This window comes from Urocitellus parryii, chromosome 16 (genome assembly GCF_045843805.1).
Source record: "Urocitellus parryii isolate mUroPar1 chromosome 16, mUroPar1.hap1, whole genome shotgun sequence".
NCBI lineage: Eukaryota > Metazoa > Chordata > Mammalia > Rodentia > Sciuridae > Urocitellus > Urocitellus parryii.
Genome location: NC_135546.1, coordinates 1,512,207 through 1,652,880, shown reverse-complemented (window position 1 = coordinate 1,652,880; position 140,674 = coordinate 1,512,207). Strand labels below are relative to the sequence as shown.

At 48.5% G+C, this 140,674-nt stretch overlaps 5 protein-coding genes across 9 annotated transcripts; 1 reads left to right on the top strand and 4 right to left on the bottom strand.

The window, feature by feature from the left end:
- Positions 1 to 157: 157 nt before the first annotated feature.
- Positions 158 to 29,807, bottom strand: Eogt (EGF domain specific O-linked N-acetylglucosamine transferase). 3 transcript variants are annotated; one of them, XM_026392694.2, is made up of 19 exons: positions 29,666 to 29,807; positions 28,376 to 28,577; positions 27,752 to 27,805; positions 26,773 to 26,853; positions 25,530 to 25,753; positions 24,416 to 24,507; positions 23,804 to 23,912; positions 21,013 to 21,107; positions 20,310 to 20,414; positions 18,030 to 18,136; positions 15,581 to 15,684; positions 11,612 to 11,704; positions 11,256 to 11,327; positions 11,081 to 11,167; positions 10,027 to 10,095; positions 6,696 to 6,757; positions 5,403 to 5,522; positions 4,013 to 4,115; positions 158 to 2,006 (listed from the first exon to the last, which is right to left on the bottom strand). In XM_026392694.2, exons 5-19 carry the CDS (start codon positions 25,737 to 25,739, stop codon positions 1,860 to 1,862), a joined length of 1,575 nt encoding a protein of 524 aa, XP_026248479.2. In that variant the 5' UTR covers positions 25,740 to 25,753; positions 26,773 to 26,853; positions 27,752 to 27,805; positions 28,376 to 28,577; positions 29,666 to 29,807; the 3' UTR covers positions 158 to 1,859. The 3 variants fall into 3 exon arrangements, with proteins under 3 accessions (XP_026248479.2, XP_026248480.2, XP_026248481.2); XM_026392695.2 differs by lacking the exon at positions 29,666 to 29,807 and adding an exon at positions 29,194 to 29,266; XM_026392696.2 differs by lacking the exon at positions 27,752 to 27,805.
- Positions 29,808 to 36,642: 6,835 nt separating this feature from the next.
- Tmf1 (TATA element modulatory factor 1) lies at positions 36,643 to 59,889 on the bottom strand. Its single transcript, XM_026392673.2, has 17 exons — positions 59,528 to 59,889; positions 54,878 to 56,076; positions 52,721 to 52,824; positions 51,728 to 51,854; positions 50,279 to 50,384; positions 47,793 to 47,935; positions 47,395 to 47,561; positions 46,982 to 47,138; positions 44,727 to 44,819; positions 43,781 to 43,937; positions 42,554 to 42,746; positions 41,393 to 41,462; positions 41,148 to 41,240; positions 40,317 to 40,418; positions 39,914 to 40,066; positions 38,749 to 38,874; positions 36,643 to 38,084 (listed from the first exon to the last, which is right to left on the bottom strand). The coding sequence occupies exons 1-17, from the start codon at positions 59,664 to 59,666 to the stop codon at positions 37,941 to 37,943; spliced, it is 3,273 nt and encodes a 1,090-aa protein (XP_026248458.2). The 5' UTR covers positions 59,667 to 59,889; the 3' UTR covers positions 36,643 to 37,940.
- A 3,269-nt stretch (positions 59,890 to 63,158) lies between these two features.
- Positions 63,159 to 82,474, bottom strand: Uba3 (ubiquitin like modifier activating enzyme 3). 2 transcript variants are annotated; one of them, XM_026392674.2, is made up of 18 exons: positions 82,410 to 82,474; positions 82,190 to 82,231; positions 80,846 to 80,966; positions 79,510 to 79,590; positions 77,228 to 77,310; positions 75,411 to 75,491; positions 71,508 to 71,551; positions 70,914 to 70,978; positions 70,487 to 70,642; positions 68,649 to 68,751; positions 68,386 to 68,499; positions 65,714 to 65,767; positions 65,218 to 65,254; positions 65,051 to 65,132; positions 64,602 to 64,702; positions 64,419 to 64,482; positions 64,266 to 64,320; positions 63,159 to 63,953 (listed from the first exon to the last, which is right to left on the bottom strand). In XM_026392674.2, exons 1-18 carry the CDS (start codon positions 82,427 to 82,429, stop codon positions 63,865 to 63,867), a joined length of 1,392 nt encoding a protein of 463 aa, XP_026248459.2. In that variant the 5' UTR covers positions 82,430 to 82,474; the 3' UTR covers positions 63,159 to 63,864. The 2 variants fall into 2 exon arrangements, with proteins under 2 accessions (XP_026248459.2, XP_026248461.2); XM_026392676.2 differs by lacking the exon at positions 82,190 to 82,231 and having other exon boundaries at positions 82,410 to 82,456.
- Positions 82,475 to 87,125: 4,651 nt separating this feature from the next.
- On the top strand, positions 87,126 to 107,054 carry Arl6ip5 (ARF like GTPase 6 interacting protein 5). The gene is made up of 3 exons (XM_026392683.2): positions 87,126 to 87,398; positions 104,157 to 104,374; positions 106,218 to 107,054. Exons 1-3 carry the CDS (start codon positions 87,223 to 87,225, stop codon positions 106,388 to 106,390), a joined length of 567 nt encoding a protein of 188 aa, XP_026248468.1. The 5' UTR covers positions 87,126 to 87,222; the 3' UTR covers positions 106,391 to 107,054.
- A 2,042-nt stretch (positions 107,055 to 109,096) lies between these two features.
- On the bottom strand, positions 109,097 to 117,256 carry Lmod3 (leiomodin 3). Of its 2 annotated transcripts, XM_026392662.2 has the most exons (4): positions 116,782 to 117,256; positions 116,346 to 116,681; positions 112,319 to 113,701; positions 109,097 to 109,462 (listed from the first exon to the last, which is right to left on the bottom strand). In XM_026392662.2, the coding sequence occupies exons 2-4, from the start codon at positions 116,631 to 116,633 to the stop codon at positions 109,436 to 109,438; spliced, it is 1,698 nt and encodes a 565-aa protein (XP_026248447.2). In that variant the 5' UTR covers positions 116,634 to 116,681; positions 116,782 to 117,256; the 3' UTR covers positions 109,097 to 109,435. The 2 variants fall into 2 exon arrangements, with proteins under 2 accessions (XP_026248447.2, XP_026248446.2); XM_026392661.2 differs by having other exon boundaries at positions 116,346 to 117,256.
- Positions 117,257 to 140,674: the final 23,418 nt, after the last annotated feature.

Sequence of the window (140,674 nt, the reverse complement as noted above, 5' to 3'; positions counted from 1 at the left end):
TTAGATTCTACCAACTACCAGGTTGAAGAAGCAAGTCGATAACATTCAGACACAGGAAACCCTGAAAATGAAAATGGTTCAGCCGTTTAATTGAAATATAAGAAAATTTATTCCAAAGCCATACCCAAAATGGACAATGAAATGCATCCCCTACAAAGTCTTAAAAAAAAAAAAAACCAGACTTGACATTTTAAATATTATAACAACTTGAAGACCTTCTTTGGTCCCACCTAAAAGTCTGATCGAATTCCATAACGAAAGTGTCAAATGTACATTCTTGTTGGTATAAAATGTATTCTAAATGCTAAATATTCAAATAGTTTTATTGTGAAATTGGGCTAGATTTCTGAAATTCTCAATAGTCTGTGGAGTCCCATTTCCACTGTGTTGTAAAAGCAGGTAAGAAGATAAATGGGTCACTCCGGTTTCAGAGGTCTCTACCTTCCTGATGTGGGCACACCAGGGCCTGGTGCCGGGTACCTAGTCCTCCCACATGGGGACTTGGTGCCCCACACCAGTAACTGTGGCAATACCTGTCATTTAAAAATGCATGATGCTATCGTTCCTTTCATACCATTTCAGAATCAAATCGGAGCTTTCCCCAGAGTAATGCACTGTTTTCTTCACAGATACCTTAATATATATCACTATCTAGAAGCTTGTGCTAGTCCTTTAAAGGAAAGGTCAGCAAACTTCTGTCAAGTTCTAGATACAAACATTTTGTTTGGAACATCACTTCTCCCTTGCATGTTCTTTTTTTTTTTTTTTAAACAACTCTAAAATTTTAAAAAACACTCTTTCGTTTTGCTGTAATTTGCTAATCCCCACTTTAAAAAACAGAAGTAACTACTCTCCAATTAGATGACTCAAGTGTTCTTAAATGTGAACTTCACATTCTGGGTGCAAAAAAAAAAAAGTCCACAGCTTCTCACAGCTAAATTTGTAGTTCATGAACAGGAAGTAATGAGTCGGTTCCTGGAGTTGAACTTCATTTTGGTATTCTTTTTCATCAATATCACTTTTTTTTATGGATTTCATTTGATTGGATAATTCACATGTCCACCTTTTTATTGTCTTATTTTGTTAGGGGAAAACCTCTGTGTTTGGCCACTGAAATCTGTACAGACAGGAACACTTGCTGCTGCTTTAAGTGGATGTGCACACTTATGCAGCCACAGATAGCTGCACAGTGGAGACCACTCTTTTCCCTGCAAATTCAACATGACGCTCTCCACAGCCACAAGAGTCAGTGCAAACCAGCCACAAGGGACTGATTGGGTTTATCACAGAGTGGTTACTTTGAGGAAAACGTAATTGCGATATGCAATGTCTGAGGACCTGTTAACACAGTGGCAGGCTTCGCTCAGGTGCTCAGTGCTCACAGCCTGGAGAAGGCTGGACACTGATCTGCAAGACATTCCTGTAGCCTGGCACTGAAAATCATGATGTGTGTGCATGTGCGTGCGTGTGTGTGTCCTTTCCTGACAGTGTTATCAACAGATGACGGCAAGCAAAAGGAGCCATTCTTAATCTGCCCACATACCAACAGGTCGGAATATTCTGCAGTTACAATCACAAGAAATTTTACAAAAACATTTACAAGTTTTTAAAGCTGAGAAAATTGAAAACTTTGGTATTCCTAAGAAGAAAGCTCAATCACCCAGTTTTAAACTATAAAAAAAGTCCATTTTTCAGTGCAAAGTTATTGCTGTTGTAGCAATGACACAACAAACACATGAAACAAAGACTAGAAAACACAAACGTCCTGGAAGTAGTTTGGCCTGGAAAAGGTCCCGTGGCGCTGTGTTGCCAGGTGGTGTGTCGGGCAGACCCTCTTCTTGCCCACAGACCCGATGCCTTCATAACTCGTCGTGAGACTTCCTAAACGGCCACTTGGGGTGTTGCAGTACCTGGTCGGCAGCCTGAAGGACAAGGCGCAAGAATTCCTCTGCGTCGAAAGAGTAGTTGTTAAACTTCTCGTGATCAGACAGAGTTGGGTGGTCACTCTGTGGGAACAAGAGAACACAGATCCACAAACTACTGAGGGTGGGCTTTCCTCACACCCAGGGAAATGCTGGACTTTACCCAGGGCAGCCCTTTTCACTGAGGCTACACATCAGAGGTCGGCAAACTCTAGAACAGTCCAGTAGCAATCAACATCTTCCACCTGCTGACCATGTGACCATAGGTACCCAGTCTGTCACTCAGCTCTCCACTGAGCACCCAGGCAGACCTAGGTGACATAGTTGATACAAACACAAGCGTGGCCACTCCTGGTAAAGTTTACTTCCCAAAACAGCAGAGGACCAGCTGCTAAGTCCTGCTGTGTTGATCCACTCGACCTTTCTCTGCCCAGATTTCATAAAACTGTCTTAGAGATATTAGAACTTTATCCAGTTTGCAAATGTCCTAATATGATAACTCACTAGTTGGAGAAGAACAGTTTATTGATGTTCGATGATCGCTCCATTTTAATAAGCAGTCACTTTAGACTGTTTAAAATTATTTGAGTGAAGCAGGAGGCATCACAATACCACAACTTAAACTATACTACAAAGTAATAGTAACAAAAATGGCATGGTATTGGCACCAAAATAGACATGTAGACCAACGGTACAGAATAGAAGACACAGAGACAAACCCACATAAATACAGTTATCTCAGACTAGACAAAGGAGCCGAAAACATACATTGGAGAAAAGACAGCCTCTTCAACAAATGGCGCTGGGAAAACTGGAAATCCATATTCAGCAAAATGAAACTAAACTTCTATCTCTCACCATGCAGAAAACTCAACTCAAAGTGGATCAAGGACGTAGGAATTAGAACAGAGACCTGAGCCTAATAGAGGAAAAAGTAGGCTCAAATCTTCATCACATCAGATTAGGCCCCGACTTCCTTAACAAGACTCTTAAAGCACAAAAATCAATAAGTGGAATGGACTCAAACTAAAAAGCTTCTTCTCAGCAAAAGAAACAATCAGTGATGTGAATAGATAACCTATATTTTGGGAGCAAATTTTGCCACATGCATGTGAGATAGTGCACTAATCTCCAGGATATATAAAGAACTCAAAAAAACACCAAAAAAAGCAAACAATCCAATCAATAAATGGGCTTAGGAGCTGAACAGATGCTTCTCAGAAGATATACATTCAACCATCAATTATATGAAAAAATATTCAACATCTCTAGTAATTTGAGAAACACAAATCAAAACTACTCTAAGATTTCATCTCATGCCAGTGAGAATGGCAGTTATCAAGAATATAAACAACAATAAGTGTTGGCGAGGATGTGGGGGAGAAGGCACACTCATACACTGCTGGTGGGATTGCAAATTGGTGCAGCCAATATGGAAAGCAGTATGGAGTTTCCTTAGAAAACAGCATTTGACCCAGCTATCCCTCTCCTCAGTCTATACACAAAGGACTTAAAATCAGCACACTACAGGGACACAGCCACATCAATGTTTATAGAAGCTGCAATTCACAATAGCTAAACTGTGGAACCAGCCTAGATGCCCTTTAATAGATAAATGGATAAAGAAACTGTGGTATATATTTACATGATGTAATATTACTCAGCACCAAAAGAGAATAATAAAACATGGCATTTGCAAGTAAATGGATGGAGCTGGAGAATATCATGTAAGTACAAACTGAGCCAATCCCAAAAAACCAAAGGTCAAATGTTCTCTCTGATAAATAAATAGTGATCCATAATGGCTGGGGGCATGGGAAAAATGGAGGAACTGTGATTGGGCAAAGGGGAGGGAGGGGAGGGAGGGGTATGGGGGCAGCAAGACGGTGGAATGAGATGGACATCACTACCCTAGGTACATGGATGACTGCACATATGGTGTGACGCTACATCATGTACAACCAGACAAAGGAAATGTCATGGTGCAACTGTGTAGAATTAATCCAAATGCATTCTGATGTCATATATACCTAATTACAATGAATAAATTCATTTAAAAAATAATAATAAAATAAAATGATGGATCTTACCTTCTCCGGACGAAAGATTTTGTCCATCTTTTGCCAAGTGATGTAGTGGATGCCTCTCAGCCGGGCCAGGTCTAAGTAACAGCGTTCATCTTCACAGTTATATCTGGGGACACAAGGGTGTCACAACACCAGGCTTTGCCCAGGGTTTTTTGTCCGGTCCACAATTTCTATGTGGAAAAGACACGTAGCACCCAAATACGCTCTTGCAAAAGCTTTTGTAAACAGTTAGCAACAATGAAAAAGATGATATTTTTAAAATTCTCAGAGTTGGGGCTGTACTTCAGTGGTGGAGTGCTTGCTTAGTATGCACCAGGCCTGGGGTTTGATGTCCAGCACAAACAACAAAACAACGAACTCAACAAATAAATTCTCAGAAGCTTGCCTTAACCTTTACAAAGCAGAGTAAGATCAAGGGGCGGAGGGGACTGGCCTTATTCAGTGGGACCCACTGCCTGTGAACTTGACACTGTCTTGAAACAGGTTACGTCTTTGCACAGGTGGAAGCCCCCAGGTCAGGCAGCCAGCTAGCCCAGGCAGGAAGCGGAGCCTGATGCCAGGCTCAGGATGCCAACGTCCACCTTTCCTTGGTGACGTTCCTCTCCTTCCTCCCATCTTCCATCCTGCTGCCCCCACTAGGAGAAATGCATTGCTATCGAACTCACAACCATCTGGAGACCTCTCCAACACACACCATTTAAAACGTCTCGCAGAGCGCTGGAAGTTTATGACAAGGCTTCTTAAGTAAGAGCCTCCTGTTTAAATACCGAGTCACTTCCTTTTAAAAATGAAGCCATTCCACCAAGCTATGCAGATACGAGGGGGAGAAATAAAATAACAGGGATTGCTGTCAGAGTGTTCAGAAGCAAAGATGGGACATGGTGCTGACCACATTGCGGGAGGGAAGACCACGTCCCAAGGTGACCACCGAGGTACAGGCACGCCCTGACAAGCATTTTCTCCGTGGCCTGGACTTCCTGAGCAGGTAGCCAGCAAGCACTAGGGGAAGCGGCAGGCGAGGGTTGGGTCGTGCAGGAGACATACAGATTCCCTCTTTTGTAAAAGCTTTCCAGTTCTGTGGATGCAACCCAGGCCCCGCACAGGCTGAGTCTGCGCTCGACCAACTAAAGCCGTACATCCTCAGCTTCAGGTTCTCTCAACACAGTCATTGCACTGACTGTTGGAGATGCTCGCGGTGGGAGAGGCAGGCAGGAAGGAAACTGGGGTCACCCTGGGGAGCGAGCCGGGGTGAGCAGGTGAGCTGCTCAGAGGCACACCGCCAGGCTGCCGAGGACCTCCCAGACTCCCGCAAGGCACCAGGTGCCTGGGAAGACCCTGTAACTCTCAGAGTGACAGTCAGCACTAGCCACCCCCCAGAAGCCCCAACACTCACAGTTCAAACACCACAGCCCAGTCGGGGAGGAACAGCAGGTGGGTGAGACCCGCTCCGTGCATCCCGATAAATATGTCGGTGTTGTGCGTGAACCTCAGTTGATCCAAGAACGCGAACTTTCTGTAACGTGCAGAACACAAGAGGGTGAGGAGCAGGGAGGAGCCCTGGGCTGGCGCGTGACTCCTGGGGACGTGTGTACACGTGCCTTTCCTGACTGAAGTCACACTCCACCCCCTCACTTTTTCTTTTTCTTTTTTTCTTTTTGCCAATTTCAAGCATACTCTAGTAATCAACAACTTAGTTTCCTAATAATTCAACAATTATAAGCTGTCTTTTTATTTTTTAATATGTTTTTAGCTGTAGATGGGCGCAATTCCTTTATTTATTTACTTTTCTGTGGTGCTGGGGGGTCGAACCCAGTGCCTCCTGCATGCTAGGCAAGTGCTCTACCATGGAGCTACAACCCCACCCCTCACTGGTCTTTTTGGACTTTCATTTCTAAAAAGAACCTTGATAGCTACCTTATGCAAAAAAAACAGTGATGCATGACATCAACAAAATTATATAAATGGATATAATCAAAAAAGCATCCTTCACACCCAGGTAGATGGTATTGCAGGGCGAGGCTGTGAGCCTGAGCCTGCTCCTGCTATCATGAAAAAGAAATTAGAAGGGCTAGAGACGCCATCACATGGCAGCAGCAAACTGAAACTACCTCAGGGTAAGAAGAGGGCTCTCTAAAAATGAAAATGAATTTCCCCTGTGTGATGCGAGTTCCTGGGTGCCATCTGGACACACGGAAATGCCCTCGGATTCCACCAGAGTACCTTCCTGCCTTTGCCGCAGGTGGGTGCTTTGAACACCGACAGATGTGCAAACTCTGAGCCAGACATCAGCCCAAAGCCGTGATTTCAAGGCCAGCCTCAGCAACTTAGGGAGACCCTGTCTCAAAATTTTGAGCCAAACATCAGCCCCAAGATCAGTATTTTCATTTCCTTCAAAATTATGTAATGGGGAGGGACCCAGCTACCTAACCATGAAGCTCTAAGTGAGAAATGCCAAATGAAAACCTGGGTCTGCGCTTCTCCTGGATAACACCGTGGAGTCACAACGCAAGCCCAGGAGGCCGCACAGAGATGCCCTGTGCCCTGGCCCTCGCCACACCTCCGTGCCTGTGTTCACGCTGGGGTCTGACATCCCGTCCAGGCCTCTAAGCGCTAACGGCTCCCCTGGAAGAGGGCTCTCCATCACCACAGCCGGGGACAGCGTGTGCCACCTGGGGCTGTCACTTACCCGTACTTGTAATCCACAACCCGGACTTCAAACATAGGCACCGTCCTCAGCTTATTGGCGAGCTGGAAAAATGGGAAACGGTGGGGACTTTTCTCCCTCCTTCCCTTCTAACTTTCCTCCATTGGTTTTGAAGCTTCTTGCTTTTGCACATGGCAACGTTCAGGTGAGAAGTATCCTTCGGGGCCACTGTTCGGAACTCACCTGAGCTCTAATCCTGACTCCACCCTCTGAACATGCCCGCCCCCAAACCCAGCTTTGTAGAGCTTTGTCTGAGGCTGAAAGGAGTCCGCCCGGGGCACAGGTGCTCAGCATGGGCAAGTGCCACATGCCACTGCCCACCGCTACAGTATTAGCCGCCACCTAGAATGTCCCAGTCATTCTGCTGGTTTTCTTCCCACCGTCTCATTTCAGAACCAATCATCAGTGACACCCTGGAGCCCAGGCTCTGGAAATACTGATGTTTTGGTGGAAAAAGTGTGGAAGCATGATTGACGTGTATCCAAAACGTGGCCAGGGTTCTCTGGGTCCCAGCAGCCACAGTGACCCAACGCTGTGGGTCCCGCCGTCCATGATTTCTGCCCTGTGTCACATGGCCTTGGGGCACGAGTGACACTCCACAGCAGTGTCAGGGTTTACAGGGTGCCAGATGGCTGGCTTAGCTCCGTGGGGAGAGCTTGCCCAGCAGGCAGGAGGCCCAGGGTTCAGCACCCAGAACCACTAGTACCGTAACTAATCTTTCAAAAACGCATTGATGGGCAGGCATTTGTCTTTGGTTTGTTTTTTGTGGTGCTGGGGATTGAACCCAGGGGTACTTTACCACTCTTTTACATCCCCACCCCTTTATTAAAATTTTGAGACAGGGTTTCCCCAAGTTGCTGAGATTGGCCTTGAAATCACGATCCTCCTGCCTCAGCCTCCTAAATCACTGGGATCATAGGCATGTGCCACCCCACGCAGCTATGCAGGCATTTGTAAGTACTTTAAGTCATTTTACTTAATTATCATAAAAAACACCAAAGCCTAGCACAGCACAGGGGTGCATGCCTGTAATCCCAGCAATTTGAGAGGCTGAGACAGGAGGATCCCAAGTTCAAGGTCAGGCTAAGTAACTAAGTGAGGGATATAGTAACTAAGTGGGGATATAGCTCAGTAGTAAAGAACCCCTTCAATTCCCAGCACCAAAAAAAAAAAAAAAAAAAAGGAAAGAAAAAATCAGTAAATATCATGAAGACGAAGCCCATTTATAAATGAGCGTTAACTTCCTCAGGCTCTCCCGGCTGGCAATCGCAGGGCCAAACTCAAGTCTGGGACTTCTGCCCCCAGAACCCGTGCTCTTACCCAGTGCACACTACTCTGCTGCTACGGAAAGCCACAGGCAGTGACCGAGAACCGTAGCCCCTCACACACCTGGTCCTCCTGGACCCCAGGAACATAATGCTCACATCAGATTGACCCGTGTCAATACTTCGTCCATCAAAGTCTGCGCCCCCCCAGTCTTCCCAAATCTCTTCTGCTTCAGTCCCACTCACCCGCTCAAGCTGAGAGCCTGGGGGCACACTCGGTTCTCCATACCTCTCCAGCACCCTGGGCCTGGCACTGGAACTCACCCCGAGGCCCACCATCCTCATCTGCTTCACCCTCCCTCCCCGGGCTGCGGCTGCCATCCAGAGTGACCGGCAGCCAGAGTGACTGGCGGGTACATAAGCCACCGAGTCTCTGGGGTGTGTTTGTCTTCAACACAGGGCTGCAACAAGTCACTAGGAATCCAGCAGCTTAAACAGCACAGTGCATCCTTCCGCACCCAACAAGGGTGTTGCAGGGCTAAGGCAGGGTGCTGGCGGGGCTGCGTGCCTATGGGAGACTCCCCTCCCCAGTGCCTGGAACCTTCCACGGCTGAGGCTTAGGCCCTTCCCCCACCTTCACAGCCAGCACCCTGAGCCTCCCTAATCCTCCTCCCCTCCCTCGCCTTCTCCCTCCTCTTCCCCTGCAAGGACAGATAAGCTGAGATGTGAACCCAGCCAAGGGAAGAGCTCCCCGGGCTGGGGCAGAGGTTGTGGTGGACGGTGGACAGAGTTCCCGGCCATCTGGGAGAGCTGCCCAGTGAGAGATCCAGGTGGCCTTCCTATTCTAAGGCAGCACAGGGACACTGAGTCCACCTGCTGCTGCAACTGCCCTCACCATGTCACCAGCCCTATTCATAGGACCCAGGGCCGGGGACAAGGCGGAGGGACAGGGGAAGTGATCCTGCCCACCACACCCTGCTCAGGGCTTCTCAACTCACACTGGAACAAAGTCCAGGTCCTGACCTTGGTCCACAGGCCGCACCACGCCCCGCTCCTCTGAGCTCCTCTGACATCCCCAGCTCCCTGGAGAGGCTGCAGCCATGTTAGGTTGTCCCCGTTTCCAGAACAACAGGAGCCTGTTCCACCGCAGCACCCCACCTCTGCCTGGAGGCTTTCCCTGGCCGGACTCCACTCTGATGAAGGATCCTCACGGGTGGCCCCTCTCCACGTTTCCCTTCACACCTCCCGGTCTCCACCCAGCACCTGGAGAGCTTCCTACACACACTTCTGCTCCTGAGGTCCCCCCACGGGCTGACCTGCCTGCTCCTCGTCTGTCTCTCCAGCTCCACGGGGCAGGGACCCTCCCTATATTGCTCAAAGCCTGGCTCACAGCAGCTGCTCAGCGGGTTTCCTGTGTGTGCTGGGACGGAACCCAGGCCTGCCCTGAGCTGCCTCCAGCCCTCCACAGGCTTCCGTGGCCCACGCTGCACTCTGGGGGCTACACTTGGCTACCCTTGGGGCCTGCAGCTCCATAGGCCTGACACGGTCACCTCACTGAGGAAAGACAGTTTTGTGACCTGAGCTGTGGAAAGGGACTGGGATGCCAAGAGGCGAGGAATTCCTAAGACTGTCCCAGAAGTGGACGGAGACTCTGCACCTGTATCTGCTGCCAGGGCCACGGCATTGGCCACACGCCATCAACCATCTCCCAGAGACGCCCTGCAAACTGCCCCTGGCTCTCCTGGAGGGCGAGAGCTGCCACTGCGGCCGTGGTGTGGCAGCAGGACCCCAGTTCTGCCGCCCTCCTGGCTCAGCCAGGGCTCAGGGACACTCGCAGCGTGGCAAGCTGGCTTGGGCAGAGGGTGGTGTGGGGATTTCCACCCACCAGTCAAGTCCAGCAAGTCAACCTGGACAGGCCGTCAAGATGTCCAAAACCCTGACAGCAGAGTTTCAAACTAAAGATTCTCAAGCAATGTGGAAACACGCCGGCCACTGGTCAGGCGGTGAATTCCGTGGGAGGATATGAAACGAGCACGTGGAAAACTAACCTCGTCTTGGTTCAGTATTTTGCGATATCCTGTGCTCCGGGAGAGAATGGTGACTCGAAGTTTTCCATCCTGTAATCAAAATGAGAATGGAAACAATGGCACACGTGTCTGGATGGACGGTGGACACCCAGACCTAAGACGCGGTTTCCACAGGAGAAACCCGACCAGGACGCCCCCGGGACGGTGCACGTTTGGCCGGACTCTCCACCTGGCTCTCGGGGACCACAAGCGGCATGTCTACACAGTGGAATGTGACTCAGCCCCAAGAAGGAACGCCACCCTGCTACGGGGGACACGGTGGATGAAAATGGAAGAAATGTGCACAGCGAGGCCCAGAGAAGGTCCTGTATGTGCCGAGAGGCTGATCTCCAGAAACAGGGATAGAACAGGGGACACCGGAGGCGGGGAAGTGGGGAGGGCAGGCAGGACGAGAAGGGTGGGTTAGCAGGTACTAAATTGAGCTAAGAGGAGGACTAAGCTCCAGCACTCTGCAGCAATGCAGTGACCAGGCTTGACAAGAGGCCATCACTACGTGCTGGGAGACAGGACCAGACGCTCCAGGACAGAGCGCCTGTGAGAGACGGAGGGCGTGCCCCATTCTCTCCCTTAAGCATCACACTTAGCGTCATGTATCCAAATATCACAACGTGCCCCGCAAATACGCACCGTCGCGCTGTGTCAGTTCAAAGTGACCACAGACACCTCTGCCTCAGCCACCAAGACCGACCTGTTCCCGACCCCGCGGATGGGCTCTGGGTCGGCAGGGTGGGCTTCCGGCTGGGGTCATGAGTGTGTGTGTGTGTGTGTGTGTGTAGGGGATCTGGGAGAAGGTGGGAGATGTGGCCACAGGAGGGGACAGAGCAGGGGAGGAGGTGTGCAGGGGGCAGCTCTTTGTGGACGTTTGCTGACGCCCACAATCAGACGGCCCCGTCTGAAATCCCAGCCCAGGCCACGCTGTCTCCTGGTCCTTCTTCCCCCCACCAAGGCCACGCTGCTTTTCACTGGGTCGGAAAGGTCAGGCCTCCCCCAGGACCCACAGGGAACGCACCCTTACCTGGGGGCCCTCTTGCCTGATGTGCAGTCTGTGGAGCAGGTGCTGGGAGAAGGCCCTGAACAGCCCCGTGTGCTGGCAGCCGGAGATCTAGGGGGAGCACAGGAGGCACGGCATGAGCACCTCCTCCGCGGGCCCAGGGGCTCTGCGCTGCGCACCTGCCGCCCGCAGCACTTACCAGCGGGGTGTTGTAGAAGAGCCCGTACTGCATGCGGGGCAGCAGCGAGAACACGGCGTCCCTGAAGCACACCTGAGAAGGAAGACCCGTTAAAAGGCAAGAGAACAGAGAGCACTGTCATCTTGGAAAGCTCATCTCCGTTTTGCAGTAGAATACTATTTCCAAGAGAATACAATTCACATTTTTTTTAAAGTTACAAAAAAAAAAAAAAAGGCTTGCACAAGTATATGGTCAGTGAAACAAGAACTCTAGTTACAACAAAAGACACCGAGACAGGAGAAGCCCACGGTGAGCGCTCACAGAGACTCCCATTACATATCTACAGGCTGCAACTATTCACACAGAAGTTCCCGTACCCTTTTGGAGTCATAGGTCTTCAAGTGTATGACGTCATAGTCCGTGAAGGCCTTCCAGGTCTCGGAGAACAGGTCCCTGTATCCAGAGGAGCTCTGGGAGAGGAACAGGACAGGGGGGGGGTCAGGGAAGGGCACGGCCGGCTTTTCAAGATGGCTGCAAAACCCGACTTTGCCCGTTGGTACAGAGTCACGCTGGGATCCCAGACAAGCCGCACACACACAGGACAAGCAGAGCTGCACAGGGGCCGAGCCACGCTGGACGGGAAGGACAGACGTCCTCCCAGCTGCATGGCAGCTGCCAACAGCTCTGCTCACCCCCAGCCTGCATTCGCACGTCTCCAAAATCACAGCTGCCGTGGGGTGTTCTGTGCCAGGTCTCTGTGCCAGATGCACTCAGCACAGCTATGGCACCATCTGTACGCATGCTCACCCACTCCATGAGCAAAGACTGTCAGAGTGGCATCGTGCTTTACAGACACGTCCTAGCGAGAAAGGTTTCCAAAACCCTAAAGTCAAAAATACAATGCCCCAAATAAACTTTCCCTCCTCTAACATTGTTCTTGTCAGGTCTTTTGGTCACAGCAGTGATGAACCCGACTAAAACAGAAATCACATCAATGTTAAACCCAAGTATGGCACACACTGGTCTCCCCTTACTTTTCAGGATTACTTGGCAGGATTTCATTCTTCATTAGGTCTGGGTGGAACTGCATTGTGTGTCTAGACCCCATTTCCTTTGTTCATGCATCCGTTGATGGACACCTGGGCTGGTGCCATGGTTTGGCTACTGTGAATCGTGCTGCTATAGACATGGGTCTGCATGGATCTCTGTAGTAGGATGACTTTGGTTCTTTTTTTGGGGGGAGGGGGGTCACCAGGGATTGAACTCAGGTGCACTCACCCACTGAGCCCCAGCTTCTGCCCTATTTTGTATTTTATTTAGAGCCAGGGTCTCACTGAGTTGCTTAGCACCTTGCCATTGCTGAAGCTGGCTCTGAATTCAAGATCCTCCTGCCTCAGCCTCCTGAGCTGCTGGGATTACAGGCATGCGCCATGCCCAGCTAATTCTTTGGGATAATACCGAGGAGTGCTATGGCTGGGTCATGGGGTGGCTCACAACTAGTCTTTTAAGGAGCCTCCAGACCAATTTCCATGGTGGTTGGCTAGTTTATCATTCCACCAACAGTGGGGGGTGTTCTTTTGACCCATATCCTCTCCAGGATTCATTGTGGTCTGTATTCTTGATGGATGCCTTTCTGGCTGGAGTGAGACAGAGTCACGGTGTAATTTTGATTTGTATTTCCCGGATTCCTAGGGATGCTGAAGATTTTCTTACATGTTTGTTGCTCATTTTGTTTTTTCTCTTGGGAGGTGCCTGTTTAGTTCATTTGCCCATTTATTGAATTGGGTTGTTGGTTTTTTGGTGTTAAAAAAAAACACGCACACACAAGGCACATCACTGTCGCGAGCCAGCCTGGGCTGTGTGTGTGAACTGTGCACATCTGAGCACACGAGGGGACGGGACTGACTTGGCTGCTCTGATTGGGCTGTGTGTCCTTGTCTCTGGCTCTGCCTATGATCCCACACAGGACCTGACATGGGTGTGATCTCCTAAGACGTCAGTCGATCTGCTGACCCCAAGACATCACCATGCCACCCCCTGATACATAACCCCTTGCCTATTTGGGTAGAACTTTCTCAAATGTCTTCCCCCTAATAAACAGGAGGGTTTCGGGCGAGCTCTCTCCTTTGCTGCCTCTCTTGCCTCCTCTGTGGGAGCTGGGGTCGAGGAGCCGTCACTGAACCCCAAGAAGTCTGTCCTGTCTCTGTGTGGTCACTTAGCAGCCAGCCCAGTTCACCTGCAGTGACCCTGAGTGATCCAGTTGTGCGTCACGCGTCACCACTCAACTTCTCCCCATGGATTGGATAAGTCAGAGTCCTGCAAGGGACTCCCCCCAGCCCAACTGCCGTCCCCTGGGGGACCATGGAAATGGAGAGGGAGACTTTGGAGACCCACACCCCTCTGTGGTGCTATGATCAGGTGTGCCTTTCTCAGTTGCAGAGAAATAACAAAACTCCTAGTCAGTGAGAGGCCAGCCCCTCCCGTCTAAGTGTCCCCAGAGAGGCGTGTGGAGGACAGTGCCTCTGTGTGTGCCTGAAGGGAGCGACTGAACTGCTGGACTGGACAAGCAGGAGCCAGAAGGCCCCATGGGCCACCTGGTGGCGGCATGTAAAGTGTCACCAAGGTCCGACCGGCAGCTACAGCCACCTCCCTGTCCACGGCAGAGGACGCCCCTGAGGCCCTCAGCCTGACTCTGGTGATACCGTCCACCTGGAGGATGCAGGTCACAGCCTGCGGGTCATGCACTGCTTCCCTAAGGCTCGGCCAGCACAGAGGAGCTCAGCACCCACAAGACCCACTGCTCCCCACACCCGCCCTGAAGCTCCCGCAGCCTGGACTCTGGAGTGACCAGCGACTGCCCGTGTGGACACCCCAAGCCATGAGTAAGGGCCCTTGACCGACAGCACAGATAGTGACGGATGCCCAGGGCAGTGGAGAAGGCAGGTGACAGCAGGACAGCCACCCAGCCCAGGGGTCCACCTGCCCTGCCCGTCCACACCAGTCAGGGCCAGACTGCCCCGACCTCATGTGTCCAGGAGACCAGGTGGCTGTGATCTTCACCTGGCCACGTGCCTCGTCCCACCCCAGTGGGCACACAGAAGGCCAGGTGCAGAGGCTGGCTCAGCTTGCCCGAGGCCACCCAGGGAGACACCAAAGACGCAACAGAAGCCTCTGGAAAGTGCGGGGGAAGCTTGCTGTGGACTCGTGGGTCCTTGCACACTGCACAGGAAGGCGACGAGGCACCCAGGGTTGCAAGCCACAGCGGAACCCTGGCCACTCACTGGCCGTGCACCTTCCAGCACTCCCTGCCGGCCGGGCCTCCCTTCCTCTAGAAACCGGAGTGAAAACCCGCATCCCCACAGGCGCAAGCAGAGTCCCTCGTCCACGGGGGAGGAGGGCAGGCGGGGACGCGAGGGCAGGCGTCCTGTTGTAAAGGGCCAAACCGCCTGCCGAGCCACGCAGGCCCTCTGACGGATGTCCTGGCAGAAGACAGGAAGGGACCGACTTCCTCTGTGCTCAGAGACCTTTCCAGGAAATGGGGGGGGGCAGCAACGCTGGACACGGAGAGCGCGTATGTAGGGGAGCAGGAAAGGGGAGCGCAGGCCCCGGGGCACGGTGCCTGTTCCCACGGAGTCCAGCAAAGATCTGGGGGCCATGGCCACAACCTCCCCACAGCCACAGAGGAGCCCTGTGACCCGGGCTCTTCCTTGTCTGCAGGGAACTACGTGTCCAGTGCCCTCTGGAAATGACGATGGCCCGTGTCAGTGAGGTTTCTAGACAACCGTTCTCCTGATTTAAAAAGACGCTCGGCAGGGAGCTGCACTGGGCTGAGCCAGGCTTAGGCCTCCCTGGCACTGTGACCCTTGGCACTGGGCATGGTCCTGCAGGGATCTGGAGGCCTTGCCAATGCAGCTGTTCCTGGTGGTATTGGCCCCTGGGACTCGAGGCTCCTCAGCCGTGGCAGTGGTACCTGTCCCTGGTGGACCTGGCCTCCGTGCACCTGGGCCTTGCTGTGTGGGCTGCTGAGACTCCTCCTGAGAGGTGCCAAGTGTTGCCCTGTCAGCCAGCAGGCCGCCACCCGCCTGCAACATCATCCTGGGGGCATCTAGGGCAGGAGTCAGGACGCTCAGCTGAACCACAGAGGACCCCCCACGGTGTTCCGACTCCCCACTTTGGGCAGCCTCCCCTGCAGATGCCATCATCACTGTCAAGCATGCCCAACCTGCTTGACTCTGTACATGTGCTGCACATGTACGTGGGGACAGAGTTACGTCTGTGTGGGGAAGTTCTGCCTCGGGTCACACCCTGGGCGGCAGGGTGAAGGAGGAGCACACCCGGGTACTTACAGTGTCCCACATCACGATGTACACGTCCGTGCTGAAGGAGTTGTTCACGTGCTGGGTGATGTAGAGATTGACGAAGTCGCAGAAGTGGTGGTACATGTTGATACCTGGTGTACGGAAAGACATCCACCTCAACCAGCCCTCCAGCACCAGCATGAAGCCACCTCCACCCCGTCCCCAACCCTGGGATGGACTTTGAGTTGATATAAGAGGGGGAATCAAACAGGTCAGGAACCAGGAACACAAAGACTAACCCTTATTCTTTCTGATCACTTCTTTAAAACATCAGTTCAGCAGCACCCATTCACAGCTGTACGGGTGGTGAGGGGGACAACTGGCATTGTGGTAGGTTCCGTTCCTGTCCCTTCTGCCCTGCTTGATTACTGCCCACACTATTGCTGGGAAAACACGAGCCAGCTCCTGCTGAGAAGAGGTGACCCGGATGCTCCAGCTGAAGGTGCACAGTGCTGGGCAGTCCACTCGGGGCTTACAGGGGGAAACAGGGACAGCTAAGCCTGAGCTCCCGCTTTGCCCCAAGAATCCAAAGAGGAGGCACCTCCAAGTGTCCATCCCCATGTCTGGCACAGAGTGAGACCCTCAGCCAGCCAGGGCCCACTGGGGCACAGTGGAGGGGCTGCAGCTGCCACTACCTGCGAGTTCTCATGCCAGTCATTAAAGATCTCTGCTCGTGATGTGGGTGTGCAGCACCCAGCACTGAACCTGAATCCTGCCAATCAACAGGGGGCGACGTCCCAAGGAGGGGCATCGAAGACACGCAGGTTCAAGGAAGGAAAAAGTCGGGTGAAAGAAAAACAGGGAGTCTCAGGAGCAGAAGCCGGACAACTTTCTGAGTTCATTTCCGCAGTGAATGACAACATTGTGTGCCAGAAAATAAGAGCAAAAACTACTCAGTTCTTTGCAACCTAGCATCTTGGAGGATGTTTGGAAAGGCTCATTTTTTTTTTTTTTTTTTACCCAGAAAAATTTTGGCAAAGGGCATATTTTCAAATTAACAAGAAAAATAAAGTTCTGGAAGAATGCGTGCCCCTCCCCCGGGTGACACTTAGGGAGTTCTGGACATTGATGGAGGGACGGAGCATGCAGGGACAGTGCTCAATACAAGGAGGACGTGTGGACAAGGGCAGACTCAGGCTGTACCCTGGGGAAGTGTGCCCAGGGCCTTACCTGCTACCCAGTGCTCATCCTCCCCGGCTCAGAGTGGAGGGGACAGGGAAGAGGGCAGAGTGTGAGGCTGCAGTGAGGACAGCAGAGGCACGTGCCTGCTCAGCCTGTCCCTCCCAGCTCCCACCTCTGCACAGAGCCCCACAATCCTGCAGCTCACACGCCCCTCCTCCCCAGGCAGGTCAGGTGTGTCTTGGCCCCGTTTCACTGAGCCAGAACTTCGAACGTCGCATATTTACTTGCTCTTATTTCAAAAAATGCAAACTTGCCCGATGGCAGAGTCTAAGGCTTTGTAACATAAGAATCACGACGTGTGCAGGCAGAGACAGGAAAACTCACGGACGGGCTCTCCACGCCTCACCGTGTGCCCTGCCTCTCGTGAGAGTCCACACGACCCAGTGTGGAGGACAGAGACAGTACCAGGGCCTGTGTCTCTCCTCTCCAGGGCAACCAGTTCACTGGGTCAAAGTTACGCGTGCCAGCTGAGGCGCAGGCCAGCAGACATAAATGGGAAAAGAATGCTAGTGTTCCCTCTGCCCCCAAAATACACTGCAGTGGTGACTTCTAAAAGAATTTTAAAGTCACTCTAGTCATGGAAATGATATTAGAAAGTTGGACGGGGTGGGGGGATATGGACATTTCTCCTTGACTTACGGTACATCCTTGGCCTCTATATTTTTTAAAAAATGGTCATAAAACATAATCCAGCTGGGAATGGTGGCACACGCCTGTAATCCCAACAACTTGGGAGGCTGAGGCAGTAAGATCGCAAGTTCAAAGCCAGCTTCAACAATGTAGCGAGGCCCTATGCAATTTAGAAGCCCCCTGTCTCAAAATAAAAAATACAAGGGACTGGGAATGTGGCTGAGTGATTAAGTACCTCTGGGTTCAATCCCCAGTCCCCAAAACAAAAAACAAACCAAAAAACCCACCAGCAACAATAACCAAAAAAAAACCCACAATCTAAGTCAGGAGATTGAGAATCCAGATGGGGTAAATTTAGTTACAGAGTGAAAGTACACCTACTTCTTGCGATTTTTGAATGAGTCACTTGGTATAAATGTGAGGGTTTCTTCTAGAATACCAAAAGTGTAAAGTAACAGGAAAGTCAAACGAGTTCATTGACTTCAGAGTAAGAAGCAAAAATCGAATCCACCATTAGTCATATTGCTTTTTTAAAATTCACAGAAAATGACGACATACATATATGAAAAACAGATTAAGGCTGCATTCGTCATTATTTAAGTTACAGAAAAATTTAACTTCTTACCTGCATCTAATTTCATGAAATACGTGGGTTTTTCAATGACAATGTCACATTTACCATCTTCTATGGGTCTGAAGTTGAGCTGAGTATAGGTTCGTAGCTCAGCAAACCTGGAATTAGGAATGGGGATATAATTTCTAAAGGATTCTTCCAAACTCCCTATTGCAACATTTTAACTTAGGATCTGTTCCCTGGGTAGCTCCTGTTTCTAGTGTTTAGAAGCCTTCTTATGGCAACAAGAGGCTTTTCAAACCTATTAAAAAAGATCAGATTCCAAAAATCACCTAGTACCCAGGAAGACATTCATATAACCAGCATCAGCTTTAACACTGAAACAGGAATCCGATGATTTTAAAATTCAGTTTCATGTACGAGGAAGTTAAACCGGGAACCTAACACCAAAGAATGGACACCAAGCTGGCTCTAAATAATCTCCCAGTGCAGTTGGAAGATCAGCAGGATCTGCAGTAGCTGAGGAGGCACAAAGAGAAGAACGGGCAGAGAAACTCCTAGAGGAGGCTTCTAGAATGCTGACAGAGATCAGATTCCCCAAATCACCGAGCACCCAGAAAGACCGCAGACACAGCTCAGCTCCCCTGAAACATGGAAAGTCTGTTTCTCAGAAGACATTTCCTGATGGCAAACAAGAGACAGTCCCAGGCGGGAGGCAGGAGACGTTCACGGTGAACGGGAAGAGCCTTGGGTCCTCCTGGCCCTTGAGATCACGTCTCACGCAAAACAAACAGCAAACAGGTCCTTTAAAAACACAGTGCAGAAAAAAAAGCAGGACTCCACTCCAGCCTCGCCCCCTGAAGGGGTGGAGGTTACCCACCACCTGGAGAGTGGGGTGGCTCCGGGGCTCACCCAGGACACAGCAGAAGCAAGAGCTCCTCCTTCTGAGATCCAGGTAGACCAACACTGTGGCTTCCATCCTGGGGCACGAAGCCCCTCTGGGACCTAGGAAGCCGCTGGTGCTCTGTGGGGAGCAGACCCACAGAGTGGGTCTCTGTCTCTGGGACAGACCCACAGGGTGAAGACTGAATCTTCTGGCCAAGAGCCAGAGAGCAGCTGAGGCTTGCTGCAACCCGAGAGAGTTCAGCAGCGGACTGTGGAGGCCGGCTGAGTGCCAGATGGCTACAGCCCTGGCCAACAGCTTGACCTCGTGGGACACCCCAAGCTGCTCCCAGTCCTGCTCTCAGCAGCAGCGCTATCATCTCAGCAGGAAGTGTTCACTGGGGTAAGTTGCTGGGTTGGGGGGTCATTTGTTATAAAGCCATAGACAGCATAGACAAATACGCCCTCGGGAGGTTTGGGAAGGATGTGCTACAGAGCAAGAGATGCTAACCCAGTGACACCCGGGGCACCTCGACATGAAGTCAGACGCCAAAATGTGCCAGGAACGGAACCTGGGAGCCACCTACTGCACAAACCTGCTAAGTCACAGGAGAAACTCGGCTGCAGACTGCAGAACACCGCACAGGCCCCCCGTTATGATCCGGGGTGTGCCAGCATGAATGCTCTACCACAAAAGCTGACTGTCAGTTAGAGCAGCCTCCGTGGCCCTGAGGTGGAGCCCCGGGTTGTCCAAATGAGGAACATCCCACATCCTGACTGTGGTGGCCACAGGTCCCTAGACAGCGACACACATTTACAGTGCACACCTTTGCTTAGCCTGGTGAATCCACGTGTGTGCAGGGAGTAGCCCTGCAGCAGTGCCAGGTTCCTGGCTCTGACCCTTGTGCTGTGCCACCTGAGATGTCATTGCTACAGGAAGCTGGGGTGACAGCCCAGTGGGGGCTCCCTGCTTAATGTTTAAACTTCCATGAGTCTGAAAGCGCTTCAAAATAAGAAGTGTAGAAGTCAGGGCAGCGTTTACCCTTCAGGGGCCGGGGAAGGGCCTGGAGGGAGGGTCACGAGGTGAGTGCACTCTTTCAAACCACACTGTACCCGCTTTGTGCATGCAGTGATAAATTCCAAAGCATGTGCATTTTTAAGAAAATGTGTTGCCCAAAATGTATGCAGCAATGATGAGTGAATAAAATTCACTTCTAAGTGACTTTTCCTTTACTTTCTATTATTCTATAAGCAAATATATTTGATGCAGATGCATCCGAGGATTCTTCTATAACCGTCACTCCTCAGCAGCTCAGGCCCGTGCAAATTTCAGTAACACAACTTGAAATTATCTACAAATGAAGTGATATTTTTGAAATCTGCAAGTTTCCAAAGTAAAGGCAAACATTTTAGAGACAAGTGTTTAAAAAAAAAAAAAAATCACGTTACCAAGACTGCAGAGGGCTTTTGCGTTGACCTTCAGACAACAACAATTGCGAGTCAAGTTCACAGTGTCCTCCAATTTCACCTTTCCGGAAAAAATCTTCCTTGAATCTAGTGTAAAGAAAAAAAAAAAAAACTGAGTTTAGAAAACTTTTTCAAGACTCAAGCCCATGAGTTGTGAGTAAAAGCAATTGCGAATTTCAAAATTAATTGTCCATGAGAATCTACGCCGCGTGCTTGTGCAATGACATTCCCGTCAAGGAGCAACCACACCGATGACGGGGCTCTTAAGACACCAGTGGCAGCCTGGCTGCCTGTCGGTGTGGACGCTCTACCGCATCTGCACAACCCGCCTAGATACGTGTTTCTCAGAATGCATCCCCACCACTTGGTGAGATGTGACTGAGTTTATGATAGAAAATTTAAGACAGCTGCAAAAGCCGGGCTGAGGGTGTCACTCAGTGGCAGACACTTGCTTGGCTGCTCTAGCACCGCAGAAAGGAAGAAAAAAAAAAATCATGCAGAAGTAGTAGGATCCCATGAGGGTCTCCAGGTGCCTGTGGCCTAATTCCCACCGTGATCCAATCAAGACCCGTGTGGAGCATCCCTGCCTCACCTGCCACCCAGCCTGACCGTTTCCCTGTGAAGCAAGTCCCAGACAGTCCCGACCCCAGACCTCTCAGAACGTCTACGAGCACCTTCTACGTACCTTTCCTCATCTCTCTTGATGCTTCTGAAGTCAAGGTAGAGGTTGGTTGCTCTGCAGTATTGAAGGTAACGAGAGCACATCAGACTGGAGTCGCTCTGAAATAAGGTCAAGGAAAAGAAAAACACAACTCTGACTATTTTTTTTTTTTTTTTTTTTGGTACCTGGGTGCTCACTCTTCCATCCCCAACCCTTTCTATTTTTTTTTTTTTCTATTTTCTTATTTTGAGACAGGCTAGCTACATTGCTAAGGCTGGTCTCGAACTTACGACCCTACTACCTCAGTCTCCCCACCAGCTGGGATGACAGGTGTGGCCACCGTGCCTGGCACTTAGCATGACCATTTTGAGGACTCGCCAAACTGGCTGAATGTGTCGACAGCAAGTGTACCCACAGGGCACAGGGAGGAAGGGTGCGGAGCTGCGTGTCTGAGGATCCCTCCTCCCAGTCTGGCAGCAGGGACCTCTGCTAGCTCCCGGGGTGCAGTTCCTGTGCAGAACCCGCAGAGTGTCTCTGCATGGCCTCAGATGTCACCGCTGAGCTGTACACGCGGTTCAGTTCAGTTCCCAAAAAGAAGTGCTCGGAACCGATGTGGTCCATAGCTATGGAGAAAAGCGTTCTCCCAGCGAGCCAGACCAAACAAGAAGCGCACACACGCAAACACACACACACACACACACACACACACACACACACACACACGACACCCAGTGATGACGATTTTAATAAGAGTCTCCCACAGTTCGAGGAGTCCACCTCACCAGCAGCAGGACTGGCCATGAGTCCCTCATGCTGCCAATCTGGGTCACGGGAACTTGAGGTTCCTTACGCGGGTTTTTATACATCCCTTACATTGGCTACTCTAAGTAGAAGACAGAGATTATCCTCCCAAAAGCTGAATGAAGGAGCTGCAGAGTCAACTGCCACAGCCCGCTTCTGCCCCCGCCACTGGTCTGTGCTGAAGGAGGGAGCACTCTGCAATGGTTCCGCTCTGGGTTTTATTTGCAGATTCAAACACTGATGTGTTATTTCTCCTAAAACTTGTCATGAGAGCAGGGCCTTAATCAGGACCTGCGAGGAGTTCTGCAATCTGCAGTGAGCCCAAGATTCCAGGGGACTGGTGTCATGTTCCTGTCTGTAAAACCCCATCTCCCAACACTCGGCGTGATGGACTAGCAGGTGGGGACTCTGGTGAGTGTGGTTAGTGCCCCTCTGAAAGGGACCTCACCCTCTTTGCACCAGAGGAGGGTACAAAGACGGGCAGCTCTCTGCCAGCTGGAAGAGGACCCTGATGGGAACCCGATGGCACCAGCCTCTTTGTCTTGGACTCCCTGCCTCTGGACTGGGAGGAAGGGAGCTCTGCAGCTGTGGGCCACCAAGCTATGGTATCACAGCGGCCCCAAACTAGGACGGGGATCAGACTCAGCACACGCACATGGATGGCATTCCACGGCTGCCCTGAGAGCTGTGCAGGGTGGGCCGGGCTCCTCCCCGGCCTTCTCCTTCTCAACTGCCAGCCCCAGCCACTGTGATGTCAGCCAGAGGCCTGTTGCAGGTGCCTGCAGCAGTCTAGCTGAGGGCCCAGCCTCCCAACTCCAGGCCTCCCTCCCTCTGCATAACTGCTAACAGCTCTAGTCAAGGACACACTAGAGAGCATGTATTCAGCTTGTGAATTTATGTTTCTCATTTGCCAGACTCCTGGAGGTGACAGAAGCCCCAAGCCAGGATTCAGGACTGTTAGATTCTAGGGAATAGGGGACTTCAACAGTAATCGGTCACAATACCATCCACCTTTAAAATAACACTAAGCCTTTTGTGGGGAGCCAGGCCGTGCACTGAGCAATTTTATAAGCAGAGCCTCGTTTCATCCTCCCTACAAGCTACAAAACTGGCATGGCTTTAAGACAAACTCCAACGGCCGAGTGCCTTGTCCATCCAAGTCAGGACCTGAACTCTGTGATCGGGAGCTGACTTTGTTCTCACCACGTAACACCACCTCCTGACCTCGTGTTTGTCCTCCCCACGGGGGTGTGGAATGGAGGGAAACACACTGGAAAAGCAGCTGCCTTGAATTCCATAGTCTGGAAGGCTATAGCTTGAGGGCTCAGAGGAGTTGCTTAACTGCTTTGAAGACCCTGTTTTCTGCTCCAGGAAAGTAGCTCAGTATCTCTGCTTTGCCCGTCTGCTGCAGCACTGGTGAGACAACTGGACAGCGTTCCGGAGAGCTCGCTGCAGACTGTCCAGTGCTCAGCAAAGAGAAGCCTGGACTCGAAGTATCCTCTGCCCCAGATGACCTTGATACTGGGGATCTAACCCAGGGGCACTTTACCACTGATCCATGTCCCCAACCCTTCTATTTATTTATTTTTTATTTTGAGATAGGGTCTCACTAAGTTGCTGAGGCTGGCCTTGAACTTGTGATCCTCCTGCCTCAGCCTCCGAAATTGCTGGGATTACAGGGTGTGCCTCAGAGCGCAGCCTCAGAAGGGATCTGTAAAGACACCACAACCAGTTTCTCTTCTTCAGCATATGTGGTGGGAGGAGATTCTGAACCTAAAACTATTTTAACTGCCTCAAGATATACCTATCTGACCTACATGTGAAAGGAGAACAGGGTTTCTGAAGGAGACAGAATCCCGCCTTTGGGGATGCTAATAGAACTCCAAGTCTATAAAGAGAAGGGGATTCCTTGGATGGTACCTCTTCTTTTTATTTACATTACAACCTGATCAATGCCATTGACAACTAATAGTAACATGAAGCACGCTGGTGCATGAGACAGCCAGACGCCTACCGTGCTCTCGGGCCGGCACAGCACGCGCACCTCCTCCAGCCGCTCCCTGGCAAACCCGAAGTCAGCCTGCTTCCAGAACAAGTCCTGGGCCGCCTCCACGCTGTCCATCCTGTTTGCAAAAGAAAAGCTGCTTTTACCCTTTACCTCCTTCTGGGCTGGAGTTTTCTGTCTAAACATCAAGTTGTAGAAATCTGCTTAACTTTGATTTTTTTTTTTTTGCATATATATCATCATTTCCCAGTAACTATTCCTCTGTAGGTGAAGCTACCAGCAGAAGCTATTCACTGACTCGTGGGATCATGAGGAGAGACAGCACCCTGCCCACCTCGCCCTAACGGGAAGCTTCTTGCAGAATCCCGGGGAAACTCTCCGTTGTCTCCTCTGCCTACCCTGGGGAGGTGCTGTCCAGAGCCGTGCACTACCCTCTCCATCTGGCAGAGGAAGTGACCGATATCCCCACCCAGCATAAAGACAGTCAGTTGAGTACAAGACTGGACTGGCAAATTAATACCTAAAGAATGACTATCTAAGGCAAGCGGGGTACTGGCAGGCCCGGCCCAGAGAGCAGGAGTCTCACAGGGAGCAGGGTATCTATTCCCTGGGGGAACTTACCATCCCAGGCTGCACACGGGGTAACCAAACCTGAACTCTGGCTGGCAGGACTTCTCGTAACCCCAGCAGTAGTTCAGGTTTTCCAAGTGCTCCTGCGGACAAGAAACACGCACACTTAGATGGGCCTCCTTTCTGACGCTTAGAGGGAATGCTCAGGTTTTTTTCCATTCGCAAAACGAACCTTTACAGAACTGTCGTATTTTACCCTAGGATTCACGTTCCCAGAGTGAATTCCGAGAAGAGCAGTCTCGCTTCTCAGTGGCGGCCTTAATCACGCCTGCGTCTGTCCTAACCAGACGTCCAAGCTCTTTAGCTAGACCACCAAAGACCCATTTGAATTAGAATGTCTTTAAATTCTGGCTTCAGAGATGGGCCTTTCTCAGAGGGCAAACTGAGCAGATACGCACACTGGAATTTCTGTTACTAAAAGGAGCACCGCTAACTTGAATGGAGCAGGAACTTGGCTCATCAATCAAGGTCAGAAGAAACCCCCAAGGTCCCAAGGTCACACCCTTGAGGCCTGGAGGGACACGGAAGGGGCTGCAGGGCCAGGTTCCTCTGCAAGGCGCCAGGAGCAGCGCTGGTTGGATTCCAGGAACTGATTTTACATGTGCTTCCTGCACCGGCATGTGGGAAAGGAAGCGTCTCCTGGGGCCCAGCTTTGATCTCCAAGGCCCTCTGAGACGTCTTAATGGGCCCCTATTTGAGGCCTTTCCAACCTCAGAGTCTTGCTTGGGGAGAGAGGCTGAGGAGCCATTACTGAAATCAAGCACCAAGGGACCTCTTAAGGGCCCTTGAAAAAGGAAGGGGGTGCGAATTCTTGACTTGGGACGAATGTTCTTTTCTGCCTAAAACCTGATTTGCTTCATTTACAGAGTGTGCAGACAGGACTGGGTGCCGTTTTAGCAGCGGCTTAGACACCCACGGTCACTCCTGTGCGTGGGCATGGTTTTCAGACAAGTTCGGTTCACTCAGAAGTGTGGTGGGATGAACTGGCGCAGTCACTGGCTCGTCCGAGAGTCAGAATCCGACCTTCGGTTTCACACCGTTACAGCAGAATTAGGAAGCCAGCCCAAACCGCATCCTTGCAGAAGGGGAGACGCCTAACGCCTACCTTATATGGGCAGTGTGCGTCCTTCTTGCAGAGGGCGGCGATGTGCCTGTTGTTGTGCAAGAAGCGGGGAATGTGCTCCTGGTGCAGGAGGAGGCTGGCGTAGTCGAACAGGGGCTCACCCGGCGCCTGGTGGGTCTCGGGGGCAGCCCCATCTTGACCACTCAGAGAGACTTCATGCAGTAACGCTCCAAAGACAAGCAGCATTAACATAGCAGCCTCCAAACCTAGGCGGAAAACAAACCGGTCTCCATGAGGAAGTGTCCTTGAAGAGCCAAAGCAAAGGTCCAGCGCTAAATGAGCATAATCACAGCGCCCTTCGCTGCATCACTGAGGGATGCTCATTTGCCAAATGCTCACTGAACTCCTGCCCTGTGCCTGGCATCGTGTTAGGAGCTCGCTATGCACAGAGGGAGAGGAGAATGTCACATCCCAAATACATTTCTTTGACATACGTAGGGTTGGATATTCAGAGAAATTGCAGACCTCTGCAGACTCTGAGAAGCTGTACTGTCGTAAAGAGAAGTGTGCAAGCCTCCTCAGGAGACGTGGAGGCAGGTCCCGGGTTTCCAACCCACCACTCCCCTTTGGGTCTAGGAGCGCTCTTAGAGCTTGTGTGGGTCTGCTGCCTGGCCCCTGCAGGGATCGTCACAGAGAGGCCCCACCTGCACAGCAAGGCCACCCTCGATAGCTGCTCAGCCTCCCCCGCAGCCCTGGGGCTCCATATCCCCCCCCCAGAAGCCCAACTCCGCACCCCTGTTAGCTCCACACGAGGTTCAGCCCTCTTTGAGCTCAGATGCCGTGCTGATTAGCACCTAAGTTCTCTTCCCTGTTATCTACGGTCAGTTTATTTTACAGAATAAAGTTACCAAATCTTCAGGGGAAAAAAAAAACATTGACAACTTCCCCCAGACCAAGCTAAACGGGACAAGAGAGACCAGTGCTCTCATAACTTGTACCCTAGTGCCAGAGAGAGAAACCACAGAGTGGAGAGGCATTCCAGATGTCAACAGGGCTGCAGAGGAGGCCAAAAGAAGAAAGCACTCACTTCCGGCTCTGCTGGGTGCAGGATTTCCGAGGCAGCACCTCAACAGTGCCTCTGTTGAGAAGGCAGCCACAGTACCATAAGGGACTGAGTGTGGCTGTGTTCCAATCGGACTTCATTGACAAAAACCACCGAGTTGACGACTGAGTAAGGTAATGTGGTGATATGGCCGCCGCACAGCGCAGGGACGTGAACACTGACCTCGTCACCTGGGCCTGAACCCCAGTCTGTAGCTCCCTGGCGAGCAAGCTGCTTCACCTCTCTGTGCCTCAACGTTCCCACCTGTAAAATAAAGATAACAGGGAGCATTCCTTCCCGGGGCCGGTGTGTGGATGGGTGAATTACGGTACAGTGTTCAGACATGCACCTGGAACAAACCAAGAGCTCCGTGAGCATTCGAGACAGAATAGGGAGCGTCACGGAGTGTTAGGGAAGTGTCTGGGGACCAGGAGCCACCACAAGAGCACACGGCGGAAGTCAGACCCACTTCAGGAGTCCCTTGGGAACAGCGAGGGCGGTGACGTCCTGAGCCCACCTTCCAGCAGGGACAGAGGTCACCTGTTGGGAGCGGCATGCCTTGGAACAGCAGGAGTGAAACCAAGCGGTCTGCCCCGGACTCACACTGGCCTTAAAAGCCGTAACGCTGTGGAACACGACCTGGTCCCAAAGCCTCCTGAGTTAATCAGCCCCCCAGGAGGGGCAGATCTCAAACCCCTCCTGCACAAACCCAGGCGTGAGCACTCCACTCTCAGCTCCTTCAGAGGCCTCTCTGCCCATTGTTCTGGTTTCTGTGGTTTTTTAAGGGCCCTGCCATCAGACGGAGCCATAACCTGCCGCCTGCTCCTCAGTAGCATCTGCTGCTCGCAGGGTGGGGTGGGGGGCAGGACCACAGAGCTTCCAAATCAGCCTCCACTGACTCCAGACCTCTAGCCTACGCTGCTGAGGTCCACACACCTGGAGCTTCAGGGCCAAGGGGTCAGAGTGCACATCGGGCCCCCACCAAGACGACCCTCCTCCCGGAGAACGGTAATCACAGGGGTCTTCATCTAGTCAGTCCTGAAGAACAGGTGCTTGCCTGTTGTAAATCTGATCTGAACTGACACTTGTTGTTGGGATTTTATCCAACTTCAGAAGATGTGGTGACAGAAACAATGACTTGACTTATATTGAAGCTACCCACCTCTTGAATCCTCAGAACCACCCAGAAGCTATTGATGTTTCAGGTCTCTAAACCCTGTTGGAAAAAAAAACAAACAAACAAACAAACAAAAAACACATCACCTCAAGAGCATGCTAACGTAGACTTTGAAGTCTGGGAGATGACCAGATTGAAAGGAGGTATAATGAGAGAAAATGATTCCTGAGGCTTAGCCAGGAAGCCCAGCTTGGGACACTCTCTCTTTTCGTCCCTAAAAGCCACAGGTCTCAAAGCAAACTCAAGGCCCAGCCCTCAATACAGTGACCTGGTCGGCAATGTGGGCTGTTGAGCAGGAAGGTGACTGCCCACTTTGCACAGCCATGGATGGTACAGGCCAAGGGAGGACATCCCTCAGCAGGGCAAACACGTCCTGCTCTCTGCAGAGCTGCCAGTGGCCTGGAGGTGCGTGGACAGGCTATCCTACCCTTTGGCTGGCCCTTGGGGTAACAAAGTCATTCCATGTCTTGACCCAGGCCCGAACTGTGGTTATGGAAGTCCACTGTCTTGAGGGAGCTCTGGCCCTAAGTGAACCCCATCCCAGAAGAAAAGTAACACTTGGGCATTTAGATTTTAGGGAAAATGTAAAGAGGCAGATGTTAAACCTACCCCTGGCTTAAACTGGATGGCAGCTGCGGATGTGTGAAAGCAGAGTCTTTCTGGGGTCTGTCCTCTTGCATGTGCCTGGCCGGGGAGCCACGATGGTCCAGGGGGTCCAGCAGTGGGCAGCGCTGGGAGCTGTGCTGCCTATCTCCAGCCAGCAGGGCTGGCCTCCTCCACCTCCTGGTCCCTTGATGGGACTTCCACAGGCCTAGAAGCAGAGAGGGAAAACTGCAAAATCTAACAAATGACCAGAGATGAAACCTGGGGGGGACGGAGCCACAGTGGCGACACACGCAGCGCTCTCTGACAGAGCTCTGAGCCAGATGCAACTGAGATGCAAGGACTCCTAATTGCCGGGTCCCCACCTGTGTCGCCAAGTCCCGCGGTGGGTATGAGCAGGGCTCAGAAAGGGCTCGGCAGCCAGGACCCGGTCCCCCAGCTGTCTGCCACGACACCCGCCCCCTCCCCAGTCTGGAGGGCCCGGCAGCCAGCGCCCTGGCGCCGCGCAGACCCTGCGCCCTGTTGGCGACCCCGGCCAGGCTCTCCCGGGACCGCCTGGGCGCCGCGACCCGGGGACCCGGGCGCACCCGGGAGGGCCTGGGAAACACGGCCGACTGGGTGCAGAGGCGGCCCGCGTGATCCGGGGCCCTGCGCGCCCCAGCCGGCTCCGGGGAGGCCAGGCGCGGAACGGGCGGGCCAGGAGGGTGCCCGCCGCCGTCCCTGCTGCAGGGAATGGGGAGGAGCGCGGAGGCTCGGCCCTCCCGGAGGCCGCGGCCGGGCAGCGCAGAGCGCGGGCGCAGCTCGGGGGTCGCGGAGAGGCCCACCTGGAGCCGCGGAGACGGCAGACCCGGGCCGCGGGGAGGAGGGAATCGCCACACCCGCCACCGCGCTCGCCGGAAACCTCGGTGCGCCGCGGGGCCAGGGGGCGCCCGGGAGCAGGCGGCGGGCGGGGCCGCGGGGCGCGGGCGCGGGCGCGGGCTCGGGGAGGAACCCGCGACCCACCCCGCGGGGCCCGCGCGGGCTGCACTCCCCCCAGCGGAGGCCAGTGCCACCGCCCGGCCGGCCCCTGCCGCGCCCTGGTCCCAGCTCGTCCCGGCGGCGCGCTCCCGGGCCTTGGGACCCGGCTGGAGGACGACCTGGGCTTCGCGCCCTTCCAGGTGCACCGCGCGGAGTCCCTCCTTCCCATGCGGTCTCGGGCACACGGTGCCCAGCGCTCCACGCGGAGACCGCCCGCCGCTGACCCAGCCGCTCCCGGGGTGAGGCCAGGAGCCAGGCGCGTCCCCAGGGTGCTCTCACCTGCTGCCCGTCGGCAGCGAGTCCAGAGCTGCTCCTGACGTTCGTTTTCCAGGTTTCCTATTTTATCTCAGGGGCCACTGCTTACTTATACCCTCCCCGGTTGCTGGAAGGCCCAGCCCCGCGGCCTTCTGCTCCTGGCACCGCGCCCCCGGAGCTCGGTGAAGTGGACCATTAAGCACTGACTCAACTTGGACCGACTAAATGAAGTTGACGCGGCAAAAATAAACACGCCCAGATGTAAAGTCACTAGTGTTAGGTAACGTGATCCCAAAGGCCTGAGAGTTCCGTTAGTACTGCGCTAAATCAGGAATTTAGCATGCAGAGCTCTTTCTCCTTTCAAATAATAACAAAAGCATATATAGTATTTAACATGTGCCAGGCATTATTCTAAAACACTTTACAAGTGGCCATCCATTTCCTCTTCATGTTAAGAAGAGTCTCTGGGGGCTGGGGACCTAGCTCAGTTGGTAGGGTGCTGGCCTGGCATGCATAAGGCCCTGGGTTCAATCCCCAACACCAAAGAGAACTACTACTTCATTATTTCATACTCTGCCTACCCACCTCAATAAGAACAGTAATTTTGTTTTGGTGCCAGGCCAGTATTTTTGGTTTTCTTTTGTTTTTGAGCCACACCCCCAGTCCAGGACTGCGATTCTTTAAAAAATGCTTTCTCAGCCTGTTGGCTACCCTGCTATTTTAGTCATTTCAGGAAATGTGGCTTTCCTGTGAGTTCATTCTAAATAAATCATTGTAAACAAGCCGCTTTTACACTAGAGCGATGTACAGTTAAAACGTGTGTATGAATACCTAGGAAACATTTCTAAAAATAGATTAGCCTAATTGCAAAAATACACAAACCAATCAAGAATTACTGTGATATCTACATGGTGCTATATTAAATGGCTACCTATTGAATGGTCACTCAGACTTAGAGGAAACATGGTAAAGCTTTTAAAACATGAGACTGAATTCTATGTTACTATGACACCCATTCTCAACATTGCATTTTACCCCCCAAAATCAATGTTAACATTTAATTTTTAACCTTTCTGCAAGTTTACATCTAACCTAATTTCGAACGTCCACCAATAGGAGACTGGATGAAACTATGGTGTCAACTTTCTGTTACTGTGACAAATTCCTAAGATAACCAAGGTGTAAAGACAAAAGGTTTATTCGGGCTCACAGTTTTGAAGGTTTCAATTCATGGCTGATTGGCCTAGCTGCTTTGGGACCTGTGGTGAAGCAGCCAATCATGGTGGGGAGAGCCAAGCCACTCAACCATGGCTGGGAAGTGAGGGGAGGGGAAAGGGCTGGGGTGCCATCATAACCCCTTGCCTTAGTTTCACCTCCTCTCTAAGCACCAAGCTAGCACCCAGCCTCTGGCCCACGGGCCTCTGAGGGGCACTACAGGTCCAAACTACAGCATCTGGTCTTCACAACACAAGGCAGAGCTGAGGAATGTGTCCACACACTGCCAGATATCACTGGGGGTACAAGGGAGTGTAACCCGCACGCAGCTAGGAAAGAGGTGAATACACACACTCGCACACACACACACACACACACACACCCCTGATATCATTTCACAGAGGGACGAGCACTAGTCAATGTGATCACCAGTAGGGAAAGGAAGGGATATAGGACAGGGCACACATAGAAGGCAGCTTCACTGAATACCCCTTACTTACATGTGGCTTGGGACCATGTGAATATGTGACATCATAAAACACAATTTTGAATTTTAAAAAGCAGTCTTGAAAACTGATGGAGAAATTAATCAACTGTATCTAAATGCTCCAGGGTTGTGGCCTGTCAGACAGAGAACTACCCCAAGCAACTCTGAAGCGTAATTTCTACATCCTTAGTGGATTGAATCCTCCAGACTGGAGGAATTACAAAAACCCTGTGGACTCTTTAGTAATTAAACTGTTGGTGGCAACGTTGGTATTGTGGAATAAACCCAGTAGGTGTATCAAGGTGGTACCCTTGAAGCCCAAGTTTGGGACCTAGCAATACAGAGGAAAGCTTGATGGGGTCATGTAAGCATCCTGTAGTTCTGGATCTCGCTTGGGAGTCTCAATGGGAAGACTTACTTTTTCTATGAGAGTTTTCATGAAAACCAGCGTCTCCCATAACCACATGACAAAGGCCTAAGTGTAAAGTACTCCGCAGAAAAGGCACCTGTTATTCCAAGGCTGTGATCTCTACAAACCATTTCCCACTAAAAGAAATGCAAACACCAAAAAAAAAAAAAAAAAAAAAAAAGGATGAACTTGGGTCTGGGAAGGAAGTGGGCAGAAAAGCTGGAAGCATCCCACTTCAGGACGTAGGGAAGCAATGAAAGTATTAGGCAAGGGAGGAGCCATCTGCCAACAGTCCCAAGACAAGACGTATCATCATCCACAGATTAACTGTTGTGGACTGAAGCCCAGCTATCTTCAATCCTACTGAAGAAGACACAGCCAACCAGCCACACAGGCCAAAGTCTGCCCTGTCCACCTTGGATGACATAAGACAACCGACCCTAAACAAAGAAGAACCCTACCCTTTCTAAGTGAATTGTGATGGCATGGTTGATGTGGAGTGTCTCTTTTTACAATGACATGCAGGCTGCGAAGATGGGAAGGGAATGGCAAAACAGCACTCCACCCTACAAACTCCAAAGTGACAGATTTTAGGAGTGGTCACCAGAAGGACAGGATTCCGTGTCATTCATGTGCTGCTGGAATAGCACACTTCTACCTAATGAAGCACTCAGTCAAGTAACAGTGGCCTCTAGATCCAGGTAGAGGAGACCGAACACATAGATCACACACACAACCAGCAACAATCCAGATGCCGGGAACTCGAGCTCTTCAGGAAAAAAGAACAAAGGACTCAGGTGCTTCTACTAATAGCTAGAAATAGAGGGGGAGGGAGAGACCATGAGTTTAGAGATTCAAGACACAGAGCAACAACCACAATGAGCAAGTCTTCTTTGCATCTTGATTCAAACATGAACTTTAAAAAAATGATTTTAGACAACTTGGGAAATATTAGCATTGACTGAGTATTCAATATTAAGAATTAGTTTTTTCAGGTAGGATAATGTGATTTTTTTAAGTCCTTAGATTTTAGGGAACATATGTAAATATAACCAACCCAATTATGTTTGAAACTTGCTTCAAAATATGTGAGGCTGAAACGGACGCCCACTGGGGTGTGAATGAAACAGGATGGGCCAGAGCTACTGAATACTTGGACATTCGTGTTTGAAACTTTGTGTGATCCAACTTCTCACAATTGCATCAGAAGTCCGCTAAGAGGGTTACCGTTCACTGCTACCCCCAGGCACCTGGACAGCTTCAGCGGAACATAGTTTCGGTTCTGTGGTGCAGCTGATTCAGTCACAACTTCAAACTACTGAAGATTTAAGGGAATAAAATTTGGCAGAAGATGAACCGCAGGCACGTAATTCCTTCCCTAAAATTCTTGGGACCATATATATTCCTCCATTTTTTTTATGGAATATGGCTGTATACACCATTTAGTACCCCCACAACTGAGTCCCACCCAGGTCACACCCCCATGGCCTCACACAGCACTTCTGTAGCAAAATGCATGCACATGCACACTGAGGGCATGACGTAGCGGGCCCAAGCTCTGCAGGTCAGAGCTTGTCACCAAAGTCCACCTGATGGCAAACATAGACATGCGGGTTTCAGAGCAGTGGCTAAGGGTTGTCCTACCTAAGTGCATTTCCTGCAGCGCTTGGGGAAATGCAATACTGTTTCCTACTATCATCTGAACATAGATTTCTGAATGCTATATGTTTTAAAAATTAAGATTATAATTTGGAAAGAGACAAATGGAACACCTCATTCAACAAGATCCATCAAGGCAGGAAGAACTTTTAATATTATAGCAACAGAAAACCTCTCATGACCTCTTGCTTAGTATTACTTGAGGTTAAAATATTAAACTTTATGAGCCCTCTTTGGGGGAGTAGAGGGGAATTCCAGGCAGCTCCAAGAGTAAATTCTCTGTATCACAACTGCAGATTACTGGAGCATTTTTGAGTTTTCTGAGGAAAATTATTTAAGTACTGAGAAGAGAGAGTTTAATTTCCATTCCATCTTGGAAGAGGATCTGGTTTGCTAGAAGGTGCAAGGGATAGATGTGGCAACAGCTACTCAAAATGGTACAGCTAATCATGAAAAATAATATGGAATATACTAAAAATTTTTTAGAAATACAGCTACTATATGATCAGCAATTACACTTCTCAGTATTTATCCGAGATTACTGAAAATAGAATCTGGAATAGAAGAGAGATTAGCAATCTCACCAACTCTGCAGCACTAGAAATAATACCAAGAAAGGTCAACAACCAAATGTCCATAGAATGGGGAACAGATAAGAGAAAATGTGATGTATGCATACAACAGAATGCATTTTAAAAGTCCTATATGTACCTAGGGTAATAATGCCTGACTCATTCTCCGGTCTTTCCTATCCCCAGGCCCCTACCCTCCCTTCACTCCCCTCCACCTCATCTAAAGTCTTCACTAGCTCCCCCACCCTTAGAGTGAGTTAGCATCTGCAGAGCAGAGCAAACATTCCGACTTTGGTTTTTGAGGATTGGCTTATTTCACTCAGCATGACATAGAAAGCACTTTGAAGTTACAGAGCTTCATGACAGAGCAATATGAACTGAGGCACAGAGGACACATTTTATCTGCTGTTCCTGAATACAGACACAGCAGAAAATCTTCAGGCATGTCTCAGTATTCAGAGTAACTCAAAGAAAATTTGGCCTTATACTTATTTCCTTGAAACATGAGTTCCCAAGTAATATGATTTTCATAAAACAATGCCATCTTCACTGACTAGTACTCAGTACTGTTAACTATGTTCCTCTGTAGTTTCAGTCATACTTTTAATCCTCCACAAAACATGGGACTGAAGTTCTTAGAGTTGAAAACTGACCTGGAATAGGGACAATTGGCACAACCGTTGTTTTTATGGAAATAAACGACAATTAGAACACAGATGAAATACCTAAAGTCATCAGTCACTTTCTCTCTTTTTTTTTCCTGCTATTTTCTAAGTACCATAATCGTAGGCTTTTAGTAAGTGTTCAAATACAACTTTTAGTTAATAAATCTAATGACAAAGTGAGGGATCATGAGGAAAAATTTTTCCTGCATATTCTTTTCATTGACTCAACTGCAAAAGCTCCTGATTCCCTAGGTCAGAAACCGTCCTTACTCAGAACACCCAAATCCCAGGGTTTGGCACCCGTTGTCGGGGAGAGGCCTCCGGGGCTGGAAGGAGGCTGCAGTCTGCTGACTTGTCCATACGCTCAGGGACCGAGCCCAGGCCTCTTCTACGCTGCTGTTGTGCCCGTTTGCTTTCCAGAACAGAAACCTCTATTTGCAAACTATTTTTGTCAATTTAGATATGACTCTCTTCTCACTAGAACACAGATAGAGAAGTTCTCATGACAAACAAAATATGGCGACCAACATGTAAGACATTCTGCTGCCTCCTGGAGGTTTTCTCAAGAAGTAGATTTAGTGTCCCTTCTCAACTTAGGTATGTATCAAAATGATCATCAAAATAAGGTTCAGTGTGAATATCAGCAATTAATTTGTAGATAAAATAGTAGTGCTATACAGAGACTTAAGCAGCTACTTGTCATTTTAAAGTTGAGTTGAGCCGGATGGCATGTGCCTGTTTTCCCAGAAGCTCAGGAGGCTAAGGCAGGAGGATCGGAATTTCAAGACTAGCCTCAGCAACTTAGCAAGACCCTGTCTCAAAATATAAAATAAAAAGGGCTCGGGATGTGGCTCAGTGCTTAAGTCCTCTGTGTTCAATCTGGGGTAGCAAAAAAAAAAAAAAAAAGAAAGAAGAAAGAAAACCACAAAGAAACAGTTGAGAACACTTCAAAATTTTAAGTGACCTGATTTTATTAATAAGGATTAAAAAATGTTGATACTATTAAGTTGAAAAGCATAGGAGTTTTATTTTAATCCTTTCTCTGCAATGGTTTATTTTTTAACTAATGAATATTCTTATATTGTATATATTAAAGCCCTACTTGATAATTCCTAAACTCTTGGTTTCAAACACTCCACAAGAATTTTACAAATTATGTTTCCTGTATCTTCTAATTCTGCACTCTACTTCTTGCTATCAATCATGTCATCAGACCCCAGACTATTAAAAAAAAGCTCACAAAAAGCTATTAGACTGCTTTTTACCACCAAAATACAAAAAATTAGCCTTATGAATGTAACTTACACGAAAGGATATTTATTAATGCTATAAATCACAGATCCAGTGACAGAAATAGTTTGAATACAAAAAGAACAAAAACAAGGTCACCAGCATTGCCCTGAAAAGCTCTCCAGTTCTTCAGCATGGCTCACCTGGGGATGTATTCTCAAGTGCGAATGTTTAAAATGTAGCTAAAGATTAGTGTTCATTTGCAAGGACAGTAATCCCACTTTCTCCACGGGAATGTTGAGACCCTCGGTGGAAGCCTAACACCACAGACAGTTACAAATCTACACCTCCCGTTCACGGGAAGCACTCCCAGCTTCTCCTGGACACACCCAACTGTCAGCACCACTATTCCAGGGCCTTGGGGCCATTAAGTAAAGCAAGCGTCACCTGAACACAGGCACTGCGGCACCATAAGAGCCAACCTGATAAGGGTGATGGACACAAAGTAGCCACTAGGTGACCACCCACCAGATTGAACATACTGCCCAAAGGGATGAGTCAAGTCCTGGCAGGAGGACGACAAGCAGCAGGTTTCATCAGGCCACTCACAAAAGACATCATTTAAAACAACAAGCTGCTTCTCTCTCACTTTTCCATCTGTGTTTTTGGATTGTGGTTCACTGTGGGCAACTGAAGCCTCCGAGAGCTACCCCAGCTGAGGAGGGAAGCTGTGGAGGAGCTCCGTCACTTCCTGCCATAGAAGGGATCAAAGTGTTCCAAAGGTCTAGAACATGACCTAGTGAGCTTCAGAACAAAACAACATCTGAAGAGGGCACAGCAAGTCTCTAAAGCAAATCCACGCCACTTTTGTTTGTTTAAAGCTTTAAGAAAAAAAACAAATTACACAAACTCATAAATGCCTTATTCAAGTCCTGTAATTATTCTATTTCATTATAATATCATTCATTTTCAATGTGCCAAAAATATGGCTTTACAAAATGTAAACCAGCAATTTTTAGAGAGTAAATTATGTTAACAATTTTATTACTTTTGGTTCTTTTCAAAGGGTAGTAAAATAACACCTCTCCAAAATCACTTAAGTCTTAACTGATGCCACCAGACGGTTGTAAGTAAAATTTTCCACTATCAGATTATGCCTAGATAAATTAAATATATACAATTTTCTATGGATAGGTACCAAGAGGTGCCAAAATTTGTTCACACTTAATTGTGTAGAAGCTGGGTGAAGGAAGTTTTCAATTAAAAAAAAAAAATCAAGCTGGGTGGGGTGGTGCACACCTATAATCGCAGCTACTGGGGAGGCTGGGGCAGAAAGACCGAAATTAGAGGCCAGCTGGGGCAACCTAGCAAGACCCTGTCTCAAAAGAAAATATAAAAGGGGCTTGGGATATGGCTCAGTGTTCCTGGGTTCAATCCCCAGTACCACAAAAAAAAGTTTGAAAGTTTAAATCATTCACTTTAAATTTCAGACAGTGTCAATGTGACTTTTAAAGAAAAAAATTAGTTTAAAATTTAATAACCACAGGTTTAATAACTTTTTTCCTTGAACACTTAATTAAAACATTTTCACAAGTAATAATCAGATGTGGAATATTTAAGTGTGAAAGATTTCAAAGTTTTGGTTTGTTAATATTACTTTTTAAATGTTCTCAATATATACAAACATATAAATCATAGATACAATTAGTTATATATCTACAATAATATATGAACACCACTCTCCTTCCCTGGCCATACTGCAATACATAAAGTACTAAATCTCTGTGCTATTCCAGGCAAACAAAGAAAAAGGAAAAAGGGGAAAAAAAGTCAAATGCCTTTAAAAATAAAATCTTTAAAGAATAGTTTCAAAAATAAAGTTCAAATATTGCGTAAAATAATTTAACTGCAAATATTACTACATTCTGTAAAACAGTTTTTTAAAAAATTTTTGCACTCTACAGGAGTTCCATTTCCTAATTCTATAAAAGAATTTATTGAAAGTCTACATTTAGATAGTAAACGTTTACATTCAGTTTGATGGGAATTCAATTTTCAGAAGTTAACTGAGCCTTTGTCTCAAAAGTTCGTCTATTTGAGTTTTATACATATTTTTCACATCTTCAAGATCTAATCGAAGTTCTTCGGCTTCTTCTGCTTTTTCTCCATACATCTGCAGAATAGTGTTGTACCTTTGATCCAAATCCTGAAAAATATGTTTGTGATTTTTAAAATAAGTATACAGAACATCTTCAGTTATCACAAATAAATCAACAGCTAAACGTATGATGGATTTAATAAAAGTATATAATACCTCTTTTAAAAACAAAACACACACCACAATCTATGTAGGTTGGAATAAATAGCAAAAAAAGATCAAAAAAAAAACAAAACCCAAAAACCTAGTTGAGTGTGGATCTTGACTCTCTCTCTCGGCCAAGTCTGGAATTCTCCCCGTCCGTAACCGAGTCGCTTTCCCATTAATCTTGGCACGCCTGATGCCACTCCAGCCTGTGACGCACTGAGGGGTGAGCCCTGGCCCACAGGACAGGCCCAGAGAACACCCGCTCTCACCATGGCGCAGCAGTGTCCACAGCATGAGGAAGTGCCCACTGTGGAGGAGCAGACGCCCCCAGAGCACGGCTACTGCAAGTGAGCCCCGGCCAGGCCACCCCGTCCGTCCTGCACGGGGACTGGCACGAGCGAAAGCCACTGTGGATGAGGATGCGAGCAGGACAGAGTCCTCTCTAAAGCTCTTTGCTCAAATACTAAAACCCTTTGATTTCCAAAGACATGGCCCAACTCATACACCCATTTTACATAAAGTGACAACCAAGGGCTCAGCCCCACCCGGGAGTGAGGACACTTACCCTGAGCTGAGCCCGAAGCCTGGGAATCTCCTTCACTTTCTCTTCTAGTTCGTCGTTCTGACTCGTCAGTTTAACAAGCTCTTCAGCCATTACCGATCGGGTCTTTTCTAGACTGCCGATTTCTAGCTGAGGAATATCACCAGAAAAAGTTCCAATCCATCTTACCTTGTTTAATAAGCTTACTAATGTAGAAACACTCAATGAACTAGAGGTGTCGCTGTTACAACCCTGCGCTACCCCTTCAGTAAAACCAACAGCAGCAGAGAAAGAATACCACCTCCCCGAGGGTCGGATTTAGGAATGACTATGAGAGACGTGAAGAGCTAAAGAAAATCCAAACACTTGTTTGAAAAACGTATGTCTTTCTAATCTCAGAGGCGACACACCCTTCAGTATTTCTAGTTACTGCAAGAACAACAGGAATGGAAACACTGCAGGGACTCCCTCCCATCCGCACAGGGAGGGAGGCTGTGGTCACCGCCAGATAGATTAGCCAGGGCTCCCGGCACCCATCCTGGCTACACCGGCACCGAGTAGAAGACTGTTCTGATTCACTGCTTGCCAGTTCCAGTTCTCCTAATGGAATCCCATTACCCTGGAACTGTAGACATATGATGGAAGTAGAAGTCCTCCACACTCTGTGTATGTCAGGTCCACACTGAAAGCACGTAAAATGGCCCACATTTCCTAGTTCGTGGAATTTTTAGAAAGCAAGAAGGGCAATGGAAAGCTGCTTGCTGTCCACATATGCTGCCTCCTTCCCCTTGCCCACAGGATCTCGCTCGGCATTCCCCCAGGGGTATTGGGGACATGGGTGGAAAGTCTGGGAGGAGTGACTGGGCTCAGCTCAGCACCTCCCCTTTTGCATGGGAAGGGCTATGCCAAGGAGCAGACCCCTGGGCTCCTCAGGGTCCCCTGGGCAGGCCACAGCCCATGAGGAGGCCTACTGCAGCCAGCTTGTCCTGTGGCAGGACACAAGTCGGCCTGGTGCCGGCAGCCAGGTGGCCGGCTCATCTGTCCCTAGCTGTCATCATTAAGGTATGTGACATCCCTTGTCTGCTTTGTGTGGAACCCTTTCATTTTGCCTGTCAATTTACTTGAATTCAGGTGCCATTTGTTGGGCCCCCGTTTCCCTCCCTGGGACAGCACACTTATTTCTCCACACCTGCAAGTGAGCGATCTCCCCTTCCCGCAACTTCAGCTGAGATTGCAGGCTCTCCACGACGCTGGAGCCTGCCCCCAGCCTCACGGCATCGTACAGCGTGCCTCCACTTGCCGAGGCCGACATTGGTCCAAATGGGTGGTCGGGAGCCTCATCCTGTTTTAAGGAAAGCACATGTGTCGCGTTACCAGGTTCAAACAGAGAGATTCTGTCGATTACTGCTTTAGAAGGTCTAGGACTTCAAGGAGGAACACTCAGATTATCCACATTAGAAAAAGAAGGCTAGGACTTTCACAAAGGCAGGACTCATCACCCACCCTTCCACACGCCTATGAGAGGCCACGGAGCACGAGGCCATGGACACGGAACACTGCCGAGAGAGGCGTGCATAGGAAGCACACATTACCTGGGACAGGAAAGAGGTCTGCAGCCCCGCCATATCCATGCCACTGATGGAGCTGGAGCGCGACAGGGTGGGAGTGCTAGAAACGGAAAGGGGCTTTCGCTCCTAGGGGAGGAAGGACACACGTCAGGGGGAGCACTTCTCTGTTACTGACAAGAGCGGCCCAGGCAGACCCTGCCCCTCCCCAGTGTTCAGGATGATCTCAGACCAGACAGACAGACCTGGTCGAGTCACCACGGGACCCACTGCTGTTTCTTAAATGGAATGAGGATGTTTTTTGTTGAAACAACTGGAAGAACTGACTCAGGTTAAGTAACATACCACCAATTAAACCTACTTATTTAAAATAAAATTACCACCGGGTCTTACAAACCAGGAAGACTCTGAGTTATATATTTTATTTTTTACTGTATCTCTTTAAAAATTCCAAATACATTCAAAAGGTGATCTCCACTAACACATACTATTCCTGACACATTATGCGAACTTCAAGTGCACCATAACCCTTCAAGCACAGGAGACTCACTTTACGGAAATGACCTCACTTCTACTGCTAAGCTGCCTGTGGGTCAATTAGTTTCAGTGAGACACTACAAAACTCATTCTAAAAAGAGGAAGAGATTCTGTAATTCAAGGCCTAGAAATTCAAATGTCTTTGGATATACTCAAACTAGTTTTGATCCACTCTGCTAGGACACTGGTAATAGTACTAAAATTCATTACTACATTGGTTTTACACATTAAAAAAGGCACTACAGATAAGCCGAATTACAAAACAATACTCATTACAACAGCTCCTAAATGGTGATATCAAAAGTCAACAGAATCCAATACCTTCTCTCTCACTGCTTCTGGAGTGAAAATGGCTTTCTTCCTTTCTTGTTCAACTCTCATTTTTTCCATTTCTAGCTGACTGTTCAACAGCGTCTAGAGGAGAGAGACGGTCAGACCCTCTCTGTGATTCTCCCTGCTGGCCCCTAAGACCTCCACGGCAGACTAGGGCCCAGCAGAAACTCCTGCTCGCCCAGCTGCTGCCCTCCGCCCAGAACCACGTGCCCTGGGGACACCCAGAGTAGCACCTTTTCTCTCCTGGTCTCTTCCAGCATTCTTGCATATTCCTCCTTTAGATTTTCCAATTCCACCTGGTACCTGGTAAAGCAGAGAGAATTAAGCAAGACTCAAGGTCAAGGGACTGACCACAGAACTCCTACTCAGGGGCACCCTAGGGTAGGCGGTACTGGTGGGAAGAGGCCCTGTGCCTTCTATTCCCTGCTTGTTAGGATTTCCTTGAGAGGGAGGCTGAGCACCCTGTTCTAGAGTGCACTCAAATCTCTAAGAGCAGGGCTTCTATGAAAATGCTGGTCACGCCTGCCATCCCAACCACTTGGGAGACTGAGGCAGGAGTCTCCCGTGTTTGAGGCCAGCCTGGGCAGCTCAGTGAGACCTTGTCTCAAAAAAACTGAGAAGGAAGCCAGGCACCAAGGTGCACAGCTGTAATCACTCCAACTCAGGAGGCTGAGAAAGGAGGATGGGAAGTTCAAGGCCAGCCTGTGTGACCTAGCAAGACCCTATCTCAAAGTAAAAATACAAAGGGCTGGAGATGTGGCTCACCGACAAAGAGCCCCTGGGCTGAAGCCCCAGTACAATGAATGAGTGAATAAGAAAACAGAACTGGGGACCTAGCTTGGTAGTAAAGTGTCTCTGGGCTCAATCCCCAGTACAGAATGAAAGAAAATATATTTATGAAAGCTCAGATATTTTCTTTGTAAATCATTTTTACTTAACTATATTTTTAAAGGCAGGATTTCCGAGAAGAGCTCAGTGGGGAAAACACACTAATCACTACTTCAGGTGACCTCACAACGGTGGCTTCCAGTGCACAGGAAGCCTGCAGTGCTGCCGAGACCTTGCAATGTCAAAATGACTCCAGCAAAGTGGTCTCCACACACACTAGTCTGTTTTTACTAATGACTTAAAAAAAAAAACTGATTCAACTGTATGAATGCTTTCCCTGGAAAAATGTAAATACAAACAACCCATATCACCTAATTTAAAAAGCCTGATGCGGTCCAAGAGTCCCAGCACCATCTTGACATGTTTTTACCAGTTATCCAACTTCAAACGCTGAGAATCCTGCTCTCAGTTCTGAGTGTTATGATGCTTTTGACGCTTTTAACTATGGCTTCAAAATATCAGGAAACTACCAACAACACCACGGTTACACCACCAAACATGCTCACCGATTACTTTCATCCTCCAGTTTTCGTAGCTTGCTCCTCTCCGATTCCAGCTGGGCCTGGAATCGACTGTTCTCCTGCCTCAGGAGAGAATTCTGTGAATCCACGGAAGACATCTGGGTCTTGATGGCCAGGAGCTCCTCAGTGGCTGCCCGCTCTCTTTCCACTGCTGCTGCCAACAAGGTCTGCGACTCAGCTGATTGTAGGAGAGGAAGAAGGACCATGTACCCGCGACCAACGCACCAAGCTGACCCAAATTGGAGCTAGCGAGGCCTGTGGCCAGCTCAACCAACAGTTATCTCCTGCCTAAGCCAGCACTGCCTGCTGACACAAATGAGCAATCTGAACTGAAACCTGCTTTATCACTCATTTCCCAAAGTAAAATACTTTGAAAATGAACCTTTGCATTCAGAGAGCAGTAGACTGGGGCTGGGGATACAGCTTGATGGGAGAGCACTTGACCAGCAGTGCAAAGCCCTGGCTTCCCTCCCAGAGCTGCAACAGCAACCAAGGGAAGCAATAACAAATGGTCCTTCAGCAACTGGACGTCCATAGGCAGGGTTTTAACAAAAAGGTCTCTATCAAAACATCACATATGGAAGTTAACTCAAAATGCATCTCAAATGTCAATGTACGACACAGAACCATGAAGCTCAGGTTCTAAAGATGAAGATCTTGAGGCTCTAGGCCAAGCAGAGAGTATGACACAGACAGCAGAAGCAAGTCACAGATTGAAAACTCAGGGAAACAGACTCCTCCACTGCGTCACACTTGGCTTCTTGTGGAGAAGGGAGAGACACTGCAGACCAGGAGGAAGGACTGCCAGACACTCACACAGGCCAGGTCCACAGGGTGGGAGACTCACAACGCAAAACGAGACACACCAACAATCCAGCTAGAACAGGGACAGAGACGTGAGAGACGCGTAAGCGTAAAGGACATGTGAAGGACACGTGAGTGGAAGAGCGCCCAACAGGCGTGCAGGGGAACACAGAGAGCCTACTGAGATGGGGCCACCTGCCTTCTCAAAGAGGGACAGGACAAGGCCCAGGAGCAAAGGCCAGCCAGGGCAGGCAGGCAGTGGGGAGGGCTTGCAGACGGAAGCTATCGGCATTTCCTTCAGAACCCGCTGCCCAGCTACCACGGGACTGCCAGCCACCGTGATTCCCCAGCCCGCCCCGCTCCTGACAGGAGGCAGGGCCACTGCACAGACAAGACCAAGACAGTTACCAAGCCGCTCGGAAAGGCTCTTCTCCAGCTTCTCCCACGACGTCATCTGGGACCCTAAGGTGGCCTGCAAATTCTCTATTTGTCGAAGCAATGGCCTCGTTGTCGACGAAACACTCTGACTCAGCTCCTGGTTCCGATTCTCTGCTTCCTGGAGCCTCTGAATCAAGAGAACAAGTCGTCACGACCAGCAACAATAAAAATACCCAAAACACTAGAAAACCCGAACTTCATCAGAGATGTCTGGGAAAAAACTGTTTTTCCAAAAGAAAACTATTTGTTTTATGAAACTATTTTTTTCTACTCAATCCTTCAGTTGGAAAAAGCTGCACAGAGAATCCAAGTGGGTGCTTCATAGCAAAGCACTGCAAAGACAGCCGTGGTGAGTCTAAAGGTGAAGGACCCCCAGACTCCTCGGAGCTGCCTCTTGGCTCAGGTACGTCTAAGTGTTTAAGAACACAGAGCACTGGTGGGAACTTTACTTCCTCTCCCTTTTCCTAGGTACATTCACTGATGAAAAGGAAGAGCAACAGAAGCCAGGCAATGGCTATCTGCCCAGTCACGGAAGACCGATCCCCGTGAGGAGGACAGCCATTACGGTTCAAAGGGCAATATGACGGGCTGGGCATGTAGCTCAGAGTGAGACCAGTGCCTGCCACAGGCAAGACCTGGGGTCAATCCTCAGCACTGCAAAAACATAAAAACAAAGATAAAATAAAATCAAAAATACTGAATATTAACATATCTATCATGATAAATTTATTTCCTTCAAAACAAAGTTGGATGTTCTCCTGGATCTGTTTTTCAGGTGCCCACTCTGTTCACCTGAGCCACAGCCACGTAGCAGCTGACAAGGACAGTATGTGTTTAGCTCTACACGACACCAAGGAGTCCGTATGTATTTCCAGGAACCACCCTTTCTGACTGTCGGGGAAAGCTGCGACAGTACCTGCTGAAGTTCACTGATCTCGTGGCGTAAACAGTCCTCCTTCCTGGCAGCGGCCTGCTCTGCCCGCTGCAGCGCCAGCCGGAGGTCCCCCACCTGGAGAAGAAAGCAAGTCATCTCTCTGCCCATGCGTCATCTACAACGTCCTGCTAACTATGCAAGTCACGCCACGGTGACTGGCTGCTCACGCACATTGCTATGTACTTCAGAGTGTCCGAAGAGCTTTCACCCACAACTGCCACACACCCCTTACCAAGCAGTTCCAAAACAACAGACATCCAGCACCTATGAGGAAAGCGAGGGGGCCAGGCTCAGCCCTCCACAGCACGGAGGACAGACGCCACGTCTGCTGAATCCGCCACACAGGCCGAATGCCACAGGAGTGGACACGCTATAAAACCAGGCGCTCAGTGGAGCAAAAGGGCGACAGGTGAGTTGGAAGCAGGTGCTGCCAGAATATATTTTGTTATATAGCTCTCACTTTGTAAATGTTTTATGTATCCAAAATGTAAAACTGAACCAAAAGCGTCTGGGGTCAATGAGGAGAGATTAGCTTTTTCAATCAATGGGGAAAACTGACATCGTAGCAGAAGACGTACTGGAGAGCCATCGGGGGAACTCCTCGGCAGCCTGCTGGAAGCCTGCAGGAGCTGGGGCAAGGACTGCTTCTTAAACACGACACCAAAACACGCGGAACAGCAGAGGACACACAAGCTGGACGCCGTCAAATCACAACCTTGTGTAGTATCAAAGGAGGCGATGGCAAAAAATCGAGAAAACATTCACAAACCCTGTATGTATCAAGGGATAGTTTGCAGACTATGCAAAGTACTCTAGTAACTCAACAATAAAGAGAATACAGTCCAATTTAAGAGAAGGGCAGCATCCCCGGCACCACAAAAACAAATAAGTAAAAGAAAGGAAAAGGGACAAAGGATTAGAATATGTCAATACACTTCTCCAAAGAAGACCCAGAAGTGGCCAATCAGCATAGGAGAAGCAGCTCCACATCACCCAGCACACTGAGATGCCAATTCCACGCCCACTATGAGGGTCACAGGAATAAAACAAAGAGACAGTAGCGAATGTGGGCCAGAGAGTAGAGGGCATGAAGCTCTGATCTACTGCTGGAGGAAACTGGGGAAAAGTTAACTGTGGTCTTACCCTAGGACCTGAGGTATGCATCCTGGAGAATTTAAAACATAGGCATGCAGTGGATAAGGAAAATGTGGTTCATACACACAACAACATATCACTCAGCCTAAAGAAGATGAAATTATGGCATTGGCTGGTAAGTGGATGGAGCTGGAGAATAGTACGCTCAGCAAAATAAGCCAGTCCCAAAGAACCAAAGGCTGGATGTTTCCTCTGATATGTGGATGCTAATTCACAATAGGGGCGGGGGGCGGCTAGAGAAGAACAGAGGTACTTTGGACTAGACAGAGGGGAGTTGGGGGGGGCATAAGGGTAAGAAGGATAGTAGAATGAATTGGACAATATCACACTATGGGCATGTATGACTACACGACCCATGTGATCCTACATCATGTACAACCACAAGAATTAGAAATTGGACTACATTTATGTTTGATGTATCAAAATGCATTCTACTGTCATGTGTAACTAATTAGAACAAATAATAAAAAAGAAAACACATTCATACAAAAACTTGTATATGGATATTTATAGCAACATTCATAGTAGCTAAAATGCACACATAACTCAAAATGTCCACCAACTAATGAGCTCCGAAGACAAGGCCTCCCAAACTTGGTTTTCCCTCCTTCATCTAAGGCCCTGGATTGCCAAAGCTATCATGAATGAGCTAAAGAGTGACATAAATGCTCTTGAAATTGTATATAACAATTATGTGCATATATACATTCTGTGGAAACAAGGCACTTACCATCATACTTTACTCTTTTTTTGGCAAAGCTGGGGTTTGAAGCCAGGGCCTCATGCACGGTAAGAAAGTGCTCTCCCAATGAGCTACATCCCCAACACCATAATATTCTTAAATAAGTCTGAAGCTCACAAAAAATTAAATAATATGCACAATGTGAATATCTCTCTTTAATAGCAATGTTAAACACAATACACAATCACATTTTGCACAATGCAGCACTCTTCAAAATGCCCACCAAGATCCCCGTAGCACCACAGAAGGTCTGATTCAGGCCAGCAAGAGCTGTTTGACTTGCAAAGTATCAACAAAGGCACAGACGGCCATGTCTGTCCGTCCACCACCCGCTGCTCACCTGGATAGCCAGCGCTTCCTGCTGCTGGCGGGCTTCCTCCTGGGCCTTCTCAAGTGCTGCGGACAGCTCTTCCTTTGCTTTCACGTCACGATTCAGAGCCGCTTCCTGGGCCGCACTCTCCTTTGCAGCATTGGCTTTGTGAAGATCAGTAAGTTCTCTTAAAAAATTAGATCGACAACTTTTATTTAAAATAATGTGCAGTTAACTAGGAGCCTGCTGGTGAGATTCTGTTAGCGCAGCAGTCTGCAGAATGAAGGAGAGCTCCCCACAGCAAACCCGGCTACTGGGAGGGCTCTGCAGCCTGCTGACCAGTGACAGCTCCCACACAGGCGTAAAATGCTGCTGGGGCTCCGACAGCTGGAAAGGCCTGTCCTCAGATCCCCCCGACCCGCTGCACTGGGCTTGGTCCTTACTTGTATGCACTGTCCAGAGCAGCCTGAATACTTCGATTCTTCTCCTCAAGTTCACCCGATTCCATCTGAAGTCGGCTAAGATCCTTCTCTTGGCGTTCCACCACAGAGTTTAGCTTTTTAATATTTTCTCTATGTTGTTTCTCAACCTCTTCTTTGCCATCAAGGACCTATGTTATAAAAACACACAGAAGTCTTTTTTAGTTAACAACAACCTGGTAAATAATTGTATCCCATGAATCTCAGGAGAAAACTCTTAACAATACATCTAGTAAATTCTTTGAAAAGTTCTTCTCCCATGACACATCTGATCGAATCACTCCCAACACTCCAAAAACCAGGGCCAGCTGTCCCTACAAGAAGTGGTGACAACAGGTACGTAGAGAACGGCTGTCATTCACCTGCTTTAAATGCTGCAACTCCTCTTCCAGATCTCTCACTTTTTTGTTCAGCTTTGCAATGGTATTTTCATTGTCTTTGTCTTTAGATCTTAATTTCTTAATGATGTTAGAATTATGTAGTTGCTGCTTTGAAAGTTTTTCTCCTGGCAACAGTAAAAAATTAGAAATCAATCTGGTGATGATTTTCTGAGAATCTAAACAGCTTGTTTATCTCACTAGTGATGTAATATGGGAATTTTTAAATAAAAATTTTAAAAACAAAGTGTTAAAACTGATTTGGACAGGAATAATCAAAGACTAAACTTATTAGGTGAAAATTGCAGGACAGGACTCTGACAGTTTTAAAGAACTCTTCCAAAATATTATGCATTTCAGGGAGAAACATGTGCTCTTCAATGAGAACCTTGGTATCACCCCCAGAACAAGCGGAATATGAAGCTCCTGTGGAGGCCAGTGCCTGTCATGGCCGCCTGGGATGTGAGGAGAGGGAGGTGCAGTGCTGACCAGGACACTCACCCCTCTAGGTGGGAGCTCCTGACATGGTGCCTGGGATGCGAGGAGGGAGAGGTGCAGAGCTGACCAGAGCATTTCTCACTGATAATCTCATCTGAGGCTTCTCTTAAGATAAGTAGCAAATTCTGAACATGGACCTGCTATTGGAAAACTGGACTCTAGTCTTCAAGTCATAAAGAAGGGCAGAATCCCCTATTCTGAAGCCTGAGACCTAAGAGCCAGATGCAGCAATCTCCCCTGGGTCCTGGGGCAGGACAGTGCCCGAGTGCGAGCCTACGATAGCTATGAAAAACCACGGACTCTCCAGTGGACCACGCCTCAGAATCAAGGCTTAAGGTCAGCACAGGGTACTTGAGAAGGAAAATGGGTGAGTCCTTGGGAGACTGAAAACCACAATGTAAGCCGTCTACAATGGCTGTCAAGTGGCTTGGATAAGGGCAGTGCTCGGTGTGCAGAAGGACAGGGCAGGACGGTACCACCTGATTCCTTAGGTGATGAAGGCGTCCCTGTCTTCTACCTGTGGCTTTAGGCTTTCAGGTGTGGGTCTTAAAAGCACTTCTGGGGGACAGGGCACTGTGGGTGCTCCTGTGGGAGATCACTCAGTGCAGCCCACCCCCAAACTAAGATACTAAGTTTTCAAATTGAGGCATTTGTTAACAATGTCTAAATAATTTCCTTAAGTTATAAAACATGCATTTAGCCTTCCCTGCAGTCTCTGGAGGGCTTCACCAGCGTGAGGAAGTCCTGCTGGTGGGTCTTGTGACTCTCCTCCCTCAGGGCCTACATCTATCTGCATGGACACCTCCCTCCCACTGCAGCAAGCTCCTGAAGGACAGGAAGACAGGCCGAACCAGAGCTGCACCAGAACCTGACGCCGAGCTGCTCGACAAACGTCAGCTCAACACACGAAAACACTGAATAAAGCTCCATGTTTCAAATGAACTGACTGCTTCCAACTGTTCTCAAACTAAGTTTTTGTTTTCTAGAAATGCAATTAGGTTCAATAACATTAGCCCAGAAATGTCCAACTTACAACACATGGAACATCAGCATTTTAGAAATAAAATGTCCAACATTAGGACAACAGTGAAGCCAGTTAGGTCTACCATGCAACAGAGCCGATCAGAGCCACTCACGGCGAACGGCCAGGCGGGAACTGACAGAAGGAAGCCGGGAAGGCCCATGCGATCTGAACTCTCTGCACTGCGCTGCGCTGAACAAGACCACAAGCAATCAGGCTTCCTTCTATCCCCTCTTGTTTCTTTCTCATACACTTTCCTATACTTCAAGCATTTCTGCAAATATTATTTCCTACCTCTTGAAAAGCTTTAATTAAAAAAGAAAAACACAAATTGACTTAACCACTTCATCCAAAACCTCCTCTCTACACAAGAAATCCATCAATGTCCCATAGAAGTGATCTATCTCATGATGGACCTTTACTTTCTATGACCTGGTCAAATGTAATAATTTAAAATTTAAAACATGACGACAATGAGAACATCATCATCACTATTGAATGTGAACCTCAACACCCTGTACCCAGTCAGAGGCAGTATTTTTCCTGTTCTTGCAACAGCCATCTTTCAACAATGGCCCTCAAACTTATCACAGCTTTTACAAGGCAACCCGAGTTTTGCCTATTTTTGAAATTTTTTTTGACCTCCCTAGAAACAAAAACATGTATACTTTATCTATCCCCATGCATCCTACTCTCCTGCTTCCATAACAGGCATTTCCTGTCCAAACCTTCCTTGCTCTTATTTACTTTTTTTTGTCTTTTGTGTTTTGAGACAGGGTCTCACTGTGTTGCCCAGGTTGGCCTCCAACTCCTAGGCACAAGTAAGCCTCCCACCTTAGCCTCCCAAGTGGCTAGGCCAGCTCAGCAATTTTTATTCGAAAACATCTGCCTGTCACATGACAAGGATTTTCCTTGTTCTTATAATATTTTTCATAATCAAAAGATTACATACCTTCTTCCATTAATCCTTGAATCTGCTCATCTTTCTCTTTCAAAAGGTCTGCAGTTTCACTACTATTCAGTCTAGTAGCAAGTTCTTCTTTTATATTTTTGACTTCCTGATTTAAAAAAAAAAATATGTAAGTACTATAAAGTTACTTTTATTTAGGCATATTTTTCCATTTTCCCCATACCCGAAGAAGCCATCCATAATCACAGTTCTATAATAAATTTCTGAGTTTTCTTCAGTTGACCTATTACCTTGGTTAACTAAGACTAATAAAACAGCTTAGAACATGCCATATAGAATCTAAATTCAGATATATAAGTAGATTTTAATATAGAACTATAAATGCAAATAAGTAAACCACCTTTTTTAGGGGGCAATGTTGTGGATCAAATCCAGGCCCCCATGCATGTTAGTGATCTACCATGGATCCCCAGCTTTAAGCTTACATGCAGTATCCTCACTATCTACAGACATCCACTCTACAGGGTAAACGTCACTTTAGAACAACAATCAGGAGGGTTGGTTAGGTAGTGTCAAGCTGACGTCGGAACCTGGACCAAGCCAGCTAATCAAAGCAACCAAGTACACAAAGGCATGATATGACGTCTCTCCTTTCTGAGGAGTACATATAGGAAAATGGTGAATTCATACTAACATTGGTCAATGAGGGGGAAAGCAACCTAATTGGGAAAGGCCAAGTGCAGAGACAATGTTATGAGCAATAGTTGGACTCAAGCACTAATTACTACCTCAGTTGTAAACAATGTCTGAAATAGGCAACTTTCCAAATTAGAAGCATTACAACCTGGTTCCCAACCAGAGTAACTGTCCCCAACAAGACATCTGGCATTAACAGTAACAGGCAGGGAGACGGGGAGGAAGAAGAGGGTAGCACACTGGAATGTCATGGGTTGGCCAGGGGTGCTGTCCAAACAGCCTGCAGTGCTCAGAACAGATCCCACAACATGCAGTATCAATAACATGGACGGTGAGAGACTCTGCATTAGAATATGTCAACACCATCCCCAAAAAGGAATCACTAGTAGAAAGTTATATCTTAAAATTACTTTGATATATATATGTGTGCGTGTGTATATATATATACACACACACATACATATATAGTATGTCTGAAGTAGCTGGAAAATAATAAATGAGAGTAAAGATAATTTTTAAAAATTAATAACACCATTTAGATTTAAGTGTTAATTTACTCTGATGGAATTATAATTCACAAAAATCATTCTGATCATCTTTGCTATATACCTTGCAGATATTAACATAAAAATTATAGAAACCAACATCTTTTTACATCTTATACTATATTTAAAAACGATAAATTTAAATGTACAAAAACTTACAACCCAGTTGTTAATATACTAGACATATCCTTTAATCTTCTTTTTTCTAACACCAGCATACAACGGGTGCGTGCGGAGTGTGTCTGCCTACCTTCTTGGCAGCGTCTCTCTCCTTACAGGCCAGCTGAGCCTTCCTTTCTGCTTCTGCGATCCTCTGAGTGAACTCACCCTTCAAGGAAGACACACTGCTGCTCTCCTCCCTCACCCTGAACATCTCGCTGAATTTGAAACACAAGAATGAAGACACTGTCTGCATAGCCCAGACATGACAAGATCAGCCTACTTCTCAAAATGAAGACATTTCTTTAGCATGTACCTTATTCAGATGGATCAGGTTTAGATAACTCTGGGGAGGGGGAAGTACTGTGGTTTGAGCCCAGGGGTGCTTCACCACTCAGCTAAATCCCCAGTCCTTTTTATTTTCTCTCTTTTGAGACAGATCTCACCAAGTTGCTGAGGCTGGAGCCCCCCTTCCCTCAGCCTCCCGTGTTGCTGGATAACAGGCGTGCACCACCACACCTGGCTTAAGTTAAGTAACTTTTAGAAAAAAAATTACTTGCTTAGTTTATTTTAAAGCAGCTCAAATATAAAGTCTCAATTATGAATCTTCTGTCTCATTTCTCCAATCTCCTTAAAGCAAATCAACACTCAGTATTTTGACTATGTTATTACAATTTTGTTTAAACATGTTTTACTAGAAGACTGGTTATAAGGGAAAAGAGGTAAGATGGGGTTTTTCTGTTTGTTGTTTGTTTCTTTGTTTTTGACGTGTAGCAATTGAACCCAGAGCCTCACAGATGCCAGGAAAACGGCTCAAGGGCTCAGCCATCCCCAGTGCAAGAATTTTATTTTGGGGTGGGTTTTTTTTTTTTTTTTTTAATCTCTCTCTTCTATGCCAAAGGGAACATGGTAAAGAAAATCTGAAACCTATGAGTAAGGTTTTGGCTGAAGTACTATTTAATTTTCAGTAATTGTAAACAAGTTAAATCACAAGACATTTTAATTTCAAAGCCATCCCTGAGTCGCACAATGCACACGGGGCTCCACAGAACATGCAAGCCACTCACGTTCACAGAGTACTTACTCCTTCAGGTTGTCATATGCTTCTTCTAGGAGTGCTTTTTCTTTACTAAGAGATAATAACTGAGCCTCCCGTTTTTCCAATTTTTCATTCAGAAACTGTACTGTCTGAAAAAAGAATACATAAAAGTCAAAACACTGAATTTTTAAAAGCGCACTGAACATATGCAGGCAATGAACTCAGTCAGCATGATAAACAAGACAACACTATCTCATAACAACCAAAACAACACTGGGAACTCAGAGCAGCAGGGGCAGAAGAACTTGTGCAGCTAGCAGGAGAGTGCTCATCAGAACAGCCCCAGATTGGCGCCAGTGCAGAGCCAGACACTGCAGTGCAGAACCGCAGACCAGCCGTGCATGCCCACGGCCTCAAGCAGGTCCACAGCCTCATGCAGGTCCACCTCACAGAAGAGGGTTCCTGGTGACATGTGATCATATTCATAGCAGGCTGTTTGTAACAGCAAAAGTTGGAACAGCCTGTAGGTCCACCAAAAGAGGAAGGAAGGCAGATGCATTGGAAGAGATCAAGGGAGCCTCTGCTTTCCTCACTACTCTATAATCCGAATGTCGATTTTTTTTAGCATGACACACTGCATTTAACAAACAGAAGTAACTTTGGAAGCCCATAGGCATGTACTTCTAAGGCTTCCAGAATTCCTAGGATAAAGCAAAACAAAAAGTGGTTCTGAGGCATCTCACCCCTCAGGTTGTGCTGGAGCACAGGTGAACAGGTACCTGAGGGAAAAAGAGGACCTGCTGGACCAAACAGTAGTCTGACCTGAGTCAGGACTGCGTCAACTGCGGGGTGACTTTCCTTCTCAAGTACACTGAAAATACCCTAAAATATCTTCCTGAGAGTGAGAGTGTTGTTTTCTCGGAATTCAATGTACTGTTATGAATTTTATTGTGTACTGCTATTATTAATTTGAGTAATATACCCGTGGCATTCTATTTGTAAATAATGTTAAACTTGGTAACAGCATTTGGCACTTTTAAAACTATTAAATAACTCAACACATGGCAGTTACAAGACATTTCAAGACATCTTGTATCTCAGGAGTCTATTAAAGATTCCAGATCCAACTGAATTTCTATACCTAAAAATTATAAGGAAAAACAAAATTATTTCCTCATTCATGTAAGATACCTGCCCACTGGAGATATCAAAAATAAGTATAAAGAGGGGTTGGAAATGTGGCTCAGTGTAGAGTGGCTGCCTAGCGTGCATAATCTCTGGGTTCTGGTAGTATCATAAAACTAAATAAATAAAATAAATAAACACGGGGCTGGGGATATGACTCAGAGATAGAGCACTTGCCTAGCATGCGTGAGACACTGGGTTCGATCCTCAGCACCACATAAAAATAAAATAAAAAGATATTGTGTCCACCTATAACTAAAAAATAAATATTAAAAATAAATAAATCTATAGCAATAACATAAAGAGAAAGCAAATTAAGGCATTATAAGGACTGTACTCCTATGCATCAATGAAAATATTAATATTAAAATCATCTAAACCTAAATAATAAAGATTAATTTTAAAATTTGCTCCAAATAATGTGAACATGCAAAAAACATTCTAAGAACAATATAGTCAGGTTCATTTTAGCATGACTATGTGCAAAGGCATTGAGGATACGTGCCGTAAGAGAAGCTCTTTCCAGCTGGCATACTGAGGAGGATCGCATACGAGGGAATTTTAAAGCCACAAGGGTTAAATGACAAAGATAAAAGATGGAAATTCTTATGCTTAGTGATATTGAAATATCAACTTATTCTACCCTGCTGTTATGGAGAAATTTCAAATAATTTAATATCTATCAGTAATTTTTCAATTTTAAGGTCCTTAATGTTACACTGAAATGGCAAAATATCTATCTTTTTAAGTCAGCACAAGTCATTGGTATCAAAGAAGACTTTTTTGGGGATTGAACACTTGGGTGCTCTAGCACTCACTTACACCCCCAATCCTTTTTATTTTGACATAGGGTCTTGCTAAATTGCCCAGGTGGCCTCTATTTGTGACCCTCCTGCTCCTAAATCACTGGGATTACAGGTGAGTGCCACAGTGCCTGCTGAGATGAAAACGTTTTAAAACAAATGATTTTCTCTCTGAAATGCACATTCCAAAGTCCTCTCCTACTTTCTACAGTACCTTGCAAACATCTTCCTTCTCAGCAAGAGCCTCAGGCTGTGCCTCCGCAGCTCCCCCCTGCCCGGCCACCTTGTGCAGGACAGCGTGTCCTTCGCCCACTGGCGCAGGAGAAACCGCCATGTCTGGCTGCTCACAGTTAACGGGAGTGGCGCTCCGTCCACTTTCTTCCATCTCTGCTTCCTCGGCAGGTGCGACCAGTGTTCCATCCGCCTCCCCTTCAGCTTTTCCCTCCACAGACTCCACTGTCTTCGTCTTCGGAGTTGAGCCAACCACAATCGGCCCTAAGGCGTACCCCTTGCCTGGCAACTCGTCGTCTGAATTGATCTCGCTCACGCTCCGGCTATCTAATGACTGCACACTGAACGAGTCTATTCTTTCAAAAGCATCGGAGGAGCAGCAGCTCTCACTGAGCTTGTGCAGCTCATCTAGGCGGCCATACTCAGGACAAGTGGACGTGGAGAGCAGCTGGAACGAGGTCTGCATCAGGGGAAGGCTAGACCTGGGGTCTGCGGCTTCCTGCCTGGAGCTCGCGGAGCTCTCGCTCATCACGCTCTCGTGGTCTAAGACCTCAATGTCGCTGGTGGTGGACGTGCCCGAGGAGAAGGTGCTGACGGGAGGAGAGGGGGTGTTGCTCTGCCTGTCTTCCTGCTTTGGCTCCTTGGGCTCCAGAGCCACGCCCTTCTCTTCTGCAGTGAGAGCCTGCGGAGAGCCATGGGGCACACTTTCTGTAGCTGGTTTCACGGTTATTGCACTCTCTGATGCTTCCACACCTGCAGCTGGTGCCTTCAGGTCAGACTCTCCACCAACAGATTCCTCGAGCCTGCCCTCAGCTTGAGGTGACGGAGTGCCTGCTGCCTGAGCTCCCCCTGACACACACAGAGGAGGGTCCTTCACTTGCAAGTCACTGGTTTCAGGTCTTGACTGTGCATCCCGCAAGGGTTCATGCAGGCCACTTTCCACCTCCTCTGGCCGCTGTGATTTAGCTGGGGGCTTCGATACCACTGGGCTCTTCTGAATGCCCTGCACATCGGTTGGAGAGAGAAAGGCACTGAAGAAATTTTCTGATTCATCTACAACAGTCCTGCGAACTGGCTTTGTGATTGCTTTAGGAGAGGCTGTGGGTGGACTCTGAGGTTCAGTGTTTGATTTCAACCCCCAAGTTGAAGTATCCCATCCTCCACTGACAGCAGGACTTATTCCTTTGATAAAATACAAACATAAAAAATATGTATTACTTTAATATTTCAATCATCATTGTAAACCAATACAAATGTAAATCTAGAGAAGAGAGAAGCTATGGAATGTGACTGTAATGTGCACCTGCTAAACTCCTGGTTCACTGCATCATTAACCAGCTCTGCCTGCTGCATAGGAACCAGGAGCACCGGTAGACTGCACCTGGGCTGCATCAGCAGAGACAGGTATGTTACACACTCCACAGCAAATTAACAATGCAGTGGCATGTGTTTGTTGTGGTGGTGGTTTATTGGAGCTGGGGATGGAACCCAGGGCCGTGTGCATGCTAGGCAAGTGCTCTGCCACTGAGCTCCAACCCCAGCCACCAAGGTATGTTAAACAACCCATGTTGAGTCCAAAATACATCTGATTCATCTCACAAAATCCTTACTTATGGGTCATGCTCAGTCATAACAAAATGACCTATTCCATCAGGTCATTTTATCCTTGTGATTGCAATAGTAAAACACAGTTATAAACTACAAAGAGGGCAACATTCAAAAACTGAACCTAAAACATTGGAGACAAATGTTCTTTTCCAAAGATCAAACCAAACTGATAAGAACATGAAGTTCAAACAAACATTATTCATTTTCATCCACTTAATGACAAGCTGGTTCTCCAAGTTCCACTCTCCAAACTCATTCTAAAAGAAAGTTTTGTTCTCTTAGAATGTGTTCCCAAGTTCCAAATTATGACATCAATTAGTAAGGTCATTATGAATTCAAGAAATGTACCATTTTTAGAACTACTACGTTTTGAGACCTTTTTTTTTTTTTTTCTTGGTACTAAGCATTAAATCCAGACATGCTTAACCATTGACCCACATCCCCAGACCTTTTTATTTTTTGTTTTGGGATAGGGTCTTGCTAAGTCTCTTACAGCCTCATTAAAAGTGCCGAGGCTGGCTTTGAACATGTGATCCTCCTGCCTCTACCTTCAGAGCTGCTAGGAATACAGGTATGCACCACTATGCCAGCTAACCCTAGGACTTTTAAAAATACTCCACAGAAAATAACATTCTGGGGCTGGGATTGTGGCTCAGCGGTAGACTGCTCGCCTAGCACAGGGGGGACCCGGGTTCAATCCTCAGCACCACATAAAAATAAAGGCATTGTATTGTGTCCATCTACACCTAAAAAAATTTTTAAAATTTTAAAAAAGAAAAGAACATTCTGGGCAAAAGGGTAATTATCAGTCAAAGAAACAGCAACTTCTAAAAACCTGATAATAAATTTTAAAATGAAATATTTGCTAAATTATTTCCAGCATCTCTTTTAAATATTTTGTCTTTCTAAATTAAAAAGTGGCTGAGGAGAGTTATCACAAATCCTGCACAATTAGAAGTTAATGGAGAGAGCACAAATAACTAAAAGTTCCTAAAATCATCAAGCCCTACAGTAAAGTTTCTCCTTTTTTTTTTTAAAGAGAGAGAGAGAGAAAAAATTTTTTTAATATTTATTTTTAAGTTTTTTTCAGCAGACACAACATCTTTGTTCGTATGCGGTGCTGAGGATCGAACCCAGGCCGTACGCACGCCAGGCGAGAGCGCTACCGCTTGAGCCACATCCCCAGCCCTAAAGTTTCTCCTTTATTATGACTTTAAAGTTGGATGGGATAAAGATGCCAGAAACTTTAGTTTGGAGACATAGTTTTAAATTCATTCCTTTAATATATGAAAATGATGAAAAACATAAAACCAAAATTAAAGATGGAAATGAACAAGCAAGATTATTAGGTCAGCTGATTAGTTTATCATCATCCCAAGGAATGACAGGAATAAAATTTGTCTCTTGAAGAATGCTTTATATAATCAGTTATCTGACATCCACTTAAACTACTCTGTTCTTCAGATAATGGTCCTTTTGATTATCTAAAACATGGTAAGTGATCAGCAAACATTTATGACATTTACTAAAACCTGAGTATATTCTGAATAAGCTATTTTTTAAAATAAATTATATAGCAGGATTCATGCCCCAGATTTCGAAAACATATTCTTAAATTCTATCTCAAGTTCAGAGATTCAAAAGGTGGGATCCATGTGAAAAAAGTAAGTAGAGCTACTCCAAGAAAGTCAGACACCATCTTAAAAAGTAGTAAGATGACAATGAAGCACCTCATGATTAGAGCCAGAACTTTTCTTTTTTTTTTTTTTTTAAATAATACACTTTTTAGTTGTAGTTGGACACTATATCTTTATTTTGGTTTTATGTGGTGCTGAGGATTGAACTCAGGGCCTTGCACATGCTAGGTGAGTGCTCTACCGCTGAGCCACATCCCTAGCCCCCAGCCAGAACTTTTCAACAATGTAAAATTAAAATAGAAACCAAACATAGTCAAGAATAACTTGCTCTTTCACCAAACTTGCTCTTTGGTTCACACTCCCCAAATCTGCCAGTCTTTACTCCGCACATCAGAATGCTGACCTCCTTCCTGTTCTTAGACTTACAACACAAAAGCAGCTGAAGGTGAGCGATTCATTTCAGCAAATCTGACAGACTTAAGAAAGAGTAGAATGAATGGGACTTCACTTTCCTATGTTCACATATGAACGTATGACCAGGGTAACACCACATCTTTACCACCACAAGAATGGGAAGTTATATTCCCATTCTTGTGGTGGTAAAATACGTTTTACTGTCATGTATATCTAAAGAACAATTTAAAATTTTAAAGATAAATGAAAAAATAAAATTTCCAGGGGAAATAGAATCTGACAGATTTGGCACTGCAGTTATAAAATTGATACAACCCAAATCCTTGGGCCAGGTTCCACTGGTCATAATCCAGTGTCTTCTGCCCCGGGATGTCTGAGTGAAGCACAGCAAACTGCTGTTTTGTGTACATAAACTACACACTCCTTTGTTCTTAGACCTCCCACGGTATGACTCCGGGCCAGTGGCCTTGGGGTGGTGGATTCAGAAAAGAGGACATCGGAAGAGGGCCCTGTCCTCATTGCTCCAACCCTGACAGATCCTGGGCAGTTGTGAAGATGACAAGCCCATTAAAAAGTCTAAGTGCTGGACAGGAAGCTCTCAGAGCCAAGAGTGGTGCCCTACTCGAGCCTGTGACCTACTGGGGCACCAAACCTCAGAGGTCAGCAGTGCACCTACAGGGACACGGAGGGGTCAGGATGCCAGCGCCAGTCCATTCACACACCCCAGATCTGATATGCAAACGGCCTGAACCAGGCCCGGCAGGATGTGGCATGGGGACAGCAGACAGCACAGTCCTGGTCACCAGAGTGCTCAGGACCTGGGCCAGAGGGGAGAGAGAGGGGGTAGGAACAGGGAGACCACGCAGAGGGAAAGGCACATTCTGGGAGGACCCTGTCCACACCAAAGGCAGGAGTCTCTCCGTCCACACCGCCGGCAGCACCCGCTCGGTCCACACCGCCGGCGCGCAGCCTACCCGGCTCTCCGTAGGGCGCCGCCTCGGCCCAGGCGTGCGGCTCCTCCTGGATGTCCAGCACCCTGTCGATGGACTTCTGGGCCTGGGACAGGGCCTGCTTGGCGAAGCTGGACAGCTGCGCGGCGTTGAACCAGCTCATCGCCCCTCTGGCCGGCGGGGCGTTGGTGCGGAGCGGGGCGGAGGCCGCGGCCGCCTCAGGTCGCCAGGTCGAGTGGGCAGCCTCGCCCTCTGCGCTGGGGGTTGGTCAGTGGGCGGCCATGGCCCAGCGGCCCCGCCGGGACACGACCCTCCCTCCCGCCGGCCGAGACGCGGCCCGTGCGCATGCGCCGGCCCCCTCCACGTCCACAGCGCCGGGTCCGGGTTCTCCTGGGCGTTAGTGCAGCCCGGCGTGACGTCACGTCCGGGACCGCGCGGCCGGGTAACCAGCCGCGCCGGAAGCGCCTCTCCGACACATCCGGCCGGGACTGCTCCTCCCGGAAGTCGGTCCGCTAGTGAGGAACCCCAGGCAAAGGGGAGCTCACGCCTCGCGCCTCCGGCGGCACCTGACCGCCTGTCACCCGGGACCCAGGGCGAGCCTTGGCCTGTATACGGCGCAAGAAGCGTGGGCGGCGGTCGACGCCAGACGCCAAGCCCTCGAGAGTAGGCGGGGCCGAGGCCCGTGGAGGTTGTGTGTGAACCTCCCCGTTGATGGGCGGTGGCGAGCTCAGAAGCACTGTCCTTGGGAGGCCGGGGCGGGAGGCGCCCAAGTGCCAGGCCAGCCTCGGCCAAGCTGGACTGTGTCCGCGTGAAAGTGCAGGAGGGCGGGACGGGGATGAAGCTCGGACCACCCCAAAAGGACCGAGGCACCAGGGGAGCGCCGAGACTGTCGCCCGTCGCACGCACGGGGCCTTAGCGAGGTGGCCGCCTGCGTGGAACTACGCGTCCGGCCCGCATTCCCGTCGGGGACAGCGCTCGGCCCTGCGGGACCACTACGGAGACCGCCCAAATCCAGAAAAATAGAAGAGAATGACCCTCTCTTCTATTGTACCTGCAGTTGCATCCAGAGAATCCGCAGGAAGGAAGGAAAACAGGCACAAGATGAAAACTACCAAAAAAAAAAAAAAAAAAAAAGGCAAACCAGAAAATAAGACTGAACCAAACCTCAAAGAAGACCAGTCTGAGAAAAGCCAGAGGAGGAGGGACAGGAGGGAAAAGTAGACAACAAAGACGGATTCACTCTCTCTAGTAATTTAAAGACGACAGAGTGCAAAGGCATTTGGGCAATGAGGTGGATGGAATAGGAGGGCTGGGCTCAGGGTAGCGCACTTGCCCAGCATGCAAGAGGCACTAGGTTCTCACACCGCCTATAAATGAATAAAATAAAGGTTCATCAACATCAAAAAAAGAATAGAAAAACAGAAATAGAATTAGAAACAAACCTAAGGGTGTTCCTGGATGGAACGTTAGAAACCAGCCTTGCCCCTGTTCACCTTGATTTCCGTTTCATAAAGATATTAACATTGCTGTATAGTGTTCTTTTATTAGCATTTTTCTAATATATCTTTCCTAGTATATCTTTTATTAGCATTTCCTAGTGATAAAACGTGCAGGTATATCCATCTTTCTACTCTTAACTAGCTGGTGTTAGTGGCTTTAGATGTTTCTTACCTGCTTCTCACTGTTTACTGTATTTTGAGCCTATCCTATTTTTACTAGGATTTTCTCATTGTGTAAGTTCATAATAAAAAATAAAAGTTACTATGTAATATATGAATATATTTTGAAAGTTAATACATTTGTATTGCTTATAAGCATATTAAGAACTTGTTAAGGATGAAAGGCTAAAAGTTTAGTCTCAGTTGTGCTATATGTACATATAACTTTCTTGTAAGCACAATCTTCAAAGATTGGCCTTGGGAAGAAATCTTAAGTTGATAGCCTAGTTCCTACTCCAGTCAGCAGCTGTTTTGTTTGGCCTCACTTATGTTAAAGACAAAATCCACCAACACTTAAAAGACTTCATACAAAAATCCAGGGTTCCATGGTGACACTCACTCAAAAGCATCTTGGACTTGCCCTAGGTCCTCCCAGATCTCTGAGACCTGGAAAGGGAGCAACCTGCCCAGAACCCGTGTAGAACAGGAAATGGAGGGAACTCTCACATGGAAGACTCCGGTGAAAGGAAAGGACAACTACAAAATGAAGAAAAGCCAGAAGACCAAAGCAGGTCCTAAGATGAAGGGAAGTCAGGCAAGGAAGAAAAGCTGGATGTGGAGGGGAAGCCAGCACACCAGGGAAAGCTGTATGTAGGCTGACAGAAGCCACGTGATAAGGGACAACCAGAAGATCCCGGTGAGCCAGAAAAGCAGGGAATGTGGGTGATGAGGGCAAACCGTAGGTGAGGTCAAGCCATAAAGCACCACTGAAGGGTTATGTGCCCTGTTGCAGAAGGGAAATGGATGGGCCACACTGATATTCCCAGTAACTCTCAGTAGGACCAGAGTAAAGGCATTGGAGCAGCAGATGAGAAACTGTACAGGTGTATAGAGGGTCCAGGAAGAGATAAGGAAAAAACAAATGGGCAGCTTTCACCACATGCAGACACCTGCAGGATGTGCTGGCCCCAAACCCAAAGGGGTGGGCAGAAAATCAGCATGGAGGCAGGGGCCACTAGGGCCCTTTTGCCTTCAATTCTGGATTCTTCGATCATCCTGTGGCAGCCTGAGTTCCCTGCCAGGATTTTTCCAGGCCCTGTGCTTTCACCTTGAGCTGTTACTTAGCATTAGGTGACACTCTCCTTACTGGTGGCTCCTGACCCAGCTACAGCACTGTTGGTACAAGATTTGTACCTGTGTATGCTACAGGATAAATCAACAGAAAATCTGCAGATCAGCTTTGTATAGAAGACCCAAACCTCCTTAAACTATTTCTTCAGCAGTGAGATGGAGACAGTATTACCTTTTCAGAAGGCTAGTTTTGAGAAGTATAGCACCTGAATAAAGGAGATGCTAAATGTTGTTTCTTCACCTTCAGAAATTGAGGCTATGCTGGGGACATGGCTAAGTTCTAGCTTAGTAGTCCACAAGTCCCTGGGTTCCATCCCTGGTATCCCAAATAAACTAACATAAAGTCAGGCTGGCTCTGACTTTTTAGGTATATAATGTAAATTTACCCCCTTTGGATTGATAATCAAACAATTTGTCAACATGGAGCTTGGAAGAATAAATGAAAACCACTGACACATAATTACAAAGCTTTTGAGCAGAAAACTGCCATCTAACCAAAAAACAAAACAAAAAAACGGTCATCCAAGTCAACAGCAAGGACTACATGTTCCCACATTAAAATACTACAACCCAGGTTTTTAGTACATGTGCTTAATTTTGGTTTTAGTATCTTTGAAGAAACAAAAATATGTTGTGACCTTAATATAAAAATATAGTTATTCAATTTCATTACATTATTATGTTAGAGGCAAGTCAAATTAAAACAGTAGATCTTTACTGTGGAAATCACTGTAGCAAAAGTATTAATTCAGGTGCAATAAAAATCTGGTGATAGTATTCTTTTAAACATTTAAAAATTATTCCTACATTACTTTGGAATTACTGTTCAACTGAATCTACTTTTTAAAATTTCAGTGAAAAAGGAAGACAATGTATGATTTTATTAATAAATAGTGCAAAAGCATCAGCGATAACTGTTTAAACAGTAAATTTTTTAAACAGCCATGTCCTGGCTTAAATCTGTGCATATTGGCCTCTATGGCACTACAAATAAATACATGAAAATAGTTCCTATTTTCATGCACAGGTATTCAGTTATAACACTGTTTACAAATTATTATGGACAAGATAAAATGCAATAATTAACATTCATTTGGACAGCCACAGTGAAATGAGCATTAAATCAAGAAACAGTCTATGTTCAGGACACGCTACATGTCAAGCTGTAATGTTAAAAACTGAATTCCTTATTTCCTTGAAGGTTGTCCTCTGTGTACGTGGTACTCAAGTGGTGCTCAAGTGAAAGCCGAGGAGTATGTTCTTCAAGCAGAATAACAATGCTCACACACAGGAGGGTGCCTGCCTCCTCCTTCAAGAGAAGCAACCCGCTTAGTCCAGGTACCCTCTCCCTCCAGGCATCATCACCCATACAAGGAAGATGCCTGTAAGCACCAACCCCAAAACTCTGTCTTCAAGGTAAGTTATCAAGTTAAAAAAGAGTAGTTCATTATATTAAAAAAAAAAATCAAATTCCAGCAATACTAATGCTAAAAATGACATCAATTATATTTCTTAGCATCCATGAAGTATCTTATTTCCCTAAGTGTTCTATTATGTGCAGATTTATTCTCCTTAAGAAGTAAAATGAAGTTTGAATAGTACAGTCTGTGGTGTGGTGACATCGGCAACTGCCAGTTCTTGTCCATCAACGAGTCCTAATTCTTAAAATAAAAGAAGCATAATTAGTCCCCAGCAAAAAAGAAAAAAAAAAAAAAACGAGAGAGAGATAAAGATAACAATATACACACAAATATAGTTTTATGGTACAGATAAACATAGAAATTAAGTTCTCTTTAAGCAAGATAATAATTATTTTTTTGGAGTTTATTAATTCTATTAAAAGAGCAATTAATTCTTTTTCCAAAGATATAAGTAATTATGATCTGATCATGTATATAAGCATTAAGTGCAAATCTAGAATAAACATTTACTATTTTTACCAAAATAAAACTATTAATATATGTTTAAAATACCTTTCAACGTCTTGGAAAGATTTGGCCTTGTTCGTTCTTCAATAGAGGTTACTGACTAGAAAACAAAACTTATGTTACTGTAAATCACATTAAAGTGAAATTAAACTGTTGCTAAAATTTTCTGAAAAAAAATTTAAAATGAGCACCGATCACCTGTAAGTAAAGTGTTCTGTTGTTCCCCTCTAATGTGGCTGTAATAGCTGGAGATTTCATTTGCCTAAATATGATCATGAGAAAAATATAGCATCATTTGCTTAAAAAACAATTCTTGTTTTCAAAGTTTTAAAATACAAAATAAAGGATTTTTACAATATAACCAAAGCACAGAACACTTACAGAGAAGCACTATTGGTGAGATAATCCAAAACCTCCTGCAGTTTTGCTGATGGAGAAAACTGAATGTTCTGAGGAAGCTGGCTACAAGCTGGGCAGTTTTCCTATGTACAGAAAACACAACAAATTTCAGTGGTACATGAACCAATACTAGTCTCCTTGTAAACAAGGAAATGGAAATCAAGCTATTTATGATCAGGCATATTTCCTACGAAAACTTTTTAATGCTTTAAAGGCCATTTCTCATAATAGACTATTTCTTCTAAATTATTTTGCTGTAGAGTATTTATTTGAGGCTACCGATCAAAAGATGTGTAAGTAGAGCTCTGGTAGTTGGCAAGTAAAATACTCATGATTTGGGCCATTCTGTTCAAATTGCTGATCAAAAATTAATATGTAAAAATCAAAGCATGCATGATCAAAAACCTTCCCATTAGTTGAACAGTACCAACCTTTCTCTCTGCTTCAAATGTGTAAGTGTACAGCCCGTCTACGTCATTGAATACCAAGTAATTATTAAGGGGAATGTATGCACTGTAATGAAAAGAGGTTCATCTTTATACAATCAAACCATGTCAAAACATAGATTTATATATATATTAAAGATGAAAACCATTACCTTGTAGCTATTTTAAAAACTTCAGTGGCACACACAGCTGAAAGGGGAGAAAATAAAGATGCTTTAACTCATTTGAAAATTAGACACTTAAAAGGTTGGTTATAAATCAGAATACATTTACAATGGCTATTGGTTTTTTTTAAATATGCTCTTTTAAAAACTGAAAAAGTTACAAATTTTCATTTGCTTTGTGAGATCTAAGCAACAGAGTAACATACTTATTTTTCTTCTTCTTTATCAGATTAATGAGCAGCCTGTTATACTGATTAAAAAGATATGGTATTAAAATGTCCCTCCACTGAAAAGCACATTAAGACATAGCATGGACAAAAATCACGCAGGGTCCAACAGCTTGTACTTCTTTGGATAACTTAATTACACAATTCACCCAAGATACTGAATTCCTGGAACACTAGTAGCTGCAGAAACATCAATTTAAACACTGATTCAAAAACCAAAGGAAAGAAACAACTAAGAGGTAGCCTTTCCTCCTTACCTGCAATGACTGCGTTTGTGGAAGCAACAGCAGGAATGATGCGTTTTACCACCCCTGAAAAAATGTATCAATTAAAATATAGTCATTTGTCTTAAAATAATAGTTTAAAATGATTATTAATGCCATTTTTGGGCTTTAAAGCCAGGGAGTAAAGGTTAATCATGAAACAATGTTTTGCGCTCCTATCATTTTATAATGTGCTCAGGATCTTAATCTACAGGAACAAAGAGATTTTTCTGGTGTAAGAAGTGCTCCTCCATGTCCTCTGGTTTCTCTCTTCCCTATCGACGCTCCAGTCCTCAAGCTGCAAAGTGTACACCATGTTCTGGTGAAAGGTGTGGGAGGATGAAGGAGAGCCAGCCTCAGGAATTTAGCGAGACCCTGAGCAACTTAGGAGACTCTGTCTCAAAATTAAATATTAACAGGGCTGGGGATGTGGTTCCATGGTGGTAAAGTGCCCCTGGGTTCAATCCCTGTTGCCAAAAAAATTAAAAGTATGGATGAAGGAAATAACATCCTGAAATGCGTTTATCATTCTCTAAGACAAAGCACACTTATTTGTTAATTCTAAGGACTGCCAAGTGCATCCCATATGCCAGACACTGTTCCAGGTGATGTTCACAGTGGCAGTGAAGAAAGTTTCTGACAGACCGTTCAGGCGGGACATAGCAGTCAATTAAATGAAACAATGTATGTTAGGACAACAGTGGTGGGGGGTAGTCCCCATGAGATGGCTCTAAGGCCTCCTTGGAGAGGTGATGGAACCATGGCAAGGACCCAGTCAGTCATGCAGTGATTTCTCTAAACAGCAATGGCCACAGTCCCAGATTCGGATGCATAACAGCGTAAGTGTGAAATACTCTTTGCATTAAAAAATGAGGCTGTCAGTAAGTAGTGTCGTGCAAGGAAAAACAGGTAAAGTAGGCACGGTTTAGACATCAGTGGAGGCCAAATGATGAAAGAACCTGGTTGATGGATACCTGAGGGGAGGAGGAAGTCTTGAGGGATCAAGGAAAAGAATATCCCAGGCACAGGCATCAGCGGGTATTAAACCACCAAGGGGTGAAGGAGCATGATGTGTTCAGGGAACACCAAGCTGGTCAGCACAGGGAAGGGAGTGGGGTAAGGAGGACAGGGTATGAATGGACGTTTCAAGTAACGTCACTAGCACACCAGTGAATATAAGGAAATAATCAAGAAGGAAAACAGGCAATTTGCAAAAAGAAAAATCTCTTCCTGGTGAACCTCTGAGACTCTGGGGCAAAATTCTAGGAAGGATGGATGGCCTGTAGTAGGTAGGCCAGGAGCCCTGCTGACAGTGACTGAGCTGACTCTTCAGAGGCAAGTCTTATAGGACCAGTCCCATCTAGCCACTATGACCAGCTGGGCAACTCAGGGACACAGGGAAGACATTGTGTCCAGGCTTACGCAGAGCAGAAAGGTCCTTCAGCAATAAAAAGAAATGTGAAATACTCAAGAAGGCCTAATTAATAGAATGATCTAGATGTGAAAGGGTCTGAATCACATGTCTGCTATCAGGCAACTAAGTCTTGTTTTTCTTCCTCCTCCTCCTCTTTTTTGGCTGGGAACTGATCCCAAGGTCTTGAACATGCTAGGCAAGTGCTCTACCACTGAGCTATATCCCTAGCCCTTTTTATTTTCTTGCCCAGTTGCCCAGGCTAGTCTTGAATTTTTGACCCTCCTGCCTCAGCCTCCTGGGTAGCTAGGATTACAGGCATGCTCCACCATGTTGGGCTAAAATTTCAATCAGATGTTTGGAGAAGAAATAAATAGTAAGTTTTTCAAAACAGAAGATCAATGGAAGTTGGTAGAAGAATAGAGAGAGAGAGAAAATAGGAAGTTGAATTTTAAGAATAAATGTCTAAGAACCTATACTTGGATAAAATAAAACAACACCCCAAATTGCCAAGTCTGTAATAGGGAGACGTGGCTTCGCGACTGCATAGTCAGAATAAACAGTAGACAGGAGACAAGAGAATCCAAAGTGCAGCATCGAGGACAAAAGAACAAATGGCAGAAAAACAAAAACTCCACTCTCATCTTTAAGAGTGCAACATCTGTCCCAAGCCTGGTTCACAATAAGCCGGATCCCAGAATGCTGCTCTGGCCAGGCAGTCAGGACAGCACAGACAACTGGAATATAGCCCCAGCAGAAGCAGGCAATGAGGACTCGAGGCCACACAGCATGAGAGAGGTCTACAGAGTGATAGACCTGGGTCCTCAGTACCTGCAAAGCGTAGGCAGAGGAGCACTAGACTGAGATGAAACCCAGACTAAAGGTAGAGATTTCTTATCTTCGACATAGAGACTACACAAAATAATCATGCAACAGCATTGTCCAAATGTGAAAGACATGTCCACAGGGAGCCATGGATGTCTTCATTGAGAGACAAAGTGGATGACTCAGGGCCTAAATAAGCACAATCCAATCAATTCACTAACCCCCTAGTAATACATAGTGTGAATTCTGCTGGACCTGGTTCTCTCTACTCTGGGGGAACCTGGAAACTGTCATTTCCATGTGCCTTTACTGAATCTCAAATGGATGGTACTGCTAAAATTACTTACTAATAATTTCCCCAAAGCATTCCTAGCCCTTGAAAAAAGGGATCACCCAAAGATCATAATTCCTTGACAATTCACTAACTTACCTTGGGTGAGCCTATATGTAACACCCCTAATATTATATTGTGATGCTCTCTCTAGAGATTTTTGGAAAATCCATTGAATATGTTCAGGATCGTCTCCATCTAATAGAACCCCTTCTGTTAAAAAAAAGAGAGAGAGAGAGAGAAAGAAAGGAAAACAAAATATGTAATCATAAGCAATTTATTTTTTGATGAAATTATCCAAATGAATAATGTAGAAAATACATATTTTATATAATTCTGGATTATTAAATTAGGTTAATTACCTCCAAAAGGTTGCTCTTTAGGCCACTGCAACATCCTTACATACTCAATACAATGCTCTGGTAGCCTGGGCATAGATGCAATGGTGCACATGGGAAAATTAACCTAAAACCACAGTTTGTCTTTTTTAGTGAATTTTAAGTGATGAATTATCTTAAAAAGCAACTTCTAGTTACGATTTAGTTTGTAACATTCACCTCAGAACTCCATTTATATAAGGAAAACACTGTATGCCATTAATATTTCTAAAACTAACGGAGTAGCTCAGTTACTTTAGGTTCATCTTCCTATAAAGATGGGTTGCCCTATTCTTTTATGGTATGTAAATTTATGCTTTGTTAGACCAAGAGAAGTGCTGAATTAGGTTCTCAAATATGAATCACTTATGTTTACCTGATATTTAAAAACGAAGGTATGAAAGAAAAAAAACAAATTGAGAGAAACCAACTTTTAAGTCATATGAAATATAAATTCCAAAATTTTAACTGTCCTTTAAAGTGGGCAGGTAGACTAAAGAGCCCCATTTGGAAACATCTTTCTATTGCTGGTATTTTTATTTCCTTAAAATAAGGACAGCTGTTCCCTTTCATCTGGGGGGGATACATTCCAAGGCCCTCCATAGAAGCCTGAAGCTGCAGATCTATACCCAACTCTATACATGCTGTTTTTCCCTACACATACATGCTTTAGCGTAAGAAAGAGTTTAACTTATAAATTAAATACAGGAATAATAATGATAAAAATGAAAGAATAAAACCCAATACAATAAACGTCATGTGAGCGTGGCCTCTCCAACATTACTGTCCTACAGGCATCACTATGTTTGGCTTCTGCAGCACACTGCTCCTTTGTGGTGGCTGTTTTTGAAGATGCTGTGGATGTTTTGGACTAGGGACTAAACCCAGGGGCCCTTAACCACTGAGCCACATCCCCACCCCTTTTTATTTTTTGAGACAGGGTCTCACCAAGTTGCTTAGGGCCTCTCTACGCTGCGGAGGCTGGCTTTGAACTTGTGATCCTCCTGCCTCCGCCTCTGGAGCCACTGGGATGACAGGCGTGTGTGACTGCACCAGCCATCTTTTTTTCCCCCTTTACTAAGTCAAGGACCTTCACTTTTTCACTGAAGGGAAGCACCTGCTGTTTCTCTTTGGCATGTACAAACTGCTCCTGTGCTCTGGAACCATTTTTAAGACCACCAGTGACATAGGACACTGCCTGTGATAATCGAGCACACATAGCATGGACTCTGCACAAAGGAGCGAGTCACAAGCTGGGCAGGCAGATCAGAATGGCATGGCATGAGATTTCATCACATACTGAGCACACAATTTAAAACTTACAAACTGTCTATTTCCAGAATTTTCCATTTAATGTTTTCAGAACATAGGTAACTAAAACCAGGGAAATCAAAAACATGGGTAAAGGAGGAATACTGTGTAACTGAAAACCAAATAAATCACAGCTTTATCTCAGCACACTCTGTAATTCTCCTCGATCCCTACCTCCCAAATAAACAACTAGTACAAATGAAGTATAAAAACAAAGCAGTTCAGAACTATGATATTCAGTCTATAACTTTCCTTAAATAGACAAGAACCTCAAGTTTTATTCTTAAAAATAATCATATTTTTCAAAACTAATTTACTTATTTTGTGCTGGGGATTGAAGCCAAGCCTCATGCATGCTAAATAGATGCTCTAGCACTGCACAATACCCCAGTTCTTAGCACAATTAAAAATGTTCACCCCTAATTAGAAATCCTAAGTTCTGACTAGATGTAAGAATTCAACCCCACTTTAGCGTACAATGCTATGAGAGACGCGCAGGTCCTTCTAGTTACCTGTGGTGGATAGAGCTCCAGCGTGCACTCGATGCACGCAGTCATCCCAGGCAGGATCACCCGGGCATTGCCTTTAAAACCTTCTGTTCCCCCATCAATCAGAGGGACAATGGAGCTTGGATCCAGCACACCATCTTCATAGTTTAGGAGAGAGATCTAGGGAAGCATTTTGAATGTTGAAAGGGAAAAGGGATTAAAAACTGAAAACCAGAAGCACACTTCCAAGTAACTCTGGGAGGGTCACACTGCTAACATCTACACTCCAGGGTGATAGTGTTCACAGTCTGTGTTCTCCCCTCAACCACTGACTGGGAAGTAACAGAGAAGTACATTCACTTAATCCAAACACAGGATATGCAATTCTGGTCCTTGGTATGTCAAAAACAGAGGTAAACCCTTCAGAGAACTGTAACACTAAAGTCTTTACCAGCATTCCATTAATCCATCTTCTGGCTATGATGGAGTCCAGTCCACACACGATAATATGAAATTCTAAGAGAGACAAACCAGGTTTAATTTTTAAAGACTCAGTTCCATGTGACGTTCCAAGGCAGTCCCCTACGCTGGCAAATGCATCACTCTGGTGTGGAATGCTAATAGCAGAGAAGGCTGTTGCAGGGAGAAGGGACAGGAAACTGGGATTCCCATTCTACTGTGCTGAGAACCTAAAACTGCTCTAAAAATATATATTTATTAATTTAAATAAGGCAGTTTTACAAAATAATTTGCTTTCTTAGAAACCAATGATAAAGTGCATTTTATCACAATCTCTCTCTCTCTCAAAGCTTCTGACCCTTGAGTAATCCTTATTTCAGTCAGCACGGAACAATACAGTAGCAAGTCGATCAACTACGACCTAAAATTGTGACACTCTTTTCAGTTGGTTGATCGAGAACCTGACTGAAAAGCCAATGCTGAGAAAAACCAGCTGAGAGAGCCTTCCAGCAGCCAGCAATTGTGGAAAGGCCAGCAACTAAAAAGCTAAGAACCAAGGAAATTTAGTTTCAAGCGAACAACTTACGTCGATAGAAAGTGTCATTGAAATCTTGAATCCTGTTGAAGTGTCTGAACACAGGTAAAGGAACTTAAGCGGCCAAAATTTTAATTTCTAAAATGAACTTAAAATGCCAGCAGAACAAATGATAAGTGTATATTTAAACAAGAAACAGTGTTCAAAGCAGGGGATTCAAGAGACCTGACACGACCCACACAAGCCTACTTCCTGGCCGTCTCCCCGTCCCTGAGCCCCTCTCGTCAACCAAACCCATGCCCTCTGGGAGATCTGCAGGCTACCTGGCTGTAGGTTGGTTGTGTTTGGTTGTGGTACTGGGGATTGAACCCAGGGCCTCACACACACTAGCAAACGCTCTCCCAGTAAGCAACATCTTCAGCACAGCCTACATTTAAAAAGCAAGATTTCTAATTTGTGCCTACAAATAGTTGTGAAAATAAATGATTTTTCTCACCCATTCAGACCTCCATTCCTTTTGAACACTAGGCAAGTAGGAACCTGAGCCATAGCTAAGAGGTCAACAAAAGAAACACAGCAAGCCTGGAAGACTGGCAGTAGGGGAGCCAGGGGCTACCCCAAGAGATCACTCACGCAGGCCTGTGTGTGGTGCTGGGGACGGTCTGCACAGCCTAGGCACCTACCTGCTCACCACTGAGCTCAAACTCCGTCCCTTATTTATTTTACTTTGAGACAGGATCTTTCCAAGTTGCCTCAAACTCGAAAACCTTCTGCCTCAGCCTCTTGAGTAGCTAAGAAGACAAGGGTGTGTTACCAAGCGTGGCTCCACATCCTGGATTTCTATAAAATACACAAGGTTTCTCAGATCTAAATAATGACCCAGAGAGAATACAAATATCCTTGCTTTTTTTTTTTTTTTTTTTTGCCCTAAAGAGGCTGTATTTCCAACTTATGTTCAAATAATATGAATTTATAGTAAGTTGCAAGCAGAGTACAGAAAGGTCTCATGGTTACATTTCACATTATCACAATGTCATAACCATGACTATAACATTGTTACCAGGTGAATACAGCTGACATTCAGACACAACTGTACATCTCACAACTATTCTACCACCATAAAGGCCTCTCAATACCTGTTTGTAGCTGATCTTTGACCTCATGCCTAATCCCTGGTATCACTCACTTTCCATCTCCTTCACTGTCATTTCAAGATGGTAAGGGGAGCCCCCAGAATCTGACCTTCCAAGGGTAACACTGTTCACTCAGCATCTACACGTTTCACAAGGTGCTTTTACTAGTCAGTAGTATTTCATGACAGATATACTACAGTTTGACACTTGACCTATAGTGGGAAGTTGTTTACAGTTTGGGGCTACCTACCACAAACAGCCATGAACACTGTCACAAAAATTGGCTTTTATGCAAACATGTGTTCTTTCCTCTGGGATCTGTCCAGAAATGAAACTATTAGGTGCTCTGCTAGTTTATGCCTACAATTTTAGGATCAGCCAAACTATTTTTCAAGATGGCTACCCTATTTTACATTTCCAGGAGTAACATGTGAGTGATCTTGTTTTTCTGTAATTCCATTAGCATTAGTTGCCATATTTTCTTTTAGCTATTCTAATAGATGTGTCACAGTAGTATTTCATTGTGGTTTTGACTTGATGCTGAACATTTTTTAAGGGTTTTTTTGCCACTTCTTTAATAAAATATCCCTTTATATCTTTTATCCACTTTTAAATGGGATTGTTTAACTGTTTGTTTGGTGATACTGGAGATTTAAGCCAAGGTTTTACACATGCTAGGCAAGCATTTTATTACTCAGCTATATCCCCAGCCTTTTTTATTTTTGATACAGGGTCTCCTAAGTTTCTCAGATTGGCCTCGAACTTACGATATCCTGCTTGAGCCTCCAGAGCAGCTAGGATTATAGGGGTGCACTGCTGTACTAGGCTTACTACTGAGTTTTCAGAATTCTTTATATACAGTTGGCCCTCTGTATCCATGGGTTCTACAGGCATGGTTCAATAATTTGGGATAGTATTGGGGAAAAAAAAAAAAGAATCACACCTTACTATGTTCAAATATGAATTTATAATAAGACTGTTTTTCTTTGTCACTATTCCCTAAACAGTTGAACTATTTTCATAGCATTTAAATTGCATTACGTATTGTAAGTAATCTGGAAATGATTCAACCTCATAGTTCTATATAAATACTAGGCCATTCTACATAACAAGACTTCAGCATCCCTGGACATTGGTCTCTCTGGCAGCCTGGACTTGATCTTCCATGGACACTGAAGGAACTGTATTGGAAACAGGACTGCCTTGCAGCTGCTTCATCATCCCTCCAGTCGGGTGGTCTGTCCTTCCCTCCCTGTGAGAGGGTCTTTCACAGACCCAAAGTTTCTGATTTTATTCAAGTCCTGCTTGTCAACTGTCTCTTCTGTGGATGATGCTGATATGATCTAAAGACTGGTCAACTCTGCCATCGTCAGGCTTCTCCCTTTCACACCGTATGCTTGCATCCATGCCCACTCCGTCAATTCTACAGGAGGGGTGAGGGTCAGGCCGGGGCAGTCCAGCTAATCCAGCACAGCTTCGGCAGACGGCCCTTCCTCCACTGAGTTGTCTTTGTGCCTTTCTAAAGCCCAGCTGCTGTCCCTGCCCTTCTGTTCACCGATCTGTGCACTGTCCCTCTGACAGTGCCTGAGAAGCCTGGACACTGCACAGCGGCTCCTTCCACTTTATTCTTTTTTCCCCCTAGAATTGTTTTAGCCATTCCTTTCCTTTCCATACAGATTCTGGAATAATTCTGTATCAGTAAAACTTTTCTTGGGATATTGATAGGAACTGTAATGTCACACAGAAGTGACATTACCAAATTGTTCAATCCTTGAACACAGAATCTCTCTCCTTTTATTTGTTCTTTGGTTCTTTCATGAGCACTTTACGGTTTTCAGCACACTGGCCTTGTACTTATCTTGTTAGATTTCCACTTAAATCCTACTGTTTTTGATAGTTCCACATGGCACTGTACTTTGGATTTCAGTTTCCAGATGTTCACTGTTAAGGCATGGAAACAACTGATTTTTATGTTGATTTTGATTTCTGAAGCATTTCTCACATCTAAATCCAATCTCCTGATTGCCTATAAAATATCAAGTTTCCCAGATCTAAATTCCTACCACAGTAGGAATACTCCTTTGTAAAAAAAAAAAAAAAAATAGATTCTTGTAAAAGTAAATTTTTTCTAACGTGATACAACTTCTATTTACCTACCAACATGCCAACTGTCTACTCTGTCAACTACTAGAAGACACCACTGGCCTAGGAACTCAGTCTAGTAGCAAACATATGTGACTGAGACTGAAACTAAGAACAATCATTCAAAATGAAAGTAGATGATGACACAGGCCACATAAGCTTAACTGGAAAGTCAGGGCAAAGCTGGGTGTAACAGCCACACCCATCATCCTAGCTGCTAGGGAGGCTGCAGGAGGAGGAACCCATACTCTAGGCCAGCCTGGGAAACTTACCCAGACCATCTGAAAATAAAACAAAAATATGATCCAGAGTTGCTATGCACCAAATTTTTGATGCCTTTTAAATACCTTGATGCCTGTAGCATTAGAAATGCTTTCTTATTTAAAATACAATTTTTTAAATAGATTAAATAAATAAATAAAACAAGAAGGGCTGGGGACGTAGCTCAGTGGTAGAGTGCCCTGGGTTCAATCCTAATACAAAAAATAAAAGCAAAAACCAGGATGAAAACATATTTACGTAACTATAAAGAAAAAATGGAAAGAATATAAAACAAAAGGTTACTATTACTTCAGTAATAAAATCATGCCACCTTTTCCCCTTATCTATATTCTTTATTTAATGTGTTATAATAAAATTTGATCTCAAAAAGTAAGCAATGCTTTTGACAAAAGGATACGGAACTACATTGCAATTAGGAATCCTGTCATTTAAAAATTCTGCAGCAACTTCAGCCTTAGGTCTTCCAACATCTTTAGGCCTACAGGAAAAATCATATTTAAATGATCATTCATAATATAAATCTAGATGATCCACATAATTAACTTTTAAACAAATATAAATCCGCAGTGAATTTACTTATAGAATATTTAGAATTTTTTAGCTAAGTATTTTTACACCAATAATAACTTTCAACCCTAAATTTCAATCCCTGCTGATGGTCTTTACTATGACATCTAATTATGTACTTAAGTGAAAACATGAACAGTGCTTTTTTTTTTTCCAGGTAAAGCATAAAAATGCCCTATTTCCTGGACAGTTATCACTCTGACATTTTTCAGTGTAAGAACTTAAATATCCAAACAAACATTCCAGGTACGTAGCCTGAACCCAGAACCTTAAGAGGTTACTTACCTACTATGCAAGCCTTGCCTGAAATATAAAGAGATTCGTTCTAGGGACACAAGAACCCTCTACTTATTATCACCTTCTTCCAGTGTGTGCTAACTAGTAAACTCTGGGTCCCTTAAGCAGCTTTACTCATGTTTTTAAAGAAAGAGTAATTTTCAAAGGCATTACCTAAAAAGTACAAATAGATCAACATTTTCAAGACGCCAACAACATAAAACCCCAAAGGTCACCCCTAGCTAATAACCACGTAGGAGAGGACACCATTCCCTCTTCCAGCAGGACCCAAGGCATTTCTTTTCCTAATGCCTCCTTATCCTTCTCATACAATGACTCACTCCTTCATGTACTCAGGAAGTGCCTCATGATTCCTACCTTCATAACACATTTTACATATGCACACCTATCAGACCCACCAGATTTAAACACCTGGAAAAAAGCAATTGTATTTTCACTCTTGTATTCCTTCATGTCTAACATGAACACTTTAAAACAAATGAAAATAACACATCTCATTGGCTTACTAGAGGGTATATTTTATTTAAAATTGGAATTTCAAAGAAAAATACTTTAACAGGTCAATTTTTCTCTTCTCCATACAAGAATATTCTTTTGAGATTCAAATCTGCTAAGAGTTTTGTTGTCAATTTGTCCTAATTTGCATAAGACTATAAACCAGAGCACTTGATTTCAGTATTGCATCCAACTGCTGTGTACACAGGAAGCTCCTTGGATATGTAGTAGGGATTGTGCATCCTAGGCTTTCACAGCAGATACCAAGCAGAAGAACCCCATAGTGGTTTCTGGGAAGACTGCTGGCTCATTTACATGCTAAGTGGGATCTGACTGCTCCACACAGGACTACCTTATAAAAAATGGCCTTTTGCACACATCCTTACAGACATCTTCACCGAATTACTTAACCAAGAATTGAGAACTACTTTGAAATTAAATAAGGTAATACATATAGAGTTTAGAAAGTGCTTAGCACCTAATAAACACTCAAGAAATGTCAACTATCATTATTTCTTCAACCATTTTAGCCACAAATTAAAGGGCATGGCCTATTATCAATAATCAATCATTTCAGTGGACTTTTAGAGCATTTCTATAATCAAAATTTGTCATACTAGAAATGGTCCACATACCAAGAAAAAAGAATATATTTGCTTACAGAACTATTTTCACTCAGATGCTCCAAATTATCTTGCAAAATTTTTCGTAAAACTAAGCACTAGTTTTCTTTTTTCCTAAATAAAATTTGCATATATTCTCCATTAGTTTTTAAAAAAATCTATTAAACTTCAATGTACTCAAGTTCAAATGTTTTGCAGGGTTAAGGAAAAAAACTCTGATAATAAAACTTACCTAAATAAAAACTGCCTATTTAGATTGGAAACATCTATAGTGTCCATGTCTATAACATGAATCTGCCTAAAACCAGACAGAGCCTGTGGGAACAAAAACAATCCAATTAAGCAGAAGTGTCCTGACAATTGTGGAAATTTAAGATTTGTTTTCAGTGCAGCCCACACCCAAAACTCTTGGTAACAAACTCTGCATAACTGCATTCCATGACTAAAAGAAATCTTAAAGGCACACAAAACTTGTGATGGTAAAAGTGTGTACTGGCCCAGCTTCAACCAGCCTGGAACCAGAGGACAGCAGCTCAGGCCTCTGTGGCTTGTGAGTCTGCTGCTCCCTGCCTAGATGGGAGTCCCCCAGGCACCTGCGTGGCACACTGCTTGCCTGGCTCAAAGACACCCCTCTGCAGCCTATGCCCCAACGCCAGCCTTCCTCTCTTGCCTCCTTCTTTTCTTCACAGGTTGGTTGCCACCTATAAATCCTGCTCGTCTTTTCCCCTCAGCTAAAATGTGAGCAGCATGCACACCTGTCTGTATTGCTCAATGCTACATCTTTCCCATCTAAAGTGATGCCCGACACATGCAGAGGAAGCTCAAGAAATGTAGGCTGTTCAGTCACTAAACAAAAACAACAACAAAAAAACATGTATCTCTTATGTGCCATGGCTAAATAAAGCAAAGTAACAGGGAGAAAACTGAAGTCCTAAGTTTTTTTGCTGTGTGTAAGAAGTAAATGATGTAACAAATAACAACCACTCCTTGAAGCTGTTTGATGACTAATCCTCAGATCTAATCTTCAATTATTTTACATTTAACGTTAGTACATACCACGTAAGAAACAATGGGCTTCGAAATGGAAGTGAAGCTTTCAGAAGACTTGGACATACATATTGTTTAACAAAATCACTGTCTAAGCTCCAGGAGCACTTCCCTTCCACAAGTCTTTGGTTTCACATTGCAGGAGCATCTAAGTCTGACAAGGTGCCATCATTTTGGCACTCTAACCCAGAATATCACACACACTGCTATTTCATATGTATGAGACTTGTCTCCCCAGTAAAAATGTAAATTTGTTGTAGAGACCATGGAGACCTGTAATTCCCAGAGAAGCCAGCATAACACTATGTACAATGGACATTTAAGTTTCTACAACTTCAATAGGAGTGACATTAGTGTTTCTTAGTGCAATTAATACAGCTGGGTTTATACTGAAAAAAATTTTTGGTACTAGAGATTTAACCCAGGGGCATTCAATCCCTGAGCCACATCCCCAGCCTTTTTTATTTCTAATTTTGAGACAGGTTCTCAAAATTAAGTTGCTTAGGGCCTCTTTAAGTTGCTGAGGCTGGTCTCAAACTTGCAAACCTCCTGCCTCAGCCTCCTTAGTTGCTGGGATTACAGGCATGGCACCACTGTGCCCAGCTTTTATACTGAAACTTTAATTGCCTTGGGCAACTACTCAGATCCCCCATCTGTCTCTGACCTGCTTTATCTTCTCAAGCATTTCCACTGTCCATACAGCAATGAGAAGCCCACCATGTAACAGTTTTAAATCAATTCTCCCCTTACCTATTTTTGTTAAATAAACTGATAAAAGACTGAAAAAGCCTTTTTTTTGTGGTTATAAAAAAATTAATGAAACCAATTAATTATACAACAAATTATGAATTTCCATAAAATATACACAGGTTTAGCCATCCTAAATTTCGGGGTTTATCATGGGTCATCAAAAATTACTATTTTATTAGGTCACATAATGCTTACTGCTTCAGTGAAAAAGGATACTAGTCTAACAATTGATTCCAGGCCATTCACTATAATCCAGAAAAATCTGGAACTTCCCTGACCTCAGTGTTTCACTCTATAAAATGATACAATGTTTACTCATCTAGCTGGTTAATTTGGAAAATAAAAAGAAACAGTAAATTATTTGAAACTCACATTAAAATACCAATTACTCGTTTTTTATTTATTTCAGTGTCAGTAAAATAAAGTGGGTTCTTTGCAAAAGAATATATGCCAAAATTTGGTCAAGAGCAGAGAAGAAAATAAGTGTAAGAAATTTGAGAATTTTATAGAGTTCAAAACGTTCCAAAGTGATGTCCTTAAATCGAATTAACTGTGTAGAATATGACCTACTAAACTTATCTAACAAGGACTCAAGAAAAAGTTAACAGTCACAATAGAGAAATTTTCTAGTATGACAGAAAAGGAAAAGATTTACTCATCACCAAAGACAATAATACTTTATATATATATATATATATACACACACACATATATTACCAGATTTTTCAGGAGCTCACATCCTAAGCCACCAGCTCCAATGATTAGAACTTTACATGTATCTAACAAAAACTGGAGAGACTGTAAAGAATGGAAAGGCATATTAAAATCTTGATGATTACCATTAATAAAGCAACAAACCACAAGATAGCTTCTGATGTACCCAAGAAAAATACAATTAAGGATAAAGAGCAGTTTTCATTTGACCAATTACTTCAAATTTATGAATCAGATCCAGAAATTCTAAAATACTAATTACTTCACAGTTTTAAATTGACTTTTACTGTATAATGTTAAAAGGCTATTTCTAACAGGAAAAGCTATCCTAATTATTTTTTCTTTAACTTTTGAAAGGGTAGGGAAAGCATCAAATTCAGTTACTTAATTGATTTCCTAAATAACAGAACAGTTTAAAAATCTTACAAATCAATGATAGAGCATTAAATAAGGTGTTTAAAGTTTTAAGAAATAAGATAAGAACAATAACAGATGCTTTTGAACACAGTAAGAGAAATAAAACATGAGATGACAGAAGAAAAAATAGAAGGAACTCAGAAAATTCCTTATCAGCAAAAAATAATTTGAAACAATAATTTTAACAGAAGGGACAATCTTAAATTATCAAGCAAAACAAATAAAACTTTAAAAGTACAAGAAAGTATGGTGTATTATCCAAAGAAAGCAGATGTAACTCTATCGATTCTGTTCAACTACTCAAAGATGAGACCCTGGGCCAAACTCAAAATTCTGCACACTAAATTTTAGGAGTAGCACAATATTTCTATTTCAAAATAATACCTCTTCTAAATACAAAAGTACATAAAAATTTATTGTAAAGAATCCTTTTTTCCATATTATAATGAAAAGCAAGTTGTATCTAATTGAACATTAGCTTCAAGTCAGACATAATCAGTTCAAAATTCTATTACAGCACAAACATTTTAACATGCAATTCATTACAGTCAATGCTAAGATGCTCATTCCAGCCCAATTTCAAAACTTAAACAAGCATATCTATATTCCTATCAAAAGTTAATTTCTCATAACAAGGCTACAAAAGGGAAAAGTGTCTAAGAAATTACTTTGAGCTTTAAGAATTTAAAGTGTAACAACTTGAATGAAGTTATGAACTGAAAATTTTCAACTTACATAATATGAAAGTGACTCATGTATTAGTCATTCAAATAAAAACATTTAAAATATTCTATTTAATACTTCAAGATAAATGTTTCACCAAACAGCATTTGCATTATAAGAGCAAATTAAAAAGGAAGCATTTTATTATTTTCAAAATGTAAACTACTAGAGCAATTATTTAAAAATAAATGTTTCTCACTTCAGTGCTTGGTTCGAAATCAGGGTGTGTGAAGGGTCCAGATCGCTCGAGGAACTTCTTTACATGGTTCCAGCGACCTTCCCAGTCTCCAGTGTCCCCACACCCACCATCAACAGCCATTCTGCACAGAACACAGTAAATTCAACTGCAAAGATCAGTATGAAAAAGTCACACCTATAACTATTATGGTTTTATGGAATGAAAAGGTAACCACACCAGACCTGCTCAGATAGAACAGGAAATGTTCAATGTGGTTATGTTTAGGCTTTCCAGTTTGTCTTGCTTATTATATTGGTTCATTTAAAAGTAAGAATTATATGTTTGTTTCTATTTTTATTTCATCCACTTGATGAAATAGATCAGCCTATTTCTAGGTTCCTAGAGCAACCCAGGCTCAAACTTAGAATACTGAACTCTCCATGAGAAATGGACTTCTCTGCATTTGGCACTTACAAAAGAATACTGCAAACTTTCAGTCTATGCCTTCAACATTGGATCAGGAGGTATGAGATACCTGGGGGCACTTTCAGAACTGTGATATTTCCACTATACTATTGCTTATGTACCTTTCTGAGTCAGAATGGTGTGATTTAAAGATCACTTTTGACGAGAGGAACTTTCAGGCATTTTTCTCAGAAAGAAACAGAGGTTCCAATTTTCAAAAAAACAAAAGAATCACACTGTCAGGTGGTGGTTGTCACTAAACACACACAGAAAAGGATTTCGAGAGGCAGTATCACCTAGAACCTTCCAGGATACTGAATATGGGGCTCCACTAATAAAGGTCTATCAACAACTAAATAATAATAATAATAATAATAATAATAATAATAATAGAGGCATCTCAGTTCTTATGCAGAGCTGGGTTCGGCTGCACAACTAACGCTGTCCCCTTGAGAAGATCCCTTGACAGCCACAGACCTCATCTACAGGTGGTCTGGCTAGCTCTTAGGGGTCGACCACAGAGGCCGTGGCACTTGGCCTGGCACACAGAGCGCGCCCGACCTGCAACTGTCACTCCATGCACAAGCTGCGGGGGCAGCAAGGGTGGGGTGGCTTGTCACTATGGCCACCGAGCCAGGGCCGCGGCCCCTCCCAGGCGCGCGGAGGTCGCGGGGCTGGCCGGCGAGACCCGGCCCGCGGCCCCCGCCCCGCCCGGCCGGCGCGCAGCGCGGGGAGCCGGCCGCGGGCCCCCTGCGCTCCCCGGGCTGCAGCGCAGGCCGCGGCCCCCGCGCGGCGGCAGGACCCCGGCCCGCCCCGGCCCCCCGGCCGCTGCGGCTGTCCCCGCGCCGGGGCGGGAGGCGGGGGTCCCCGGAGAGGCCCCGGCCTCCCGGCAGCACTAACTTCTCAGCCAGCAGCTCCTCTACTCTCCTTCTTTTCTTCTCCCTAAAAGAAAGAGAGAATAAAAGAAGGGTCAGCATCACGCCGCACACTGGCGCCGCGAAGGGATGGGGCGAGGGGACGGGGCGGGGGAGGGGACCCCGGCGGCGGCGGCAACCGCCCACCGCCGCGCTCTCACAGCCAGCCCAGCCCGGCGCGCAGGCCGGCCAACCCCGGTACTTACGGCTCTTCGCCATCCGCCATATTGCTCCCGCCGCTTCCCAGGGGCCCTCGCGGCGAGGAGGAAGGGGCGGGACCCAAGGGAGGGAAGGGGCCAACAGGAAGGAAAGGAGGGCGGGGCTTGGAAGGGGAGGAGCCGATTGGAGGAGAGGAAGGGCGGGGACCGAGAGAGGAGCAGGGCCAATGGGGAAAATAAAAGGGAGGACGATGCTTAAAAGAAAAGGCGGGGCCTACGGAGGAGAGGGACGACTGGGTCTCAGGATGGGGCGTGGCCTACAGGAAGGAAAGGGAGGGCCGTGCTGGAGGAAGAGGCGGAGCCTACGGGGAGAAAAGGCAGGGCGTGGCCAGAGAGGAAGAGAAGGAGAAAAGGGGCGTGGCCTACAGGAAAGGAAAGGAGGATAGGGCGGGAGGAAGGGGCGGGACCTGAGGGAGGGGTGAGGGCGAGGGGGGTCTGGAGCGAGGGCGTGGCCGGTGGCAGGCGGGGCTGGGAGGGCCGCAGGAGGCGGCAGGGTTGTGCTGTCTACAATGTTGTTGTGCCGCATGAAATGCGGACGTGGGACGTTGTGTGTCTCTGCGCTACCGTGTTCCTCGGCAGCCGCCCAAGATGTGGATCCCGACCGCGGAAGCGACTGCCCAACCGGCCGGCGCCTGCCCGACCCGGGGATGGGGGCGCGTCCGGTCGGCCTCCGTGGGGATGGCAGGCCTGCAGAGGCAGGGCTCCTTTTTTTGTGAAAATCAATACTTCCGCGTCGCATCATTCGGTCCAGTACCAGAATTCTGGCATAAAGGTGTTAAATGTATCTTAGGAAGATATATATAATACGTAGATGAGAAGTGTCAAGCAGAAAACACCAAAATTGAAACGTGATTTACAACACCCATAATCCCACCACTTAAGGGTGGGACAAAAATGATATTTAGAGTCAGAAAAAAAAAAAAAAGACTGAACTTAAATCCCCAGTTATTAACAATGAAATCTTGGGTACCTCTGTTCCTCTATTTGTGAATTGAGCATGACAACATATGCCTTACAAGACTGAGAACTGAATGAAGCTCATATTGGTTCTCAAAATATAGTCCCTGATCAGCACCACTTGGAAATATGTCACAAATGTAAATTTGCAGCCCTCGATCCAGCCTCCTGCAAAGCGTGGGATGATTGTGCAGATGTAAATTTTGAAAACCACTGGTGTGAGTAAAGCAAAGCCTATTGGTGAAGGTAGCTGTTCTATTGGTTGTGATATTTAATCTCCTCTTTGTCCTATTCTCCATCACACTTTAAGGAGGACTTATCCTTTATGATCCACAATTGGGTTCACCAAGAGCATTCACTGAGCTGAGATCAGCCCATGCCAGGTGGTGGGTGCAGGAACAGAGCTCATGGTGCATGCCAGGAGACACCAGCCCCCTCTGGATCATGTCTCTCAACCTCGACCCAGAAACCTCTTTTACCTGCCCAGACAATTCCACAGAAGGAAACCACTGGAGATTAAACCACTTGTTTGTCAAAACGAGCTCCTGTGGGCTAGGCCTGTAACAAAGCTGATTTGGGGATGCCCTTTGATTGGTGGCAGTGAGCATCACACACAACCCCTGTCCGATGGGCAGGAGCCTCAGGAATCCCGTATCCTCTCATAATCATTTTACAGAAGAAGAAACAGGCCTAGGGATTGCATGGAGCTGGGCCATGATGATGGAAAGACATCTGCCCTTCATCTGCCTGCCGCGGACTGACACCCTGACTCACAGCGGAGGCATTTTGATAGAGGAGGCATTTTGATAGAGGACACCAGGCACACACTGGTTCAAGCTGACTGATTAGAACCAGCCATCTGCCCTTGACAGCAACAGAGATAGGAACATACAATAAACTTTTAGACTATCCATTAGGTTTATAGACAGACAGGGTGCTTCTATCTAGAAGCCCATGTCCCCCATAGAAGCCCCAGGAAGACCTCTATGGTAAATCTGTCCACTTCTGCCTCCCCCACCCTCAAAGAAGAGAGAGAAAGAATGAGGAGTACTGGTCACTTCCAAACAGTGATAAACAGACTCAGTATGTGTTCGTTTTTATTTAAAAGGGTTCTAAGCTGGGCTTGGTGGCACATGCCTGTAATTGCACAGACTGCAGAAGCTGAGCTGGCAGGATGGCAAGTTCAAAGCCAGCCTCAGTAACGTAGTGAGTCTTGCCTCGTCTCAAAATAAAAAAGGGCTTTTGGTCATGCAGTTTTGAGCAGCGAGGGGTGAAAGCTCCTGTCACACTCCCAGGCTCACAGGTCTCTGCTGCAGGTGTGGGGCTGGTAAGATCTGAGAGCCCCAGCCCTGGGGCTGCTGCCCTGGTCTTGGCCAAGATCTCTCCCTCAGCTTGCCCACACTGCGGCATCTTGGAATCCCTAAGCCCAGGGATCCCTCCCCTCCCTCTGACTTCCTGTAACTGAGCAAGAGGCCTGGAAAGTCTCTGTTTAGCTCTCCTCCTCACAGTCCCACAGAGAGGAGTATTTCCGCACCTTGCAGGGTCCTTGGAGGCCAAGCAAGGCAGCACCTCTCTCCTGTCTTATCCCCCACAGCGCTTTCACAGAGCCTGGAAGACGCAGAAGATGGGTTGACCTTGTATTGCATAGCTTCCGCCTTTTCTCCCTGTACACCCAGATGCAACCCCAATAAAATGACAATGTGGATGTTTATTAAAAAGCACAGGAAACAGAGCAGGTTAAAGGACTATGAATACCACCCAGATAAATCACGGACCCGATGTCATTACCAATGAGTGGCGTCTACCTCTGAGCATCTACTTTACACCAGGCACTTCCCAAACAGCCCTACCTGTGTGACAGAGATGTTCTCGCCCAGTTTACACGTGAAAATCTGAGGCTGGGGGGAGACTGAGTGAAGTCCCCAAGGTTGCCTGTCAGGGACTGAGGATCTGGAATGGTCATTTTGCTTCTTCTGACTTAAACTCTCTTATTTTCTCATATCCAAGAAAATGTGAACACTCAGGAACATGATAACATGAACACATTTTAAATGCTATTAAAAAGCAACACCAAGATGTCTCTTAGCACTGATTTGATTCAGTGACCAAAGTCCTGAACATCAGTAGCAATGATTTCCTACACTCTAAGTTCCTTAGCTGCTTTCAGAAAACAAAGGCAATTATATATATATATATATATATATATATATATATATATATATATATATATCTTGTAGACTTTGCTTTTTTTTTTTTTTTTTGCTTTCCAATTTTTTGAAAGTTGGCGATCTGAGTAGAGTGGATTTAATGTGTTGAAACAGTCCGACTGTCAGGTTTAGAGACTGTTGTATTGGGCACAATCATCTTAGAATTCTGTCTACCACACCACGAAACTAATCAAAATACAGTCCACCCCATCCCCATCATCCCATCCGTGGATTCAACTAACCACAGATGGAAAACACATTTTAAAATTTTGTCTGTTGTGAACATGTATGGACATTTTTAGTGTTATTATCTTCTAAACAATACAGCATAACAACTACTTATGTAATGCATTGCATTAATGTAATGTAAAGACTTTTATTTTTATTTTATTTTGTTCCATTTTGAGTACTGGGTATTGAACCCAGAGGGGCTTTTACAACTGAGCCATATCCCCAGTCCTTTTTATTTATTTATTTATTTGAGACAGGGTCTTACAGGCTGCTTATGGCCTCACTGAGTTGCTGAGGCTGGCCTTGAACTTGTGATCCTCCTGCCTCAGCCTCCCAAGTTGCTGGGATTACAGGTGTGTGCCACCATGCTCAGTTTTATTGTTTTCAGTATCATAAGTGATCTACAAATGATCTAAAGCCTATAGGAGTATGTGTAAATACTATGCTATTTTAAATACAAAAATTTCAGCAGCTTTCAATTTAAATATGGCCGGGGGGGGGGGGGTCCAGAAAATAATTAGATGCTGAGAGATGATTGTACTTTTATTTCATGTACTTGACATAAGAGATTTACTAAGCCCGGCACAGTGGTGCACACTGTAATCCCGGTGATACAGGAGGCTGAGGCAGGAGGATTGTGAGGGTACCCAGCCTGGGCAACTTAGCAAGACCCTGTCTCAAAAAAATAAAAAGGACTGGGGATGTGGCTTGGTGGCTTGAAGCACACTCCTCCCTGGTTAAAATCTCCAGTAGCAAAAAAGAAAGAAAAGGAAAAATATATTTATTGTAGTATTTGGCCCCTTAACTGAAAAGAGGCTGTTAACATTAGGATGTAAACGACATACTGGGGAGCTGAAGCGAACAGAGTGGCTTATCACTTGGTTAAGATGGCACAGCAGTTCGGTCATTCCGCCGTGGGTAAAGAGAAGGGAGGACAAAGAGAGAGAAAAGCCAACCCAGGGCTCGTGCTGTGCAGTGTTTCCTTCCCGCATTGCCACTCTGATCTCCTGCGGCGACGCACCGCGGAGCAGAGACAGCTGGGGACCCGCCAGCAGAGGCGCGGGGACGGTGACCCCGAATTCTGAAACCCGCCCACCCTTCCGGACCGCTGCGGCGCCCGGGTTTTGTTTTTCCCTGAAGACAGACAACAATCGCCCTTGCGGGCTGGACCCGGAGCTGGACCGCGGAGGAGGCCGCGGCCACCCCCTGCGCCCCGCGGCCGGCCCTGGGCCCGGCCATGCCCAAGCCCCGCGCAGAGCCAATGGGAGCGCAGGGCCCCGCGGCCGCCCGCCCCGCTCCCCGCCCGCCGCGCGCCAGCCGCAGAGCCCATCGCGCCGACGCGGCTGTCACCTCGGCGTCACCGCGGCCCGGCGCGCGCTGGGCAGGCAGGAGCGGCGGCCGCGAGCATGGACGTGAGCATCGCCCCGCTGCGCGCCTGGGACGACTTCTTCCCGGGCTCCGACCGCTTCGCGCGCCCGGACTTCAGGGACGTCTCGAAATGGAACAACCGTGTGGTCAGCAACCTGCTCTACTACCAGACCAACTACCTGGTGGTGGCCGCCCTGATGGTCTCCGTCGTGGGGTGAGTGGCCGGCCCGGCGGGCGGGCGGGCGGGGCGGCGCGGGGCTGCGGACACTGCCCTGCCCTCGCTGCAGGCCGCCGGAGGGCTGGGGGGGCCAGGCCAGGGCAGGACAGTCCACAGCTGCCAGGGGACACCGCCCTCAGCCACCGGGTGCGCCATGCCTGCGGGTCAGCGGAGAGGCTGGAGGCCAGGTGAGGCATTTCCGAGCAGACACTGACTCTCTGGAGGCCCTGCCACCTGCCGGGGCCTGGGTTCATTCCCCGGAGGGCTGGGCCTGGGGCCCGGGAGCTGGTAGGGAGGGCATCGCTGCCCACCGGAGGCAGGGAAATTTCTTCTCCCCCTGTGCTGGGATCAAGCTCTAGCTGAGGAGATGTTTGTACAGGTTTTTAAAAATAAGAAGAAAGTGGTGTAACCTTGTCCTGGGGCTGCCTGGGCGCCACCCAGAGAGGACACACCCAGAGTGTGTCCTAAAGGGGCATCCCGCCGGTTTGTCCCCTAAGCCTGCCAGACTCTAGGGCAAGGCTGACCCGGGAGCAGAGGGTGCCTGTCTGCTAGGGCACACGCCCCAGTGGGGGCAGCTCTGGGAGCAGGCCCCTGGCAGCTTCTCCCTGCCTGCCTGCCTGGCACCTTTCCCCCACTCCTGATCCTGGGGTCTCATCGTATCTGATGTGGAAAAACTGCCCTGGTTTAATTAAGGTGGCGCACACATGGGTACACACACACACACACACACACACACATTCTTTAGAAACCACACTGCCTTGCAGTTCGCCCTCTAAAACATGCTTCTCCCACCTTTGCCAGATGGGAGACAGTGTTCTCCATGTGATTATCTCCTACACATCTTTAAAGAAAAAGCCATCCCAAGACTTAAAATGCAAGGACTCGCTTGCCCTTAAACAAGTGTCTGACATCTCTACTTCTACAGCTCTGCCTTGGAAGGAAAGTGAGCAATTCGCACTTAGAGGGTGTGGGAAAGGGTGAGCAGGATGGGGTGCTAAGTTGGCGCCGAGCTGTGAGTTGGCTCCGTCCCTGCGCCAGGCCCCACACCAAGCTCCAGCACAGCAAGATGAATCAGACTTGAATCCTGTCCCGGGGACACATGGCATTTTCTGACAAGCTCAAGGAGCAAAGGCACAGCACCAAGGAGGGGAGAGTTCAGTGTCCGGGTGTGGCTCGGAGTGGTCACCCTGCAGAAGCAGAAGGACCACGGGTGGGAGCCCAGAGGTCTGTGGGCTCCTCCCGGGGGGATAGCTTGAGGTGGACCCCCCCCCAGCTCTGTGCTTCTTTTCTGAAACTCATTTAAAAGGAAAAAAAAAAGAAGAAGTAGAAAGTAAGTTTTGCGTTTGCTTCCTTTTCCTTGGTAAAGAAGACAGGGCGTCTTATCTGGTGATCTAGTTATGTGGGTGTTTTCTTCAGGCAACTCCAAGAACAGAGACAAGGCAAAGTTTGATACACATCAGTCAAATGTACAAAAACAAAGAGCATTTTTCTTATCTTTTTTTTTTTTTTTTCCCAAAAGTCATGCTGACCAAACCCAGACGCAAGCTCAGGCAGCCGGTGTAGCTTTGACCCACTGCAAAGGCCAGGGCCAGCCCCTTGACTAAATATAGCTCCCCCCTTGTGGTGCCTTAGGCCGCTGACGCTCCAGTTTGGGGGTGTTGGCTCTTCTCCTTCCAAGTAGAAGATGTTAATTGCTAGTGACGTTTTCAAAGGAAAAAGTGAAAAGTACCCATGGCAGTTTTTATTATCCTTATTTTAAAAAATTTACAATAGATTTAGGGCAGTCATTGTAAAAAGTTCTTTTAAAAATTCCCTGTGTGTAAAATGGCAAATGCCCTTCACAACCTAACAAAAGTTTCGGTATATAACCTTTAACTGTTTTCTAGCACCTAAAAATGCGTACTCTATAGTCCCTCCCCCCATCATTCTTTCATTACGATCAAAAACAACAAAAATAAACATGTATGGAGGGCTCTGCATGTTGATGACTCAATCATCTGCATTATGTGAGAGGACCTAATAAGTAAAGGATTACTACTCTAAAACCTGAGCCTCAGAGAAGTTAAAGGAGTTACTCAAAGTCACAGACCCAGGCACGTGCTCTTAACTACCGTGACATCTCTCTCTCGCAGTCATGAGGTTTGGCATGCTAGTTGCTCAAAGCTGGAGGAAACCCAATACCTTCAGGGCCAGGTTGGTCAGCTGATTCTGGGCCTTTCACATGCTGGAGAGAACTCTCCTGTTCTGCAGGGCAGCAGATGGGCGGGTCAGAGCTGCTGGAGGCTGCTAGCCTAGCTCCTGAGCTCGCCCTTGATAGTTCCCCTGACCCAGTTGTTGCCCAAGGCCAGGACTGTTTGGAGGTGCTCACCTGGAGGTGCCTCGGGGGCAGCATTGGAGGCCTGTAGCCTGGGAGACTCTCTGATGTTGAAAAGGAGGTCAGGAGAGGATGGAGGAGGCCACTGGTCAGGATCACAGGAAGGGAGAGGCAGCCCCAGGACTCGACCCAGAAACACCGGGAGGACTCTGCTCCCCGGTGAAGATTGAGAGGGCTCAGGAGGGGACAGATCTGGGTGTGAGGTCCTTATTGGGCGGGGCTTGGTGAGCCTGGTCTTCCTCCTAAGAGGGAGGCTGGGCAGGCACCTGAGCCACAGCAGCGCAGCGGACTCTGTGTGTGAGAGGAATCGCTGCCCAGCCTGTTAGTGCCTAGCCCTCCTGGAAGTTCTCGCCTCTTGTGCTCCCTGAGAAGTCAGGTAGTGGTTGGAAACAGACTGAGTTCAAGTCCCAGCTGCAGGACACCAGCTATGCACCCTGTGCCGAGCCGAGCCTCTGACGTGGCTAATGGTGCTGCTGCAGCTGGCCCACTCTGAGGACCAGCCAAGTGCATCAAGCCAGGCTCTCAGAGCAGGGCCAGCCGCCCCAACTCTGCTCCAGAAAATGTTTTCCCCTAGGGTGTCTCTGTTGGCGTTACCAACGAGGGGGGGCTGAGAAATGCAGGCCGTGCCTTCTATTTATCCATTTATTTTGGTACCAGGGATTGAACCCAGGAGCACTTAACCACGGAGCCACACCCCCAGCCCTTTGTAGATTTTATTTTGAGACCCGGTCTTGCTAAGTTGCTTAGAGACTCACTAAGTTGCTGAGGCTGGCTTTGAACTTGTGATCCTCCTGCCTCAGCCTCGGGAGCCACTGGGATGACAGGGGTGCGCTCCTGTGCCCTGCCCCAGACAGCATTCTTACAGCCTAGACTCCATCCACCCCAAGCCCTACCTCAGCTTCCTCATGCACCTGCAGTCTGCGGCCCCCTCGGGGTCACCCCTCAGAGGCCACGCCCCTTTCTCCCTCCCACCAGTGTCATGGGGCCCCAACCTGTGCTTAGAGCTTCCTGTTACCCCACGGGGTTTCAAATGTCTCTCTGCTCTGGACTCTGGACTCCTCGGAGGCCAGGCCGCAGGCTTTGGTGCTGACAGCTTTTCCTTTGCTTTGTGTTTTATGGTTGTGATTGTGGTTCCCTGCATCCTGAGGCTGCCGTGTTGCACATACCAAGGTGGTGAGTGCAGACAGGGTGTGGAGGCCAGACCTCCGCAGGGCCATGGGGCAGCTCACAGGAGCATGCCAACACATAGCTGAGGCAGCATGCTCCCACACGGATGGCCACTGGGTCATTGCCCGGGCACTGTGCTATGTATGCATGGGTCAGCGTGATGGCAGCTGTGTCAAAATTAACTTAAGGAGATTATGTCAGACTGCACTGCTCTGTTTTAAGATCCTGGTGAGGTACTCTGCGGTCAGGCTTCTCACCTCAGCACTGTGGACATTTTGCACCGTGTAGACTTGTGAGGGGCCGTGCCGTGCAGTGGGGTGCTTAGCTGCCTCTGCCCGCTGCCCCCCAGCCACACACCCTCCAGTCACCACAGTGGAGGTGCTTGCAGATGCCACTGGTGATTGAGAACCACCTGAAAAATCGGGCGATTCCTGCCGTCCACTGAACACCAGTTTCTTCGTAACGAGCTACAAAAGCAGCTCATAATTTTCTCGTAGGGGAGGGGTGAGTGGCCTGAAGCTTTACCTAGCTCCCACCTGTCATGTCCTCTCCCTTCCCTTAGTCTGCCTGAGGTCTCTCCTGGTTCTGCAGACTCTGTCTTTTTGTTTTCTGACGGAATGCTGATCTTGACTGCTCTGGAGTCCTGCTGCTCTAAAACAGGGATGGAAGGAAAGACTTCATCAAGACCAAGTGCATTAGGGCTTAGTGAGCAAGGGCAGCCCCGGTCCCGCTGCTGTGTGACATCCCAAGCTGCGAGCCCCTCTCCTGCCCATGCCTCGGGGGCTCCCTGAGGCAGAGGTGTCGGGGATGTGTGCCCTTTGGTGTGTCTGTTGCCACTTCAAGCTGTCTTCCTTATACAACTTCCTTCCTGTCGGGGGCTGCTGGCCTCCCTGCAGAAGGGACTGACTGACTTACAAGAAACCGCCGGAGTAACAAGCTAGCCAGTGCTGTTTTGCTGAAAGCAGCCTCAGCTCCTTCCAGTGACGAAGGAGAATGTGACGACTTCTGCATCCTGGGCATGGGACGTCTCGGCACCAACATGCCGTGTTCACACCGTGCACAGCAACCCGAGCCGCTGCCTCTTTTTGTAAAGTGAAAAATCAAGGCGACAGTTAATTGTACTTGCAGTGTAAGTAACGAGCATGTGCCGCGCTGCGGGAGCTTCTGTGCACTTGGTCGAAAGCCAAAAGATTTTAACTGGAAAATCCTATCCAGAGCGGACCGAGGACCAGCAGCAGTCTGACCTGTCAGCTTGTCAGAAATGAAGACTCTCTGACCCTACAGCAGACCTCTTGGGTCAGACCCCACCTTTTAAGATGATTCCTGTGCACGTTAAAATTTCAGAAGCACTGCTCTGGAAGAAAAGAAAGACTGGCAGAACTTAAAGAGACACACCGTACGTCCAGGTGAACCTTCAGAGATTCTGAACGCGTACTTCCGGCCAGGGACCGGCTGGTCTCCCCCCCTAACTGCCCACACTGTTGAGATACATGCCTCCAAGTTCAGGAGGAGAGCCATCGGCCCTCCTGAGGCCCCTGACATAAGAAGTATAAAAGCTCCAGCTCAGGTGGCTAAAGGTGCTAACAGTAGCTGGGCTCATTGCTAGGAGGTGAGGTGATTTTTCATTTAAACCATTTTGCCCATTTTCTGAAGCTGTTGATGAGCTAAATCTAACAGAACACCCGACCCTTAACATCCGCACCATCCTGCCCACCTCACTCTCAAAAATCCCTCTCTGCCACCGGAACCCGTATTTTCTGGTGCAGCTCTAGAGTCACCGACCACACACAGAAGTTGTACTGAGTAAATGCATCTGCTGCTTCTCCCGCAGACAGGGCACGCCTATCCTCCGGGGCCACCTCGGGTCTCCCCTGAGACAGAGCAGTGTCGCTGCCCCGTGAATGAGCCAAAGAAACCGCCACGGGGTGGTCTGGCTGGGCAGGTGGGCAGGAAGGTGGACTCCATAGCTGCCGTTTTGTCACCCGGGTGGCAAGGGGTTTCTGGAGGGCTCGTCACCCTGGGTTGAAAACCAGGTTACCGTAGTGCTCTTCAACGGGAGCATGGCTCTGCAATATGTCGCAGCCGGCGGCTGTGGGTGTCCGGCATTGAGAAGTGCTCCCAGGGTCTGTGCTTTTAGATGCTGCCAGGAGGAGGAGCCAGGCTCCAGGTGGCCGGGGAAGAGAAGGACCAGGCAGCTCCGGGGGCCTCTGGACAGGCCTGCGGGAAGCATTGCCCAAGGAGTCGCAGTCTGTCCAGGCTGAAGCCAGAGGCAAGCCTTTTAGATTCACCAGCTGCAACTGCAGTTTTACTCCATCACCCTCGCGTGTGTTGCTCCCTTCCTTCCTTCCTTCATTCAACTTCCCAGACCCTGTGCCGGGAGGCCTGGGGGAAAATAAGACTATGATCCCAGCCTCCTTCCTCTAGAGTCCAGAGGGGCAGCAAGACAGCACTGGAAACAGTAGAACGGATTTTCATTCTAATACAGCAAGCGTACAGAAATACACCCCCCCACACACACACACTCACACCTTTTCCCAACTGGCTCACCCTGTGCAATTCCAAATTCCAGAACTCCTGGGTGTTGGGATTAGAGGGGACACTGAATGTGTGGACCCGGGAAAGGGCTATTCAATTTTACTTTTCTCGCCCGCAGCTCAGATGGCTGCTACTGAGCACCTGTCTAGTGCCTGACCCATTGAGGCCCCTGAGGGTAGCTAGCAGGGAGAACAGCTCCGCCCAGCCTTCCCCAGCCTCCCTGGTAAAGGCCCTCCCCGTCCCGGCCTCTCTAATTGCACTTGCCAAGTGTGGCAGGAGATGGGTCGGATTCCTTCTGATAGCTCATGCATTTCTTCTGAGTGCAGGGCTTTAAGAGAGGTCTATTAACACCGGGTCTATTAAAAAATCTTCATCGAATAAGAATTGGATTTCATTAAATCATCTTCTGACACTTTGTAGCTCACTCTTCTTGGCTCCTCCCCACCCCAGCCCTACTCCGGTTGGTGGTGCCTGTTTCCGTTCCGTAGGGAAGGGCTTACGGTTTTTCTAGGTTAGGCGTGCAAATGAACGACTCATCACCCGGATTCCCAAACCCCTCTCTTAGAGGGCAGAAGCTGTCAGTTGACTTTGGGGTACAGCACTCTGTACAGGAACCCAGATCTGAGAGGTCAAGGTCCAGTTCTTGGCCTGTCTACTTCAGACCAAACGGAGGAGCGGCACTGTTAGAAATCCATAGGACTTCCTGTTCGACAAATGGGTTTCTGTCCTTTGTCACTTATCTTCAAAATGCTCACCCTGACCCCTCCTCTGTCTCTTGCAGTAAGTTTGCTTTCTGTTTCAGAGAATGCTTTCAAGGCCTGAGATTTTAGTCAAAATCTGCAGGCCAGCTTCCATTCTGCAAGCATTACCCAAGTAGGTAGGATTTCTCCCCCATTTCTCTTCCATTAAGCACTGGCTAACGGAGGCACCGGGCAGGCAGACGCCCATTTAAAGCAGAAAACCAGAACGTGGTTCCTACGTCTGCTGATCCGCTTTGCAGCTGTGGGTACGACTTCTTGTCTTAGAGGAAGAGAGGGGATGGCTGGGACTGAGTGTGGGTGCAGGTGGAACAGGAACTCTCATGGGAGGGGGTCACATGTCACCAAGCTCATGAGCATTCGTCCAACCCCTGTGTTCTCTGTGGCTCTGTAAGAACTTGCCGTGCAGTAATCATCTCAAGAGCTTTCCTTTGTAAACTTTACTCAGCTGAAAGCATTCGGGGAGAACAGTTTGTAAACAAATTAATGTCTTCCCACACTAGTTCTGAAAAACTCCAGGTTGTGAGTAACGCTGAGCCCAGGCAGTGACAGATACTCTGTAGGGTTCAGCATACCAGCCTTCCGACCTTGGCCTGTGTTCCAAATGTGCTGTGACGAGAAGTTTCAGAAGGACCTTTGCAGCCCGGTGAGGTCCACTGCCAGGGCAGGTGTTGGATGTGCCACCTCTTCTGACTCGGATCCAAGTTGTCGTTTATTAAAAATAAAACAAGCAGTCAGCGAGAGAAGCGCAAAACGAAACTTGGAGGTTATGTCCCGTACGAGAGTGCCTTGAGGTGCCAGCTGCTGTGGGCCGTGGGTCACTGGATGTGGGTGTTGCATCTGGTGGTGCCACGGTGGACCTAGGGCGCCATTAAATATCTGCACATGTGGAGCACACAATAAATACGCTGGGCCTCCCTCATGTGACTAAAGAGCCGGGCCCCTGTCCCACCTGAGCTTCTCTGAAGTCTCCTTTACCCCATGGTCCTTGGCACATTTACTCGAGACTAATTCGCGTCCAGAGCCATATTTATCCTTCACAGTCAGAGGCCGATCTTGCCAAGGTGCTGCCCTGGGAAACCAGGACAAACACAGGAGGCTGTTGAGGTCCATGGAGGGACCAAGAGGCGCCTGCAGAGGGATGGGTCTAGGGGCAGGACTCTCCCTGACCCTCAGTGCCCCTTCCTGCCACAGGCCCTGCCCCATCCACTCCCCTGCGCTGGTCACCCCTTACATCTGCATGGGAATTCAGGTGATTTCCCCACTGTTGATTCTCACGGTTGCCCTTAATCACAGCTCTGGGAGGGGACAGAGACAGGGAGTCCTTCCCTAGCACTACTTAGTGCACAATGAGAATAATTGTAGTTTGTCCAAGGTGAACCTCATGTCACCTGACCCATGGCTGGAGAAGTTAGCCGAGTTATTTAAGGGAAATCCTTTTGTGGGGCTACTGGGGGTTGAACCAGGACATTACTCTACCACTGAGCGACCCTCCAGCCCTTTTTATTTTTTTCATTTTGGAGCAGGGTCTCGCTAAAGGCCGGCCTGGGATGTGAGATCCTCCGGGCTCGGACTGCTGAGTACCTGGGACTGCAGGCCTGGGCCCCTGTGCTGGCTCGCTGACCATGTGTGATAGTACGCGAATGTGCTGGATTCCGAAGCTCCTTTCTCTGAACACACGCTTACTGGATACCTGCTCTGTGTCAGGCAGGGTGCTAGGTGCTGGGGCCGAATATGTCACGGTGCCTGGCCTCACGGAGCTTCGCGTCTAGGAGGGGCCAGAGACCTCTGTTCAATACACACAAATAAACGTGAAACTGCACTCCTGTGAGCACCTGGTGAAGAGGCCTGTGTGCTGTCCCTGTGGAGGACACGGTCAGCAGGCTGGCTGTGTGAGACTTGAAGGGGGTTGGAGGGGATGGGGGTGACTCCCGGGCACAGGAAGGTGAGTTCTGGGGAGCGGTGGGCTGAGCACAGCCAGGAGCTGGTGGAGGGCGGAGGCTGGCCAGCCTCTATTTGACTAGTGAGTCACGATTCCCCAGGAACCGCATTGCAAAAGTGGCTTTTGAGGTTGGAGACGTGACCTCTGTGCAGAGCTGCTGGTGCTTGGGAAATACGCCCTGGGCAGCTCCTGTGGCCCTGTGGCCTTGAGGGCCTGGCCTTGAGGATCGCTGAGCTTTGATTTTCAGCTCTGGGTCGGTGGCCTTGGGCCTTGGGTGTAAATGGAGGTGAGTTTTCAAGATGTCTCCAAGCTCTCAAACTGTGCCTGGCCCAGGTCCCCAGGGCCACCGGTGCAGTAGATAAGACTAGCTGAATCATGCCAGCAAGTGGAGAGCATGCGTCCACCGCCTCTCCCAGGCCACACCCTCTCCCAGCCACTTTCCCTGGGAGGAATGAGCTGGCCCAGGGACTTCCCAGCATGATCCTCAGCTGCTGACCCCGACTGCAGGGACAGGTGGCTTGGAATGGGGAGGGGGCCCCAGAGCTGATTGCAGGATGGGTCACAGTTGGCAAGTGGCCCCACCCCGATTCTCCCTCCCTCCTCCCGGGTCCCTTGGAGGATGTTTCTCCACCTCTCTGGGCCTCGGTGCTTTACCGCACAGTAGGGCTGATTCATCCTTTAAGACCCAGTTAAAAAAAAAAGTGTGATGGAACCTTGACCACTTCTGCAACCCTGAAGGGTTCCACCAGAGTTTCAAACTATGGCAGACAGGAACTCACCAATGATCTATCGGAATGGGGTGATTTATACCCGAGTCTCTTGACTCAACAGAGAACACGTTGCAGGCTTGGAACTGCAGGAGGCGGGCCCGGGTCCTGCCCTCTCCTCCCTCTCTCCCTTCCCTGTCTCCTCTCCTCCATCTCTCGTCCTCCCCCTCCTCCATGGACTGCCAGTGAGTGAAGCTCCTGACCAAGCGCAGTGGCCGCGTCCACAGGAAGGATGAGGCCGGGTTTATGGAAACTCCTGTCCCTGACACGCTGGGGGCTGTGTGGACGGGTGTGGCCAACAGCACAACTGCGGCTAAAAGCCTCTCACCCAAGAACGGCGCCCCAGACTCCTGCCCTGGAAAATGGACTCGTGTGGTGTGTGTGTGTGGTGTCTGAGGTGTGTGTGTTGTGTGTGGTGTCTGTGTGTGTGTGTGTGGTGTGTGTCTGTAGGTGGTGAGTGTGTGTGTGGTGTGTGGTATGTGTGTGGTATGTGAGTCTGTGTCTGTGTGTGTGGTGTATGTGTGTGGTGTGTCTGTCTGTGTCTGTGGTATATGTGTGTGTGTCTATGTGTGTGGTGTGTATATGTGTCTGCATGTGATGTGTATGTATATGTGTATGTGTGTGGTGTGTCTCTGTGTGTGGTGTGTGTGTCTACATGTGTGTGTATGTGTATGTGTATGTGTGTGGTGTGTCTCTGTGTGTGGTGTGTGTGTCTACATGTGTGTGTATGTGTATGTGTATGTGTGTGGTGTGTCTCTGTGTGTGGTGTGTGTGTCTACATGTGTGTGTATGTGTATGTGTATGTGTGTGTCTGTGTCTGTGTGTGGTATGTGTGTGGTGTGTCTCTGTGTGTGGTGTGTCTACATGTGTGTGTCTGTGTCTGTGGTATGTGTGTGTCTGTGTCTGTGTGTGGTATGTGTGTGGTGTGTCTCTGTGTGTGGTGTGTCTACATGTGTGTGTATGTGTATGTGTATGTGTGTGTCTGTGTCTGTGTGTGGTATGTGTGTGGTGTGTCTCTGTGTGTGGTGTGTCTACATGTGTGTGTCTATGTGTATGTGTATGTGTGTGTGTGTGTCTGTGTCTGTGGTATGTGTGTGTCTGTGTCTGTGTGTGGTATGTGTGTGGTGTGTCTCTGTGGTGTGTGTCTACGTGTGTGTGTATGTGTATGTGTGTGGTGTGTGTGTGTGTCTGTGTCTGTGGTATGTGTGTGTCTGTGTCTGTGTGTGGTATGTGTGTGGTGTATCTCTGTGGTGTGTGTCTACGTGTGTGTATGTGTATGTGTGTGTGTGTGTCTGTGTCTGTGGTATGTGTGTGTCTGTGTCTGTGTGTGGTATGTGTGTGGTGTGTCTCTGTGTGTGGTGTGTATATGTGTCTGCATGTGATGTGTATGTATATGTGTATGTGTGTGGTGTGTCTCTGTGTGTGGTGTGTGTGTCTACATGTGTGTGTATGTGTATGTGTATGTGTGTGGTGTGTCTCTGTGTGTGGTGTGTGTGTCTACATGTGTGTGTATGTGTATGTGTATGTGTGTGGTGTGTCTCTGTGTGTGGTGTGTGTGTCTACATGTGTGTGTATGTGTATGTGTATGTGTGTGTCTGTGTCTGTGTGTGGTATGTGTGTGGTGTGTCTCTGTGTGTGGTGTGTCTACATGTGTGTGTCTGTGTCTGTGGTATGTGTGTGTCTGTGTCTGTGTGTGGTATGTGTGTGGTGTGTCTCTGTGTGTGGTGTGTCTACATGTGTGTGTATGTGTATGTGTATGTGTGTGTCTGTGTCTGTGTGTGGTATGTGTGTGGTGTGTCTCTGTGTGTGGTGTGTCTACATGTGTGTGTCTATGTGTATGTGTATGTGTGTGTGTGTGTCTGTGTCTGTGGTATGTGTGTGTCTGTGTCTGTGTGTGGTATGTGTGTGGTGTGTCTCTGTGGTGTGTGTCTACGTGTGTGTGTATGTGTATGTGTGTGGTGTGTGTGTGTGTCTGTGTCTGTGGTATGTGTGTGTCTGTGTCTGTGTGTGGTATGTGTGTGGTGTATCTCTGTGGTGTGTGTCTACGTGTGTGTATGTGTATGTGTGTGTGTGTGTCTGTGTCTGTGGTATGTGTGTGTCTGTGTCTGTGTGTGGTATGTGTGTGGTGTGTCTCTGTGTGTGGTGTGTATATGTGTCTGCATGTGATGTGTATGTATATGTGTATGTGTGTGGTGTGTCTCTGTGTGTGGTGTGTGTGTCTACATGTGTGTGTATGTGTATGTGTATGTGTGTGGTGTGTCTCTGTGTGTGGTGTGTGTGTCTACATGTGTGTGTGTGTGTCTGTGTCTGTGGTATGTGTGTGTCTGTGTCTGTGTGTGGTATGTGTGTGGTGTGTCTCTGTGGTGTGTGTCTACATGTGTGTGTATGTGTATGTGTGTGGTGTGTGTGTGTGTCTGTGTCTGTGTGTGGTATGTGTGTGGTGTGTCTCTGTGTGTGGTGTGTGTGTCTACGTGTGTGTGTGTGTGTATGTGTGTGTCTGTGTCTGTGTCTGTGGTATGTGTGTGTCTGTGTCTGTGTGTGGTATGTGTGTGGTGTGTCTCTGTGTGTGGTGTGTCTACATGTGTGTATGTGTATGTGTGTGTGTGTCTGTGTCTGTGGTATGTGTGTGTCTGTGTCTGTGTGTGGTATGTGTGTGGTGTGTCTCTGTGTGTGGTGTGTGTGTCTACATGTGTGTGTGTATGTGTATGTGTGTGGTGTGTGTGTGTGTCTGTGTCTGTGGTATGTGTGTGTCTGTGTCTGTGTGTGGTATGTGTGTGGTGTGTCTCTGTGTGTGGTGTGTGTGTCTACATGTGTGTGTGTGTGTCTGTGTCTGTGGTATGTGTGTGTCTGTGTCTGTGTGTGGTATGTGTGTGGTGTGTCTCTGTGGTGTGTGTCTACATGTGTGTGTATGTGTATGTGTGTGGTGTGTGTGTGTGTCTGTGTCTGTGTGTGGTATGTGTGTGGTGTGTCTCTGTGTGTGGTGTGTGTGTCTACGTGTGTGTGTATGTGTGTGTATGTGTGTGTGTGTGTGTCTGTGTCTGTGGTATGTGTGTGTCTGTGTCTGTGTGTGGTATGTGTGTGGTGTGTCTCTGTGTGTGGTGTGTCTACATGTGTGTGTATGTGTATGTGTATGTGTGTGTGTGTCTGTGTCTGTGGTATGTGTGTGTCTGTGTCTGTGTGTGGTATGTGTGTGGTGTGTCTCTGTGTGTGGTGTGTGTGTCTACATGTGTGTGTGTGTGTGTGTCTGTGGTATGTGTGTGTCTGTGTCTGTGTGTGGTATGTGTGTGGTGTGTCTCTGTGTGTGGTGTGTATATGTGTCTGCATGTGATGTGTATGTATATGTGTATGTGTGTGGTGTGTCTCTGTGTGTGGTGTGTGTGTCTACATGTGTGTGTATGTGTATGTGTATGTGTGTGGTGTGTCTCTGTGTGTGGTGTGTGTGTCTACATGTGTGTGTGTGTGTCTGTGTCTGTGGTATGTGTGTGTCTGTGTCTGTGTGTGGTATGTGTGTGGTGTGTCTCTGTGGTGTGTGTCTACATGTGTGTGTATGTGTATGTGTGTGGTGTGTGTGTGTGTCTGTGTCTGTGTGTGGTATGTGTGTGGTGTGTCTCTGTGTGTGGTGTGTGTGTCTACGTGTGTGTGTGTGTATGTGTGTGTCTGTGTCTGTGTCTGTGGTATGTGTGTGTCTGTGTCTGTGTGTGGTATGTGTGTGGTGTGTCTCTGTGTGTGGTGTGTCTACATGTGTGTGTATGTGTATGTGTGTGTGTGTCTGTGTCTGTGGTATGTGTGTGTCTGTGTCTGTGTGTGGTATGTGTGTGGTGTGTCTCTGTGTGTGGTGTGTGTGTCTACATGTGTGTGTGTATGTGTATGTGTGTGGTGTGTGTGTGTGTCTGTGTCTGTGGTATGTGTGTGTCTGTGTCTGTGTGTGGTATGTGTGTGGTGTGTCTCTGTGTGTGGTGTGTGTGTCTACATGTGTGTGTGTGTGTCTGTGTCTGTGGTATGTGTGTGTCTGTGTCTGTGTGTGGTATGTGTGTGGTGTGTCTCTGTGGTGTGTGTCTACATGTGTGTGTATGTGTATGTGTGTGGTGTGTGTGTGTGTCTGTGTCTGTGTGTGGTATGTGTGTGGTGTGTCTCTGTGTGTGGTGTGTGTGTCTACGTGTGTGTGTATGTGTGTGTATGTGTGTGTGTGTGTCTGTGTCTGTGGTATGTGTGTGTCTGTGTCTGTGTGTGGTATGTGTGTGGTGTGTCTCTGTGTGTGGTGTGTCTACATGTGTGTGTATGTGTATGTGTATGTGTGTGTGTGTCTGTGTCTGTGGTATGTGTGTGTCTGTGTCTGTGTGTGGTATGTGTGTGGTGTGTCTCTGTGTGTGGTGTGTGTGTCTACATGTGTGTGTGTGTATGTGTATGTGTGTGTGTGTGTGTGTCTGTGGTATGTGTGTGTCTGTGTCTGTGTGTGGTATGTGTGTGGTGTGTCTCTGTGGTGTGTGTCTACGTGTGTGTGTGATCTTGCTCCAGGAGCACGCGGGCCCCAGGGCGTGGTGCAGTGTGCATTTCCCGTCTCAGGACGATGCTGCATGTAATCAGAACGTGGAAGAAAATCCAGTGGCTTGGCCAGTTTTTTTCCGTCTTGGAAACTCAGTTACTTTCTAATCATAGCTTGCGGCCGGCCGCGTGGTGAGCCAACTCCAGCCCATAGGAGGCTCGCTCTGCTCTTCCCCTGAACTCGAGCGACAGGAGCAGGTGGAAAGCCAATCTGGGATTGCATGAGTCAGGCGGGACTTTTCCTGTCCTTTGTCCAACAGACCTTCAGCCTAGATGTCCACTCTGTGCAGAGGGAAAGGGGAGCTTGCTGGGCAGGGTGGCCAGCCTGTCCCCACAGTGACCTGGGGGGGCTTAGGCTGGGGGATCTCCAGTGTGAGGCCAGCCTCAGCAACTTAGCAAGGTCCTAATCAATTTAGCGAGACCCCGTTAAAAAAAAAAAAAAAAAAAACATATAAAAAGGACTGGGGATGTGGCCCAGCGGTTAAACGCCCTGGATTCAATCCCTAGTACCTCCCCGACCCCAAAAAAGAAAGAAAAAAGGAAAATCTCGACATGGGTTTCATGACATCTTCTTGAAGGGTTGTTTCAGTGAGTATTCTGGAAAGACGCCCGGGAGACGTTGGTGCCCTCCGCCGGGCAGCCCCTGTTTGCCGTTTACACAGAGGCTTCTCCTTGAACTTCAACCCCCCCCCATTTGTGTTACCTTGATCTCTGCTTTACAGCACAGCTGAGAAACATTTCTAGGTCGTTGCCAGGTCCGAGTCACGAGACTTCTAGAAAGGGCTGTGTTTCTTTGTCATTTTTTAAAGATCAGGCGTTTTTTAGGTGTTCAGGTAACTCGTGACCTTTGCCAAACTATTAAATAAAAATAAGGAACCGGGAGTAACCCCTTGGCTCCCCTGCCCAGGACCCACCGCCGTGATTTGGTCTCTTTGCTCTCTCCCTCCGTATGTTGCGTGTAGGAGAGGGATGGGTCGGGGAGGCTGCGGGGTCTCTTCTGCTCAGGTTCCGGCCCCTGCTAATGAGGATGTCATTCCTGCCGTTTTTTCAGGCCTGTTAGGACATTTTTGTCTTTCTCAAATCAGTTCAAGGGTTATATCAGAGACAAGGTATAAACCAGGTTAAAATAAAATAAAGTAAGAATAGCAGTGCAGCAGCCAGGTGGCCTGGGGTGATTCAGAGGTGGGAGGGAGGGAGGCGGCAGACAGGGAGCTCGGGGCGTGGGGTGTTGGGCATCCTGGGGGGCCACGTGCTGCAGGCTGGCTCTGAGAGGGTCTGCCGAGGAGCGGGGGCACTGGGTCTGGGTTGCAGAAGGCACAGCTTCGTGGTGGTGCGTGAGCTGAATCCCACCTTGGAGAAACGGGCAGGTAGGTGGGGACCATCGTGCCTAGCCCGGGTTGTGGGTTGAGGACTGGATGCTTTCTTATTTCTATGTTCTCTTTAAGTGTTCACTTTGTCTCTGATTACAAAGTTGTACACCAGTGAGAGCCGTTCCTCCTGTGGGCTGACTCCCCTGGACCGTAACTCCCTCTCATGGAGACAAGGGATTGCTGTAGTCTAGTCACTGTCTTCCCGCATTATGAAGGACCCTTCAGCTTCTTAGAACCGCTCTGTGTGTACCGGAGCTGGGGTGTGGCTCAGTGGTGGCACCCTGGCCTGGCCTGTGCCAGGTGCTGGCCTCCACCTCCAACCCTGCAGACGAACAGACGGATCAATCAGTCAGTAACAGCCGCGGCCTCTTCTTGACTCTTGAGTCGGAACTCGAGTGCCCCCTGGACAGGCAGGTCGTAGCCGAGAGGCCACTCAGGCAGCTCGGAGAGAAACGCAGGCAGGTGGCAGTCTGCCCCGGGCCTCTGCCGCAAGCTCGCCCTAGAGAGGGTGAGGGCTGCGGCCACGTGGGGAGCATGTGTTCCCTCTGAGTGTGAAGGCGGAAGGCGCTCCAGCCCGCTCTCAGCGGGGAGGAAACTGGGCCCGGAGCACCTAGATCGTCTTGTTCCAGGAGGAGCAAGGCATGCCAGGTTGTCTGGATGTGATTTTTAATGCCTAGAGGGGGCTTCAAGTACAAGTTTTAAAAAACACTGTATCGGTGGGACTGGGGCTGCAGCTCAGTGGCAGATCACTTGCCTTGCATGTGTGGGGCACTGGGTTCGAATCCCAGCACCACACACAAAAATAAATCAATAAAGCTATTGTGTCCAGCTACAACTTAAAAAAAAAAAACAAAAAAACCCACTGTATAGGAGAAACAAAAATGTGCCTGCAGGGTGTATCTGGCCCCTGGAGGCCCTCATGTGGCTGCCGGTCTACATTCAGCCATCGGGGCCCGTCCTGGGAGGACTGGAAGGTGCCCCGAGAGCCGGGAAGCACAGCGCCCTGCGTCCTCGGCCCAGGGGGGCATGATAGCCAGGCACACCGCCTCCCGGAGAGGCCTCAGACTGCGACTCTGGGCCTCAGGAAGGTGGGGGCCCCCTGGCTGGGAGCCCGAGGCCCCGCAGGGAGCTGGGCGTCATGGGTTCTTATTAGAGAGAAGTACCGACCGTGTCCACTCCACGGGGTGAAAGGCTAAGGTTCTGATTCAGGTGAAGGGCTTAGTGCTCCCCGCCCCTCTCCCCCTCCACTGCCCCCCCCCCCGTGCTGGGCCCCTGGCTCACCCCCGCCCCCGTGTTGCAGGTTCCTGAGCCCCTTCAACATGATCCTGGGAGGACTGGTGGTGGTGCTGGTGTTCACGGTCTTCGTGTGGGCCGCCCACAATAAGGACGTCCTGCGCCGCACCAAGAAGCAGTACCCCACGGCCTTCGTGATGGTGGTCATGGTGGCCAGCTACTTCCTCATCTCCATGTTCGGGGGAGTCATGGTCTTCGTGTTCGGGATCACTTTCCCTCTGCTGCGTAAGTCGGCCCGAGTTCTCCTTCTTTCTTTCTTTTTTTTTTTAATTTATTTTTTTTTTGTGGTGCTGGGGATGGAACCCAGGGCCTGGGACCCGCGAGGCAGGCGCTCGGCCAACTGAGCTCTGTCCCCAACCCCTGAGGGTTCTTTCTCCCGCGTCATAAGGAAAAACGAGCACCACTGTCCCGTGGGGTCACCTAACCCGTTGGCCCACCCCCTCTGGAGGTCTCTACAATGGGACATCAGGGCCCAGTGGCTCCTTCATGCCACTAACACGTGGGGACACCAGAATAAACCACGCTCCCAGGAGCTCTGCTTTAGTCATCATTTTCGCTGCTGTGACCTAAAGACCTGACCAGCACGATTGTAGAGGAGGAAGGTTTATGTAGGGCCTCATGGTTTCAGAGGCCTCGGTCCACAGACGGCAGGCTCCGTTCCTCGGGGCTTGAGGGGAGGCAGGACCTCGAGGTAGGAGAGCGTGGCAGAGGGAAGCAGCTCACGTGGGGATCAGGAGGCAGAGAGAGACTCCACTTGCCAGGTACAAATGGGTCCCGAAGCCACACCTCCCAATGCCCACCTCCTCTGGCCACCTTCAGCGGCCACCCAGTTAATGCCCAGTCAGTCACTGATGGGGAAAGGCTCTCACCACCCAGTCGTTTCTCCTCTGAACCTTCTGGCGTTGCCTCAGGCATGAGCTTTTGGGGACACCTCTCATCAGAACCGTGACAGGCCCCGAGTCCTACAGCAGGACCTGGCGCAGCCTCGCGGGGCTCCAGGTGTGTCTGGTACTGCGGTCGGCCGCAGCCTGCCCACCCTTCACATTGGCCTGACGTAGCACTGAACATGCCCCTCTTACTGAGATCAGTCTTAGTGCCCGAGGGTGGGTAAGTCCACGAGAATACTGGACCCAAGCACTCGTCATTTTCTAAACTAGACGTGCATCACGTACTCGGACTCCACACACTGTCAGCCTGAGGTATCGGAGGGATAAGAACCCTGTCTCATCAGCAGAAATCTGATGGAAGTTCTAGTGCGTGAAGAATGTCAGGAACGTCCCCTGAACTTAAAATAGCATCTTACCTGTGCACCATGATCCGGCTGATCTGGGGTCTGGTGAGGTTAAGCTCAGAGCCTCTACGGATGCATCCTGAACCTTGGAGGACAGAATCAGTAAATTCAGACTTTGTGAAAATGTCTTCAGCTTTTCCTTAGGTGGTAGAGGCTCGTGGTTAGTGGTTGTGTTTGAACCACACCCTCACTTTAGCACCCTTCCACATACGAGCCCAAGGGTGTGAGCGTGACCTTGGGGCTGGGATGCCGCTCAGTGGTCAGCGCTTGCCTAGCACGAGCCAGGTTCTGGGTTCCATCCCCAGCACCACAGAAATTAAATAAATATGATCCTACGTGGGTAGATTCTGGAGCCCTACCTCATTCTTCATTGGGATCTGGGGTGTGGGGAGTGGGGTCTGTCTGTCCGCAGACTCTGCCGTGCCTGGATGTGCAGGAACGTTGGACGGCCACTGGTGCAGGTCACATGACAGCTGCTGGTCAGATGGGCATTGCCTTAAAATACAGGTTCCCTTAACTTCAGGCTCAGGGTCAGCAGGTCCAGGGGGGAGGATGAAGGGAGCGGGGTGGCTGCCAGGTGCTAGACCTCGCTACTGAATTCCAGGTTCTGCCACACACGCAGAGATGGGAGCTGCAGGGAGTCGGGAGCGCCCACCGGGGCTGGGCCCAGGGAGGGCTGGCTGCAGTGTGGCCGCGCCGTGGGGCGTGCATGGAGCGGCAGAGGAGTGGCAGAGGAGGGCTCTGACTCTGTGCTGACCATGGTTCCCTTCTTCGCAGTGATGTTCATCCACGCCTCGCTGCGGCTGCGGAACCTCAAGAACAAGGTGGAGAACAAGATGGAGGGGATCGGTCTGAAGAGGACCCCCATGGGCATCGTCCTGGACGCCTTGGAACAGCAGGAGGAGAACATCGGCAAATTCACCGAGTTCATCAGCAAAGTAAAGGAGTAGCCGGGAGCCGGGCTCCGGGCCGCTGCCCTGGGCCGCAGTCCCCCCGGTCCACGCCCACTTTCCTCAGTGTCTGAGCAGGAGGTGCCCGTCTTACCAGCCAGCTCTCTATGGCAGCATGCTCCACGGGCGTCCTCCTACCAGCCCCGATGGTACCCAGGGAGGCTCTCAGACACCATAGAAAACCACCCTCCTGCTGGCCTTGGGTTTCCCATGTGTCTTTGAAAGGCACCCGTGGACTCCACAGCAAGCCAGCACCACGGAGCGTCCAGACAGCCGGCCGACCCCGCCGGGCTAGCCTGTGTCCCCTCCCGCACCCATCGAGAGCCCCCGGGATGGCCCCGCGTGGGGTGTAAACTAGCTTAGTCTGTATTGTTACTCTTCTGAAATCAGAGGCGACCTCTCTCACCTGGCCACCTGTTGGACGTGCAGTGAAGGCTGGTCAAGCCAGTTCTTTCTACTTTGTTTACGACTATAAAGATAGCTGTTTAGGATATTTTGTTAAAGTTTTGTAAAATTTTTTTGGAAACGCTCGTCCTGTTTCTTTTCACCAGCAGGTGGTTGCTGCAAACTTAATGTCCTCTTCCCTAAGGTGGTTACCCTGGGTAGCCCGTGTCACCCTGGACAGACTTGTTAAAAGACACAATAAAAACGAACTTGGATTCTGTGTGTTGCACATTTTTTTTAAAGAGAGAGAGGAGAGGAGAGAGAGAGAGAGGAGAGAGAGAGAGAGAGAGAGAGAGAGAGAGAGAGAGAGAGAAATTTTTAATATCTATTTTTCAGTTTTCGGTGGACACAATATCTTTATTTTATTTTTATGTGGTGCTGAAGATCCGAACCCAGTGCCGTGTGCATGCCAGGCGAGCGCGTTACCGCTTGAGCCACATCCCCAGCCCTGCACATTTTTTTGTTGTTGTTATAACACACAGAAAAAGGTGCCCGAGATCATGTTTCTTGTATGTTTCCCATGGTTTCGCTTCCAACTGGAACATTTAGAAAAACACAAGAACGTGCATTTTTATCAATTCCCTGGGGGCACCAAGAAGCCGAGGGTAACTCCTCTGTTTGCAGTTTGAAAATCGTCTTCAGACAGCCAGGTGAGAGGCTTCTAAAAGCACGAATGGTCACTGGTTTCTGCACTCCATAACAATCTGGGATAGCAATCGTGACAACCGAGTGCTTTGACAGACATTAGGGGTAAGAAAGCGTGAGTCTGTGTGTCCCTTTACTGCCACGTATATAAACAGATCACGAAGGATGTGGGCTTGCCGATGGGACAACTCCATCCGTGAAGCGAACCCTGAGGCTTTCCTACCTTGGAACTGTGCAGACACCGGGGAGGCACTTGCTGGGGAAATTCTCTGCATGTCCTAGAGTAAAGAGCATTGGCATTTTCTGCTCCGGATTCTTCTTGCATCTTAATTTCTCAGCCATCCCGGAGCGTCTGCTTAGCCCAGTGATACATACCACTAGGATCTCAGATGCAGAACACCATGACAGGTACATGGTGTCAGTTAGCATCCCACTTTAAAAGCAGGTTGAATTCTTCAACCCAGCTCTTCAGCCTGGGAATGGGCAGCAGAAAAACCATCCCGTGAGCTGCTGCTCCTCTCTTACCAAACCTGGGTACTGAGGCAGGGGATCGGGAAGCTGGATCATCTTTTCTTGGAGCATCCTCGGGTTAGAATCCTCTTTCAGTACCCGTAGCCCTTTTGAAACTCTGGACCTTGCTGTGGTCAGCAGGCACCGGGGCTCTCAGAACTTTGCCTGCGACATCCAGACTGTTTCTAAGCGTGTCTAGAGGGCTGGTCCTCAGAGCTTCGCCTTGGTACAGAATGTGCAGACTACTTAGGAAGCATTATTTTTGCAGCCCTTCCTTAACAATCCTGTTAAGAACAATCCTGTTAAGAACAAAGCTGTGGGCTGTTGTCTATTTTAAGTTGCATACTGGACTGGAAACTATTTGAATTTGGCTACTTTTGCATAAATTATGTTCAAAACAGAGACCTGCCGTGTTTTTTTAATCCTGGCTCATCCTTCCAAATCACATGTTGTTTGCCCCCTTTGAAGCTGTCCTCTCCCACCCCACTCTGCCTGCTGGGCATCAGCCGTGACCCCCACAGTGGGAGGAAGGCTGTGCCCAGAGTCTGTCCACCCAGATAAAGAGCCGACTGATTCCCAGCTCACGTCAGTCCTGTTACTATAGAGCCTCAGATTGATTCTACGCACCTAGTGACCAGGATGGACAGGTAAGGGCTGTGGGAATGGAGCTGGAGCAGCCCGGGATGTCCTTGTGGAGGAGATGGGAACTGGGCACCGGCTTTGGAGACCGGATGGGGCTTTCATATGTGGGGGCAGAGAAAAGCCTTTTGGGGACCATCCTGTGCAAAGGTCCTGGAGCATACAGAGATGTCTTTACCAAGAGGAGCATGAAGGGCTTGTGGGGCATGAGACTGGTAGTCCTCTGGGGCCAGTCAAGGGAGCTCTGAAGGGTAGGTTGGGAATTCAATCCGTCAGCTTCCTTCAGAAGGTCTGGAGGTGAGCAAGACCAAGTCAGACTCAGAGACGGAAGTTAAGACACCGGATATGTGCATATACCTACAATAGCCCTCACCTCTGTTATTCATCTCCCCGTTTCTTTTTCTACAGAGCTGCAGGTTGTCCCCCGCTGCCCACATACAGGAAGGCTGTCGGGAAGAACAGCGTGAGTCCCAAGACCACACCCCCGTCACGTTTATTGTTATCGACCACAAGAAAGCGAAGGTTTACAAAAACGTTTCAAACTGCTGCTTTTGGAAGCAAGACTCAAATCCCGCCCCAGTCACCCGGGCTGATTGGCAGTGGAGAGCGTGGCCCTTGAGTATTAGATTCTCTCTCCATCCACCCTCCTCTTCTGCCTGTTTCCTGTGTGGCCAGAGCTTCGCGTCTCTTACGCAGGCCCCAGGTGTTCGGGGACACGCTCCCAGCTGTGCCGCTGAAGCAGCCCCCAGCTCCAACCCCACAGCCACTGCTTCCGTCTCTTGTTCTTCTAGATGGTTCTGTTGCCACTTACGCCAGTTCTTTTGGCAGCTGCACCTGTGATGGAAGCATTGGAAGGAAAGGGGGAAAGAATGAATCCTGGAGATTCAAGACGTTCGCAGCAAAAGCCACAAACCCAGGCCTCCATGGAGACAGAATGGATAAGAGATCCTGGCCCCAGAGCCCTCCAAAGTCACGATAGAGGGGCTGAGGACATGCTCAGTGGGTAGAGTGCCCGCCTGGCATGCACAAGGCCCTGGGTTCAGTCCCCAGCGCCACCAAAAAATAAAAAGGAAATAAACCAAATCATGATAAAACAGCAGCAGCCTCAGCCACCATGCATTGGGCTCTTTCTAACAACTGGGAGGGTGTCCGGGTCTTTGGGCACGTGGAAAATGTCATCACAGGAAACAAGGGGACCAGGGCTGGCCTGGGTCTCAGTTCAAAGTGTCACCCACATTTACTGTACCGGTGGTGCCGAGTATCGATTTCCCTAGTAGTTGTTGTTTTTAATATTTATTTATTTATTTATAAATATATTTTTAGTTGCAGTTGACACAATACCTTCATTTTATTGATTTACTCTTATGTGGTGTCAAGGATCAAACCCAGCGCCTCATGCATGCTAGGCAAGCGCCCTGCCGCTGAGCTCCAGCCCCAGCCCTCAATTTCCTGAGTGGTAAAGCGACAATAACCATCCACCTTGTGAGGTCCAAACAGGAAAGCTCAGTTTGGGGAAGCTTTGAGCAAGAATGCTAAGGGAACCTTGGGGACCTGCCTGCAGGGAAAAGGACACTGGGGACCGTCCCGGATGACGTGGTCCTGACACAAAAGGAGAAGATGGGGAACAAACTGGCAAAAGGATAGGACCTCAGAACCTACCAGGAGAGAAAGAAGATCTTACAAGTGAGGCGAACAAGGAGGCCCAGAGGCAAAGATGAAGGTTCAAGTCTAGAATCTTTTTTGTTGGCTCGGGGAGGCGGGTACCAGGGATTGAACTCAGGGGCACACCACCACTGAGCCCCATCCCCAGCCCTATTTTGTATTTTATTTAGAAACAGGGTCTCCCTGAGTTGCTTAGGGCCTCGCTTTTTGCTGAGGCTGGCTTTGAACTCACGATCCTCCTGCCTCAGCCTCCCCAGCCGCTGGGATGACTTACACAAGTCTGGAATCTGAAGTCAACAATCACAGCAGGTGCTCGATCACCCTGGAGCCTTAGGGTCAGGGAGGCTGCAGGTGACATCAACGCACTGCAGTCATTTTGCAGGGTCCTTAAGCCAATTGCCTGGGAGCAGTTCAGAGGTGAACTAGATACAGGAGGCCAAAGGCAATTGAGTGAATGTCCTTGCCCCCCGGGAACCTGAGGGCTCCTGGCAAGGCGAGTTGGCTTCAGGACCAGGCAGTTCCTGCAGCGGGCTCTGAATCTCAGTGAAAGGTGCCAACACTCCTGGGGGGGAGGGGCGGCAGGGGCTGAAGCGCAGCCCGGTGAAGAGGAGGGGATTGCACTTTCGCCAGGGAGGAGCCCAGGCCAGGCTTACCACGCCTCGGCTTTGTGCTGGGGCCACAGCGACCCAGAGCTGTGGCTCTCGGGCCATCAGCAAGGCCTGAGTAGCAGGAGCAAAATAGGAACTTCCACAGGAGCCAAGTAAGGGATGTCAATGAGCAAAGGGTGGAAGGTGAAGTCAGGCAAAGAGCCCTCCTGACTCCATGCCACCTCTCTTGTCCCCGGGTGCCTGCCCCAGGAGGACTCAGGTGCCCTCCAAGACTCAGAGGGAATTCACGTCGGATTTAGAAAATGTAGGACTGGTCACTGTGCTTCTAAGAGATGAAAGTAAGAAATGCACGTACGTGTGCCTATGAATAAGCCGCAATTGTCTTTTTTGAATGCAGGGCTAGGGAAGTGACCACTGTCTTATTTTAGAATAGCTCTTTAAAGCAGAAAAAATACAAGAATGTCTAAAAATATAAGATGACCTAAAAATAGAAGAATGTATAAAAAATATAAGATACGTATTCCACATATCTAAAAAAAACTGTGACCCTCTAGGCTGAAATCATACATCTGACCTCTTGGCTAAATCACATGCAAGATTTTGAAATAATGCAGCCCCGTATCCGTCTGAGGAATGTTCTTGAGCCTCTGTAAATACCAGCATCATGACAAAAGAACTCTCGTTTGTGCAACCTCAGCGGCAAGGAATACAGCTTCTTCTCCTGGGAGACTGAATCAGCAAACTGAAAAGCTGGTAAGATCTCCTGAACCTGCAGGGATTCACGGACGGCAGCCGAAGTCCACCGCCTCTGCCCACCCGACAGGGTGAATGCACCCGAAGTGGTGTCTCCTCATCTGTAAAAAGCATCGACTCCTGGGGCCTTTTCGCCTCGCTACCCTCAAGCCTGGCCTCGTGTCCTCTTTGTGCCTCCCAGCAGGTCCTCGGGGATCTCTGTGAGCTCTGTGTTTGTACTTGGGGGGGTTCACAATAGCAGGGCGAGTCAAAGCCTGACCCTGAACTCAGAAGGGGAGTGATTTCAAGGTCGGCTCTGCCACTTCCGAGCTGAACCCCCTAGACGGGTGCTGAGCATCTCTGAGCCTCCGTGTCCTCTTTATGAAGTGGGGAGGACCACGGCGCCTACATTACAGAAGGAAGACGACTCTGTGACTCAGCTCGGGCTCATGGGAAGTGCCCTCTAGACGGAGCTGCTGGGATTCATGTCCCAGAACTCATCCAGGTGTAGTCCCGAGGGAGGGCTGGTGCTTCAGACCCACCGGGCAGCTCCCTGTGCTCCCCAGGAAGTCGGGACTGGTGTCTGCGAGGGTGGAGATGCCAGGGACGGGAGCTGGGGCACAGGGGACAGACGGGAGCTGGGGCGCAGGTCATGCGATGCTGGCTCACCGTCCCCCCTTCTACTTACGGGTTTAAGGTAGGCGACGTTGCTGTGACGGATGTCATTCAGGAGCTGGTCTCTGGGCGTGATCTCCACCAGGGGGGGTGGCCGGTTTCGGGGCACGGGTTTGAGCGTCTTGATCACGTCTTTGAGGTTGGTTTTCTCGGGCGGCTCCTTGGCCTCCGGCATGCGGGATTTGCGTTGGATCCTCTTCAGCTTCACCACCCGGAAGGAGTCGGGGTCTGTCTTGTATGGTGGAGGCTGAGACGGCTTTTTCGCCATCTCGTTTCTGCGGCCGAAGGGGACCGCGTGGGGAGCGTGGGGACCGTGGGGGCCGTGGGGGCCGGGGGGGCCGGGAGGCCCGGGAGGCGGCTGGAGGAACTCCTGCATCCTGGGGTCGGGCATGGGCCCCCCCAGCCTCTCCCACATCCCTGGGGGCAGCCCCAGGCCGTTCTCCAGCATGGCTATGAGCTTCCTCTGCTCCTTGAGCTGCTGCTGCTTCTGTTCTTCTTGCCTTTTCTGCCTCTGTCTGTCCTGGTTCCTGGTGAGCAGATTCGTGACCACCATCCGGGGACCCGGGAGCTCAAAGTGGTAGCCCACCTTGAGCAGGGTGTGGTTGGCCTTCAGCAGCCGGGAGATCTCCATCTCGGCGTGGTGGCCCAGCATGTGCCTCTGGTTGTGGAAGCGCAGCTCCGTGAGGGTCTCGTTGAACTGCAGGCACCGCATGATGGCCACGATGCCCTTCCCCGTGATGAAGTTGGACTCGATGTTGAGCGTGCGGATGCTCCTGTTCTCCCGCAGCATGTTGGCCAGGGCGAAGGCCACGCTCTCGTCGGCGCCCACGTTGGCCAGGCTGAGCGTCCTCACGTGCTTGTTCTTCTTCATGGCATTGACAAAGTCCAGCAGCATCTCCCTGGGGATGTTCTCGATGTTGTTGAGGTTCAGCTCCTTCATGTCGGGGTCGTTCTGCCTCACGCGCCTCAGGCTCCCGTCCAGGTCCGTCTGGTTCCCGGAGGGCCTAGCGCTGACCTTGAGGAAGCTGGTGTCCAGAGCCAGCTTCTTGGGATCCAGTTTGGAGACTTTCTTCTCACTTTTTTCCTGGGCTGCGGGTTGGTTTCCGTGTTCCTCCGGAGCTCTGGTGGCCGTCCGGGGGCTGCTGCTCTCGCCGTTTCCGACTGGATTCTGTGCTTCTCCCTGCTCACCGGCGTCCTCCTCTTCCTCTTCTTCCTCTTCCTCTTCCTCCTCCTCCTCCTCCTCTTCCCCATCCTCCTCATCCGCTTCCTGCACACCTTCACTGCCGTCGGATTCTCTTTTATGTGCCACGATTTCGTCATTGAGCTTTTCTTTCAGGAACCGGAGCACGTTTTTATTCCCTGGGTCTCTGGCCTCCTGCCGTCCTGGCGTGTTTTCCTAAGAGAGAGTTCACGTGGGTTAGAGCCCATAGCAACCAGGAAGGACAGGAGAGAGAGACGGCTCCGTCAGACACCACCAGGTGAAACCCGCAGGACCACAGAGCGCTTGTACGCACGGGGTTCTCCTGCCTGTGCACAGAGGCTTGTGACTGTAGGTAGAGCAACAGTCGGCGAGCTCCTAAGGAAGGGAGGCGACCGCGTAAAACAACTCCAAGGAGGGGAAGCATTTGGGGGCCCTTCACTTTTACCTTGTATAATTCTAGAGTGTTTGAGTTTTCTATATAAAGAAACCTCACATATGCTTGCGACCAAAACAAAGGCCCATCTTCAGTGACGATTTCAGCTGTGTCTGTCTCATCTCCTACTCAGTGGTCCCTGGGTATCCTTCGGCGACCGACACCAGGGTTCCAGGAGGTAAGGTGCACGATGATCTAGTGCTTGCACCTACCCTAGGCAGATCTTCCCAAGGACAGGCTCTTCACGTCCTCCCCAGGTTACTTATAATAACTAACACTACACAAACGCTGTCCTGGTTCAGTCCACTTGCAAAAATTTCCTTGCTGTGGCACTGGGGATTGAGCACAGGGCCCGGCACATGCTAGGTAGGTGCTCTACCACCGGAGGATATGGTATTTACTTTGAGGCAGGATCACATTAAGTTATCCAGGCTGGACTTCAACTTGTGATCCTCCTGCCTCAGCCTCTCACGTAGCTGGGTGTACAAACCTGTGCCACCACATTTGGCTTCAATTAAAAAAAATATATATATTTTTTGATCCATGATTCGTTGAGTCCAGGAAGGTGAACCCCCAAGGATAGTGAGAGCCAATTGTATTAAATAAAAATAAAATCTAGCTCATTGTATTTTCATATTTTTAAAAATTATTATTATGGTTTTTATCTGAATCTGTGGTGCTGGGGTGTGGGGGGGTTAAACCCAGGACCCTGTGCATGCTAGGCAAGTGTTCTACCACGAAACTACAACCCCAGCCTGGTTTTATTCTTAAAGTAATGTTCAGTTCCAGAAGCAGTAAAGGTTATTTGTTTTGCAAACTTTATACAGCTTTTATCAAATCATTGAAGTCTTTGTTTGACACATAGCTGAATAGGGTCTTTGTATTCCACGACCCTGGGTTACACAGTAGTTTCCTTATTGCTCTAAAATTTACATGCCTAAAATGTCTGCAAATGTTATACAACGTGTAGATCCCATTTCCCTGAGACTGTAACATAATGTGGGGTCAATGAGAACAGTTTGGCAATTTGGAATACGTATTTTTTTTTTTTTTGAAACCTTGATTTGGATTTCATCTGCTCAGCTCTGTGAAAACTGCCCTGGCTGTTCCAGAAACCGGCTCACCGCTCTTGTTTCTTTTGAGGAACAATGCCTAGAAGGAAGAGTGTTGTGCAGAGAGCTAGAAATTGCAGGTTTGGGGAGGAAAGTAGCTGTCCCTTGTCAGTGTTTTTAGAGACTTATGCATTATTGTGCTTTTCTGTACAAGATGTGTACCTCATGGGTGTCATTTTGACAGTGAGTGCAGCAGTCAGAGATGCAGGCTTCTTTGAGCACAAACTCCATCTCATGATATGTGGCCGGTGGGGATGGACCCCTGCCCTTCACTGCCTGCCTAAGGCCCCTTCCCCTGCACTTCTCACCTGTCCCAGCAGGGGGAGCCACTACCAAGCCGTTTAAAGTACATCAGCAGAAGTCCTCCTTTTGTTCCCTCTAACCCTGGTGTTCACATAGAATCACCTCCAACGTAAAAGGTCTATGAATTTTATCTTCAGCTCTAACCTCATCCAGCCAGCCATGCATTTTCCAAAGCTGAGTGCGTGTCCAGGTTCTCCTGAATATGAAACCCGTTGTCCACCTCCCTGAACGCCAGCCAGTGGGACAGTAATGTGACAACGCACAGCTCTGTCAGCCAGCACACCTGAAAGAGACTCCACCTGGATGGCCACTGTCTTGTTTCTGCCAAATTATATTTAAGTGGAACTTTTTTTTAAAAAAAAAAAATATGCTAATGCAAAGTAAATTTTAGAATCAGTCACAGTTCCATTTTTTCAACCTAAAAAATTTTGAGAAAAAACTAGAAACAGCTTACTACCACCCGTTTCTAAGTGTCGTCACGGATACCCAGTGCATGGTGGGAACGTCACACGTTTTGGGTTGTTTCACTCGGTCACTTGCAGGGTAGGGGCTAGACCTCTGGGTTACCGTGAGGTCTTTGACATTGTGCGTGGAGTATTGCATGGGTGAGAATATGCCAGAGAGAGGACCCAGCGCTCCCGTGAACCCCTCAAGGGGGCCTGCCAGCCAAACAAATAAATTCCATAAAGTAGGTGCTCAGAACACCTGCTCCTGGTCACAAGTGGGGGCCCCTGAGCATGGGGGCCGCCCGCATCCACCAGCCTTCCAGCAAGCAAAACCGAGGGGGGTCGATGAGAAATGACCAGCCCTCCCCTTGCAGCTGTGCCAGGGGTTTCAGAAAGTTCCAGTCTGCAGTGGGGTCGAACCTGACAGCACACGCTAGGATGTGGCAAAAACGCAGGACCCCACGCCGGCGCCCCGAGCAATCCCAGGGGACACACGGACAGCGACAGCCGGCCAGGGACCACCTGTCAGGACAGGTGCTGGTTACCTCGGACCGCACAAAGGTGACGGGGACGCGCTCATCTTCCAGCATGCGCCTGGAGGCCTTCTGCAAGTACATGTAGTCCACCAGGGACCTGTGGTCGAAGGTCCCCGTCGGTGGCTTCTCGGTTTGGTCCTTCTGGATCATTCCCACGGGAAGGTGGGGGTCCGGGGCCATGACTTCCATTTCCGACTGCAGCTCCCTCAGCTCTTCGGGGGACAGGTTGGCCAAGAGCTCATCCTCGTCCAGCTCACCCAGCTCCTCTTGATCTGAATTCCTGCCGTGGCCCGACATGGTCTGTTTTTTTTTTTTTTTTTTTTTTCCTGTTTGTTTCTAATTTCACTAGAAGAGAAGAAACGATCAAAGCTGATTTCAAAAAGAAGAGGAACACAGAGGCACTCCAAGCAGCTCTGCTGGTGAACAGGTGAGCAGGTCAACCCACCTTGAGATCTCTCCCCAGGAGCCTCAGTGGGTTTGCCGAGCGGCGTGACTGCAGCTCAGCCCCCGGCAGATCTATATTAAGCAGGGCTGGGCTGCTTGGGGTCAGTTGATGGGGTTACTACGCTGCTCTCTCTTGGGCAACTCGGTCAGCTGTGCAAATCCGTCTGACATTTCAGCACAGCTGCTTAAGCCCGCCACTGAGCAACTGGTCCACGAGTCTCTGCAGGAATAAGCTCCTCTCCCCAGGAGCCCTCAGATGGCCACAGGGGCTCAGTGCAGCTTCAGCTGCACACCCTGGGCCTCCAAGGAGCCCACTCCTCTGTATTTAAGTGCCGAAAACAACTTACAAGCTGTCCGAAGGGAAACCCAACCACCAACCTCAATTCTCCTGGAGTAGAAAATTCACTAGGAGGTGAATGGGGTTCTCGGGGCTGGGGCTTTGCGTCTGCCTGACCCTGGAAGCTGGGCAGCCTGGGAGAGTAAGCAGCTCTCCACCCCGTGTAAGCTGAACCCTTGCGAGGTGTCCTTATTGCACCAGGATCCTGTGATCCAACAGATGCGGATAACCAGTGCTAGAATTTCCACGACCGGCGAGGAGTTTAATGTCTTAAATTATTTGTTTTTCTTATGCAGCATTCATGAAGCCTGGCTACATTAAAATGGATTGAAAGTGAAATGTAAAGAAAATCTCAGACAATTAAAATACTCCAAGAAACCATGAGAACATTTTTTTTTTTGGGGGGGGCAACCTCAGGAGGCAAAGTTTATCAACATTACCAGTGCACATTTGCTTTGACCCTGGAATTCTACCTCCAGAAACACAGGAGGCTTCAGGAGGCTCCCACCCACAGGAAGTGGCAGGTGTAGAAGTTGACACAATGTAGCACAGCACAAAGGCTTGTGTGTTACATGGTATTTATGTGTCCATGGGTAAAAAGGAGAATGTGAGGGGCTAGGGCTGGGGCTCTGGCTGGGGCTGGGGCTAGAGCGCTTATCTCCCATCTGTGAGGCCCTGGGTTCCATCCTCAGCACCATATAAATACAATAAAGGTATTTGTCACCTACAACTAAAAAAAAATTTAAAAAGCATATGCAAACACAGAAAAGACACCAACATAACACATCTAGAAGAGGTATGCAAAAAAACAAAATCTTTTTTGTTTGTTTGTTTGTGGTGCTGAGGAGTGGACCCAGGGCCTTGTGCATGCCAGGCAAGCACTCTACCACCAAGCCACATTCCCAGCCCTTTATTTTAAAATTTTAAACTTTACTGTAAATATAATATTTATTCAGAAATATGCATTTATTACACAGAAGTTAGGATAAGGGTAGATACGGGGAAAATGAAAGTTTCCCCTGTCTCACTGCTGAGCCTACTGTTGACATTTCAGTTGATGATTCCAGTTGTTTGTTTTAGGCCAGCCAACTCTGTGATCCTCTATGTGTCTTTGTTTTGCTTTCTTCTGCAGGGCTGGGAACAGAACCCGGGGCCTCCTGTTTGCTTGGCAAGTGCTCCTCCACAGAGCTCACCCCAGCCCTGTCTGACTTTGACTGACCAAATCAGGAATCGGTTTTCTACGCCATTATATTTTCTACTACTAGTTTTTAAGATCTCCCTGTTTAAGGGGTTTTAAGAGCTATTGTTTGTAACTGCATAGTTTATGTGACCAGTCCTTAACTGTTAAATATTTAGACTGCTTTCATTAGTCACAATCCTGGTTCTCTAATAAATATCCTTGTAGCCAATATTTTTAAACATGCAAATTTATTTCCTTAGGCTAAACTGGATAAATGCCAAAAGGTGAAGTTGCTGGGTCAAAGAATAAGAAGAAAGTGAATACTTCACACATGTATGGTAAGACACCCCTTCATGTTACTGCAACCCATCCCCAGGATGTGGAAATCACTGTGTACATTATACACACATTACTATTCCGATATTATATATAGGCAGCCCTCCACACTAGAGGGGTCTGCATCCACCGAGCCAACCAAATACAATAAAAATTTATTTGGGGGAAAAAAAATCGCACATGTAGACTTATTTTCCTTGTCATTTTCCCTGAACAATACAGCATAATAACTATTTACACAGCACCGGCGCTGTCTGAGGCCAAAGGAAAGAAGGGCACAGGTCATGTGCAAGTGCTGTGCTGTCTAACAGAGGGAGTCGAGATCTGCAGACCCTGGTATTTGCAGAGGACCCTGGACCCAGTCCCTGTAGATACCCGGGGACAACTGCATTTACATAATCTCAAAACTTGCAAAAGTGAAAAAGAATGTAAGCAGTTGTAAGTGGATATTCTAATACCTCGGGGGGCAGGAAGGCACCCGAGTTTGTGGACCGTGGTGTAGACCATCATTTCATAGACTTGGCTCACAGACCAATGGTCACTCTTTCTGTCCCACCCACAGCAGACCTGAGGACTCCAGGGGGTACCGCTCTCTGCCACTCCCAGGTTTCATGCACCGTCTCCCCTGGGTGGACCAACCTGTTGCCTCCCATCTTTCATCTGGCTCTGGAATCGCCTCCTCTAGGAAGCCCTCCCTGATCCCGAGAACCAGGCGTGGGGTTCTTCTGATGTCCTTGCTGAGAACTGGGCACTTTCCCGTGGCCTTATCCCTGCCAGCTCCCTGGCCAATCTTTCCTCTCAGGACTGAAACTGTCTTAGGACAAGGGTGGCCTTGTTTGTCACTGTACTGAGGGGACTTCACATAGTACTTGGTGATCACAGGATTTTTTCAGCGAATATCTAAATTTTCCACCATAGGAACATCCAAATTTTTGCACAAAACAGGAGGCGTGTCAGGGTAAGTCCTTCATCTGGTCTTGCCACCTGGAAACCGGATACATGAGACATCTGCTTCCCTCGGCCTTTGCCTTGGACGCCTGAGCTCAGGAAGCCAACAGGACTTGGGAGTCAGGCAATCTGGGTATAAATCCTGGTTGCATCATGGATGGGGAAAACTGGAAGTTCCTCCTCCCCTCTGCCTCAGGTGCCCCACATGATGGGAGCTGGCAGCCTAGCCGGTGGTTCACAGAACGCTCGGGTTGGGGTGCCTGACTGCCATCGCCAGCACTGCCCTGTCCTTGCAGCGGGAATTGGGGTAGCAAGCTCTCTCTCAGTCACTACCCTGTAAAAATGAGGTCAGGCGTGTTCTACTTCAAAGGGTGTTCGAAAAAACGGAATGAGATGATCATGGAAAACAGTAAACATCAGCCCTTATTATACTTTCGTAAATAATCATATTCTTCTGCCTGAAAATGCCCAACACCAAATGATATTCAGAACGGAAAACTGACAGCTCTTCTATTTTCTAAAACTTCGCCGGCAGTGCGGGTCCAAAACAGGGGTCAGCTTGACCCTCGCAGGGAGGTCTTGGTGGGGAAGCAGGCCTCCTTGCTGGGTGCCCGTTGTTTTTCCACCCTGTGAAGGGTGACCGTGAGCCACTCCGTCTCCGCCTTCAGCTCCATCCACTGGCTATAAATGGACATGACGAGAACGGTTTCCAAAAGGCACTGAATAAATCCGCTCTGTCCTGTTGGTGGCCGGCTATTCTCTTGTGCAATTCCACTTGGGTCACCACAGCTTGCCTCCTGGCGCAGATGGCCCGGAGGCTCCGTGAGTGTAGACATGCCTGGCTCCCTCCTCAAATTCCCTGGCCCCTGGCTGCAAGGCCTCAGGATGGGCTTTACGTCTGGGACAGGAAGACTTCTTACAGCCTGCATACCCAGCCCGCCTTGCTCCCACCAGACCCCAGGGCAGCTGAGGTTGCAAGAGGATATTTATTATTTTACCTAGAGTTGTAAGCCATCTCAAATTCCTTCAGTGGGTTTGATTTTGTTTTAACGTCAAATGCATTCATTTTATATGCTTCTGAGGGGTGTGAGGATGTTACTACAGTGCTCCTAAGACGGCCACGAGATCAAACACCAGGTCAGTGCCACACCTCAGCTCCGCTGCAGCTGCTGCCGCTGCAACCACACAACCGCGGCAACTATTGCAACTGCTGCTCCTGTGCGTGTGGACGCCGCACCTGCACTGCTGAGGCCGACACCGCTAAGCATGGGATGACAATTAAATGTACGTCCATTGGTAGCTGCCTTTGGCAGGAACCAGAGGTGGGCCTCGGGCATTTGAACTGCTGCCCCTGAGGTCCGTGCTCTTCATCCGCATCTCCCGTGGCTTCCCATCTGTCCAGTCCACACAGCGGCGTTTCGCCTGCCTACAAGATGGAGCCACAAAGCACCTAATGTGACGGCTCTGCTTATTGGGACAGACAAGAAGTGTCACAGGCCGGAGGAACTAGAGTCAAGCAATCATCCACAGCGATGTTACCGGCGGTCGAAACCTCTGCAACTTTTGAGATATTGTCTCAAAAAAGAAAATGGGACTGGTAGGAAATGTTGTAAGATGTTAAAACCCCAGGGGAAGGGATTACCAACATTGATCTTGATTTTCCTCTTAAACCGATATTTTATTTTATTCGTTTTTTTGATGCACTCCTTCTTTGTGTTTCCAGAAATGTTGTTTACATTTTAATACACAGAAAATAACCCCAAATCACCTTGAAGTCAATTTCAGAATAATTGCCTTTTCTTACCAAATTAGGCTGATGAGCATCCTGAGAAAACAGGAGAAAAATCAATGCAATCTGATCAGATTTGCAGATTCAAATAGTTTAGCCCTTAAATCTTCAGCATCTACCAAGACAACCCATGATATTTCTATGACATTTGTAAACCCAGAAGGTAAACATCCAACTTTCTTTTTGTACCTCAAGGATATGACAAACAAGGATTTCCCAACTACTTGGACATCAGGTCACCTTCTCAAAGGCGGAGATGCTAAAATAGTTGAAAATGATGTTTAAATGTTTAGCAAGCCTTTGATTTTTTGAGAGCTGTCCTACACGTTTCACCAGGACGAGTCGCTTCTGTGGAGCTGCAAGAGGAGTGTGCACTCAGGTCTGACTCAGCAGGTGGCCGTGCAACCGTGCCAACGTACCTGGGGGCATCAGAAGAACCTGTAAGTGTGAACACCAAGGTGACCCACGCACTTAGAGGAGTGCCCCGTTCTAAAGGGTCTCACAAGCTGGCCCTTCCCAGGGTGCTCCCCACATTCACGGCCATGCCCCTGGACGACGGTGGACAGGGGGAAAGAACCTCGTCCCGGTCCCTCCCCTAAGGCCCTGAAGTCGGCTGGTGACACTGACACCGAGCTTTACTTAGCATGAGATGGCACCTGCAACTTAAGTAAAAATTGCTTTTTATAAAATGGGATATTTTGTCACAAAAATAAAAATAGTCTGTATGTGTTCATTTATGTCACACCTAAGACAGGGAAGGGCCCGGCAAACTCCTTAGTAGTGATCTTGGTTTTCCTCTGAAACCTTTTAGGTCATTTGGATATTTTTCTGATGGAGATGTGGTTTTAAGATGAGGAAGGGGCTGGGGATGTGGCTCAAGCGGTAGCGCGCTCGCCTGGCATGCGTGCGGCCCGGGTTCGATCCTCAGCACCACAGACCAACAAAGATGTTGTGTCCGCCGAGAACTAAAAATAAATATTAAAAGTTCTCTCTCTCTCTCCTCTCTCTCTCTCTCTCTCTCTCTCTCTGTCTCTCTCTCTCTCTCTCTCTCCTCTCTCACTCTCTCTTTAAAAACAAAAAAAGATGAGGAAGACCTGAAACCATATTTTAAGGGTGTGTGTTCACATACAGGTGATATCACTGTAGGGACTGTTTGATGTTGTTAAAGTGTAGGCCATTCTGGTGTTATCATGAGGGAGCTAGTGGGTTCTTCTGTTTGTTGTCTTTTAAATGAAATCAAGAATTAAGTACTGAGGATTAAACCCAGGGCTGCTCTGCCTCTGAGCTACATCCTCAACCCTTTGAATTTTTTGAGACATGGCCTCACCAAGCTGCTCAGGTTGACCTTCAACTTGTGATCCTCCTGCCTCAGCCTCCTGAGTTGCTTGGGTCACAGTGTGTGCCACGGCACCCAGCTATGTTCAATTCTATTGAGGCACTACCATCCTGCTTCAGACAGCTGCCACATCATTTTACATTCCTGCCAGCAACACCCCACCTTTCCAAGTCTCTACGTTCTTCCAATACTTGCTATTCTCTTTCTTTCTTTTTCTTTCTTTCTTTCTTTCTTTCTTTCTTTCTTTCTTTCTTTCTTTTTCTTCTTCATTTTCTTTCTTTCTTTTTTTCAAGGAGAAGATAGTGAGTAAAGTGGATCAGGAGTTCAAATTATACGGTCAGAAAAACTGATAATCAACAAAAACAGTATTTTTAGCATTTTAACATGTGTTCATTCCAGGCAGAACCAATTTGTACATTTACACAATTTTAAAACACCTCCACCTGGTGATACCTAGACACCTTGGAGTAAATCTGCAGAACTTCCAAGCAAGCACCAAAGAGAAAACACATTTCCACAATATCAAGAATCTGAGCGGCAGCAGACATTTCACCCACAATGACAGACGAAAAGTCAACAGAAGGATATAAAAAGTCAACAGAGGGACATAAAAAGTCAACAGAGGGACGTAAAAGGCCAATAGAGGGACATAAAACGTCCACAGAGAAGCATGTGAGGCGCGGCTCTGTCTGGGCACAGCAAGGGGCGGGCGGGATATCACCCTCACTGGGGTTTTTAACCCTTCAGACGTAGCTGAGCCCAGTTGGCGGGAGCGCAGAGGGTGCAGGCGCCCCGTGGTGATTCTGCCAGAAAAATGAAGCATGAGGGTTCCAGGTGCCCTCACAACCCCACTCCGGGCAGACAGCCCCGAGAGCTGAAGCCAGGGTCCCCAGCGCACACGCCCATGTTCCCAGCAAGTCATTCACAACAGCCAAGGGGCATCGGCCAAGTGTCAATCAACAGATGAAGAGATGAGGTAAAACATGCAGATAAAGGGGATGGAATACGGCTCCGTCTCAAAAAGGAAGGCGACCTGTCACCTGCCACAGACAGCGTCGTGGGTGAACGTGAGGACGGGACCTGGCACCTCTGAACTGTACGCTTAAGATGATTAACTCAGGACCAGGGTGTAGCTCGGGGTTGGAGCACAGAAAGCCCCTGCAACATCCAGCCCTAGGACCGAAGGAAAAAATAAAAGGATAAAGGGCTGGGGTTGTGGCTCAGTGGTAAGCGCTTGCCAAGCCCTTGGGAGGCACTGGGTTCGATTCTCAGCACGACATATAAATAAATAAAATAAAGGTCCCCTGACAACTAAAAAAATGTGTTTTTAAATTAAGATAGTCCATTTTTTATTATGTATCTTTCACTGCAATTAAAAAATATTAGAAAAAGACGTTGAACAAAAATGATTGAAGCAGAGCCAGGTGATCAGTCTGCTTGTATAAGTGAAATACTATTCATTTTCATATTATTTCAGAATATAAAAAGTCGTATAAAAATTTGATAGCATTAAGTCCATCAACAGAGGAATGGAGAAACCCATTGTGTTGTAGGCGTAAAAGGGCAGACTGCTCAGCGATTAAAACCAACCGTGGATCCGCAGCAGCGAGACGGAGCCAAGTCAGAGGCAGGAGAGCCCAGGCGGCAGGGTGTGGCTCAGGTGGAGATCAGAGCGGGCAAGTGGGACCCTGGAGACGGAGATGCACACAGCAGCTGTTACAGAGCTGGGATTGGCTGGAAGGTTGACATCTGATTGGGGCTTTTGGGGGGCACCAGCTAAGTCTTAACTGGGGTGCCGGCTGCAGCAGTGAGCACGTTTGCCAGATGGATCTATCTGCATACTTGTGATGCGGACACATCAAGCAGGGCAAAGGGACAATAAAACTGTAAACAAAAGGCAAAACTTTGAAAAAAGTAGGCGATTGACAGGTGGAAAAAAGAATCTCAAGGCTGTTGGCCCAGACACCTGAGGACCCGGGGCGAGACCACTTCAGTCGACTGAAACACAAGGAGAGGGCTGGGGCCACCCAACTGTGTTACTCAAGAAGCACCTGAGACATTGGAGAAAAGCCCGAAGCTTCTGGAAACTCTAGAAGAGTAACCTGATGCTTGTGCAGCGTCTTGGGAATTTTATCAAATCTTACCAACGGACCCGTGAGCCTCCTCTGGTCCCCTTCCAGAGACGCGGCAGAAAGATAAGGTCACCCGAGGCAAGCTTCTTCGGTCTTTCAGATAACTTGATTTTAAGTACATGTCATCTATGTTTATTATTAAAAAAAAAGATATCTTCTAATGTGTATAAGCAAAGAGGAAAAATTAAAATCACAAGAGACGCTCGCTCTCAGCCTGTTGGAGTGCTTTCCGCCATGCTCTTCATCAATGTCACGACTTTCTCCTTTAAGGTTGTTTCCAATCTTGTCCCAGCCCGTCTGTTCTCACTTTGGGGAACCCGTGGCCGTCTTGCTGGGAGGAGTGAGCGTTCTGACTCTGTAATTAATCCAGTTTGTGCACAGACCCATGGTGACCCCCCCAAGGGCTCTGCTCAGCTTCTCCTTCTGCAAAGATGAATCTGTTGTTGGATGGGAGAGACCAGCCCTGGGTTTTCATTTGTGACGAGGCGCAGGTTCTATGAGCCCCAGGGAGTGAGACTTTCCTGAGGGTGAATTTTTCCGTGGATGTGCTTGTGTGTGAAGCATGACCATGGATACCTGCAGACAGGAGCTTGAAAGTCCACGTGCTGCAGAGCCCAAACCCGGCTGAGCTGCTCCCCTCCTTCTGTCGTGAGGCCTGAGAGCCACGCTGAGCCTCGGTGGTATATTCTGTTAAATATTCTCCAGAGGCTGTGGCTGCCCCAGGACATTGTGACCCCCAGTAACAATGTTCCCCGAAGGAACAGGCTCAAAGCGGATGTGTTGAAGGAACGAGTGGGGTGGATCTCCACCTCCTGGGGGACAACTGATGCTGACAGCACCTGTCATTTCCCAGTGTGGCTGTTCCTGTGCCTCCCTCCCACCTCTCTCCAGTCACAGTGGGGGCTCCTAAGGGAGGACGACAGCCTGTGAGGCAAATTTGGGGAGCTGAGAAGATGCCCGACAATGAAAAACCTTGGAGGACATGGTGAGGAAGTCCTATTGTAAGCCATGTGCCACCAGAAGCCACCATAAGAAGCAAAATGATCCTGGTGCGGGGACTCATGCCTGTATTTCTGTCAACTCGGGAGGTTGAGGCAAGAGGATGGCAGGGTAGAGGCCAGCTTGGGCAACTTGGCCAGACCCTGTCTCAAAACTAAAAGAATAAAGCGAAAGGGCTAGCCGTGTGGCTTAGAGCTAGAGCGCCCCTGGGTTCAGTCCCCAGTTCTGCAAAAATGAACAAATCGGCCCTCGGCAGGGAGACAACGGGGCTCATGGGACAGAAGTGGAAACAGGAAGACCTTTAGGAGACTGCTGTGGAGGTCTAAAGAGAGAAGATGGTGCCACGGGCTGCAGAGGTCACCATGCAAAGGAGACTGGGCTGCTTCTGGGTGCCCTCAGGCAGTAGCTGATGGGCTCCCGGAGCCTGGTTAGCAGGACCCATGGGGTGTGACCTGCAGCTGCCCGAGGGAGACGGATTCCCACCCTGCGACTTCAGGTGTCATGGTTTGGACTCCACGACTCCAGCGAACAGTGGCACCTGACTGCTTTGTTAGGACACGAGGCTGGGGCGTGGCGCCTGGCCACCCACTCAGTCCTGTGCAGGATTGCTGGGGTCCTCCGTTATCAGGAGAGGGGCGGTTGCTGGGTGGGGACTGGACATGGCTGACTGGGCACGCCTGCACAGGAATTCCTTAAAGGACAATGGGCTGAGGAAAGGTCTCCAAAAGCCGCTCCAGGAGAGTGGGGACCTGTGCGGAAGCAGGCAGCTCATCCCGTCCATCACCTTTGACGTCACACTCTGAAATCTCTCCACGCAGAACATAACACCCTCGAAAACACACACGTGACCTCTGAGGAGGCGTGAGGACCTCTACACAAAGAACCTAAAGTTCCCCTCTCGTCGTCCCGTTCACACGGGCGGCCTCTCCCCTCGCCCTGCCCATCCGTTCCCTCACTGCTGGCTGGCTGGCTGGGGAGGCGGACAGGAGCCCAGCGCTCCTGGCCTCCTGGCCAATAGAGTGCAGATCCCTTTCTCTGCAGAGCCTGGTGCCATGGATTGGGCTCCTGTGCATGTCGGGCAGCAAACCCCTGCTCAGTGTCACAAGTACAACAGGTGTCCCCTGCATGCGCACCCACTCATTGTCACACCGTTCCCTCTAGGCCAAGGTGGTGACATGTTCAATGACTGAACTCAGTAGCATCAACGTAGCACCCAAGCAAAATAACAGTGAAGAAATACGTGCATATGCTAATCCCTAATATTTTTTTTCCCAATGTCAAATTCATATTTGTCGAGGTTTAAGTCCCTTGGGTGGCACTTTGAAATCTAATAGTTTTCCAGCACTCAGGTTTACTGGAGAGGGTTTCAGGAACAGTCTTTCTCTTCCTGTCCCCACGGTGCATGAGCATCCAGCACAGCCGACAGCACCTTGCATTTCCCACTTAATGCGACCTGCTAAGAAGCTGCGCCCCTGGGCAAATCACCTCCCAAAGTGAGCTTCCCCACTGTGAAATGTCCACACCCTCGGGGGCCTCGGGACCCATGGAGCCTGCCCAGCAAGCACCTGGGCATGGTGAGAAGCCGCAGGTGCAGGTGTGACGCCTTCAGGATGAGGAATCCCCACGGCTTTGGACTGGAGGAAGTCTTCTCTCTCGCCCTCCCCTGTCCACGCCTCTGGACTGCACTACACTGGTCCACCTCCCCAGGTGGCCCATCTGAATGTCATAGGGTGACCCAGGTCACTCACTCCCCAAGAAGCCTACCCTGTTCTTCCCACCTGGCAGCCTGTCCACTTGTTAGAGCAGGGTTTCACGGTGCACCTTTGTGGACGCAAGGACTCCTCTCGATGACCGTTTCATTGGGTGTGGGTTCTGTCTCGGGGTTTTGCTGTCTTCTCTCACGTCAGTTTTGCCATGTTTGATGATTTCTGTGGCATGAGCTATTAGCGTGGACTGGTGATCACCTCTTACCCAGCCTGACAGGGAGCCCTAGGCGTGCCCCTGGACAGCAGATGTTTTCTGAATCATAGTGACTTCAGTGAACACCTCACAGTGTCAAAGGGAGGAGAGATGACATTCTAACAGATAGAAGAAAACAGTTAGCAAAACCATCTATCTTGGTCATTTCTTACATTCTTCGCAACAAAAGGTTTGCCAGTGTCTCAAGGACCCGAAAGCTTCCTAACAACGAGGGCCAGATCAGTTCTTTAAGTCTTTGCACAGCTCAGCACCTACGAAGACTAATCCAGCAGCCAGGCCTGTCATCTCGGACGCTCTGGAGGCTGAGGCAGGAGGATCACAAGTTCAAGGCCGACTTGGGTAACCTAGCAACATCCTGTCTCAGAATTAAAAAAATAATAATAAAAAGGGCTGGGGATGTAGCTCAGTAGTAAAGTGCCCCTGGGTTCAATCCCTAGTGCCAAAGAACAGCAGCAACAAGGTTGAACGTGTTATAAAACCATCAAAAAATTAATTAAATATTCTGCATGAGTAAATGAATGAGTCACTCAGGAGTTTTGGGGAGAAATGCAAGATATGTATAGAAAAAATAATTTGATAAGTTTGAAAATCAAGGCCGGGTGTGGTGGTGCACTCTGTCCTCCCAGTGGCTTGGGAGGCTGAGGCAGGAGGATGGTGAGTTCCAAGCCAGCCTCCACGAAATCTGGGTGGAAGCTACTCAGCGAGACCCCGTCTCTAAATAAAAATACATAATAGGGCAAGGGATGTGGCTCAGTGGTCAAGTGCCCCTGAGTTCAATTCCTGGTACTCCTGCCCTCCTACCAAAAAAAATGTTTGCAAGTTCAGGAGGAGCACTAAGAAATCCACTCCTTGCATCAGCTTCTGCCCTTCTCAGAGCCCTATGATGCGTGTCGGAATTCACCTCCCACGCCATCCAGACACAGCTTCACCTTGCAATTGTGCCACATGAGGAGCCCGTGTCGGCTTACACAGGGGGCGGTGTGACCTCCTTTAAACAGCTCGGACCCCACATAACCAATCAACGCCCCAAATTGCCAGCCGTACTGTAGCTAGGCTTTGAGCTGCAAAAGTCGCGGAGCTTTCCAGTTCTGCTGGCTCATATCACCCGCCCCCCCCCACCCCCCCGCCCCCCCCGGCCAACCAATGGGCCCTGAGCAACTCTGACAACACAGCTCTCACCCTCTTCAGAATTCCACATTTGGAAATGTCTGTTCTTTCCAGGTCAGACTTGGACCCTCCCAAGGAGAATCGACAAGAGAACTACCGGGGACAATCAGAACCACAGAGTTATTTGTGCTCACCCCCCCACCCCCACCGCCATTTTCTTTTTTCCGTCCCTGGGTCCCTGATCCTGTGACGGATGTCATTCCCTAAGTACTTCGCATAGTTCCTGGTTTCTATTTTTAAGTGAATGAAAGTGGCATCTGCTAGACGCCTCCAAACAAACTTTGCCCGGTTGGCTTCAGATTTTTCTCCCAGAAAACATCATTAAGAGATGGATTTATAACCCTCGCTTCCTGGCTTTGGTTTACAGATATGCCCTGACTACCCAGCAAAGGTTTCCAAGGAACACAAACTGGTGTCACCTTAAAAAATACTTATGGGTATGATGGAAGCTTCTAAAATTGAAAAAAAAAAATCTGTGTCCATTGAAATGCAATCTGGGGATTACAGAACATCAGATGGTATCTAGCAACCACCACCCAGCAACCAGAGGAACACCAGGAGAGGCTCAGGGGAGAGGCGGGGCCAGGACACAGGGTTTGAACGTTACTTGGGGTGGACAAATTATTCTGTGGTGGTTTTGACTAGAATTACGTTTGGGGCTCTTAAACATGTCAGAGCATGTAGATGTCTGTCATCACGATCATCCTCTTTTTGAATCATGTTTCAAGAATGAAGAGATACGGCATTCCAAAGTCTCGTGGAAACCTAAAAATAACAATCACGGGTGTGTTTTGACTTAGTGTAAATCTCTTGCATTGATCCTCAGAGCTATTTCTCCTTTTTTGGCATCAGAATGTATGTACAATCTCAAACTCCTCTTAGGAGCCCAAATACACACGTATTGTCTGTTCATTGTCCAGTTATTTAAGTCAAATATAATTCCAATCGGTATAAAATCAGTTCTTGTACATTAGGCTAGATAGATCAGCAGCAAAACTGCCCCACTGCTTCCAGAGTGTGTGCTCAGACTCCAGGGCCATGTCAGGGCATGACCCAGCAGAAAATCAACTGCCACCAGCGGCCGGGGCTTGTATTACAGATCAGGCATGGGGAGTACGCGCCACTTGGATTGCCAGGGGCTTCTGTCATGTCCGAGGCAGACATTTCCAATCAATCAAGGTGTTCCCGGTCGAGGATCAACCTCTGGTTCCTCCAAGCCTCCTGCCGGCAGCTACTGTCAATCAAGCTAGTGTCTGGGGTGGAGCCGGTCTTCAGCCCCATGAAAGCCATTCGTGGAGAGCCATAATGCAGCTATCGTTAGGAGTCTGGGGTACCACTCACCCCTTTTCTCCTTTTAAAGTTCTGACCCATGGACTACGATGCAGGATCAACAGCAAGGAAAGAGCCAGTGTATTTATTGCTAGGTAAGGGCACTGTGCCCAAGACGAGGCCCTGACAGGTCCAGCTCAGGGCTCCTGACGCTCCCTCTGCATCTTGGCACCTCTTCAGAGGCTGGCAGTGGAGCGAAGAGAGAGGGGGAGGTACAGGAAGGAGAAGAGGCAGGACAGGGGGAGAATGAGTAGGCAGGTCAAACCCCAAGAAAACTAGCTTGCTGCTTTCACCCCGTCTCCTTACAAATAAGGGCACAACCTCTCCCTCTTCCTCCTCCCGCAGTGCTGGGACTGAACTCAGGGGTGCTGTACCCCTGAGCCACATCTCCAGCCCCTTTTTATTTTGAGGCAGGGTCTTGCTACGTTGCTGAGGCTGGCTTTGAACTTGGAATCCTCCTTCCTCAGCCTCCCGAGCCACTGCACCTGGCAAGACGACTTCTTAGTGCCTGCTGTGTGGCAGGTGCTATGCTAACAGTGATGCCATCATCTGCTTGGATAATCCCAAATCCCTCTGAGGGACTGTGGCAGCTAAAAATAGGCGGGTGATGAACAAATCGGATCACAGGGAAACGTGGTACCCTCGAGGCAGAGGTGGGGGACTGGCACAGAGAGGTTCCCACACGTTCAGACCCCCGGGGCAGCCACACAGGAGGACCCGTCTGGCGGGAGGTGTGGCTTGTGGCGGAGAGTGCGCCTGGGCCAGCCGCTGGGGGTGGCGAGGAAGAAGACCTTCTCCAGCTCCCTGTTCCTGCCGCGTCTCCATGGACCAAACCCCCGTGGACGTCAGCAGGCACCGGCCCTTTGTCGTGGTCTGTACAAGGCAGCTTCCTTGGGGGATGGGAGACTCAGCACCGGGCACAAGACAGAGCTCCACCTGGTGGGGCAGGCGTCCACCCAGGCAGGTGGCAAAGAACCCAAACCTCCATGACTTAACCGTTGGCAGAGCGGACAGTGAGAGCCGCTCACCAAGACGGATGGGCAGCCCTCCTCCCGTGCTGAGTCTTCACCAACCCAAAACGTCAGCAGTACTGGGAATCCAGAGGACACGAGGGGACACATGGAGGGCCCCCCAGGGAACACCCAGGTACCAGAGGACAAAGGCAGCAGGTGACGAGGTTCCCCTAATGTCTGTCTGGGAGAGGAGGAGCTGTGTGTGCCCATGCACCAGCGCACTCACCAGCAACTTTGGAAGTTACTAGAGCATGTTTGGTGCCATCAGGCAACTATTGGTCGAAAACCTATGGCCGTATGTACCCAAGGAACTCGGCAACGTTGACTGTTCTAGACCACACCCAGGTGGAGAAGTCAGATTGATGACAGCAGATAGGTGTTTCCCTTGGATCAACCATCTGCCACAGTGCTCTTGCTGCTGTGGCTTTACAAAATCAAGATGCACAAGATTAGCCGGGCACAGTGGCACATGCCCGTAATCTCAGCCTCTGGGGAGGCAGAGACAGGGGGATTGTGAATTCAAAGCCAGCCTCCGAAAAAGGGAGGCACTGAGCAACTCAGTGAGACCCTGTCTCTAACAAAATACAAAACTGGGCTGGGGACGTGGCTTGGTGGTTGAGTGCCCCTGAGTTCAATCCCTGGTACCTGCCCCTCCCTCCCAAAAAAAACATACCCAAAATTTGATCTTTCCAGACTGGCTTTGTTGTTGTTGATTCAAGAGCAGTCTATGCCAGGGAATCATTATTGATAAGTCAGTCTTTAATAATGAATTCATAATCAGTACATGTTTATTGATCATTGATACATTGGCCTGTTTAAACTGATACATGCACGTACAGTCTTTCTCAGATTATAAGAAGGGATAACAATAGCTTTATTAATGAGTAGATTACTAATGAATGAACAAAGGCAGAGGGCCAGGTTGAAGCCATTGTCCTACTTGTTAGAAGTCTGTTGTTGAGGGCTGGGGTTGTGGCTCAGCGGGAAAGTGCTTGCCTAGTACGTGTGAGGCGCTGGGTTCAATCCTCAGCACCCCATAAAAGTACATGTATTTTTTTAAGTATATTTTTGATCAGAATCTAGGGACTCCGAGTCTGGAACTCTTTCCTTTCTCCTTCCGAGTCTCTGCGATTAGCTGGCTAGTCTGTGCCAGGGTAGCTTTCAATACTGCCTGGCAAGGACACAGCGCTCACCATGCTGCACCCATTGAGAGTCTTGGTAGATGCCCAGGCCACTTTATCCCCCTGTTGAGACCCAGCCAGTCCTGTCCCACAGGAGATGTCCAGTGACCTTTGAAAAGCCAGCCCTTTGTGGCTGTAAATGACCATTCGATGAGCCAGGTGCTGGTGGTAGCCAGAGCTGGAACTGTTAGCTTTTTAAAAACATGGACTTCAGGGGGGTTTCCAAATAGGACTCTAGTCAAAGGGTCTGGTTACCGTAAGTAACTAAAGAGGCTCTTTAGAGGCAGGGCTCGTTTCTAAAGTGGCTGTGTGGCACGACTCCCAGGGAGGGCGACCGTGGGCATGGGTCACCCGCTCTGTGTGGTACTGGACCTGCACGGTCCTTCTCAGAGGGACCGGCTTTCTCATTCCTGTCTGCAGGATGGGAAAGGGACCTCACCAGGCCTGAGTGAGTTCACCTGTGAAGGGGAAGGGAGCGGTTGAAAGGAGAGCCGCAGGGAGCCTCTCTGCACAGCCAGGCTGACCCTCTGTGGTCTCCACCTTCTCTCTCTACAGCCCAGGCCTCCACGCAGCGAGAACTGGGCTTTTTGGCTTTTCAGCCATTTGCATGTGATGGTGGCACAGCTCAGCACGCACGGGAGCCTTTTCCCACTTCACAGATTTGACTTATTCCCACGATTCCCCTTCCGTCCCCCAAAGAGAAGAAAGCTAAAGGCCACGGTCCACGCAACTCGTGTGGTCCCTAGTCTGAGGAGGATCACAGGTTCCAGGGCAGCCTGGGCAACTTAGCCAGACTCCGCCTCAAAACAAACTCAAATAAAGGGCAGGAGGTGCAGCTAGGCGCAGAGCCGAGGTCTGGCAGGTGCAGGCCTGGGTTCCACCCAGCATGGCCCAAAGAAAATACGCCAAAAGGTGCTGAGAAGGGGTTTTTTACACAGCCAGGTCCCGATAGTCGACCATGTGAAACAGAGCAGAACTCTAACTCTGGATCCGGCAGCTGGCCAGGTGGGTCCTTCTGGAGCCTCGAAGGAAGGAGCCGTCCGACCTCTCTGCCTGGCTTTGGCTCAGTCTCCACCGCCCGCCTGCGGCACTCTTGGCCTGCAGGTGTGTCCCTGGTCACCTGGCTGTCCCTCTTCTGGGGTCTGCCTCCGTCACTCTGTGTTCCATCTTATTGCAGAACCTCAACCCGTCCTGTGGGTGTGGGTGTCTTTCTCCTCTGGGCGTGTGACGGGTTGAACTGTGCGTCCCCCAAAAGTTCTGCTGGAACTTAACAAATAAGAGGTCATGAGGGCGGGCCCTGGACCAGTACGACCCTGTCTTCACCAGAGGGGAAGCTGGGGCCGGGAACAGGCAGAGAGGGGCCACGTGAAGACAAGGAGAGAGGGGTGCTCCACACCTAGGAAGACCAAGATGGACAGCCAGTGGGTGGGAGAAGCAGGGCGCCACCGAGCCACCTCAGCCCTCGAGGGCTGCCCTCGGTGCCTCCATCTCCACCCGCACTGCACCTGGTGCCCATTGCTGTGGCTCAGATCACTTGGTTGGTGGCTTTCTATCCACAGCAGTGACAGCCGACAGAAGCAGCATGTAGGAGCCGCACAGTTCCACCACCCGGCTGGGCAAGGGATTCGCCCCCATTCAGAAGGGAACACGTATTTACGTAGGCAGGTCCCTGGTCCCTGGGAGCCTGGAGTCCTGTGGGGAAGGAAAACCCCAGGCCTATACCAGCCAGCCCAGAGTGGTAGTTGTTAAAGGTCGTGGTTGGTGCCCTGCGTCTGTCTATTCAGGAGGGACCTGGAGGCATCTCGCTGGGTGGACGGTTCGGATCACCAACTGCAACGGCTGCTCACTTCGGGCAATTACCTTAACACCCACCAAACATGCGCATTAGGCTCTTCCATCATTCAAAAGCTAATTCCTCTCTCTAGACGCCATGGCACACACCTGTAAGTCCAGGAACTTGGGAGGCTGAGGCAGGAGGATGGAGAGTTCAAAGCCAGCCTCAGCAACTTCGTGGGACCCTGTCTCAAAATAAAAAATAAAAAGGGCTGGGGAGGTGGCTCAGTGGCTAAGCCCCATTCCCCACAGAGAGAGAGAGAGAGAGAGAGAGAGAGAGAGAGAGAGAGATACTAGTTCCTGAAATTTTCTCCAGTTATAGGAATTATTCAGACCAGCCCTGAAATATTTTCTCCTCCGTCTGTGTGCAGCAGCATTAAGAAGAACAAGTGACTGACAATGGATTCCACCCCCTGAGCTCCAAGCGCTGCGGCTTGCTGATGCTTGGGCTCCAGGTGGGCAACGTGATCCTTAATATTTCCAAAGGACGGATTTCACACGTGCTCAGCCACTCCCATTGCACTGTGGAAGCTAATCATTGGGGCTGAGAATATTGTTCTGCCAAAGAAATAATTGACGTTGCTTGGAGCTGAAGATCTCAAACTAACAGACCTTTGCAGGACGGCAGACCAGAAACCCTTATTTTATTCCAACTCGGACCTGTCATTTCTTACACCTCAGCCCCTCAGCCAGGGCCACAGGGGGGCTTTGCCTTTAAGCCTAAAATCCTAGGGTGGTTTTTGACACGTGTTGACCCTTCCTACTCTATTACAGCCGTTTATTATTCCTGACCCGTGCTCTGTGCAGGGACGGCAGCCTAATCCAGCAGACCCACACCGTTCTGAAACTGCAAGCTCTATTTATTGTAATGTCTGGTTGCCTGGGCGATGGGGCAGAGGGGTACACTCCGACCAGGTAGAGAACATACATGGGACAGACACCTGCACACTAGAAATCATTCACTGTCCATTTCAAGTTCAAGTTCAGCTGGGCATTGTTTGTTTTTATTTGCAAAACATAGCACCCATAAAACCGCCCCCTGGAATAGGGAACCTGACCCTGACCTGCCCGAGGAGGAACATGGAAAGGAAGAGGAGTGTGAGCCCGGGGAACATTGGCACCTGGAGCTGGCCTGGCCTTGGCATGTGGCTGTAGGCAGTGTCTAGGCAGCTCCTCTGGGCTCTGTCCTCTTCTGGAGAGAGCACATGTGACACTTGTCCCCTCCAGTTGCTACGCGTTAGCACAGGGCAGAGCAAACCGAGCCATCTCAGAGTCTGAGGTGGAGGAGAAATCGGTAACCTGATCCTGTCTTCCTCCAACATTTTTCTATTCTGTTCATCACGGTCTTTTTAGGGTAAATTTGGATTTTCTAAAAGGTTCATTTTGCCAATGGGGGCATTTTTTTTAGGCACTGAGAGATTCCCTCACCTCACCCGAATGTTTCCCTTGCCGCCCAATGACTATTAAAGTTTAGCATTTAAATTTCATTAGCATTTTAATCTGATACTGTGGCATATTATAGTCCACCGGCTTGCTGGGCCACCTGAGAAACAGTGATGATGACACATTTCCAGGGGTTTCCTTTGTTCCGGGCGCTCGGTTCACCCCTGAAGCACCCAGCCGCACAGAATCCTGTAATTCTATGAGATGGTTACAATCATGTCTGTTTTATAAAAAAACGCTGTTTTTAAACAGGGAAACCGCTTCCCCAAGAAGACAGCTGTTTCCGTGGAGTCGATGGGAATTAGGAACTGAGCTTTGTTCTCCCTTTGTTTCCTGCAGGGCTATGGACAGTTGCTGGCGCACACAGCATTGCAGGAGAAGGAGGCCAGCCCAGCAAACTCCCGCCTGCAGTAACCCAGGACGGCCGCTAGGTGTCCTCCTCAACCAATTTTGCCGGCTCGGAGCTCCAGGCCGCCAGAGACGGTCAGGAAAGGCTTTGCCACACAGCTCTCCCAGGATCTGCACCTTCTGTGCACGCTGCAGACCAAGCCCCACCTGACCCAGAAGCTTCTGCTCCAAACAAAGGCCGTGAGATTGAGCAGGGCCCAGCTCTGCATGGATGGACGCCGGTCTCTACGCACCTTTGACCCCCAGGGGCTTCTCTGGTGTGGACTACTGTCCCGGCTGCCCCTGGCAGGGACCTGGCTCCTGTCTTGCCCAGTGTCCTGTATCTACCAGACGTGTTTGGTCCCCTGCATGCAGCTTTTTCCAGGATGTCTTCAATGACCTGTATTCAGCTTTCAAATAAACAAACTATAAAAAGTGGGCAGTTGTAGCTATTTTCAAATTGAACTGGATTCTTGTTTCTTCGTTGGCCTGTCCTGGCCAGCTGTCTATGCCACAGAAAGGCAGGAACTTGTCTTTGAGCCAGCAGCAGGGCTAAGCCCAGGGTGAGGCCAGACACCCCCCCCCCCCAGGGGCCGGGCATGGGGTGTGTTCCCCAGGCTCTCCCAAGGGTGCCTCTCCTTGTCCTGGCCTGGAGGGGAGGTGTGGCCCAAGGGTCAGGAAAAGGCCTTGATGGGCCCGGGCTCTGCACAGCCTCCCTTCACCATGGGCTCCAGAGCAGGAACTTGCACTCCACCAAGGCTCCGTCTGATGCACCTGGGGTTTGGAACCCGGGCTTTGTACCTTCTAGCTATGAACTTGGAGCAAAGAGCCGGAACATCCCTGAGCTGCTTTTGTGTGGAATGAATAAGGGCAAGACTGCTTCAAGGATTAAAAAAAAAAAAAAGATTCCCAGACCTATAGCGGTGTCTGAGACGTGAGGTGGGCACTAAGAGGAAACTGAGTCCAGGACAGGCAGGAAACCCGTGCTTGCTAGTGCCCAGCAAGTGGCGGGAGGCTGGGAGAGTCCAACCTGGCCGCCCGTCTCCAGGTCCGCCTGACTTCAAAGCCACACCGCTAACCACTACTTTATGGAGAGGGCACCGTCTGCAGACACCGTCTATGGGCCGCCCAGAGGCTCTCCCAGGCTAATTGAAGGGCTGGGGAGATGCCCTTCCCAGACCCCGGCTGCCAGCGCCCTGATGGGACCCGTCTTGCCCCGGCTTCCCAGCCTTTGATCTTCTGGGGAAGCCAGTCTCCTCTGGAGAGGAGGAGACGGGCACCTGAGGATAGAGCTCTGAGCCGTGGGGAGGGAGGGGGAGGGGGCCAGAACGCTCCCTGGAGACCTGGGGAGCCCTCGGCACCTCCGCAGAGGCCACCGAGCCTTCTCACCCTCTGCCAGGTCAGGGGTCATCTCCAGGCCACACCTGATCAGGAACCTGCCCGAGTGGCACATCCTGAAAGCCCAGTGCTGCAGGCTGCCCTGGGCTGTCCTTTCCACCTGCCCCGGGCCTCCCCTGGGCTGCTCTCCTGTGGACTCCTTCCCTCTTCATTTCCACAGGTTTCTATGCAAGAGAGGTAGGGTTTCCCCCTCCCTCTCTCCCCCTCCCTCCCTCCTTTCTCCCTCCTCCCTCCCCTCCTTCTCTCTTTCTTCTCACTGTCTCCCCCAGCTGGCCTGCAACCCCTGGGTCCAGGAGGTCCTCCGACCTCAGCCTCCTGAGGACTGCAGCCGTGCATGTCCCACTGCCTGGCTGAGCAACTGCTTTGTGTACAATGTTGTGGTTCATAAAGAGCATCGACGTGGTTGGGTGCGTGACCACACCTGTCATCCCAGTGACGCAGGAGGCTGACTCAGGACATCACAAGTTCAAGGCCAGCCTGGGCAAGTTAGCAGGGTCCCGTCTCAAAATAAAATTGAAAAGGGCTGGGGGTGGGGCTCAGGTAGAGCGCCTCTGGTTCCATCCCCAGCAGCCCCCTGCCCCATAAGAGCAGGAGATGTAGGGCCCAGAGACGGGGGTGAGTTTAGCTTTACCATGTGTGTGTGTGTGTGTGTGTGTGTGTGTGTGTGTGGTCACGGGAACCAAGGGCCCGGAGAGTCCCCTCCATCCTGACGGGAGGGTGAGACCCCTTTCTCGAAGAAGCTGAGGGACTGAATGAGGCCACAGGGGGCGACCCACCGTTGGGACTTTGGAGACAGTGGCTTTCCCGTGACCGGCTCTCCTCCACTCAGGCAGAGCCTGGCCACTGCTTCTCTGAGTTTCTAAAACTGCCAGGTCTCCTGCACCGACAGCCCTGGTGACGTCCACCACTCTCCCGCCTAGAAAGCTGCTGTCCTTTGTCTGGATCGGCTCTTCCTTCCGCGGAGTCCCTGGTGTCTCCTGATTCCAGGTGTCACTCACGCCCCCTCATCCCCTGTCACCGCCCAGAGGCTTTGCAGGTGTGTGTTTCTCCCTCCCTGGGCTGTGAGCTTGGGGAGGCTACCCAGACCCGAGCGCGGCGACCCAGAGCAGAGTTCCAGGACGGCTTCTGGGGGCCCCGGGAAGCACGTCCTATTTCACGGCATCACACTGCCCTGGGCAGTCAAAAGCAGGGAAGGATCAATGGATGGTTTCAGAGCGGATCGATACTTAGTGCATCGTGGTCATCTGTGATCGTAACAAGTACCTCACCCGGGCAAGACATTTTATGGACTAGGAAAGACCTTCAGAGGGGGTACTAGGTCTGCGGATGAGCTCATGCAGGAATAAATAATTCAGCTGAAGCCGTCAGCATCTGCATCAGGGTGACCTTGCTCTGCCCTTTGGTAAACAAAAGAAATCGGGGTCTGTTATCTTTAAGTGATGATGAGCCAGGAGAGGTGGCTGAGCCAGCTGTCCCTGACCCACTGAGAGTCCTTTCTGTGAGGTATATCACAGGTTCAGCATCTCTTCCCCAACAGGCTTGGGCCTAGAGGACAAGGGACCGGGAGGGAGGGCGGAGAGAGGGCCGGAGGGAAGGGGGAAGTCCTGGGGAACAATGTGGGCCAGATTATATTGTGTGCCTGGATGAATGCGTAACAGGGAATCCCACCCGCCATTGTGCTCAACTAGAATGCAGAAGAAAAAATGAAAACAAAACAGAACAAAATGCTCGGGCCAAGAAATCTCTCAGAGTTCAGATCTAAAATGTTTTTTTTTTTTTTTTTTTTTTTTGCAATGGCTGCGTATTCATAGTGAGATATCTTGGGGAGAAGAACGAAGACCAAACGTGAAACTCATTTGTATTGTCTGTCTACTTGAGGGCCTCGCTTGAAAGTGATTTTATACCATTCTTACAATTTTGTGCATGAAGCAAAGCTGCAGGGCTTTCCCCCCTGGGGCACCAGGTTGCTGCTCAGAAGCATCAGGGTTGGACCCTCTGGGATCCCCCATCAGGAGCCCTCAGCCTGGGGTGGTTTCAGCTCTCCTTCCTCCTCTCCTCCCCACAGCGCTGACTTGGTAAATTGCCTGGCCCTGCCGGTTCCTGGATTTGGATTCTTGGCCCGTAGAGGGGGTTTGTAGCCCTCCACTCCTCGCTGGCCTGCTGCGGGGACCAAGTGAGCCACTGCACTGCGAGCACCTGTGCACCTGGCCTGGCACACGCAGAGCAGGGCTGGGCATTAGCAGCTCTCGGGCAGCAGCCCGGGCCGCCTTCTGTCTGTTCCCGGGTGGACAAGGGTGGGCTAGAGGGGACGCCGAGGAGGAGGAGGAAGGACCCGGGGGAACCCGGAGGCAAGGGTGGCGAATGGAGACAGAAGGTGAGGGGTCAGCAGAGCCTCAACGGGGGGACAGGGAGTCCTCTGTTATCCTCTGGGCTCTGATGAGCCTTTTCCTTATGGAAATCAGGGTGTCCCCGGCCCTGCAGGATTACCAAGGACAGCCCCCAACTTGCTCTTACCAAGGGCACTGACCTGGGTGGACTTCCAGGCAGCAGCAGCGAGTGTGGTCTGAAACCTTGGTTCCTGGAATTCAGGGTAAGGAAGTGCAGAACCCGGGGGAGCACCTCCCGAGTGCTTGGCAGAGTACTTCCATGTGGAGTCTGACAGACAGAAGTGGGTTTAATCACCATTAATTACCGAGCCACTTTGACTCTTTTCTGAGTTAACCTTTTTCCAAGTAATTCAGCTTATTTCACTCTTTTATAAAACAAGAGGTTCGCCGTGCACTGGACGTTTTAAAACCTGGTCTCTCACCACTGAGAGTTTTGAGAAGCCCGGTGGGCAAAACCAACAGGGCAGAACCGCTCCGTGCTCCTTCCTGCTTACGACCTTTATGTTTTCATGAGTACAAGGGAGAATTTTTTCAAGTGTAAGAAAAAATATAAATATAAGGGAAGAGAGGCAATTTAAAAAAAAAAATCCACCTTGTAAAAAGATAGAGCTTTCTGAAATAGCTCGCAATGTATTAATAGAGAGGCCCCAAATAGGGGGAAAACAAATTTCAGGAATGTACATACTATGATGCTAGATTAAAAAAAAAAATCACACCTG

Bases quoted from the DNA above. Each gene is read 5' to 3' on its own strand.
- Tmf1 (XM_026392673.2), bottom strand. From the start codon at position 59,666: ATGAGCTGGTTCAACGCCGCGCAGCTGTCCAGCTTCGCCAAGCAGGCC. The intron at 47,936-50,278 runs GTATGTAATCTT...TACTGTTGCCAG, and splicing joins TCAAGGATTAATGGAAGAAG to GAGAAAAACTTTCAAAGCAG. The intron at 41,463-42,553 runs GTGAGCATGTTT...CTGCTTTACCAG, and splicing joins CTGGAGGATGAAAGTAATCG to GTACCAGGTGGAATTGGAAA.
- Lmod3 (XM_026392661.2), bottom strand. From the start codon at position 116,633: ATGTCGGGCCACGGCAGGAATTCAGATCAAGAGGAGCTGGGTGAGCTG. The intron at 113,702-116,345 runs GTAACCAGCACC...ACTCTCTCTTAG, and splicing joins TCACCTTTGTGCGGTCCGAG to GAAAACACGCCAGGACGGCA. The intron at 109,463-112,318 runs GTAAGTAGAAGG...CTTCCATCACAG, and splicing joins ACGTCGCCTACCTTAAACCC to GTGCAGCTGCCAAAAGAACT.
- Uba3 (XM_026392674.2), bottom strand. From the start codon at position 82,429: ATGGCGGATGGCGAAGAGCC. The intron at 80,967-82,189 runs GTTAGTGCTGCC...TGTTCTGTGCAG, and splicing joins GAGGAGCTGCTGGCTGAGAA to AATGGCTGTTGATGGTGGGT. The intron at 77,311-79,509 runs GTAATATATGTG...TTGTTCCCACAG, and splicing joins GTGAGCTCCTGAAAAATCTG to GCTCTGTCTGGTTTTAGGCA.
- Arl6ip5 (XM_026392683.2), top strand. From the start codon at position 87,223: ATGGACGTGAGCATCGCCCCGCTGCGCGCCTGGGACGACTTCTTCCCG. The intron at 87,399-104,156 runs GTGAGTGGCCGG...CCCGTGTTGCAG, and splicing joins CTGATGGTCTCCGTCGTGGG to GTTCCTGAGCCCCTTCAACA. The intron at 104,375-106,217 runs GTAAGTCGGCCC...CCTTCTTCGCAG, and splicing joins GATCACTTTCCCTCTGCTGC to TGATGTTCATCCACGCCTCG.
- Eogt (XM_026392694.2), bottom strand. From the start codon at position 25,739: ATGTTAATGCTGCTTGTCTTTGGAGCGTTACTGCATGAAGTCTCTCTG. The intron at 18,137-20,309 runs GTAACGTGATTT...TCCTAATTCCAG, and splicing joins AAAAGCCCTCTGCAGTCTTG to GTTTGCTGAGCTACGAACCT. The intron at 6,758-10,026 runs GTTAGTTTTCCA...CCATTTTTCCAG, and splicing joins AAATACTGAACCAAGACGAG to CTCGCCAATAAGCTGAGGAC.